The sequence below is a fragment of the Hyla sarda genome, chromosome 5, assembly GCF_029499605.1.
Source record: "Hyla sarda isolate aHylSar1 chromosome 5, aHylSar1.hap1, whole genome shotgun sequence".
NCBI lineage: Eukaryota > Metazoa > Chordata > Amphibia > Anura > Hylidae > Hyla > Hyla sarda.
The window spans coordinates 211,944,425-212,084,104 of NC_079193.1; the positions used below are offsets into that span (position 1 = coordinate 211,944,425).

Consider the following 139,680-nt stretch of genomic DNA (forward strand, 5'->3'; position numbering starts at 1 on the left):
CCCCCTCCCATAGACTTGTATTGAGGGGGCGGGCCGTGACATCATGAAGGGCGGAGCCGTGACATCACGATGCTCTGGCCCCTGTAACACCAGTCATTAATGAAAGCGGCGTGCCGCAGCCAAGATCTAGGGGGTCCCCAGCGGCGGGACCCCCGCGATCTGACATCTTATCCCCTATCCTTTGGATAGGGGATAAGATGTCTAGGGGCGGAGAACCCCTTTAAGTTTTTGCCTTCACATACCATGGTCAGCAATCAGTCTTTAGTAACATAATAATCAAGCTTAGTTACTATGTTGTGGGGAAAATTATTGTTTTTAGTCTATCTTGCACTGATTCTAAAGTTGACACTTCTTGTCCCTGTTCTCTGTATCTTCCAGATTGCTGTGGAGAATGATAATTTATTCCTTGAGATATTCACTCTCTTTGTCATGTGTCTTCAAAACCATTGTGACATTGTTCATAACAACTCTTAACAATAATTGATACTTTATTCTTGTAATGTTTTTATCCTCACATAACTTAAGCACATAACAAACTCCCTTATGGTAACAACAAGTGCACACACTGGCCCTCATTTACTATTGCAAACCCGACATGTTTTATCGGGTTGTGCGCCATATTCTGTCGCATTGCGCCAGATTTTGCACTAGATTTTGCACCAGAATTTGTTAAAACCCCGACTAACTCTCCATTTTGCTAAGAAAACCCCAAAAGGGGCATGACCATCGAGAAAATGGGCGTGGTCTCAGAAAGGGGCGTGTTCCTGACATTTTCACAAAAAAACAACATATTTACTAAGGTTTCCACAGAAAATGTGGTGGATTTGAGCCAAGGAAAATCCTACAGATCAGAGCATGTGTAAAAAAAAAAAAAAGCAAAGTGTAGGGAAAGTGGGAAATGTAGGGAATTAAAACCCACAAAGAAACCTACACTGCACTCTTACCGTAGTAAATAAGGGCCACGGTGTGCTTTGCTTTGTGCTCTATTCAACTACTATGTTTTGGTTAAGCTTAAGGTTCTTATTTTTTACTTTTGGTTTTGTAAGTAAAAATGACACGCTTGTAACTAGCAAGGGGTTTCTTGCTGCTGGAAATCCACTGCAGCCTTACCTTACCATTGACTTATATGGGTCTGCAGACAGTCCACAGTAGTGTCAGATTTGCAGACTGCCTGCAGACCAGGTTGAAATGAATGGTAGCGTAACTTCCAGCGGATCTCCCGCAGTGGGGACCTTGCTGCTAGTTACAAGCTTGTGAACGCACCGTTAGAAAGTTATAATGCTCATGGTATTTCAGGCTTTCCCCCATAATGAAATATAATAATAGCAGTGTAAGGCTATTAAAATCTTATGGCAGACACAGCCAGAGAAACAGCTTCTTGCTGCAAAAATTTCAAGGGTAAAAAGGATAACATACAATTAAAGTGACTCATAGGTGACGTTCTCTGATTGTAGTTATTTTCTTTCCTTTCACTATTGAATTTTAGCTTAGACCAAAGCTTTTTAAACTGTGTGTCGTGACACGTTATTGTGCTGGCTGCAGTATTCTTATGGCTTCCACTTTTGTTGTGTTTGTGTATGCACACCATGGTCGAGGGATCATACAGGTAATATGTATGCAGTATTTGTAATTAGGTTGAAACAGTGGAGGTAAAAATAAAAAATCAGCAACTCAAGCAAAATGCCCAAAAAAGTGAGGCAGGAAGCCACTTTACCCCTCCATTAGGTGACATAATAACAGCTCTAATAACAAGTCTGATTTTGTGCCTCATTCAGATATATAAAAAAATGTTTTCCATTAAAGTACATACAATGTATAAGTACACTTTGATAATCAAATACATGTAATTCTATATGTAGTTAGTATTCTCAAATATTGCCCACACATAATCATTTAAATGCTAAGGAAGGTGGGCAAAAGTGGTAGTAATAACACAAGAGGGGATACCCTAGAATATTATCTAACAAAGAAGGGAAAGTGAAATTAGGAAGTAGAAACAGCGTGGGAGAACTTAATGAACTAGTTGTATACATCAGTACAGTCTAATAGTTCTTTTTAAATGTAGTGATTTCAGATTTCTGCATGCACGGTATGTTAGGAGGAAGTAGATGAGATGTTTCGAAAGGTGTTTTCTAGGTCCTTCTGTGCTAGAAATCTTTCTTCCACTGTTACACCCTTCTCTTTAGTAATTTGTAAAGTAGGCTGTGCAGATGTCCTTGCTGGTGAGCAGCATCTGTTCATCTGGCTTCCGTTATAACTAAAAATACTGCAAAAAAAAAAAAAAAAAAAAACCTGATAAAATGTACAAAACATCAGAAGAGAATACCTTGTATACATGGTTTGACATGTATCTTAACCAAATACGAGAACAGTTGCTATACATTTATTAAATTTGCAGGATGCCTTAAAAGTCTAACAAAGTGCGTTATATTTGGCATGTTATGGTCTCTCGAAATTCTTACCTGAAAATGGCTCAGGGTCCCTTACATAGTGTTAGTTAAGGACTCTGCTGCCTGTACCTACTGTGGGGGAACTCTGCTGCCACCTATACCTACTGTGGGGGAAATCTGCTGCCTTTACCAACTGTGGGAGAACTCTGCTGCATGTAACTACTGTGGGGAACTCTGCTGCTACCTATACTTACTGTGGGGAAACTCTGCTGCCGGGTTTTATTTGGCATAATACATGGTCTCTCGAAATTCTTACCTGAAAATGGCTCAGAGTCCCTGACATGGTGTTAGTCAAGGACTCTGCTGCCTGTACCTACTGTGGGGGAACTCTGCTGCCGCCTATACCTACTGTGGGGGAACTCTGCTGCCTGTACCTACTGTGGGGAACTCTGCTGCCTGCACCTACTGTGGGGGAACTCTGTTGCATGTACCTACTGTGGGGAAACTCTGCTGCCACCTATACTTACTGTGGGGAAACTCTGCTGCCACCTATACTTACTTTGGCGGAATGCTGCTGCCTGTACCTACTGTAGGGTAACTCTGCTGCCACCTATAACTACTATGGGGGAACTCTGCTGACGCCTATACTTACTGTGGGGGAACGCTGCTCCCTATACCTACTGTGGGGAATTCTGCTGCCGCCTATACCTACTGTGGGGGAACTCTGTTGATGCCTATACCTACTGTGGGGGAACTCTGCTTCGACCTATACCTACTATGGTGGAACTCTGCTGCTGCCTATACCTACAGTGGAGAAACTCTGCTGCCACCTATACCTACTGTGGGGGAACTCTGCTGATGCCTATACCTACTGTGGGGGAACTCTGCTGATGCCTATACCTAATGTGAGGGAACTGCTTCCTACCGAATGCGGGGGACTTCTGCTGCCTAGCCAATGTGGGGGAAAATCTACTATGTTCCTGCCTAGCTAATATGAGGACAAACTACCAAATGAATCGATGGGCTACCTACTACCTACATAGGAGTTTTCATACAGGGGGCAGCTATCTGGGAATTTACCTACAGATGCATGACTACCTACCTGGAGGACAATAACTACCTGGGGGCATGACCTATTAGGGGCCACTACCTCCTGAGGTCACTACCTACCTGTAACTTCCTTAAGCAACACCTTATTTTCTGTCCGCTAACACAAAATACTCTGATACTGCTCCTCCCGAGACTAGACTCTGGATCCACCATGTACAAACTATGGAGAAACATGGCCTTCATACATAGCTGCCTAACTACCTACCTACATATCTTGCTACCTACCTACATACCTGGCTATCTAACTATGTACAAACCTGGCCTTCATATATGCCTGCCTATCTACCTAGCTAGCCACCTACCTACATGCCTGGCTACCTACCTACGTACCTGGCTAGTCACCTACCTATATATTTGGCTACCTGATCTGCCTACCTGCTTACCAACCTACCTGGCTACCTACCTACTGTCACGATGCCGGCTGGCAGGAGGTGGATCCTCTGTGCCAGAGAGGGATTGGCGTGGACCGTGCTAGTGGACCGGTTCTAAGTCACTACTGGTGTTCACCAGAGCCCGCCGCAAAGCGGGATGGTCTTGCTGCGGCGGTAGTGACCAGGTCGTATCCACTAGCAACGGCTCAACCTCTCTGACTGCTGAAGATAGGCGCGGTACAAGGGAGTAGACAGAAGCAAGGTCGGACGTAGCAGAAGGTCGGGGCAGGCAGCAAGGATCGTAGTCAGGGGCAACGGCAGGAGGTCTGGAACACAGGCTAGGAACACACAAGGAAACGCTTTCACTGGCACAATGGCAACAAGATCCGGCGAGGGAGTGCAGGGGAAGTGAGGGATACATAGGGAGTGCACAGGTGAACACACTAATTAGAACCACTTGCGCCAATCAGCGGCGCAGTGGCCCTTTAAATCGCAGAGACCCGGCGCGCGCGCGCCCTAGGGAGCGGGGCCGCGCGCGCCGGGACAGGACCGACGGAGAGCGAGTCAGGTACGGGAGCCGGGGTGAGCATCGCGAGCGGGCGCCACCCGCATCGCGAATCGCATCCCGGCTGGAGGCGGTATCGCAGCGCACCGGGTCAGTGGATCTGACCGGAGCGCTGCAGTAGCGAGAGTGTAGCGAGCGCTCCGGGGAGGAGCGGGGACCCGGAGCGCTCGGCGTAACAGTACCCCCCCCCTTGGGTCTCCCCCTCTTCTTAGAGCCTGAGAACCTGAGGAGCAGTCTTTTGTCTAGGATATTGTCCTCAGGTTCCCAGGATCTCTCTTCAGGACCACAGCCCTCCCAATCGACCAAAAAAAAGGTTTTCCCTCTGACCTTCTTGGAGGCCAGTATCTCCTTTACTGAGAAGATGTCCGAGGAGCCGGAAACAGGAGTGGGAGAAACAAGTTTGGGAGAGAAACGGTTGATGATGAGTGGTTTAAGAAGAGAAACGTGAAAGGCATTAGGAATACGAAGAGAAGGAGGAAGAAGAAGTTTGTAAGAGACAGGATTAATCTGGCACAAAATTTTGAAAGGACCAAGATAGCGTGGTCCCAATTTGTAGCTAGGAACACGGAAGCGGACATATTTAGCGGAGAGCCATACCTTGTCTCCTGGAGAAAAAATGGGGGGAGCTCTTCTTTTCTTATCAGCAAACTTCTTCATGCATGATGAAGCCTGTAAGAGAGAATTTTGGGTCTCTTTCCATATGGTGGAAAGATCACGAGTTATTTCATCCACAGCGGGCAAACCACAGGGCAAGGGAGTAGGGAGGGGGGGAAGAGGGTGACGGCCGTACACCACGAAAAATGGGGATTTGGAAGAAGATTCAGAGACTCTGAAGTTATACGAGAATTCGGCCCATGGTAGAAGATCTGCCCAGTCATCCTGGCGGGAGGAAACAAAATGCCGTAAATAATCACCCAGGACCTGGTTAATTCTTTCTACTTGCCCATTGGATTGAGGATGATAAGCAGAAGAAAAGTTTAATTTAATCTTGAGTTGTTTACAGAGAGCCCTCCAGAATTTTGACACGAATTGGACGCCTCTATCCGAGACGATCTGCGTGGGCAACCCGTGAAGACGAAAAATGTGTACAAAAAATTGTTTTGCCAACTGAGGCGCTGAAGGAAGACCAGGAAGAGGGATGAAATGTGCCATCTTGGAGAATCGATCAACGACCACCCAAACAACAGTGTTGCCACGGGATGGGGGTAAGTCTGTAATAAAGTCCATACCAATCAGAGACCAAGGCTGTTCGGGGACAGGCAGAGGATGAAGAAGACCAGCGGGCTTCTGGCGAGGAGTCTTATCCCGGGCACAGACAGTGCAGGCCCGCACAAAATCAACAACATCCGTCTCCAGAGTCGGCCACCAATAGAAACGAGAGATGAGTTGCACGGATTTCTTGATGCCCGCATGGCCTGCGAGATGGGAGGAGTGACCCCATTTGAGGATTCCGAGGCGTTGGCGTGGAGTGACGAAGGTCTTCCCTGGAGGAGTTTGCCTGATGGAGGCTGGAGAAGTGGAGATCAGGCAGTCAGGAGGAATGATGTGTTGCGGAGAGAGCTCTACTTCCGAGGCATCCGAGGAACGAGAGAGAGCATCGGCCCTAATGTTCTTATCGGCAGGCCGAAAGTGAATTTCAAAATTAAATCGGGCAAAGAACAGAGACCACCTGGCCTGGCGAGGATTCAGCCGTTGGGCAGGCTGGAGATAGGAGAGATTTTTGTGATCGGTGTAAATAATAACTGGAAATCTTGATCCCTCCAGCAGATGCCTCCATTCCTCAAGTGCTAATTTAATGGCTAGTAGCTCTCGATCCCCGATGGAGTAGTTCCTCTCCGCCGGAGAGAAGGTCCTAGAAAAAAAACCACAAGTAACAGCATGCCCGGAAGAATTTTTTTGTAGAAGGACCGCTCCCGCTCCTACTGAGGAGGCATCTACCTCCAATAGGAAGGGTTTAGATGGGTCAGGTCTGGAGAGCACGGGAGCAGAAGAAAAGGCAGACTTGAGCTGTTTAAAGGCGTCTTCCGCTTGAGGAGGCCATGACTTAGGATTGGCATTCTTTTTGGTTAAAGCCACGATAGGAGCCACAATGGTGGAAAAATGTGGAATAAATTGTCTGTAATAATTGGCGAACCCCAAAAAACTTTGGATAGCACGGAGTCCGGAGGGGCGTGGCCAATCTAAGACGGCAGAGAGTTTATCTGGATCCATTTGTAGTCCCTGGCCAGAGACCAAGTATCCTAGGAAAGGAAGAGATTGACATTCAAACAGACATTTCTCCATCTTGGCATAAAGTTGATTGTCACGAAGTCTCTGAAGAACCATGCGGACATGCTGGCGGTGTTCTTCTAGGTTGGCAGAAAAAATCAGGATATCGTCCAGATACACAACAACACAGGAATATAAGAGATCACGAAAAATGTCATTAACAAAGTCTTGGAAGACGGCAGGGGCGTTGCACAGGCCAAAGGGCATGACCAGATACTCAAAGTGTCCATCTCTAGTGTTAAATGCCGTTTTCCATTCATCCCCCTCTCTGATGCGGATGAGATTATAAGCACCTCTTAAGTCCAGTTTGGTAAAGATGTGGGCACCTTGGAGGCGATCAAAGAGTTCAGAGATAAGAGGTAGAGGGTAGCGGTTCTTTACCGTGATTTTGTTAAGACCGCGGTAGTCAATGCAAGGACGTAGGGAGCCATCTTTTTTGGACACAAAGAAAAATCCGGCTCCGGCAGGAGAGGAGGATTTGCGGATAAAGCCCTTTTTTAAATTTTCCTGGATGTACTCAGACATAGCAAGAGTCTCTGGGGCGGAGAGAGGATAAATTCTGCCCCGGGGTGGAGTAGTGCCCGGGAGGAGGTCAATAGGACAGTCATAAGGCCTGTGAGGAGGTAGAGTCTCAGCTTGTTTTTTGCAAAATACATCCGCAAAGTCCATATAGGCCTTAGGGAGACCGGTTACAGGGGAAACCACAGGATCACGGCAAGGAGTACTGGGAACCGGTTTAAGGCAGTCCTTGAAACAAGAGGTACCCCAACTCTTGATCTCCCCAGTGGACCAATCCAGGGTTGGGGAATGGTGTTGAAGCCAGGGTAGTCCAAGGAGAATTTCGGAAGTACAATTGGGGAGGACCAAAAACTCAATTTTTTCGTGATGAGGTCCGATGCACATTAGGAGGGGCTCCGTGCGGAAACGTATGGTACAGTCCAATCTTTCATTGTTAACACAATTGATGTAGAGGGGTCTGGCGAGACTGGTTACCGGGATGTTGAACCTATTGATGAGAGAGGCCAAAATAAAATTTCCTGCAGATCCGGAATCCAAGAAGGCCATAGTAGAGAAGGAGAAGGTAGAGGCAGATATCCGCACAGGCACAGTAAGACGTGGAGAAGCAGAGTTGACATCAAGGACTGTCTCACCTTTGTGCGGAGTCAGCGTACGTCTTTCCAGGCGGGGAGGACGGATAGGACAATCCTTCAGGAAGTGTTCGGTACCGGCACAGTACAGGCAGAGATTCTCCATGCGGCGTCGTGTCCTCTCTTGAGGTGTCAGGCGAGACCGGTCGACCTGCATAGCCTCCACGGCGGGAGGCACAGGAACGGATTGCAGGGGACCAGAGGAGAGAGGAGCCGGGGAGAAAAAACGCCTCGTGCGAACAAAGTCCATATCCTGGCGGAGCTCCTGACGCCTTTCGGAAAAACGCATGTCAATGCGAGTGGCTAGATGAATGAGTTCATGTAGGTTAGCAGGGATTTCTCGTGCGGCCAGAACATCTTTAATGTTGCTGGATAGGCCTTTTTTAAAGGTCGCGCAGAGGGCCTCATTATTCCAGGATAGTTCTGAAGCAAGAGTATGGAATTGTACGGCGTACTCGCCAACGGAAGAATTACCCTGGACCAGGTTCAACAGGGCAGTCTCAGCAGAAGAGGCTCGGGCAGGTTCCTCAAAGACACTTCGAATTTCCGAGAAGAAGGAGTGTACAGAGGCAGTGACGGGGTCATTGCGGTCCCAGAGCGGTGTGGCCCATGACAGAGCTTTTCCAGACAGAAGGCTGACTACGAAAGCCACCTTAGACCTTTCAGTAGGAAACTGGTCCGACATCATCTCCAAGTGCAGGGAACATTGAGAAAGAAAGCCACGGCAAAATTTAGAGTCCCCATCAAATTTATCCGGCAAGGATAGTCGTAGGCCTGAAGCGGCCACTCGCTGCGGAGGAGGTGCAGGAGCTGGCGGAGGAGATGATTGCTGAAGCTGTGGTAGTAGCTGCTGTAGCATCACGGTCAGTTGAGACAGCTGGTGGCCTTGTTGCGCTATCTGTTGTGACTGCTGGGCGACCACCGTGGTGAGGTCGGCGACAACTGGCAGAGGAACTTCAGCGGGATCCATGGCCGGATCTACTGTCACGATGCCGGCTGGCAGGAGGTGGATCCTCTGTGCCAGAGAGGGATTGGCGTGGACCGTGCTAGTGGACCGGTTCTAAGTCACTACTGGTGTTCACCAGAGCCCGCCGCAAAGCGGGATGGTCTTGCTGCGGCGGTAGTGACCAGGTCGTATCCACTAGCAACGGCTCAACCTCTCTGACTGCTGAAGATAGGCGCGGTACAAGGGAGTAGACAGAAGCAAGGTCGGACGTAGCAGAAGGTCGGGGCAGGCAGCAAGGATCGTAGTCAGGGGCAACGGCAGGAGGTCTGGAACACAGGCTAGGAACACACAAGGAAACGCTTTCACTGGCACAATGGCAACAAGATCCGGCGAGGGAGTGCAGGGGAAGTGAGGTATACATAGGGAGTGCACAGGTGAACACACTAATTAGAACCACTTGCGCCAATCAGCGGCGCAGTGGCCCTTTAAATCGCAGAGACCCGGCGCGCGGGCGCCCTAGGGAGCGGGGCCGCGCGCGCCGGGACAGGACCGACGGAGAGCGAGTCAGGTACGGGAGCCGGGGTGCGCATCGCGAGCGGGCGCCACCCGCATCGCGAATCGCATCCCGGCTGGAGGCGGTATCGCAGCGCACCGGGTCAGTGGATCTGACCGGAGCGCTGCAGTAGCGAGAGTGTAGCGAGCGCTCCGGGGAGGAGCGGGGACCCGGAGCGCTCGGCGTAACACCTACCTACTTACCCCTTTACTGTGTAGGACACCAAGGAGGGCATTATTACAGCCTATAGATGGGAAGATTGTATAGAGAAGGGGACGGCACTGGAAAAATGCAGAGTCTAACATGTTTGACCTGCAGATGTTAAGAGATTGACATGGCGGTCTGATCCAATGGAGAAGAAAAGAAAAGAGGCCACAGACGATCAGAAAAGACGTAATTGTGAGTCCGTAGATGTAACTGTAATGCCTTATATGGTATACAGATCCTGTGTACAGCTAATATCTACAATCATGTGGTCTTGTATATAATCACTTATATGGTATACAGAGCTGTGTACAGCTGGTATCTACCGCTATATGGGCACTGTATATAATCACTTATTTAGTATACAGATCCTGTATAGTATACTGGTCGGTGTATAGTGGTTTCATTCAGTACAGGCGGTATTATCAAGTTATTGTGTGGTGGTATATCCTCCTTGTATACATATATTATTGGTCATGGAAATTATTTGACCTATTTTACCTACATTAAAGTGTTTCTTACATAAATATATGTTAGTTTATTTTGTGTGTGGGATTTGGATGGAATAGGGGCATGGCAGAAGTGTAACCAGCGGTGGAGCCTCGCAGGGCACCCTTGCCTTTTTTTGGTCTGGCTGCCCTGAGTGATGCCAGTCCGCCCCTCTCTGAACCTCCCTCAGCTCCCTCCTCGCACCTCCCTCAGCAGGAGGGACATAGATCTGCACCCAGCCCCACTCCTGTCATGGGGACCTAGATCTACGTCTCCATGACAAGAGCAGAGCTGTGTGCAGATCTATGTCCCTCCTGCTGAGGGAGGTGCGAGGAGGGAGCTGTGGATGGGAGCGTGGCTGAGGGAGGTACAGAGTTGTGTCCTGGCCAGCTCTACCTTCCCCTCCCCTCGCTGTATGTTTGGCAATCTCCGGACAGCTGAGGGGAGGAGCTAATGCAGAATTGCATAGGATGCAAGTCTGTATCTCACACCTGCACTGTGATGACTCCTCCCCCTCCCTAACTCTGCTGACTCGCTGCTCTGGGGAGCCTGGCAGCCCTGCTCTGTAACCCTTTCCTCTCTGGATTTATGCTGCACACACACACACACACACACACACAAGGATTATTGGGGACTGCCTGTACTCTACCACCAAAGACAATATGGTGAGGGTATAACTTAGATCTCCCTATGTCATTCATGTGTCATCCTTAGGCAGTCCTGTAATGCTGGGAAATAGTAGGAGGTACAGTGATTGGATAACTCTTTTATTACAGCAGTGTTGCCTTCAGCTGTGTGTCTACAGCTTTTCAAAACTACAACTCCCAGCATGCCCAGAAATCCTTTGACTGTCCAGGCATGCTTGGAGCTGTAGTTTTGCAACAGCTGGAGGCACATGTTTGGTAAAATTCTGTGTTACATCAGTGTTGCTGCAGGCTGTGTTCCTCCTGCAGCCTTGTCAATCAGCCATCTCGTGTCCATGACCCTTGGACACACTCATGCTGCTGTGGGACTCATCAGTGTCCCATGAGGTATGAGGACCCCTAGAAGTGGGATTTTTAAAGGCAGTTTTCTTTAACAAAATGTGATAAAAAAAAAAAAAAAAAAAGTTTATTAGAAAAAGTATTGTTTTGCCAAGATGTACAACATATAAAAAGTTTTTATATCTGGCAGTGTCCATTTAAAGTGCAGATGTTTATTGAGGTTTATGAGAAAAATTGCATGTCCCATAGAATGTATGTCAAAAAAGATTTAAGAAGGTTGAGAGGATTGCAGAGATGATAAATGGCCAAGATGCACATCCAGACGAATAACGGTTGATATATATTCATTATCTATGATAAAACTTGGTTTTAATAGGATCCTGAGACCAAACATCATTTAATGCATTAGTTCAAAAGAAGAAAGGATAGGTACGGTATTACCAAGTTGAAAATGGTGAGAAACAAAATAGCAGTCTTGCAGATATTATACCTTTTAATGATTTATAAGATATAATAAAACAAATTATATAAAATAGAAAGCTCAAGATAATATATGTCACACTACAACACTTTATTAATCTGGGCCAAAGATGGAGGGGGCAACAGGACTCTGAGACCTAATGGTGCCCATACACCTTAGACACCAAATTTCCCAGTGGGTGTGAGACACTATGGCTTGTAAGCCTTCATACCCATTTTGTGGAGAAGCAGTGATGATCTGGGGATGCTTCAGCAAGGCTGGAATCAGGCCTATGTGAATTTGGGAAGGATGAATGGATTAAGCCAAGTACAAGGTTATCCTGGAAGAACACCTGCTTCCTTCTGCTCTGTTCACCAACTATGAGAATAGTTTTTTTTCCAGCAGGACCATTGCTCCATGTAACAAAGCAAGGTCAATCAAGGTGTGGATGGATGACCACCAGATCAAGACCCTGTCATGGCCAGCCTAATCTCCAGAACTGAACTCCACTGAAAACCTCGGAATTTGATCAAGAGAAACAGAAATTGTCACAAGCTGTCAAACAAAGCTGAGCCACAATTTTTTTTGTGTCAGGATTGGCATTAAAGGGATTATCCAGGAAAAAACTTTTTTATATATATATCAACTGGCTCCAGAAAGTTAAACAGATTTGTAATTTACTTCTATTAAAAAAATGTAATCCTTTCAGTACTTATGAGCTTCTGAAGTTAAGGTTGTTCTTTTCTGTGTAAGTCCTCTCTGATGACACCTGTCTCGGGAAATGCCCAGTTTAGAAGCAAATCCCCATAGCAAACCTCTTCTATACTGGGCGTTTCCCAAGACAGGTGTCATCAGAGAGCACTTAGACAGAAAAGAACAACCTTAACTTCAGAAGCTCATAAGTACTGAAAGGATTAAGATTTTTTAATAGAAGTAATTTACAAATCTGTTTAACTTTCTGGAGCCAGTTGATATATATACAAAAGTTTTTTTTCCTGCAATACCCCTTTAAGTCTCCCAACAGCAATGTGACAGACTGGTGGAGAGCATGCCCAGTTAACCAGTTGCAATTTTCTACAAATAAATACTCTACATGATACAATTTTTTTTATTTGGGTGTAATGTATCAGTAGTTTAAAGAATAAAACAAAACTGTCCATTTTACTCAGGCAATTATCAATAAATAGCAAAACCAGAGAAACTGATAATTTTGCAGTGGTCTTCTATTTTTTCTATGTTTAGTTGGCTTAGAAAAGTAAACATTGCCACCACTAGATGGCACTGCTGTACATGGAAAAGCTGTGCAGTATCTCAATTTTGCAATATACTGTAATATACATATACATTCAGCCGTTAGCACCCTGTTCCATGGTGGGGGTAGTAGTACAAACGCTAATGTAGCCTCCCCAGTCACTGGCAGACTCCCGCAGCTGGGGGAACTACTACTCAACAAATATGTTCCATGATGGGAGTAGTGTAGTCCCTCAGCACTGCAGGAGTCTGCTGATGTCACACCTCTTCTGAGCATGCTCAGAATTAATAACGGATATTATAAACCGTGTGCAAAGGATGACATTAAAGGCTCATCCGTTTGCCATAGACTTCAATGTTAACATTTTTACGGCTGTTATTCCACCGTTATTATTGACAGGACAAAAATTAGTGCATGCACCATCTTTTGTGCCGTAAAAAATAATGGCCGTTAGTCATAACAGGCTATAATGGATAATCAAAAAATCCCATAGTCCAGTTTTAAAGGGGTATCTAAAGGATAGGGGATAAGATGTCAGATCGCAGGGGTACCACCGCTGGGGACCTCCAGGATCTCGGCTGCAGCACCCCGCTGTCATTACTGCAGCCGGGTGCGTAATGGCGGGCAATACAGGGGCCGGAGCATCATTACATCACGGCTCCGCCCCTTCATGACGTCACATCCCGCCCACACAATACAAGTATATGGGAGGGGGCGTGGTGGCTGTCATGCCCCCTCCCATAGACTTGCATTAAGGGGGCGAGCCGTGATGTCACAAGGGGGCGGAGCCGTGACGTCACGATGCTCCAGCCACTGTATCGCCCATCATTATGCACAGAGCGAATTTTCTCTGTGCAGTAATGACAGCGGGGTGGTGCAGCCGAGATCCTGGGGGTCCCTAGCAGTGGGACTCCCATGATCAGAAATCTTATCCCTATCCTTTGGAAAGGGGATAAGATATCTAGGGGTGGAGTATCCCTTTAAGGGTTTTCTAACTCTGTAATGGATCTTTTAATGGAGCAACAGTATAGTGTGAAAGGAGCCTAAAGTCAAAATGGGCTTGGTCCTTAAGGGGTTAAATGGCAGCATTTTTTTTTAAACAATTTTTCCACAATTACTTTTTTTTTTACCTTACAAAATGTTTAAATTGTTAAGTATTATGAGTGGTAAAAACATAAATAAGGACACTAAGATGGTAACGCAGTGTGGTAACTAAATTAATTGGGGCTTAAAGGGGTACTCCGGTGCTTAGACATCTTATCCCCTATCCAAAGGATAGGGGATAAGATGCCTGATCGCGGGAGTCCCGCAGCTGGGGACGCCCGTGATCATGCACACGGCACCCCGTTTGTAATCAGTCCCCGGTGTGTTCGCTCCGGGTCTGATTACGGTCGACCGTCCCCTCCCGTAGGCTTGCATTGAGGGGCGGAGCGTGACGTCACACCGGGGCGGAGGCGTGATGTCCCACGCTGCCGGCCCTGTTGTCGCCGGTAATCAGACACGGAGCGAACACGCTCCGGGGACTGATTACAAACGGGGTGCCGCGTGCATGATCACGGGCGTCCCCAGCTGTGGGACTCCCGCGATCAGGCATCTTATCCCTTATCCTTTGGATAGGGGATAAGATGTCTAAGCACCGGAGTACCCCTTTAAGGTAAAGGAAACATTTTTTGACTGCAAGTTTTGAGTTAAATCCGGCTTTGGAAGCCTTGATGAGTCTTGTGATCTGGGAAGCATGGTATCTTGACCTGCTGCCAAAATTAAGGATAGCTACAGCTTCAAACATATAGAAGTCATAATGAATAGCCAACTGTGCATATACAAATTACTTTACACATCATGATAAATTTAATTTATATGATCAATATTTGGCCAGTACAACCTGAGCTGTAGTAGAAAAGCCTTTTGTCTTTATCTCTTTGTTTTTGAGGATTAAGCTATTTCAAGTGTTTAGTTAATACATTCCAAAGAGCTGAAAACTCCAGCAGATTGAATAGGAGCATTCGCTTCAGTGAATGGCTAAGACCCCCAACCTTTTTCTGCTGCTGCCGTCTATTACAACGGGAAAAAACACTAAACTGCTAACCTCTCTGGTAGTGTAGGGTACAAACCATACAGAACTCTTCACTATCTATTGTTATATCTATTGTCACTAAGCTGCTAACCTCTGTGATAGTTTAGGGTATAAACCATACATAGCTCTATTATCATTTGTGATGTCCACCAACTGCACATTAAAATTCTGTGAAAGAGGATGGGAACTGATCTGCACAGCTCTTGTTTCCAAGGGAATGAAATACAGCATGAAGTATAAAACACTACCACCCTGGTCCTTGTTATAACATGCTCTGCACGTTGGATGAATAAGCCTGGGAAAGGCTGCCTCCTGGCTTTGTGTCACTTGCACTCACTTTTCTCTTGACAACACTGATCATATTAAAATAGCGACTCGGAGAACTGACTGGCTACCTTTTTTAATTTAGAAGCTTTTACTATAGACTTTAATTGCTCTTCAGATTAACAGTGACACATCAGAAGACTTATTTGATAGAAAACGGAACCTTGCAATGTCAGGTAAGGAAACAAGTTTCAATCCTAGTTGGCAAATAAGGACAATTCTTAATATAGGTCGCATAGTTGTCGATGTCTAATTTTAATGTTAAATCTTGCAGATATCATTGGTAGCACAGTGACATGCATCACATTATGCTTTGTCATAACCACAGAAAGACATCTGTTTATAAATTATGCATGGAGAAATAGATTTAGAATTGTGTGCAGCTTGCAGCAGGTTTTCATTTATAAATAATTATTAGTTATTATTTTATAAGCCTTTTTAATACATTATAGAAATACTAGGGGCTTCAGGCTACATTTACACATTGGGCCTCATTTACTAAAGGCTTCCCGACTGTTTTTATCAGTTTCTGCGCCTAAATTTCTGTCGCAGCGAGCATGCGACCAAATGTGCGCCCCAAAATTTACACTGCAAAACTGACAGTTTTGCAAACACTCAGAGTATTTTTTTGAACCTAGAAAATGGGCATGGTTTTTGTTAAAAGGGGCGTGGTCCCGACAAAATGCTAAAAACACTCCGAGTAAGTTGGAAAACACCCTGTATATTGTGTGAATTGTGTTTGCTGAAAAACCGACAGCCAAGAGGATGTGTAAAAACTACCAAAAGCGAGTGATTTTGGCAAAGGCACAGCTTAACATGGTGGGGAGTGCTTAAACTTTTTTCTTTTTTTTTCCCTTTCATTTTTTTACTGTTCTACACAAGGATTTTTAGAATATGCAATGCATTTTAAACTTTAAAATATGCCTTTAATTATATTTTTTTTTTGGGGGGGGGGTTAAACTCCTATATTAGATGGTCTAAGTCCATTAAAACATTTCTTGTTCTATTTTGTTGCTTAATTCCTGTTAAATCTTGATTGTTTGGTTTGGCACATACTGTCGATGAGTATGTGCGACACATTTTCCCGTGCAACACAAAAAAACCTGTGCGACAGAAAATGAACCGACACGTGCGACATGTTAGTAAATCAGCTCCTAGAAAAAAGAGGAGTGAAATCTAAAACACTCCAGAAAGAACACTCAGAGTTTAGTAAATCAGGGCCATTGTGTAAAACTTTCACAGTGGGACGGGCCTAATAATAAAATCTGAATGGTGCTATTGAAAGGGTATACTGTATATTTCAAAATCCATAGTATGTCCCAAATTTGAAGCAGATTTTTTTCCACTGTACGTGAATGAGTTTGTACATCTGTTTTTACTTTATTTTATTTTATTTTTGCACAAAGCAAAAATATTGGGAAATACTATTTTTATAGTTTATCTATGATATATGCTTTAGGCTCACATTACATTTTCACATTCTGTTGAAATGTATCAGTTTGCATCCATTAGTATTAGTTTCAAAGTAGATTTCTTTTATATAATTCAATTGCAAACAGTTAAGCAAGTTGCAATTTGTATTATTTATTATAATTTTTTTTATTATACTGCCTTTGGTTCCAAAGCGCTGTACATATTATAAGGATTATAATACATGCAAGTACAATTAACTTGGAACAGTAAATGACAGACTGATATAAAGGGATAGAGGGCCCTGCCCATGGGGGGTTACATTCTTAGAAAAAAAAAACATGCCAAAAACAGGTTAGGGATAGAGGATGCCTTTAAGGGTAAGTCTCCACTTGTTTTTTTTCCGGCAAAACGGCAAGAAAAACGCCAATTCTGCCACATGGCTTTTTTTGGCCAAAAAACGCTGCGGCCAGATGTTAGCGGTAAATCAATGAGAAATCGCAAATTTCGAATTCCACTTGGCTTTTTTTCACTTTGGCGTTTTTTTAATCCTTTTGGCGTTTTTTCACTTTTTTTGCGTTTTATTCAGCTCCTTGGCGTTTTGAAAAATATATATGTATGTCGCTCAAACTGCGTTTTTTCACAAAATCGTTGCGTTTTGCTCCAATAGAAGTCTATGGGAGTGAGAAAACGCCAAGAAAAATTATATGTGGGGTTTAACTTTGGCGTTTTTGCAGGCAAATTTTAATCTTCTTTGGACTTTAGCGATCCAAAAAAGTGATGGAGATACCTGTTTTTAATAAAAATTAAGTAGGGTACCATTAAAAAAATGTAAAAAAAAATATACAGTAGTGAAGGAAAAAATTGTATCTAACGAAATTTATATTATTTAAAAAAAAAATGGTATTACTTTTTAAACAGGGATCAATTTATGTGTGCGGGTAAATAAAAATGTAGCCGACAATTATAAAAATGTATTGTGTGTGTGTGTTTCACTTTTTTGCTTTATTTTAAAAAAATTTTTTAGTTAGTACTTCTACTCCCAGCATGGAACACACTGTTCCCTGATGGGAGTAGTACTACCTGTACTAATAGACAGATCGCCCATTGCGATTCTCCTGTATAATATATAGATGCGGCCGGCCGCTCTTCTATGTTCCCCTGCCCTGACATATATTTACACTACGTATATTTCACGCAGAGCTGTGATTGGCCAGATGGTTCCAGCCAATCACAGCTCTCTGTGAGAAATTGGAACATGTGTATATATACGGCCGTGCAGGGGACCATAGAAGAGCGGCCGGCCGCATCCATACATTATACAGGAGGATCACAGCGGGTGTCAGGAGGAGTGACATCCGCCGTGATCTTTCCATAACTGCAGCTTTCCAACATGGATGACACTCTGCCTCATGCTGGGAGCTGTAGTACCTGCATTAATAGAGAGATCGCAGCGGGTGTCAGAAGTTACACTCGCTGCGATCTGTCTATTAATGCAGGTACTACAGCTCCCAGCATGGAGAATAGTGTGCTCCATGTTGGGAGTAGTAGTACTTGCAGATAAGAACAGATCACAGCGGGTATCACTACTGACACCCGATGTGATCGTCCTGTCTATAGCAGTGATGGAGCGACTGTATACATCGCTCGCATCCCTGCTCTGCACTATACTCCGGGCCGGCCACTCATTCATTCATCTTTTCCTCAGAGCTGTGATTGGCTGCAACCATTCGGCCAATCACAGCTCTGGGCAGAAAATATGAATGAGTCATATGAATTTCTATTGACATCACTGGCGGGAGTATAGTGCGGAGATGTGAGCGCTTTGACCCTTTAATTCTTGATAAAGCCACAGCTTGTGGTGAAACGTCAGGGGGGGTGATGTGTGTCAGGTTTTAATCTATAGTGGACACTCCAGAACATTGTTATGGACTGCAGCCAGAGCAAGATAAGCAAATAAGCATGTAGTGATGTGCAGTACAAAAGATAAATACGGGAATAATAGTCTCTGTACTTTGTTACTTAGACTGTCCAGAGTATCTATATAGATGTAAGTTGGTTCTCACCATGTCTCAAGCCGTTGGTCCCGTACTGCGACGGGCCGATGGTATCGGGTCTTACAGTTATTGCAGAGTTGCCGATCAGGGCTTCATATGCTGGTTCTCACGAGCCTGTTCGTTGCGGAGCTCTGGCATGAGACTACTCTAAGCGGGGTCTGAGCTGCTGGTATGTCCGTGTCGGCATGACAGGACCCTCGCTTGGATCTTTGCAGACAGGATACTCGTGGTGCATGCAGCAAGCTGGAGATGCACCCGGTGAGTAAAGCTGTTGGTTTAGGAGACCAGGTGCAGTGATTGGCCTCCTCCTTTTCTTTGATAATAAACGGCTTCTTAATAAACAGCAGTGCATTCCTGTATTGCTCTATTCAGATTGAATTTAGAGCCTAGACGCGTTTCAGGGTGCTAAAAATGACCCCTTCCTTCCTTACTTGCCTACTGAGGAAGGGGTCATTGTCATCTGAATAGAGCAATACAGGAATGCACTGCTGTTTATTAAGAAGCCGTTATCAAAGAAAAGAAGGAGGCCAATCACTGCACCTGGTAAAAATAAACATATGTGGTATTGCCGTGTGCGGAAATGTCCGAATTATAAAATATATATAATTAATTAAACCGCACGGTCAATGGCGTATGCGTAAAAAAATTCCAAAGTCCAAAATAGCGTCTTTTTGGTCACTTTATATATCATGAAAAAATGAATAAAAAGTGATCAAAAAGTCCGATCAATACATACATGGTACCGCTAAAAACTTCAGATCAAGGCACAAAAAATGAGCCCTCATACCACCCCGTACTCATATACATATAAATTTTCCTGTATGTAGTTATGATTTTTTCCAGAAGTATGACAAAATCAAACCTATATAAGTAGGGTATCAGTTTAATTGTATGGACCTACAGAATAAAGATAAGGTGTCAAAAGCCCCCAAAAGTTACAAAATGGCATTTTTTCTTTAATTTTGTCACACAATGATTTTTTTTTCCGTTTCGCAGTAGATTTTTGGGTAAAATGATTGATGTCATTACAAAGTAGATTTGGTGGCGCAAAGAATAAGCCATCATATGGATTTTTAGGTGGAAAATTTAAAGGGTTATGATTTTTAAAAGGTAAGGAGGAAAAAACAAAAGTGCAAAAAACGGAAAAACCCTCCATCCCCAAGGTGTTAACATTACACCTCAAAATCCAATTCAATTTCAAATTCAATATCAATTTGATAAAAATTGGTAGCACTGCAGAGATGCAGAGATAAGAGCCAAAGAAGCAGAAAACAGGAAATGAAGAATGGACCTTCTAAGCAGAAACAGCCTGAATATATATATATATATATATATATATATATATATATATTTTTTTTTTTTTATTTTTTTTTATTTTTTTTTATTTTTTTTAAGAATGTTTTAATCTCTCTGCTTTTACCTTCCTCAACAGGCAAAAACATTCTGATCGTGTATGCTCACCAGGAGCCAAAGTCAATGAATGGTTCTTTAAAAAATATTGCTGTTGATGTTCTGAGTAAGATGGGATGCTGTGTTACTGTCTCTGACTTATACGCCATGAAGTTCAATGCAGCAGCAACCAGAAATGATATCACAGGTAGGTGTTATGCAATAACTAAGATTTCTGAAGAAACGGCCATCACACCCCCTCCCATAGGCTTGCATTGAGGGGGCAGAGCGTGACTTCATGAGGGTGCGGGGCCGTGACGTCACAATACCCTGACCCCTGTATCGTGATTTTCGATCCTGCAGCTGATGAAAACCGGGCTGCTGCAGGAGATGTTGCGGGGGTCCCCAGAGGCGGAACCCCTGCAATCAGACATCTTATCCCCTATCCTTTGGATAGGCGATAAGATGTCTAGAGGCAGAGTACTCCTTTAAGAGCCAAAGTATCTATTAGACTTTTACAGTTCCTATTATTTTGATGTGTTGTTGAGAAGACTTTGTGTGGATTCAAGTCGCCAAGTACATTGATATGCACATATATAGACGCATTATTACCGATATTGAAGCAAATGGGAAAGTAGTTGTGAGGATTTTAAATACCTACTTCCTCATACCTCTGGGAAATATACCCCAGTGAGTGGGGGTGCACAACCTGATTTACTAAGAGTGGAGTGGAGTTTTCTTTGTAGGTTTTAATTCACTACAAGTATTTTTCCACAGTATTTACTAATGTTTACCTACATTTTTCTTTTTTTTTACAACTGCTCTGAGCTGTGGGGTTTTCCAGAGCTCAATTACACCACAATGGCCCTCATTTACTATTCTAAACCCGACCTCTTTTGTCGGGGTTTTTTGTCGCATCTTTGTCTGCGCCATGTCGCAGACATCGTGCGCCAGTCTGCGACACAATGCAACATTTTTTCCCGAAGGACCCGTTGTGGATTCTCCCAAACCCGAAAAAGGGGCGTAACCCGACATTTCTGAGCTTTCCCACCTATTTATAAAGGTTTCCAACCCGAATTTGTTGAATTGTTGTGGATTTTTTCCTGACAGCTCAGAGGAGTTGGAAACCAAAACCAACAAAACCCACGTGCGACAAACAGAATGCCACATAATAATAAATATCAGGGGAAAAAAGCAATCGGGTAAGAAAGCAACATAGACTTAAAACCCGATTTTCTTAGTAAATGAGGGCCATTTTCTATGAAAATCTTAGTAAATATGTTGTGATTATTTTTTTTTAAATGTCAGGGACACAACCCTTTTAGGCGGCCACACCGCCTTTTCCCGTCAGGTTTGCCCCTTTTTTGGTTAGGTTATTACATTTTTTGGCGCAAATTCTGGTGCAGACACAATTTTTGGTGCACAACTCGACAAAACAGGTTGGGTTTATAATTGTAAATCAGGGCCGATCTCTTATACTCTTGTCCTCATTGGAATAAACAGGAACATTTAGCTAACTGGGTATTTTTGTGGCAGTGTGTAAGTGGAAAACTATTTTCTTTCAAGGTTGGGTTTCCAGAGACAGGGCTTAAAGGGGTACTCCACTGGAAAACCTTTTTTTTCTTTTGTAATCAACTGGTGCCAGAAGGTTAAACAGATTTGTAAATTACTTCTATTAAAAAAATCTTAATCCTTCCAGTACTTATCAGCTGTTGTATGATACACAGGAAGTTCTTTTCTTTTTGAATTTCCTTTCTGTCTGGCCACAGTGCTTTCTGCTTCTTGTGGATCATACAACAGCTGATAAGTATTGGAAGGATTAAGATTTTTTAATAGATGTAATTTACAAATCTTTTTAAAGGGGTACTCCCTGCTGACCTCTGCTGTCCATTTTAGGAACTGTCCAGAGCAGAGGAAAATCCCATAGCAAACATTTGCTGCTCTGGACAGTTCTTAAATGGACAGCAGAGGTCAGCAGAGAGCACTGTGGTCATGACATCAGAGGAAATGCATTTCTTTTTTGGATTTTTCTTTAGTATACAGCCCCTAAAAAGTACAGGAAGGATTAAGATTTTTTAATAGAAGTGATTTACAAATCTGTTTAACTTTCTGGCACCAGATGATTTAAAAAAAAGTTTTCCACAGGAGTACCCCTTTAACTGCTGATAACTCTGTTCATTTTAGGAACTGTCCTGAGCAGGAGAGGTTTGCTATGGAGATTGCTTCTACTCTGGACAGCTCCTTAAATGGACAGAGGTGTCAGTTGAGAGCACTGTGGTCAGACAGAAAGGAAATTCAAAAATAAATAAGCTTCCTGTGAAGCATACAGCCGATATGTACTGGAAGGATTAAGGTTTTTTAATAGAAGTAATTTATAAATCTGTTTAACTTTCTGACACCAGTTGATTTAAAAAAAAATAAAAAATGTTTTTCAGTGGAATACCCCTTTAAGCACACATAGAGATAATGAAAAACTGTTTGCTGATAACAGCTAACCTGTATTTGTTGCCCATAGCAGTGAGTTGTAGCACAACTTTAATTTCCAAAAATGCTGGGGAAAAAGAAGCTTTATGTGATGAGTTGCAATGATCAGCAAAAACAGTGTTAGGCTGCTTTCACACTATAAAATTCATCCGTTTTAAAGATCCGTTTGATGTTCTGTTATGAAAACCCTGAAAATCGTCCGTTAGAAAATCCCATACGTCCGTTAGAAAATCCCATTATAATCTATGGGATATTTACATTATCCGTTTTAATCCGTTATAGTCCGTTATTAATAACGGACTTTATTTTTTGAAGGAAGATAGTAACGGAAGAAATAGTGCATGCACTATTTCTTCCGTTCATTCTCCCATCACAAAATAACGTTCGTTATTAATAACGGACTATAACGTCTTATAACGGATAATGTAAAAATCCCATAGACTATAATGGGATTTTCTAACGGATGTTTAATGGACGATTTTCAGGGTTTTCATAACGCAACATCAAATGGATCTTTAAAACGGATACATTTTATAGTGTTAAAGCAGCCTTACTGTTAGACAGTTTTTCAACTGTTTCTAATTCTTAGACAGTGTGAACAGACTTACTTGACAAAACTATAAAAATGTGTACAAGCACTCGAGATCTACTAGATATATGGGCAAAATGGGAAAAAAAAAATCCAGTATAAATCTATAATCTACTACACCAGGAGAGACCACAATATACAGATAGCTGTTTAGAATAACACACAAGATAAAATTAACTATATAAATAAAAAAATAAAATATAAAGTATGGCCTCCATAAGGGATTATGGAATAATTGTAGAAAAAAGGGTTCAAGTATGTGAATAGATTTTACAATGTGCTATGTATGAGGCTGTCGTAGCCACAAACCAGTAAGAAGCTGAGTAAGAAGCATTAACCACCAAGAGGGCCTACAATGGGTGTGTGAGCATCAGAACTGGATCATGTAACAATGGAAGAAGGCAGCCTGGGTCAAAACCTGGTCAGCTGAAGCATATTTTTTCTTACATAATGTGAACACCTACATCAATGACCTGGGCCTAGAACAGATTTTCACCAGGATGCGCTATAAGGAGAAAGAAAGACGGAAAAGGAAGCATGAAGTTTTGGGAAATGTTTTGTTGGGAAACCTTTGGTACTGACATTTATGTGGTTTTTGGGTCCTGACATTAATGAGGAAGTATATTCCTTTATGGCAACAGTATTCCCTAATGACAGAAATCTCTTTAAGAAGCAGTGACCGACATGCCCCTACATGTATCTCTATGGGAGAGTAATAGATCCATGAACACTGTATCTCTGGCTCACTCTTAGACATACATGGAGGGGGTGTGTTGGCCATCGCTTCGTGCCATGGTGCTTTAATCTGTGCCTGGAGTGTAGGTTGCTCCGTGCATAGAGATAGCCTGGGTGCTGGGCAGGAGATTGCTGGATTCCCGCAGTCTGACCACCCACAATCAGACGCTTATCCCCTATCCTGTGGATAGGGGATAAGATGTTCCATACCAGAGTACTCCTTTAAATTCCAGCACTGTATTTGCAATTACCACTTTTACTGGAAGCCTATTTCATGCATCTGGTAAAAAGAAAACCCATACTTATGTTCTCTGCTACCCTGTGACCACCATTATCATGGAGTTCGGCACTTAAAAAGAGCAAAAAAAAAGTCAGTGTCAATATAGTGACCTTGAACCATAAAAGCATGTTGTTGTGGACTGATGTAATTTTACAATGCAGGTTTTGCAGAGCTGAAAGGATATAAATAATTATGTTTACATATGATTCTATCTTCAAAGATACTCAACAGACCACATTATATGTCTGTTGGTTACCAGTGTTATTTGCCTTGCAGTGTATCCAGAATAGCATTGTGGTTTATGTGAAAAAAACCTTAGTTACCTGAGTTTACTCTTGTATTGAAATGCAATGTGAGAAGTGCAGTTTTAATAAGTTGGATTCCAGTTGATATCTTGGGATTCTGACATGTATATTTTTTTTATTAACAGGAGACCTATGTAATCCTCAGCATTTCAGCTATGGAATAGAAACAATGGAAGCTTTAAAGAAAGGCTACCTATGTGAGGATATCCTTCAGGAACAGAAAAAAATTAATGAAGCTGATCTTATCATCTTCCAGGTGATTGGAGTTCTACATGATCGCTTGTGTTTTGTGACCTACAAGTCTATGGGAGAGATTTATCAAAACCTGTTCAGAGGAAAAGTTACTGAGTTTCCCATATGCCATCTGATTGGTTGCTATGGGCAACTCAACAACTTTTCCTCTGGAGAGGTTTTGATAAATCTCCCCCTACGGCCACCTTAGACATTGAAAAATATTTTTGTATGTTAGTGGTTACCTTATTTAATAAAAAAAAAAAAAAAAAAGGTTGCTCTAAGTTTTAGGATGAAATCATTATTTCTTAAAGGGGTTATCCAGGAATCGAAAAACAGACCTATTTTCTTCTAAAGACTGCTCCCTGCCTGTCTCCACTTTGTGTGTGGTATTATAACTTGGCTCCATTCACTTCAATGGAACTGAGCTGCAGAACCACACCCAACCTGGAGATAGACAGGGAGCTGTCTTTAAAATAAATGATCTTGTTTTTTCAATTCCTGGATAACCCCTTTGATTCTTGCTTATATTTTCAAGATCTTCTCATATAGGTATGTCCCTCCTAGTAAAGAATGCTGGAAGTCTGTTTGTTTAGTATGTTCACATGTATCAGCACATTCTAGAACTGATGACTCCTTATACTGAGGAATCTCTTCTCCACCCTTACCCTTTCAGAGTCCATTATGGGTGCTTTAGGACCCATTCACACTGAGGAATTCACGAGGAATTTACTCGAGTAATTCCTTGTGAATTCTCCTCTTGAAAAAAATACAACATCTCTTCTTCCTATAGACCTTAATGTATTTTGCTCTTTCTCATTCTGCGGAAATTCCACTCACAAAATTCTGCGGCGGAATTCTTTAGCGAGAATTTCTCGCCAATTCCTCAGTGTGAACGGGGCCTTACACAGATTCACAATCTATGTGATCTCGCAAACCTTCTTTTGCAGGCTGCCTTGTTGGTGTTTTTCTTTCTATCTACACTCTTGGCTTCTTTCTATCTACACTCTTGGCTGGGTCAAAGTATTTTGGTGTCCTATGAAGTTAAGACAACCAGTGCCCCCTCTTCCCCATACATGGACCTGCCTTATACCCCCCTAACTAGTAAAATAGCTGGTAATGCATAACAGTTCTGTATAAAATCTGCACAGACTGAACTGGATGCTTATGTTTTCCAATTGGTTACAATACTTAAATCTTTTTATCGTTATCCTACTTCCCCTTTTCCTTATGGGGAAGCGGGGGGGGGGGGGGGGGGGGCATTTTTACCCAGTGCATTTTGCAGTAATACATGTTATTTTTATTCTGTGGGTCAATACAATTAAAATGCTACCAATGTTTACATGATTTTTCTATTATTGTACTTCTTTTTAAAAATGTCAAACTTTCTTCACTAAATAAGTATCTTTAAAATATCCCTATTCTGACCCCTATAAATTTCTTATTTTTTCATATATGGGGCTGTATGAGGTGAGGCCTTATTTTTGCGCCAAGATTTGATGTTTTTTTCGGTATCACTTTTGCAAGAATGAGACTTTTTGAGCAGGGATGTGATGTGACCAAAAATCAGCAATTTAAGATTTCTGTATTTTTTTTTTTTTTTTTTTTAAAGAGATTCTGACAGCTGTTCACCCACACTTAACCCAATATACTGGTTTATAGTGTGGGTGAAGAGCTTTAAAATGAAGGGCCACTTACTTTTATTTATGGCTTGGGTGTTCTGTTCTTTCAAGCTTTTATTCGTATTGTGCTCCAGTGCACATTGGAGGCTAGGAGCCCTCTTGCCTAGCTCCCCTACCTCATCAATATTCACTCCCCGCCAGACCTCTTCTGTGACGTGAGAGCCTGGGGAGGGGGTCATGTGTAGCGAGCAGCAGAATGCAATCATGGCTGGCAATCATGGGACATATAAATTACTTAAAAAAAAAAAAAAAAAAAAGCATTGTAGGATTGTGCCTCAGGTGTCTGTATTAGTATGTAAATACACTAACTGTTCACATGTTTTATCGTTTAATATGCCTATGTATATTCAGTTTCCTATATACTGGTTCAGCTTCCCTGCAATCATGAAGGGCTGGATAGATCGATGCTTTGTGCAAGGCTTTGCCTTTGACATCCCAGGCTGTTATGATACTGGATTACTTAAGGTATGTTATATCACTGAACATTTACTGAATCACAACATAGAGGAGGGGATTTATCATTGGTCCTTGTGTATAGTTGCTTTTCTCCAGGGTTTGTTTTTATTTTTGCATTAAATTTCATGGAGTTGAGGGAAATTTATTAAAAGTTTTCTCAATGTGAGGTAAATTTCACTCAAGTACTGTCACATACTGGGATGTAGGCTGTCACGAAGCTTGGAAGTGGATCCTTCACCTGTGTGGCTGATGACTCGGACAGTATCGGGGAGCACACAACATACTGTCCGAGTCATCAGCCACACAGGTGGGGGATCCACTTCCAAGCTTCGTGACAGCCTACATCCCGGTAGTGCCGTTGGTCTTCACCAGAGCCCGCTGCAAGGCAGGATGGGCTTACTGCGGCAGGCAACACCCAGGTCGCTACCCCCGACACGGCTCGACCACACAGGTGACTGGGCAAGGCAAGGTACGGAAGGAGGAGGCTGTAGCGTAGTCAACGTAGCAGAAGGTCAAGGCAGGCGGCAAAAGTTCGTAGTCAAAAAATGTAGCGGGAAGGTCTGGATACATAAGGCATGGCAAAACAGGCAATAGGGAACGCTTTCTCTCAGGCAATAGGCACTGAAGATCCAGCAGGGAAGTGTGGGAGGTGCATAGACTTATAGGATAGTGTCAGGTGTACACAATAATTATGGGCGTACTGGCCCTTTAAATTTTTAAACGGCCGGAGTGCGGGACATGACAAGTACACTTAAAAAGACTGTTAGAGTAAAAATATGTAAGAAAACCAAGTCAGTTTTGCAAGCATTTTTTTGCGCAAAATGGCGCGTGGACAAATGCAAAATATATACACCAAAATGAAGACAAAAATAATGATACATTCCCCATAGTGTTTATTTGTATTTTTCAGTGTGAATAGGTGACATCCAAAAAAATTTTATAATAGCAATACCCCTGTAGGCCGGGTTCACAAATAGTAGTTTGATCAGTATTATTAGCCAAAACCAGGAGTAGGTCCAAAACACAGAAAAAGGCGCAAATCTTTCCATTACAATTTTTACATGTGTTAATTCCACTCCTGGTTTTGGCCTAACAAACTGACCAAAATGCTATGTGTGAACCCATCCTAAGGCTGAAATCACACATGTAATTTATAGCTCAAAAACAGCAGCAATAATGGAGCCAATCTCCGGCAATTAGACAGACTGAGCGCTGAGCCAAGGGAGTGAAGTGTGCTGCCACAAGCTTCATCTGGCTATATCTAGAGATTGGAGGGGAGCGCCAGTCTAAACTTTTGACATATCTGTGTGACATGTCAAAAGCTTTTGTAAATGACTAGTGCTTTGAAGAGAACCTGTCAGCTGCAATTCAATTCACGTTCCAAACTTCTGACACCATTAGATAATTGTTAGGACATGAAGACACATGGTACCCTTCATATATCTGTTTGTGCCTCCATTATGCAGAAAAATGTTTTCATTCTTTGGTGCCAAAGAGGTGTTTTCAATCCCCTGGGGTTCTGTAGTGCATTTTGTATTTCCTTACAACTAACATCAGACCACAGCAAATTTCAGCCAACAAAATGCTAGGAAAAAAAAAACATCAGAAAAAATACCAGAAAAAAAAACCATTTGAAAAAATGCCAGAAAAAAGTGTTATAACTTCTTTATTCATTATACTCACATTACATGCTAGGGAGAGGGACAGACATCAGGGGGGGGGGGTACAGATAGGCAACAAGCTCCGCCATGGCCGGAAGAGGCACTAGCTTGTTGCCTATTTGTACCTCCCCCCCCCCCCTGTGTGGAAATCTAGCCTTAACTGTTTTTGCTTCTGTGTAAAAGAGCATGCAGTTCTCTCTGCTGCCATACAAACATGCATCTCTCTACTAACATGCTGTACAATGTTATATGTTCTAGATAAAAGTCTATAAGTGACATTTATCATTGGAGGTAGAGCTTTTTTTTCTGCTTAGCTTAGCTTCGGTGCATTGATTGTCAGGTGCACCTAAGCATAGATTAGTGCGACATTTCATGAGGTCGCACATTTTTTGCACAACAGGGTAAAAAGTTGCAGAGAAGTCGAAGAGGAGTTATTTCTTAGGTTTTACCTATGTAAACAGAATTTATCAAGCTCTGTGCACCATTATGATACATAGGTCCCAGGAAAGCAAAATCAAAGTAAAAAAGAAGTTTCACAACACACTTTCAAAAGACACACAATGATTAATAACCCTTAATATCATTCCTATCACTAATAAATTGTATGCATTCACTTCTCTGCTGCTTAGGGTAAGCGGGCATTACTTTCATTTACGACTGGTGGAACAGAAGACATGTTCAGTAAAGAAGGCAAAAGTGGTGACATCCGATATCTTCTTTGGCCTATTCAAGTAAGTGTTTGAAATTAAATAATATGCATCTATTCTTTCCAATAAATCTTTTGGGAGAATATAAAATAGTAAAAGTACATTGTGATACTTGTAATATTACGATATCATACAATGTACTTAAACTATGTGTACAATGTATTCTGTCATCCTGCTTTGAGTCCAGTGTATTTATGATGAAGGTTTCTGCTGCCTCCTCCTACCCCTTTTAGCAGTAATGGCAGGCCACTGTGTATCTGCAAACACAACGGTCTGTCAATCCCTGTGAGGGGGGCAGGGACAGTATTGTTATGGACACACCAGATTCATATACTACAGTGTCCACTTTATCCCCTTATCATGTCTATTAGCCAAACAGCATAATATATATTTTTTTGTTTTTTTTTGGGTATTCAAGACGCAGAATATCCTGTACTATGTTACAGTTACATAAAGCAGCAGTCACATGACAGATCCACTTGGGTTGTCTGAATTGGGTTGTAAGGGTCCAGACACACTGCAGAATTTTTGCTTGGAATTACTTCCAAGCGGGATCAGCTTAACCCCTTAAGGACCAGGCCATTTTACACCTTAAGGACCAGAGCATTTTTTGCAAATCTGACCACTGTCACTTTAAACATTACTAACTCTGGAATGCTTTTACTTATCATTCTGATTCCAAGATTGTTTTTTCGTGATATATTCTACTTTAACTGAGTGGTAAAATTTTATGGTAACTTGCATCCTTTCTTGGTGAAAAATCACCAAATTTCATGAAAAAAATGAAAATTTAGCATTTTTATAACTTTGAAGCTCTCTGCTTGTAAGGAAAATGGATATTCAAAATAAAAAAAATTTTGGTTCACATATACAATATGTCTACTTTATGTTTGCATCATAAAATGTATGAGTTTTTACTTTTGGAAGACACCAGAGGGCTTCAAAGTTCAGCAGCAATTTTGAAATTTTTCACAAAATTTTCAAACTCACTATTTTTCAGGGACCAGTTCAGTTTTGAAGTGGATTTGAAGGGTCTTCATATTAGAAATACCCCATAAAAGACCCCATTATAAAAACTAAACCCCCCAAAGTATTCAAAATGACATTCAGTAAGTGTATTAACCCTTTAGGTGTTTCACAGGAATAGCAGCAAAGTGAAGGAGAAAGTAAAAAATCTTCATTTTTTACACTCGCTTGTTCTTGTAGACCCAATTTTTGAATTTTTTCAAGGGGTGAAAAGGAGAAAATTTTTACTTGTATTTGAAACCCAATTTCTCTCGAGTAAGCACATACCTCATATGTCTATGTTAATTGTTCAGCGGGCGCAGTAGAGGGCTCAGAAGGGAAGGAGCGACAAATGGTTTTTGGGGGGGCATGTCACCTTTAGGAAGCCCCTATGGTGCCAGGACAGCAAAAAAAAAAAAACACATGGCATACCATTTTGGAAACTAGACCCCTCGGGAAACGTAACAAGGGGTAAAGTGAACCTTTATACCCCACAGGTGTTTGACGACTTTTGCATATGTAAAAAAATTTTTTTTTACCTAAAATGCTTGTTTTTCCAAACATTTTACATTTTTAAAAAGGGTAATAGCAGAAAATACCCCCCAAAATTTGTAACACAATTTCTCCCGAGTACGGCGATACCCCATATGTGGCCCTAAACTGTTGCCTTGAAATATGACAGGGCTCCAAAGTGAGAGCGCCATGCGCATTTGAGGCCTGAATTAGGGACTTGCATAGGGGTGGACATAGGGGTATTCTACGCCAGTGATTCCCAAACAGGGTGCCTCCAGCTGTTGTAAAACTCCCAGCATGCCTAGACAGTCAGTGGCTATCTGGCAATACTGGGAGTAGTTGTTTTGCAACAGCTGGAGGCTCCGTTTTGGAAACAGTGGTGTACCAGACGTTTTTCATTTTTATTGGGGAGGGGGGCTGTGTAGGGGTATGTGTATATGTAGTGTTTTTTACTTTTTATTTTATTTTGTGTTAGTGTAGTGTAGTGTTTTTAGGGTACAGTCACACGGGTGGGGGTTCACAGTAGTTTCTCGCTGGCAGTTTGAGCTGCGGCAGAAAATTTGCCGCAGCTCAAACTTGCAGCCGGATACTTACTGTAAACCTCCGCCCATGTGAGTGTACCCTGTATGTTCACATTGGGGGGGGGGGGGAAATACCTCCAGCTGTTGCAAAACTACAACTCCCAGCATGTAAGGTCTATCAGTGCATGCTGGGAGTTGTAGTTTTGCAACAGCTGGAGGCTCCGTTTTGCAAACAGTGGCGTACCAGACGTTTTTCATTTTTATTGGGGAGGGGGGCTTTGTAGGGGTATGTGTATATGTAGTGTTTTTTACTTTTTATTTTGTGATAGTGTAGTGTTTTTAGTTTCTCGCTGGCAGTTTGAGCTGCAGCAGAAAATTTGCCGCAGGTCAAACTTGCAGCCGGATACTTACTGTAAACCTCCGCCCATGTGAGTGTACCCTGTACATTCACATTGGGGGGGGGGGGGGGGAAACATCCAGCTGTTGCAAAACTACAACTCCCAGCATGTACAGTCTATCAGTGCATGCGTGGAGTTGTAGTTTTGCAACAGCTGGAGGCACACTGGTTGTGAAACACCGAGTTTGGTAACAAACTCAGTGTTTTGCAACCAGTGTGCCTTCAGCTGTTGCAAAAGCTACAACCCCCAGCATGTACGGACAGCGGAAGGGCATGCTGGGTCTTGTAGTTATGCAACAGCTGGAGGCATACTACTTTGGCTGGAGATGCTGGGGATTGTACTTATGCAACAGCTGGAGACACACTGGTTTGCTACTTAACTCAGTGTGCCTCCAGCTGTTGCAAAACTACAAGTCCCAGCATGCCGATAAGGGAATGCTGGAAGTTGTGGTGGTCTGCCTCCTGCTGTTGCATAACTACAGCTCCCAGCATGCCCTTTTTGCATGCTGGGAGCTGTTGCTAAGCAACAGCAGGAGGCTGTCACTCACCTCCTGCTGCTGCTCAGTCAGTCCCTCGCCGCCGCCACTGCTCCTGGGGCCCCGATCCCAACATTGACGCCGGGGATCGGGGTCCCCAGCTCCCGGGGTCTTCTTCCCTCACCCGCTCACGTCCTCCGGAAGAGGGGCGGAGCGGGTTGCGGGAGTGACACCCGCAGCAGGCACCCTGATTGGTCGGCCGGTAAACTGGCCGACGAATCAGGGCGATCGTGAGGTGGCACAAGTGTCACCTCACCCCTGCTGGCTATGGCTGTTCGGGGCAGTTTTTGACGGCCCCGATCAGCCAGTAATTCCGGATCACTGGAGACCCGATTGACCCGGAATCGTCGCAGATCGCTGGACTGAATTGTCCAGCGATCTGCGGCCATCGCCGACATGGGGGGGCATAATGACCCCCCTGGGCGATATGCCGCGATGCCTGCTGAACGATTTCAGCAGGCATCGGGCACTGGCTCCCCTCCGGCTAGCGGCGGGGGGCCAGGAATGGACAGTACGTACTCCTACGTCATCGGTCCTTAAGGACTCGGAAACGGGGGCATAGGAGTACGTCCATTGTCCTGAAGGGGTTAAAGCAGAATCCCATTGATCTGAATAGAATTCTGCTGCCAATTGCACTCTATGAAAGTTCCCTAGCGGAACTTCCGACATGGATTCGGATTCCACCTGTAATAGCCCATTGGCATTTCCATATTGTGCGTGGGTCTTCACAGTGACTGGGTTTGGTCCATTTCCATCAGATTTATTTAAAAATGTGGGACTCAAAAGCACAGTAGACCACACTTTTGGATCCTGCACAAAAAAGTATGTTTAGGAAATGAACCAAACATAGTAGACAACCATGGATCTTAGTGTTCTAGTAGTAGCTCAGATATGAAATTTGAAAATTTCTAACTTAATGTATAGTCTGTATAGTTATAAATCAAGAAATGAAGTGTATGTGCTTATAAAGTTTTCATCTTGCTTTCCTCAGCATGGCATAATGCACTTCTGTGGATTTCAAGTTCTTGCTCCTCAAATCTCTTATGCACCAGAGTATGTGAGTGAACAAAGAAGAAAAGAAATGCTGAATAATTGGGCTCAAAGGCTAGAAAACATTTGGGATGAAGACCCTATAGATTGTACACCTCCTTGGTACTTCCAATAGATACCTGGTGCTTCTAAGAAATGGCAGATCTAATAGGCAAATCTAATTTTTTTAACAACAGCACCTGTACATTGTAAATTTAATTTTCATTCACTGTATTGTTTAGTTAAAATTACATGTTCTTTATTGTAGAATAGTGTCATGATAAACAAAGTTCTGTCAAGTTGGTTGGTTAAAACAATCCAACTTTAGCAAGTAAAATCATGGGAGAAATAGTCACCTACTGATCTGCTTTCCTTAAATTAATTGATAAAATTTGCATTTCGGCAGCATAACATTTCCTATTAGTTTAATAAATTATTTATTTTCTCTACCTCTACAGCAAACATAAAATATTAGATTGATGACTATAAAACAAACAGCCACACAACTGACATAATAAATAGCATAACCTGCTTGTTATTAGTTGTCATATGTTAATTATTGTAAGAATAAAAAAATATCTCTACCGTGACTGTTTCCATAATCGGTTATATATAAGGGTTATGACAATAAAGTACCAAACTTGTTTATATAGGTCAGTAAAATCCAAATATTCACATAGTTATTTAACCAAGAATTTAGGTTATTTTACCTTAGGATAGATAGGGCCATTAATATCGCATCAAACAGCTTAATTGATTTTTACAGATTCTTTACCCCGCAGCCCGTTATGGCCTTGAGGACACAGGCTATTTTCATTTTTGCATTTACATTTTTTCCTCCTCGAATTATTTGATTTTTTCATTCACAGGGCCGTAAGAGGTCTTGTTTTTTGCGTGACCAATTGTACTTCCATTCACTGTACAAGATCTTTAACAATGTATTTAAATGGTTTAAATAGTTTTGCATGCAGCATTACTAAATATGTTACTTTTAATAGCAACATTTTTATTGCTATTACTGTTCAGGGCTCTTCATTGGCAAACTATTCAAGAAGATCCTCAGAGCAGCATGGAGCAGATGAGGAGAGCTCCAGCCACCATTTTCAATAATCGAACCCCCGTATTCACAACTACTTTAGATATTGTGATCAGTGTTCATCACGGCATCTAAAGGGTTAATGGCAGGCATCAGTGGGATCGCTGATGTCCGCCATTACTGGCGAGGCCCAGGCTGCTAATAGCAACCAGGACCTGCCATCTATAAGTGCTCCTGCACTTGCTTCATAGTCAGAATGGCACTTCGGAGGAAATATACGTCCTGGTGCGTACATTCGTGTCCATTGTTGTTAAGGGGTTAATGGAAAATCTGACAGGTGGTCTGCTTGCCTCATTTGCTATTAAGGGCTATTAACACATTTTGAATGCAATTTTTAAAATTTTGCATTGTATTTGTTTACACTTGTTTACACACTTTATCACGATCTTTGCAGAGGAAAAGTTTACCAGTGGCCCATAGCAACCATTTAGATTGCTTCTTTAAGAAAAACAGAGGTAATTTCTTTCAAAAACAGCTTCATGTCTGTACCCAGGTTGTGTCTTTTATTACAATTTTGCTCCATTCACTACAATGGAACTGAGCTGCAGAACCACACCCGACCTGGAGACAGACGGGGTGTAGTTTTTGAAAGAAATTAGCTCTGTTTTTCTATTCCTGGATAACCCCTTTAAAAGGCATCTGAAAAATAAAATCACTGACTGATTGCTATAGGCAACTGCTCCACTTTTTCTCTGCACAGGTTTTGATCAATCTTCCCAACTTTCTCCATGGTTTTGTAACCTTTTCACCAAGTGTAACATGATGTCATAGCAGATTGCCTGACTTAAACACAGTTATGACATCACAGCAGTTTACATCTATTACGCTATTACTTGATTACTGCATTACTTGACCCCCTCCCCCTTCCTAAACACACAGTTATCACAACAGAAGAGAAGTGCTCTCAGTAGTAAATCTCCTCTTACAGTAGGTGGAGCAGAGCAATGCATTACTTTTATGGGCGATAAAGTCCCTTTAAGAATACAGTATTTCTGAAATGAAAGCAAATTCAGCTTTCTAAGTTGTGTAATACCACAGTAAATGTCTTGCTTTGCAGTTAATTCAGGAAATGATTTTGTTTGGATTGCACCATGCTAAAACTTTTTTTGTGTTTGTTAATTTGTGTTTCCAGAATTTGTTTCCAGATTTGTAAGGACCAGTTTACACTTTGTGGTAACACATATAAATGTTTTTAAGTGGGAAATTTAGCTGAAAAAGTATCCAGTGTGCTTGGATATGTTTTATTGTATAGTAATGAAACACTATGCTTTTTTTGGACACTACAGGCTTTTGATAGGGAAGAAAATATATGGTGACAGCTTGGTGGGGGTTAGGGGGATGTGGACAGGCTTGTACACAGGCTTTTTATGAAACTTGTAAAGGACACATCACACTCTTCAATCAGTACTACTAACAAATATAGCTTAGCGTTGTACTGACTGAGTATCCATACACCTTTAACAGATATTTTGTCTGATTCCAACATATACAGTAGGGCAAAAAAGTATTTAGTCAGCCACCAATTGTGCAAGTTCTCCCACTTAAATTGGGGTTGAGATCTGGAGACTGGCTAGGCCACTCCAGGACCTTGAAATGCTTCTTATGAAGCCACTCCTTCGTTGCACGGGCGGTGTGTTTGGGATCAGTGTCATGCTGAAATACCCAGCCACGTTTCATCTTAATGCCCTTGCTTATGGAAGGAGGTTTTCACTCAAAATCTCATGATACATGGCTCCATTCATTCTTTCCTTTAAACGGATCAGTCGTCCTGGTCCCTTTGCTGAAAAACAGCCCCAAAGTTTCCACTCCCATGCTTCACAGTAGGTATGGTGTTCTTTTAATGCAACTCAGCATTCTTTCTCCTCTAAACATGACGAGTTGAGTTTTTACCAAAAAAATCTACTTTGGTTTCATCAGACCATATGACATTCTCCCAATACTCTTCTGGATCATCCAAATACTTTCTAGCAAGCTTCATACAGGCCCAGACATGTACTGGCTTAAGCAGGGGGACACGTCTGGCAGTGCATGATTTGAGTCCCTGGCGGCGTAGTGTGTTACTGATGGAAGCCTTTGTTACTTTGGTCCCAGCTCTCTGCAGGTCATTCACTAGGTCCCCCCTTGTGGTTCTGGGATTTTGTTGATTATTTTGACACCAAGGGGCGAGATCTTGCGTGGAGCCCCAGATCAGGGGAGATTATCAGTGGTCTTGGCTGTCTTCCATTTTCTAATAATTGCTCCCACAGTTGATTTCTTCACACCAAGCTGCTTGCCTATTGCAGATTCAGTCTTCCCAGCCTGGTGCAGGTCTACAATTTTGTTTCTGGTGTCCTTCGACAGCTCTTTGGTCTTGGCCATATTGGAGTTTGGAGTGTGACAGTTTGAGGTTGTGGACAGGTGTGTTTTATACTGATAACTTGTTCAAAAAGGTGCCATTAATACAGGTAACGAATGAAGAACAGAGGAGACTCGTAAAGAAGAAGTTACAGGTCTGTGTGAGCAAGAAATCTTGCTTGTTTGTAGGTGACCAAAAACTTATTTTCCACCATCATTTGCAAATTGTAACACTCACAGTAGTAGTGGATCCGCTGTACCTGTGTGGAAGATGATGTGGGCCGTACAAGGGAGCAGAATCTAATGTGCCGCTGCTTTTCACCAGTGCCCGCCGCAAAGCGGGATGGACATGCTGCGGAAGGCGGCACCCATGTCTCTACACAGGTTGCTGAGAAGTAGCACAGCACAGAAGGGATAAGGCAACTCGATGTTAGGATTGCAGAAGGTCAGGGCAGGCGGCACAGGTGCGTAGTCAGGAACATAGCAGGAGGTCAATAGGAAGGTTGCACAGGAGCAAGGTCAGATCACGGAACAGAAGGTCAGAACATGGCAGGGCAAACACAGTAATGTTTTCTCTAAGGTTCTAGGCAAACAAAGATCCAACAAGGAGTGGTGGGAGGTGCAGATACTTATAAAAGAGGTACAGGTGAACCTGATAATTAAGGGCGCACTGGCCCTTTAAATCGCATAGCGCCGGCGCGCGTGCCCTAAGAGTAGGAGATGCGCATGCTGGCGAAAGGCATGCAGAGAGGAGCCGGAGACAGCGTGGGATAAGGAGATGCCCGGGACTCGCATGTGGGCACGACCCGCAGAGCGAGTCCCGGAGCCACTGGTTACAGAAGGGGAGTGCTCACAGTCAGAATGAGTGACCAGAGCGCTGCCCATAACAGTACCCCCGCCTTAGGTCTTCCCCTCCTTTTGGGGCCCGAAAAGTTCCGGAGCAAGTCACGGTACAGAATATTCTCCTTCGGCTCCCAAGATCTCTCTTCCGGGCCAAATCCTCTCCAATCTACCAAAAAGTGTGGTCTCCCTCTCATGGTTTTAGTAGCTAAGATCTCCTTGACCTCTTAGACGTCAGGGGAACCAGAAATAGGCGTGGAAACAACATTATTCTGCGAGAACCGATTGATCACAAGAGGCTTGAGAAGAGAAACATGAAAATAATTTGAAATGCGCAGAGAAGAAGGCATACAAAGTTTATAGGAGACCGGATTAATTCTTTGCAACACCTCAAACGGACCCAGGAAACGAGGACCCAACTAGTATCTAGGAATCTTGAACCGGATATATTTGGAGGACAACCAAACCCTGTCACCTGGAGAGAAGGACGAAGGAGGTCTTCTCTTCTTATCCGCCAGGGATTTCATACGAGAGGAGGCTTGAAACAGAGAATGCTGAGTCTGTTGCCAAATGGAGGTAAATTCCCGAACTAGTTCATCAACAGCTGGAACGCCAGAGGAAGAGGCGAACGAACATGTTGACCATACACAATAAAGAATGGTGAAGTCCTGGTAGACTCAGAATCCTTATGATTGTAAGAGAACTCTGCCCAAGGTAGGAGGATGACCCAATCGTACTATTGAGCTGAGACAAAATGACGGAGATAGCTTCCCAGGATTTGATTCACTCTCTCCACCTGACCGTTGGTCTGAGGGTGGTAGGCAGAAGAGTAAGTCCAGATTAATGTTAAGACGGGAACAGAGAGCACGCCAGAACTTGGAAACAAACTGCACTCCACAATCCGAATAATTCGTGATTCAGAAGGCCATGAAGGTGAAAAATATGTTGAAGAAAATGTTTCGCTAGCTGTGGAGCAGATGGAAGACCTGGTAATGGAATGAAATGAGCCATCTTGGAGAATCGATCACCCACCACCCAGATGACTGTATTATTACAGGAAGGTGGCATATTGGTAATAAAGTCCATAGCTATGTGAGAGCAAGGGGTTTCTGGAATGGGTAAAGGCTGTAAGAGACCCGCAGGTTTCTGTCGAGGAGTTTTGTCGCGGGCACAGTTAACACAGGAACGAACAAAATCTGTGACATCGTGTTCAAGGTGAGGACACCAGTAATGCTGAGAGATAAGTTGAATGGACTTTCGTAATCCAGGGTGACCAGCAGGCAAAGAAGAATGTCCCCAATTCAAGACTCTATCTCTCAGTTAAGCAGGCACAAAAGATTTCCCAGGTGGAACTTGCTGAAGATTGGCAGGAGCAGCAGAATTCAATCGCTCAGGAGGAATAATATACCTTGGCGTTGAATCCAATCCTACCACATAGGAGGACCTAGAAAGATCATCGGCTCTGACGTTTTTGTTCGCAGGGCGGAAATGAATAATGAAATTAAATCTGGAAAATAAGAGACCATCTAGCCTGCCAAGGGTTCATTCCCTGAGCAAACTGAAGATATAGGAGATTCTTATGGTCCGAATAGATGCTGACCAGGTGAGAAGAACGTTCTAATAAATGTTGCCACTCTTTCAAGGCAAGTTTAATTGCAAGGAGTTCCCGATCTCCAATAGAGTAGTTCCTCTCTGCAGACAAAAAGGTCTTGGAGAAGAGCCCACAGGTTACAATCTTGCCCTTGGAGTTTTTCTGAGTTAAAACGGCACCTGCTCCTACGGATGATACGTATACTTCAAAAGCAAAGGGTTTTTCTGGATCCGGTCTAGAAAGGACGGGTGCAGAGGCAAATGCAGACTTCAAGCGAGTGAAGGCCTCTTTGGACTCAGGAGGCCAAGTCTTGGGTTTACATTTCTTCTTAGTGAGAGCCACAATCGGGGCAACCAAGGAAGAAAAATGTGGGATGAACTGACGATAAGAATTGGCAAATCACAAAAACATTGAATAGCCCGTAGATCAGTAGGACGAGATCAATCCACAACCGTAGTCAGCTTGTCAGGATCCATCTGGAGGCCTTGATGAGAAACAATGTACCCGAGGAACGGAAGACTAGATCTCTCGAATAGGCATTTTTCCAGTTTGGCGTAAAGATGATTCTCCCGGAGGTGCTGTAGGACCTGACGGACATGCGAGCGATGCTCCTCCAAATTGGGTGAGAAGATCAAAATGTCATCGAGGTATACAACAACACACGTGTAGAGAAAATTTCAGAAGATATCATTGACAAATTCTTGGAAGACAGCTGGAGCATTACAGATTCCAAAAGGCATCAGGAGATACTCAGTGTCCATCTCGGGTATTGAAGGCCGTCTTCCAATTCGTCTCCCTCGCGGATACGAATTAGATTATATGCACCCCGCAAATCCAATTTGGAGAAGACCTTGGCACCCCGTAGACGATTAAAAAGCTCAGAAAGAGGAAGAGGATAGTGATTTTTGATCATGATGTTTTTTAGTCCCCTGTAGTCAATACAAGTGTTATATCTAGCGCTCTGGCAAGACATGCTCCGTTCACTTCTGCCAGCGGGGCCGGGAATCTTGACCTGTCACTCACCTTCCCTGTCTGCTATCCCTCCTGTGCTCTCACATCACCGGCGAGCGTGTCCCTGCCTCCTAGGGCACACACGCGCCGGTGCTCTAAAATTTCAAGGGGCAGTGCTCCGTTGAATATGTTTTACACCTGTATCTTCCTTATAAGTATGTGCACCTCCCACTATTCCTTGCCAGATCTTTGTGTGCCCTGTGACCAAGAGAAAGCATTCTTTGTATAGCCCTACCCCTGTTTTAACCTACCTGCTCCTTGACCTGACCTTGTTCCTCCTGCCACCTGCCTTCTGACCTCCTGCTATGTTCCTGACCACACAACTGTGCCGTTTGCCCAGACCTTCTGCTTTCCTGACATCAAGTTGCCATATCCCTCCTGTGCTATGTTTTATCTCAGCAACCTGTGTGGATGAGTCGTACCAGGGGTAGCGACCTGGGTGCCGCCTGCCACAGAAAATCATTCTTGCTGTGCGGCAGGCTCTGGTGAAAACCAGTGGCACCTGAGACTCTGCTCCCTGGTATGTCCCACGTCATCTTCCACACAGGTACAGCGGATCCACTCCTGCTGTGAGTGTTACAGTAAGATCCGGCCATGGATCCCGTTGGGGTGCCACTGCCTGATGTCTCTGACCTTTCCTCTGTCGTGGCTCAACAGTCACAACAGTTGGCATATCAGGCTCAACAGTTGAACCAGTTGTCAGCCATGATGCAACAGCTTCTTTCTGCTCAGCAGCAACAGAAGCTGCAACCAGCTCCAGTGTCTCCTCCAGTGTCAGCAACTTCTTACGGGTCCAAGCTTCATTTATCCTTACCTTCGAAGTATGAGGGAGATCCCAAGCTGTGTAGAGGCTTTGTGACATCTACGGCTATGCATCTAGAACTCATGGCGGATCGTAATGACCCGGTCTCCTCTAACCTGCAGGCCTTCCTAGCAGAATTTTGCAATGTATTTGAAGAACCTGCATGGGCCTCCTCTGCCGTGATGGCTCTTCTGAACCTCAGCAAAGGGAACTCCTCTGTTGGCGACCACGCGGTTCTGCACTCTTGCCTCTGAACTGGCTTGGAACGATGAGGCCTTGTGTGCTACATTTAAAAAAGGATTGTCCAGTAGAATCAAGGATGCTCTCGCTGCACATGATCCTCCGTCTACCCTGAGTGAGCTTATCCATTTAGCCACTAGAATTGATGTGCGTTTTGCCGAGAGGCAGGAAAAAACTTTGTCTGTAAAGAGAACCTGCCAGAACACAGCGATTTCCTCATCTGGCACCCGTTTTACAACATCCACCTCTACCGTCTTCTTTGTCTCCTGCCAAAGAGGCAATGCAGGTAGATCGCTCTCGTCTAACGCAGCAGGAAAGGTCCCGCCGACACAAATCCCACCGATCAAAAATCGCTATCCTCTGCCTTTAATTTGTGAACTTTTTGATCGTCTTCTCTAAATTGGATCTTTGGGGAGCATACAACTTCATTCAGATTTGGAAGGAAACGAATGGAAGACAGAATTTAACACCCGTGATGGACACTTTGAGTATCTCGTGATGCCTTTTGGCATCTCTAACACTCCAGCTGTCTTTCAAGAATTAGTTAATTACATTTTCCGTGACTTGCTTTACACATGTGTCGTGGCGTATCTTGATGATAGCCTGATCTTCTCTTCCAACTTGGAGGAGCATCGTTCTCATGTCCGGCAGGTTCTCCAGCGCCTCAGAAATAATCGTCTGTATGCCAAACTTGTAAAGGTCTTCAGATGGATCGTGGCAAGCTGTCTGCAGTGTTTGACTGGCCTAGACCTACTGGCCTACGGGCCATTCCGCGATTCTTGGGGGTTGCCAATTACTATCATCAGTTTATTCCTCATTTTTCTTCTGTAGTCATTCCGATTGTGGCTTTCACGAAAAAGAATTGTAATCCTTAAAATTAGACTCTTGAGGCTGATGAGGCCTTCCCTCGACTCATATCTGCATTCGCCTCAGCACCTGTTCTCTTTAGACCAGATCCAGAGAAACCTTTATATTTGGAAGTGGACACATCGTCCGTAGAAGCCGGCGCCATCCTGACTCAAAAATCCTCCAAGGGCAAGACTGTAACCTGTAGTTTCTTCTCCAAGACCTTTTCGCCTGCTGAGAGGAATTACTCTGTTGGAGATCAGGAACTTCTCACTATTAAGCTTGCTTTAGAGGAATGGCAGCACCTTTTGGAGGCTTCTCTTCATCCTGTAAGCATCCATACAGATCAAAAAAATCTCTTATACATACAAACTGCTCAGCGCCTGAATCCCCGGCAGGCTAGATAGTCTCTATTCTTTTCAAAGTTTCATTTCTTCATTCATTTCTGTCCTGCAGACAAGAATGTCAGAGCCGATGCTCTTTCTAGATCCTCCGATATGGTTGGTCTGGATTCTACTCCTACTGATATTGTTTCTCCTAAACGATTGATTTCTGCTGCACCTGTTAATTTTCTGCAAGTTCCTCCTGGAAAATCTTTTGTGCCTTCTCGACTGAGACGTAAAGTCTTAAATTGGGGACATTCTTCTTTGCTGGCGGGTCATTCTAGAGTACAGAAGTCCATTCAACTTATTTCTCGGCATTACTGGTAGCCGAACCTTGAACACAATGTCTCGGATTTTATCCGTTCCTGTGCTATCTGTGCTTGCGAAAAAACTCCTAGGCAGAGACCAGCAGGCCTTCTTCAGCCTTTGCCTATTCCGGAAACTCTATGGTCTCACATAGCAATGGACTTTATTACCGATTTTCCACCTTCCAGCAACAATACGTTCATCTGGGTGATTGTTGATTGTTTTTCCAAAATGGCTCATTTTTGTTCCTTTGCCTGGTCTTCCATCTGCCCCGCAGTTGGCTAAACACTTCCTTCAGCATATCTTCCACCTTCATGGCCTCCCGTCTCACATTGTCTCTGATCGAGGAGTGCAATTTATTTCCAAGTTCTGGCGGGCTCTCTGCTCTCATCTTAAAATCAAGCTGGACTTTTCCTCTGCTTACCATCCTCAAACCAACGGCCAGGTAGAGAGAGTTAATCAAATCCTGGGAGACTATCTCCGTCATTTTGTTTAAACTGAACAGGACGATTGGGTCGACCTCCTACCTTGGGCAGAGTTCTCTTACAATCCCAAGGATTCTGAGTCTACGAGGACATCACCATTCTTTGTTATCTATGGTCATCATCTTCGTCCTCCTCTTCATGACCATTTGGCAAGATGCCCGGCGGACTTTGGTGCTCGCCTCCTCCCAGATGAAGTCTCAGGCGGATAAGAAGAGAAGGTCTCCTCTGGTTTTCTTCTAAGTATATCCGTTTCTGGATCCTCAGTTACAAGTTGGGTCCTCGCTACCTGGGACTGTTTGAGGTCTTGCTGTTAATTAATCTGATCTCTACAAGCTCCGTTTGCCATCCTCCCTACGCATCCTTAATTCTTTGTACATCTCCCTTCTCAAGCCATTTATCTCCAACAGGTTTTCACATATCACATATATATCTATTATATGCCGTGAGTGCTCCCCTGCTCCATCCACCTCTGCTGGCGGGGCCGGGATTCGCATCACGGGATGTGTTTGCCTGCAAATCTCGGCCCGACACTCACCTTCCCTGTCTGCTGTCCCTCCTGTGCTCTTGCGTCGCAGACGTGCGTGTCCCCGCCTCCTAGGGGCCTAAGATTTAAAGGGCCAGTGCGCCCTTGATTATGATTTACACCTGTACCTCCCTTACAAGTATGTGGACCTCTCACTATTCCTTGCCAGATCTTTGTGTGCCTGTGCCCAAGAGAAAGTGTTCTTTGTATAGGCCTACCTGTGTTTCTGACCTACCTGCTACCTGACTATGCACCTGTGCCGCATGCCCTGATCTTCTGCTTTCCTGACTACGAGTTGCCATATCCCTCATGTGCCATGTTTCATCTCAGCAACCTGTGTGGATGAGTCATACCAGGGGTAGCGACCTGGGTGCTGCCTGCCACAGCAAATCCATCCCGCTTTGCGTCGGGCTCTGGAGATAACCAGCGGAACCTTAGACTCCACTCCCTGGTGTGGCCCACGTCATCTTCCACACAGGTACAGCTAATCCACTTCTGCCATGAGTGTTACAACAAGGATGGAGAGAACCATCTTTCTTCCCTACAAAAAAGAAACCAGCTCCGTCTGGAAAGGAGGACTTTCGGATAAAGCCCTTTTGGAGATTCTCTTGGATATATTTTGCCATGGCTTGTGTCTCAGGAACTGATAATGGATAGATTCTTCCTCGGGGAGGCGTGGTTCCAGGCTGTAAGTCATTAGGACAGTCGTAGGGATGATGTGGTGGAAGAGTCTCGGCCTGCTTTTGGCAGAATATGTCAGAAAAGTCTTGATATGGAAGAGGCAGGCCTGGCATAGGAGAAGGAGAAGAGACAGCCTTAGACTGGATATGCACAAGACAGTGATTTCGGCAAAACAGTCTCCAAGGTATGACTTCACCAGATTTCCAGTTGAGTTGAAGAGTGTGTTTGTCATGTCTGTCTTGGTCTGTGTTCACACACAGCCTATTGGTTTATAGGCAATAATATAGTATAAGTGCAGAAATAAGCAAACCACAGACGGAGGAGCAATATTACAATACCAAAAGGGCAGGGAGAGCAGAGCCCGCTGGGCTCTGCTCTCCCTGCCCTTTTGGTATTGTAATACTGCTCCGGACTGGCACAATATAGACACAAATTTTCACTGCGTCGACGGGATCTTTCCTGCCGCGTTAGCCGAAAACGATCCACTTGCGTAACCTCTTCGGCAGGAGGCAAAGAAAACTGAAAAGATGAGGTGGATGTTGAAACACGGGTGCCAGACAAGGAAATCGCCAAGTATGGGCAGGTTCTCTTTCCAGACAAAGTTCTTCCTGCCTCTTGGCAAAACGCACATCAATTTGAGTGGCTAAATGGATAAGTTCACTCAGGGTAGACGGAGGAAGTCGTGAAGCGAGAGCATCCTTGATTCTACTGGACAATCCTTTTTTAAATGTAGCACACAAGGCTTCATTGTTACAAGCCAGTTTGGGAGGCAAGAGTGCGGAATTGAGCCGCCTAGTCGCCAATGGAGGAATTCCCTGGGCAGAGGTTCAGAAGAGCTGTCTCGGCTGAGGAGGCTCATGTGGGTTCTTCAAATACACTGCAGAATTAAGCTAGGAAGGCTGGAAGGTTTGAGGAGACTGGGTCATTACGATGCCAGAGAGGAGTAGCCCAGGCCAGGGCTTTACCGGACAATAGACTGACAACAAACGCCACTTTAGCTTGCTATGTCGGGAACTGATCAGCCATGAGCTCCAAATGCATAGAGCACTGAGTAACGAAGCCTCTACACAATTTAGGATTACCTTCATACTTCGTGGGCAAGGATAAACGAAGCTTGGATCCGAAAAGAGCTGCAGGTACAGGAGGAGAAACAGGAGCAGATTGTGGCTGCTGTTGGGCGGCAAGAAGTTATTGCATCATGGCAGACAGTTGTTGCGCCTGAAGTGCTAACTGCTGCGACTGTTGAGCCACGATGGTGGAAAGATCCGAGACATCAGGCAGAGGCACCCAAGCGGGATCCATGGCCGGATCTTACTGTAACACTCACGGTAGTAGTGGATCCGCTGTACCTGTGTGGAAAATGACGTGGGACATACCAGGGAGCAGGATCTAAGGTGCCGCTGGTTTTCACCAGAGCCCACTGCAAAGCATGATGGACTTGCTGTGGCAGGCGGCACCCAGGTCGCTACCCCTGGTATGACTTGTCCACACAGGTTGCTGAGATGTAGTGTAGCACAGAAGGGATATGGCAATTCAATGTCAGGATAGCAGAAGGGCAGGGCAAGCAGCACAGGTGCATAGTCAGGAAAATAGCAGGAGGCAGATGGCACAGGAGCAAGGTTAGGTCATGGAACAGAAGGTCAGAAAACAGCATGGCAAACACAGTTACACTTTCTCTAAGGCTCTAGGCAAACAAAGATCCAGCAAGGAGTGGTGGGAGGTGCAGATACTTATAAAAGAGGTACAGGTGAACCTGATAATTAAATGCGCACTGGCCCTTTAAATGGCACAGAGCCGGCACTCACGCACCCTAGGGAACGGAGATGCGCATGCAGAGAGGAGCCGGAGACAGTATGGGGTAAAGAGATGCCTCGCATGTGGTGCACGTCACGCACAGCGAGTTCTGGAGCCGCCAGTGACAGGAGGGGAGTGCTCACGGTCAGAATGAGTGACCGGAGCGCTGCCCGTAACACAAATAAATTCTTTAAAAATCAGACAATGTGATTTTATGGATTTTTCTCATTATGTCTCTCAAAGTTGAGGTATACCTATGATGAAAGTTACAGGCCTCTCTCATCTTTTTAAGTGGGAGGACTTGCACAATCGGAGGCTGACTAAATACTTTTTCTTTTCCCCCACTGTACATGAATGTTCAGGTGTTCTGAATGGAGAAAGTAGGGGTAAGCTGATGCCTCACCGCTCTAGTTACAGCTTTTCTTGGGCAGCCCAGAAATTATAATCCAACATGTATGACCCTTCTATCCCCTGTCATCCTTGGGGAGGAAAGAAAGGAGACCACTATACACATTAGACAGTCATCCAGTTCTGCCAAACAGCAGGTTCAGATGACTTTTGATTTATGTGTATGGGGGCTTTATCTTTCTCAGTCCCAAGGGCAGTGAACAGAACGGTGGTGCCCTACTGTTTTAATGACACAGGGGAATCACATTCTTATGATTGGTGGTGGCCAGCAGTCAGACCGCCAGTGATAATAATTTATTCTCTATCCTGTGGATAATTAGTGCGGTTAAAAAAAGAGACACATGTCCATAAAGTTTAACCAAGAAGATAAAGGAAAGGGGTTTAGTTGAACGAAGGAAGGGGAGGGGATGTGATTCTATATTTCTGCATATTCATTAATGTTATTTTGTTCTAGGAATGTATCTAACCCTGTTTTGAAGCCCTCAACTGTTCCTGCTGTGACCAGTTCCTGAGGCAGACTGTCCCATAAATGTACAGTTCTTATGGTAAAAAAGGCTTATCGCCCCTTGAGACTAAACCTTTTTTTTTTTTTTCCACCAGATGGAGGGAGTGCCCCTTTGTCTTTTATAGAGGTTTTACCTGGAACAGTTTTTCCCCATATTTTTGCATGGGCCATTTTAACACTTAAATAAGTTGACCATATCCCCCCTAAATGTATGTTCTCAAGACTAAACAACTGTAATTTCTTTAATCTTTCCTCATAGCTAAGATGTTCCATGCCCCTTATTAGTTTAGTTGCGTATCTCTGTACCCTTTACAGCTCCATACCATCCCTTTTATGAACCAGTGGCCCAAACTGAACAGCATATTCCTGGTGAGGCCGTACCAATGCTTAACCCATTTCCGCAGAATGTCATATATAAACGCCGTGTTCGCACGGGTTAACCAGCAGAAGTCCCGCTGTTTCCAGCAGGGGACAACTTCTGCTTCACCCCCCAGGACCATCCATTGATGGTCCTGGTCAGCGATCACTGTGAATGGTCCCTGTGGACCAATCACAGTGACCTGGGGTGAAAGTTCAGATCCCCCGCACTGCCCACCCCTGGAAGTCGGGCAGAACGGGGGACGATGGCTGCGGGGGCTCGCGGCATAGGAGGGGAACACGCGGGGACCGGCGGCCTTACCCGAACCAGCGGCGGGACCGGCCACGTGGACGAGCAGCGACGGGACCGGCAGGTAAGTATATGGTCCTCAGAAGCAGCAGTGAAGATCTTCACTGCTGCTTCTAGGATACTGAAAACTACAACTCCCAGCATGCCTAGACAGCCTTTGGCTGTCTGGGCATGCTGGGAGTTGTAGTTTTGCAACATCTGGAGGGCCCCAGTTTGGAGACCATTGTATAATGGTCTCCAATCTGTGCTCTTCCAGCTGTTGCAAAACTACAACTCCCAGCATGCACTGACTGTCCAGGCATGCTGGGAGTTTTAGTTCAGCAACATCTGGCCCTTCAGATGTTGCTGAACTACGACTCCCAGCATGCCCTTCAGCTGTCTGGGCATGCTGGGAGTTGTAGTTTTGCAACAACTGGAGACACACTGGTTGGGAAACATTGTCTGTTTCTAACTCAGTGTTTCCTAACCTGTGTGCCTCCAGCTGTTGCAAAACTATAACTCCCAGCATGCACTAACAGACCATGCATGCTGGGAGTTGTGGTTTTGCAACAGCTGGTGCACCCCCCCCCCCCCCCCCCCCCCTGTGAATGTACAGGGTACATTCACATGGGCGAGGCTTTTACAGTGGGTTTCTCGCTGCAAGTTTGAGATGCAGCAAATTTTGCGCTGGGAAACTCGCTGTAATGCCCTGCCAATGTGACTGTACCCTAAAAACACTACACTACACTAACACAAAATAAAATAAAAAGTTAAAGACACTACATATACACATACCCCTACACAGCCCCCCTCCCCCAATAAGAACGTCCGGTACACCACTGTTTCCAAAGCAGAGCCTCCAGCTGTTGAAAAACAACAACTCCCAGTATTGCCGGACAGCGGTTGACTGTCCACGCATGCTGGGAGTTTTGCAACAGCTGGAGGCACCCTGTTTGGGAATCACTGGCGTAGAATACCCCTATGTCCACCCCTATGCAAATCCCTAATTTAGGCCTCAAATGCACATGGCGCTCTCACTTTGGAGCCCTGTCGTATTTCAAGACAACATTTTAGGAACACATATGGGGTATCGCCGTACTCGGGAGAAATTGCGTTACAAGGTTTGGGGGGCTTTTTCTTCTTTAACCCTTCATGAAAAGGAAATGTTGGGGTCTACACCAGAATGTTAGTGTAAAAAAATAAAAATTTTTACACTAACATGCTGATGTTGCCCTATACTTTACATTTTCACAAGAGGTAAAAGGGAAAAAAAGCCCCCCAAAATTTGTAACGCAATTTCTCCCGACTACGAAGATACCCCATATGTGGGCGCAAAGTGCTCTGGGGGCGCACAACAAGGCTCAGGAGTGAGAGTGCACCATGAGGTGATTTGCACAGGGGTGACTGATTGTTACAGCGGTTTTGACAAACGCAAAAAAAAAAAAACCCACATGTGACCCCATTTCGGAAACGACACCCCTCACGGAATGTAATGAGGGGTGCAGTGAGAATTTACCCCCCACAGGTGTCTGATGGATCTTTGGAACAGTGGTCCGTGAAAATGAAAACTTGTACAGCCCACTGTTCCAAAGATCTGTCAGACACCAGTGGGGGGCAAATGCTCACTGTACCCCTTGTTACGTTCCTCAAGGGGTCTAGTTTCCAAAATAGTATGCCATGTGTTTTTTTTTTTTTTGCTGTTCTGGCACCTTAGGGGCTTCCTAAATGCGACATGCTCCCCGAGCAAAATTTGCTCTCAAAAAGCCAAATATGACTCCTTCTCTTCTGAGCATTGTAGTTCGCCCATAGTGCACTTCAGGTCAACTTATGGGGTACCTTCATACTCAGAAGAGATGGGGTTACAAATTTTGGGGGGTATTTTCTGCTATTAACCCTTGCAAAAATGTGAAATTTGGGGGGAAACACACATTTTAGTGGAAAAAAAATTTTTTTTTACATACGCAAAAGTCGTGAAACACCTGTAGGGTATTAAGGCTCACTTTATTCCTTATTACGTTCCTCAAGGGGTCTAGTTTCCAAAATGGTATGCCATGTGAGGGTTTTTTGCGGTTCTGGCACCATAGGGGCTTCCTAAATGCAACATGCCCCCCAAAAACCATTTCAGAAAAACGTACTCTCCAAAATCCCCTTGTCGCTCTTTCCCTTCTGAGCCCTCTACTGCGCCCGCCGAACACTTTACGTAGACATATGAGGTATGTGCTTACTCGAGAGAAATTGGGCTACAAATATAAGTATACATTTTCTTCTTTTACCCCTTGTAAAAATAAAAAAATTGGGTCTACAAGAACATGCGCGTGTAAAAAATGAAGATTGTGAATTTTCTCCTTCACTTTGCTTCTATTCCTGTGAAACACCTAAAGGGTTAAAATGATGACTGAATGTCATTTTGAATACTTTGGGGGTGCAGTTTTTATAATGGGGTCTTTTGTGGGGTATTTCTAATATGAAGACCCTTCAAATCCACTTCAAACCTGAACTGGTCCCTGAAAAATAGGGAGTTAGAAAATTTTGCGAAAAATTGGAAAATTGCTGCTGAACTTTGAAGCCCTCTGGTGTCTTCCAAAAGTAAAAACTCGTCACTTTTATGATGCAAACATAAAGTAGACATATTGTATATGTGAATAAAAAATGTTTTTATTTGTAATATACATTTTCCTTACAAGCAGAGAGCTTCAAAGTTAGAAAAATGCAAAATTTTCAAATTTTTCATCAAATTTTAGGATTTTTCACAAGGAAAGGATGCAAGTTACCACAAAAAATTACCACCATGTTAAAGTAGAATATGTCACGAAAAAACAATCTCGGAATCAGATTGATAACTAAAAGCATTCCAGAGTTGTTAATGTTTAAAGTGACAGTGGTCAGATGTGCAAAAAACGCTCTGGTCCTTAAGGCCAAAATGGTCTTGAAGGGGTTAATAAAGTGGTAGTATTATGTTCCAGCCCTGCAAGTTCATGCCTCTTGATACATGACAACATCTTTCTGGTCTTAGAAGCAGCTGCTAGACATTGCTGTTCTGTAGTCTATGTCCATGTAAGCAAAAAACAATAAATCACTTCAGAACAACTTTGAATGATTCCTCCTCTGCAACGTTTTATCCAATTGTCCAAAAAACGTGCAATTTTTTTTAAAATCCTTTCCACAATCAGTTTTGTAAGCCAGGGCTGGGCTGGTGTAGATTTGTGACAAACTTGCTACTTTTTAAATAAATTCACTTAAAAAAACAGCAACCACTGCAAACCAAAAAGCCACACAAGTTTTGCACAAAAGAAACATTGCTGTACCTTTTCTACACCAAAAAAGGCTCTATACCTGTTGATAAATACCCCCTTATCCACTTAATAAAAGCAAATTAGGTTGGTTTGACAGCTTCTATTCTTAGTAAACCCATGAAGGTTATCACTTATAATACTATTACCCCCTATGTAATCCTGTATGTAGTACCCTATGTTCCCCTCAAACAATTTTTCCAACTATGGACGTTAAGCTTACCAGTCTATAATTACCTGGGGAAGATCTAAAGCCCTTTTTGAAGAATGGTACTACATTTGCCTTGTGCCAGTTCCTCGGCACAACACCAGACAATATTTAAATATTATGAACAAGGGTACAGAAATTACTGAACTGAGTTCTCTGAGAACTCTTGGGCGGAATCTGTCTAGTCCTAGAGCTTTGGTTACATTCACTTTATTTAATTTAACTTGAACCATTCACTACATTACATGATGTGTTACCAGCCCTGGCCTGGCTTGCGTTAGCTCCTCCCTCTTCCTTTCTATTTACAGTGTTAATAAACCCATTCAGTAGCTCTGCCTTCTCTTGATCCCCAGTGTCCACCTTATCATTATTATTATTATCTTGGGGTCCTTTATGCTCTGTCCTTTTTTTCTTTTGCATTTATATATTGTAAAAAATATGGGGATATGTTGTATTTTCTTTGGACATTTGCCTTTCATTGAGAAGTTTTGCTGTTTTTATTACACTTGTACTTTATTAAGCTCTGTAATTTTAAAGGCTAAAACTGACCCATCTGACTTGTAATATGTTCTTGGGCTCTTTAACATAAATAGCTGAATTTTACTGTTGACAGTAATAGGCACTTCCCATATGTAGTGATCCTTTCAATGAAGCAACACTAGTATCCAAAGGCTTCCATCAAACATGTATTTTAAAACAAAACACGTTTTTGGCTTTAAAAAAATAAAAATAAAAAAGAAATCTAATTACTGCAAATTTTATTGTCCTTCATGATGCTGTTTTTGTGGTGTTTTTCCCATGCATATTTCTTATGACAAGTCCTGACCCAGTGATTATAGTATCTCCAATGAAGAATGAGAGAGAAAAAGCCAGGAAAACACACACATTTACACATGCATTTCAATAAGTGTTTTTTCATCCAATAGACGTCCATGGGAAGACAAACACCGAACACTAGGTGAAAAACTTTAGAGCAAGCTGCAATTCGGGAAGATAATTCTACTGACCCCCCCCCCCCCAAAAAAAAAAAACATCACTTAATGGAAAAAAATAAACACCATAAACAAAAAAACATTGTAGGTATGTTTTATATTTAACTATTGACTCCCAGATAACATCTGGCCATGGAATTTTCTCCAAATAAAATGCAATGCATCACCCATAAGGTTTTTTTTTGTTTTTGTTTGTTTGTTTAACCCCTTAAGGACGCAGGACGTAAATGTACGTCCTGGTGAGGTGGTACTTAACGCACCAGGACGTACATTTACCTCCTAAGCATAACCGCGGGCATCGGAGCGATGCCCGTGTCATGCGCGGCTGATCCCGGCTGCTGATCGCAGCCAGGGACTCGCCGGCAATGGCCGACGCCCGCGATCTCGCGGGCGTCCGCCATTAACCCCTCTGGTGCCGGGATCAATACAGATCCCGGCATCTGCGGGAGTTCGCGATTTAAATGAACGATCGGATCGCCCACAGCGCTGCTGCGGGGATCCGATCATTCATAACGCCGCACGGAGGTCCCCTCTCCTTCCTCCGTGCGGCTCCCGTCGTCTCCTGCTCTGGTCTGTGATTGAGCAGACCAGAGCAGGAGATGACCGATAATACTGATCAGTTCTATGTCCTATACATAGAACAGATCAGTATTAGCAATCATGGTATTGCTATGAATAGTCCCCTATGGGGGCTATTCAAGTGTAAAAAAAAATGTAAAAAAATGTAAAAGTAAAAAAAAAGTGAAAAATCCCCTCCCCCAATAAAAAAGTAAAACGTCCGTTTTTTCCTATTTTACCCCCAAAAAGCGTAAAAAACATTTTTTATAGACATATTTGGTTTCGCTGCGTGCGTAAATGTCCGAACTATTAAAATAAAATGTTAATGATCCCGTACGGTGAACGGCGTGAACGGAAAAAAATAAAAAAAAGTCCAAAATTCCTACTTTTTTAATACATTTTATTAAAAAAAAAATTATAAAAAGTGTATTAAAAGTTTTTTATATGCAAATGTGGTATAAAAAAAAAGTACAGATCATGGCGCAAAAAATGAGCCCCCATACCGCCACTTATACGGAAAAATAAAAAAGTTAGAGGTCATCAAAATAAAGGGATTATAAACGTACTAATTTGGTTAAAAAGTTTGTGATTTTTTTTAAGCGCAACAATAATATAAAAGTATATAATAATGGGTATCATTTTAATCGTATTGACCCTAAGAATAAAGAACACACGTCATTTTTACCATAAATTGTACGGCGTGAAAACAAAACCTTCCAAAATTAGCAAAATTGCGTTTTTCGTTTTGATTTCCCCACAAAAATAGTGTTTTTTGGTTGCGCCATACATTTTATGATATAATGAATGATGTCATTACAAAGGACAACTGGTCACGCAAAAAATAAGCCCTCATACTAGTCTGTGGATGAAAATATAAAAGAGTTATGATTTTTAGAAGGCGAGGAGGAAAAAATGAAAACGTAAAAATTAAATTGTCTGAGTCCTTAAGGCCAAAATGGGCTGAGTCCTTAAGGGGTTAAAGAATAAACGTCTTGTATGAAACCATCCAAAGCCTTTACTGGTCAAAGACAGATGATCACCCACACTAACCTGAACACATATGTGGTTAGTGTGGTTAATCCTGAGTAAAAAGATGTATTTCTTATCCCAATACGTCCAGGGGTTGCAAAGATATAGCCAAAACTTCTAGTATGCTAAGAAAGCCTAAAATGGGCACTGTCAGTTCGAAAAACTTATATGTTGTTACTGATGAATATTAAAAGCCTTTTGTAATATGGTTGTTTACATTTTGTTAAATACTTAATAAAGAAAACTGCTCCTGAAAACCTTACCACTAGGGGTCCCCATACCTACTGGGACAATAACCAGTCCTGTAGCAGCATCAGGCTTGTCCATGAATCATGGACAAGAGATGACTCATGGACAGGGCTGCATGAGCAGGTGCACCAATCGCCTCCTACCATCACAATGGAGGGACACGTCCCCTTCCCCTGAGAGGATTTCTAACAGTATGAGCTAATGAAAAAAGAGGTGTTTTTATAATAAATATAGGTGATAGAGGCATAAACATTAGATGTACATGGTCAGGATTAGGTACTGAGTAACATCTATATATTTTTTTATGAGATCTGACAGGTATGCTTTAACTGCAATCAGGGTAATCTTTTGAGGTTAACTGCAACTATGACATGCAACCTGGAACCAATCTGCACCTCTCATCCATATGCATGTTCTTTTAGCCTACATGACCTCCTCCTCTCAACACTTGTCTCTATTCCTCTCTCTCATGAGAGACTATGGTCATGTGACCTGGCTTTGTTCCTGCCCTGAACTTCTGTCCCCCGTGTCTCTCTCATGTGTCCATGATGTGAGAGAGAGGTGGAGCACCGAGGTCCAGCGAAGAAGAGCCAATGTGCCCAAGTCACATGGCCATATCCTCTCAATGACCCCTTTCTAGTCCCATCTGGGGTCAGGCAAGGCTGCCCTCTTATCTCTTTTTTTTGTTAGAACTACTCGAAGAATCTATCAGGAAGAATCCAGATGTCAGAGGGATCACCATACTGGGACCAGACCACCAAGTGGCCATGTGTTCGCTGTACACTGATGACATGACTTGTCATGACAATATCTTCTGCGCTGACTGGCGCTCTGTGATGGCCCTCATCCAGACTTACAAAGAATTTGGCCATGGTTTTTAGTTTGGCAATAATCCTGATACAGCTAAAAAAAAAAAAATGAGCCGACCTATCACTATCTAACTGAATTTGACTCATTCAAATAAATAGGGTGTGGCGGGGATAATGCAGCGGACAGTCTTTAACCCCTTAGCGCATATGGACGTTTATGAACGTCCATATGCACGTCCTCATATATAATGCGTGCTCACGAGGTGAGCGCACATCCTACCCGGTGGGTCCCAGTTGCTATAAGCAACCAGGACCCACGCTAATGCTGGACATCACCGATCGGGCTGATGTCCGGCATTAACTCTTTAGACGTGGTAATCAAAGTTGATCGCTATGTCTAAAAGTGAAAGTAAAAGCATCCCAGCTGCTCAGTCGGGCTGATCGGGACCATCGCAATAAAATCGTGATGTCACAATCAGCTAGGGCACAGCAGGAAGTCCTCTCACCTGTCTCCTGTGCATCCGATTGTCGATTGATTGCTCCAAAGCCTGAAAACCAGGCTTGAGCAATCAACCGCCGATAACACTGATCCCTGCCATTGAATGCAATGGAAGTGATCAGTGTATTGAATCAATGTACTGCATGTTATAGTCCCCTATGGGGGGCTATAATATTGCAAAAAAAAAGTTACAAAAAAAAGTTAATAAAGATCATTTACCCTCTTCCCTAATAAAAGTTTGAATCACCCCCCTTTTCCTATAAAAAAAAATTGTGTAAATAAAAATAAACATATGTGGTATCGCCACGTGCATAAATGTCTGAACTGTAAAAATATATAAAACGCATGGTCAATGGTGTACGCGCAAAAAAATTCCAAAGTCCAAAATAGCGTATTTTTGGTAACATTTTATACCATAAAAAAATTTATCAAAAAGTCCGATCAAAACAAAAAATGCACCCCTAAAAACTTCAGATCAAGGCGCCAAAAAATTGCCCTCATACCGCCCTGTACATGGAAAAAAAAAAAGTTATAGGGGACAAATTTTGAACGTATACATTTTCCTGCATGTAGTTATGATTTTTTTCAGAAGTACGACAAAATCAAACCTGTATAAGTAGGGTATCATTTTAACCATATGGACCTACAGAATAATGATAAGGTGTCATTTTTACCAAAAAAAATGTACTGCGTAGAAAAGGAAGCCCCCAAAAGTTACAAAATGGCATTTTTTTTCTTCCATTTTGTCGCACCATGATATTTTTTCTGTTTCGCTGTCTATTTTTGGGTAAAATGACTGATGTCACTGCAAAGTAGAATTGGTGGTGCAAAAAATAAGGGGTAATATGGATTTTTAGGTGCAAATTTGAAAGGGACATGATTTTTAAAAGGTAAAGAAGAAAAAACAAAAGTGCAAAAACAGAAAAACGCTCCATCCTTAAGGGGCTAAATTCTTCCGCCGGGTCCGGTTGTCTTTTAAAAAGGGAAAGAAACGTATTCAGTAACGAATGCTAAAAAAGGATGTTGCTGTATGCCATTTAGAAGAATCTGTATCTCATAAACTTACATTATGGAAAAGAAAAATGGCTTGAAGGGGGCGTACAAATAGTGTAGTTGACCAGATTTTTGCATTAAGCATATTAAAAATAAATTGTAGTGTGAACCCAGCCTAAGTTATTTGCTATGCATTTGTGACAGATTTGCATGAAACATTTCTGACGTTTGTGGGATCACCTTAATGGGGTGTATTTAGTCAATGCCTAGGGCAGCACAGCATTAAAAATGGCCCTGCCTTATCCCTAATCTCTTTAGGGACTCCGGTCGCCTGAATACTACCATCCCATCTGTGTGAGGGAAGTCCCCGAGCAGCAGAGCGCAGTGCACACCACAGCCGTGACGCCAGAGTCTGCGGCCAGCGCGGGAATTCCTGGGCACAGTTCTCTCTTACGTAGTATGGTGTAATGTCGGGGCGGTACGGGAAAGGGGCGGCGCAATGTGAACACTTCTTCAACCAGGAAGCGATAATAAGTTGGTTCTGAAGGAGGAAAGGACCCTTGGCTGGGGCTGTGCTGACACAACTCCGCAGAAGTGTCCATTCCCTGCAGTGGAGCGGGGCTGCGGCTGTCACCTGTGGGCACGGCGTCCGGATGCTATGTAGAGAACACCGGGAGAAGCTGTGACGTGTATGTCAGGTGAGGAGGCTCCATATGTACAGCGCCTCTGCTAAAGGAGCGCCACAGTGACAGGCTGTCAGGGGAGAGTGGCACTGTGTCAGCCTGTCACAACAGAGAGGTATTATGTGTGGTACGGGCAGCCCACTGCCAATCTCACCGGTTACTGCAACCGAAAGTGAAAGCCAGACCTGCAGCTGCCAGGATGTGTGCCACTAGGAAAATACTAGGAAGCGGCCACTAGGAAGAGACTCTGGGGCAGGTGTATAGCCATGTGTCCACCATGTCTCAAAAAAAATTCCTCCAAAAAGAATATATGTGATGATGTAACAGTATTAATGTAAGTGGTAGAAACTATGATCAATAGAGCCGCTACACAGCTGTGTACTGGGGGTCCACTATTCCAGTCCTTTGTGCACCAGATTTGTCATTTTTGCGGCTTCGGTTGAAATGGATGATCCAAGACTGAGGGCCCATTCACACTATGGAATCTCTGCCCATAGATTCTGCTCTGGAACCTGCTTCTCTGCTTGGAAATTCCATAGCGTGAATGGGCCCTCTGCATATGTTTTACTGGCACAAAACAAATGGAGGCGGAGCATTTCATTCTATGGCAAATTTCATTCTATGGCAATGCACCGGAAAACACACAGATTTTTATGTCCAAAGTAGCATTTTGTCACTGCCCAAAACCCTACTGCAATTGACTTCAATGGAAGTGGTAGAAACGCACTGAAAGTGACATGTGACCTCTCTTCTTCACGCTTCAGTGCGGAAGCTTGCTTTAAAATCAATAAAGGCTTAAGATGCAACGTTTCACACTGGGTTATTTTGTGTTTGTGTGAGCATACCCATAGTTGAAAGGATCACTTGGATTTACCCTGTCCTCCATGTAAAGCTTAACCCTGCCCAGTCCATTCTACTCCTAGGAGGTGGTATTTTTTTTACACCTAGTACTAACCAGTCCTTGTGTGTCCTGACTTGGAGAGAGGTGTAAGAAAATCAAAATAATGAACAATGCCTCGTGTAATTCAGTGGGCATATAGATTCAGCCCATTTCATTGAGACCACCAATAGTAGTTAACCCCTTAAGGACGCAGGACGTAAATGTACGTCCTGGTGCGGTGGTACTTAACGCACCAGGACGTACATTTACGTCCTAAGCATAACCGCGGGCATCGGAGCGATGCCCGTGTCATGCGCGGCTGATCCCGGCTGCTGATCGCAGCCAGGGACTCGCCGGCAATGGCCGACGCCCGCGATCTCCATTAACCCCTCAGGTGCCGGGATCGATACTGCGGCAGTGCGCGATTTGAATGAACGGATCGCCCGCAGCGCTGCTGCGGGGATCCGATCATTCATAACGCCGCACGGAGGTCCCCTCTCCTTCCTCCGTGCGGCTCCTGGTGTCTCCTGCTCTGGTCTGTGATCGAGCAGACCAGAGCAGAAGATCGCCGATAACACTGATCTGTTCTATGTCCTATACATAGAACAGATCAGTATTAGCAATCATGGTATTGCTATGAATAGTCCCCTATGGGGACTATTCAAGTAGAAAAAAAAAAAAATGTAAAAGTAAAAAAAAAGGGAAAAATCCCCTCCCCCAATAAAAAAGTTAAACGTCAGTTTTTTCCTATTTTACCCCCAAAAAGCGTAAATTTTTTTCTTATAGACATATTTGGTATCGCCGCGTGCGTAAATGTCCGAACTATTAAAATAAAATGTTAATGATCCCGTACGGTTAACGGCGTGAACGAAAAAAAAAATAAAAAGTCCAAAATTCCTACTTTTTTTATACATTTTATTTAAAAAAAAAAATTATAAATTTTTTATATGCAAATGTGGTATCAAAAAAAGTACAGATCATGGCGCAAAAAATGAGCCCCCATACCGCCGCTTATACGGAAAAATAAAAAGTTAGGGGTCATCAAAATAAAGGGATTATAAACGTACTAATTTGGTTAAAAAGTTTGTGATTTTTTTTTTAAGCGCAACAATAATATAAAAGTATGTAATAATGGGTATCATTTTAATCGTATTGACCCTCAGAATAAAGAACACACGTCATTTTTACCATAAATTGTACGGCGTGAAAACGAAACCTTCCAAAATTAGCAAAATTGCGTTTTTCGTTTTAATTTCCCCACAAAAAGTGTTTTTTGGTTGCGCCATACATTTTATGATATAATGAGTGATGTCATTACAAAGGACAACTGGTCGCGCAAAAAACAAGTCCTCATACTAGTCTGTGGATGAAAATATAAAAGAGTTATGATTTTTAGAAGGCGAGGAGGAAAAAATGAAAACGTAAAAATTAAATTGTCTGAGTCCTTAAGGCCAAAATGGGCTGAGTCCTTAAGGGGTTAAACTCTTGCCTTGAATACACCTTGTAGTCATGCATATCACCCCTTACATCAGATTCAGAGCCACAAGCCGTTGGCACCTGTACTGGTATCCAAAGCAAGGAACCTGTATGTAGAAAGTGAAGGACATGAAAAAAGTGGTCAAAGATAAAGAAATATCCACAGGAAATATCAAGATTTAAAAAGTTTTGGCACACCTTGTTTTTTTTTTTTATTTTTTTTTAAAGCAGAAATCCAAAATGATGAGCCTGCATGATCTTCTGCTTCAGCATGGGGAGATGCAGACCATGCTGGGTGGTACAATTGCTGAGGCAACTGTGCCACACTTGGCAAGTTTTGTGCATGAGTCCCAGTCATCAGAAAAGGGCTTGTGCACTGAATTTAGCTCAGCGTGATACCTGTTCCTTCGCCAGTGTGGCCTGTTCCGAATGTTGGCCATTGGAGTACCCCTTTAAAAGGCGAGGAGGAAACAATACTAAAATAAAAATGAGCTGTGTCCTCAAGGCAAAAACCCTCTGTGTCCTTAAAGAGGTTAAAATAGTCTTTCTTCATAATATGCCCAGGATCCTGGCATGTACAAAATAAACCAGGACTTACCTGCCGCCGCTCCCCTGGTGCCTCTGGTATCCCTGTCTCATCCTCCACTGCAATGCTTTAAATGGCCACTCTCATTAAAATAAATTTTTGCTATTGCACTCCTTATGGTAAATAAAAAAAGATTTCTAATCTACTTTGGTTAAATAAAATGAAGTTTGCTATGTTTTATTTGTGCTTAAAAAAGCTCAAGAGGACATTTTCCCCCATCTTATACATAGACTTAGGACCGAAGCCCAAACACAGGAAGTGCAGCCTGGAGTGCTGAGGGGTGTGTGTTCAACCAACAGCATATGGCAGTTAATTGTGAGAGGAGCTATGATTAGATGAGGCTGGACACACACCCTCAGCACTCCAGGCTGCACTTTCTGTGTTTGGACCTCGGTCCTAAGTCTGTGTATAAGATGGGGGGAAAATGTGCTCTCGTTCATTTAAGCACAAATAAAACCTAGAAAACTTCATTTTATTTAACCAAAGTATATTAGAAATCTCTTTTATTTACCATAAGGAGTGCAATAGCAAAAATAAATTTTAATGAGTTACCCTTTAATTGCTTCTGGGGCCTGACACACAACAGTGTACCGCCTTGGCCAGTGATAGGCTGAATAGAAATATGCCAGATTGGGCCCAGGCACCAGGACGAAGACCAGGACCCGGGCCAATCTGTCAGATTGACGCTCAGCCAATCACTGGCTGAGGCGGGACACTGATTAGCTGAGCTGCACTGTTGTGTGTTGGGGCCCTGAAGCAGGAAGTGGATCGCAGCAGAGGACATGAGAGCAACACCAGAGGCATTGTGTGGGTGGCAGAAGGTAAGAGCAGGTTTATTTTGTTAATACCAACATCCTGGGAATATTAGGGAAAAAGATTTTCAGCTGAGTACCCCTTTTAAGGGGTTAAAAGAGCATTCTAAGGGTACATTCACACGAGCGGATTTTCACAGTGTATTTTGCTGCGGATCCGCTGGTGAAGGCCCGCTCTATGCTGTCTTTACATGTGCCTGCTCGTAGCGGCAATACGCCGCTATGAGCAGACGCACTGTGATGTGCCAGTCGCAGTGTATGCGCACATCGCGGGAGCTCTCTGCCTAGCTCAGAGCAGGGAGAGTGGCTGCGATGTGCAAGTACGCCCCACACATCGCTGCAGTGTGTCTGCTCGTCGTGGTGTATTGCCACTACGAGCAGGCACATGTAAAGACGGCATAGAGCAGGCCTTCACCAGCGGATCCGCAGTGTAAAATACGCTGTAAATCCCCTCGTGTGAACGTACCCTTAAGAAATATTTTTAAAATCGTTCGATGTTAGTACAGGAAAAAATACCTGTACTAACCTGCTGCTAATCTCCCTACTGTGGTGTTCCAACGGTGACAGTCCCTACTGCTTGTGCTTCCTATTCTCTGTTCCAACATATAGGAAGTGCCTGCTCAGCCAATCGCTGTCTGAGTTGGTCACAGCTGGGGCAGGAAATGTCTCGTCAGCTTAATGCTAACAGAGGCCCATTTCACACTGCCGGTATGCTCCAGCAAATTCGGGCCTCAAACTCCTTTTTTTTTTTTTTTTTGCAGTTTGTTGACCGTAATTTTGCTGGAGCATACCGGCAAATAACTGGCCCTGATGGACCCCATTGTATTCAATAGCCACCTTTATTTTCGGAGAGAAAAGCCAGAGAAAAAGACTGTGCAAGCACTATTTTCTCAATCCTAAAATAACGGGCTTTACACTGCAGGAGACAAATGGCAGTAAGAATGTAGCCTAAGGCTGGTCACCATTTCCTGCATATCCATTGTTTAAATATCAGTGGCTGGCAACCAGCAGACCAGTATCCTTTTTTATTTATTTATTTTTTTCATTTTTTAAGCCACCCTGATCTGTATATATCAGAACAGATATCTCAAGCCATCTTATACTAAGATTCTCTTTGTTGCCCTTAGCAACCAAGCAGAGCTGAGATAAAAGCTAAGCGCTGATTGGTGGGGCTCTGAATCTTGCACATTTTTCTGTAAGTGGTTTTAGGAGCCAGCTTCTAAAATTTGTTAGCTAGGAATTTGGTCTAAACTCGCATAGCAGAATTTGTTCACTGAATTTCCTCTCTAAAAATAATCCTCATCAGGACCTTCCATTGACATCAATGGGGCTTTGATTCTACAAGGATTCCTGGCAGAATTTTTGAACTGCCTCAAATGACTTGTGGGCCATGGTTTTTACAGAAGTAGAGAAAATTCTGTGAGAAAATTCTTCCTTGTGAACCTAGTAAGGCTTAGTTAAAGGGGTATTCCAGGCAAAAACATTTTATCCCCTATCCAAAGGATAGGGGATAAGATGTCTGATCACGGGGGGCCCACTGCCAAGACCCCCCGCAATCTCCCTGCAGCACGTCCGTCACGCCCCCTCCCATAGACATGACGTCACCTCCCCTGTCCCTGAAACCCGGAGGTTTACGAAACTGGAGATTCAGAGCCCGCATAGAATGCGAGTGCTGTAGGGAGATCGTGGGGGGTCTCGGCAGCGGGCCCCCACGCGATCAGACATCTTATCCCCTATCCTTTGGATAGGGGATACCGTATTTTTCGGTGTGCCTAATGTATGGCTGTGTTTTCTGACCTAGAACTGATTTATGTGGTACACGGCGCTCAAAAATCTGTCAAAATGTTTTAGCCCCGCCAGCATATTGTACTGCGTGACTGATAGCGTTGAGTTTGAAATCCGCTTCGTAAGCATATCTCTTAACAGGAGCCATTTTTGGGGCAGTGGGTATAGAAAATGAATGAATGAATTCACACACCTCCTTACTACGATGGCTGTAATGCCCAATCCAAGCAGTGCAGCTTCGTAGCTTACCAAAGCAAAAATTTTACTTACCGTATCAGTCTTGTTTAATTTAATGCGCATTATAACCCGGTGTGCTTTATGTATGAAAAAGAAACCCGTTAGCAGTCGATCATTGATATTGCGCCTTATGGTCCGAAAAATACGGTAAAATGTTTTTGCCCGGGTTACCACTTTAAGTGTCTTTATATCTCCCTCTGTGACCTGTTCCTTGAATATTTTATGACCAGGATGTGGGCACACTGCCATACACTTCAGAGCAGAGTCCACCACGGTAGTTGTAGTAGCAGGAATCTAGTACATTGGAAGTAAAGCAGTTAAAGCTATATCCAGACTTTACTTACTGTATTGGCTTAACATAATCTATTTGGTACTGAGCACTAGATTGAGCACTAGATTTGTGGCTTCCTCCAATAATAATATAACTCTAGTATCCTGAAATAAAAGTATTTTCTAACATTTTCAAAAGCATTTGTTCTGAGAATATTCATTTATAACATGATTCTGGATTTTGTAGGTTCATTGACAATATTTAACCATGGAAGCACAAGCAGCAGCTGCAGACATGTCTCTTAATGACATCCGCATGAGTTCCAAGGAGCTGCTTGATAAAAAGGAGTTTGATTCTGGAGGATTTGGCAAAGTCTTTATATGCTGTCATCGGAAACATGGGATAGTGGCGCTAAAAACAGTTTTTACTGGATTTAAGAATGATTCGTAAGTAACTATTCTTATTTTTTAGATCTATTTTTATATTTATTTATATATTAAATAGTGTATATTCATATTTTTTACAAACATATACATTAAGTTTCCATTATCACGAGGGGGCGTGGCTTGGATGCCGATCTAAGCGGTTGCACGCAGACGAGCTCCCGCTGCCCGGAACCTATTTACCCTGTTCTTCGTTCCTCCTGAGGGCCGGTACCCACCTTCTTACTTCTCCTGAATAGCCTGGAGGTACAGCTGCCAGTGGTGACATCCCGGTGAGCGGCAGTGATGGACTTGGTCTGCGGTGGTGAGGCCTTCTCCCCTCTCTCCTAGCTGGGGCCTGCAGTCCTCCTCCTGTCCTCCGCTGGTGGCTCTGGCTTGGGGGCTGTGATTGTGGGGGAAAAGCTGGGTGTTAGGCCACGGGGTCTTGATTGTTCTGGTCCTGAGAGAGCTAAGGACGGCCGCCATTGAGGGCTTAGTGGGCATGGCTTCCCCCGTTGCCCTGGTAACTCCTTCGGTTCCAAAACTGGGCGCTCTGACTCAGGCCTGCACTGCACTTCACTATTCAACACTGGAGGTGTACGGAGCTCTGACCCCTGCTTCTCAGCCCATTTGGGACTCTACCTGGCTCCCTGCTCTTCCTTGGAGTACTGCATTTTGTTGCCTTCTGAGTGGAATGTGCTGCCTCTTCCATGACTACTGGTTGAGCTCCTGGATTGTGTGCTGCATACTGACTCGCTGTCACTGTGAGTACCTCTGTGAAATGCTTGTGGACTGGCTGGGACTTGTAGCATCTTACCCCTTTGTTAAGGGCTGCTCCTTATTCTGAAGTACTTTGCCTCTTCTGGACTGTGTCCCTGATGCTTTCTAACTAATCCCTGTTGAGTCCTGCCTGACCATGAGAGGTCCACAACGCAAAAGTAGAAACAAACAGTCCGAAACTGCCTCCCGAGGCTTCAAGGAAAACCTCTGATGAGGATGCCACATCTGATGATGGTCGTTCTCACTCCTGTGGTAAGTCTCAGGCAGATCATGGTGCTCAGACCCCGCTTGATACCAAAGTATCTATGCACGTGGTGAAAGCGCTGAGCCAGTTCTCCAGGACAGTCCTAGGGGCGACTCCACCTCTTTCACTCTTTGAGGGCTCTCCAACTACCCCACAGAGGCAGTCACCTGAGAGGCCAGCTTATGATGTTACTACTTTGGACCACCGGTTCACCAGCCTTCACCTCCTGTCATCAATTATGATGTCCAAGGTGGAAGAACTGCGGCAAGAATTTGTTATTCTGCAACATGAAACTCAGAAGCTCCGTCAGCGCACTGATGAGGTGGAGCGCAGGGTATCCACGATTGAGGACACTGTCCATTCTCTGCCGGAGCAAGTTGCTTCCTTGCAGAGCCAAGTTACGGGAGTTCTGGGCCGAATGGATGACCTTAATAACCGCTTGAGGCGTAATAATATCAGTCTCGTTGGCCTCCCTGAGAAGGCGGAAGGGACTGATCCAGTGCTGTTCCTGGAAACATGGTTGAAAGAGATCCTCCCTATTAAACACTGGCAAAACTTCTGCACTTTTAGGATCGGGATGCAGTTCTTCGTGAGGTGAGACTCAGAGGAGGTCATCTACAATGGGAGCAGAGTTTCCTGCTATCCTGACTTCTCTGTGAAACTTCGCAAGCAGTGAGTACAATTCACCGAGGTCTGCTCGAAACTACGTGCCAAGGGCTACCGCTATTCGATGCTGTATCCTTCTTGGACTGAGAATAGTGGATGGGGCTTCCACCAAGTTCTTCACTTCCCCGATTGAAGCTCTACATTGGGTGGATGTGGCCCCTCCAATTCGACCTCTGGACTGAACTGTTCCACTTTGGCTGCCATCTTCACCCCTTGTTTCCTTAGTTAATCGTTAGAGAGATAGTAGTACATCCTAATAGGGTCTCCCTAGGTTCCAGTTCCAATTAGGGATTCTCCGGAATAGCCTCTTCAGTTACCGGCCACCACACTGTTTAAGTTGAGTAACGGCAGGGTTTTGGTATTAATATCGTTCCTCCTTTAGTTAGTTAGGTGTTCTTTTAACGCTCTGTAATTGTTGTATTTAAGGTATAGGTCTGCCCTGTGCTAGGTCGTAGAGTTTTCTCATGTCCCATTTAGTGGGAATGTTTTGTAATTGTTATTGCTTCTTTGTTTTTTTTTGTTTGTGTTGCATGGCTGTGGTGTGTGTGATCCCGCTGCTCAGTAAGTATCTATAGCAATGGGGACCCTTAAAGTTATTAGTAATAATGTCCAGGGGCATAACACTAAATTTTAAGAGGGCTGATTGCTTGGATTTTGTAAAGCTGCAGTCCCCTCATGTTGTTTGTCTACAGGAGACCCATATAACTAGAGAGAAGGTTCTTGCCTTAAGAGGGCTTGGATAGCACGGGGGTATCATGGCTCTTATTCTAATTATGTTAGTGGTGTTTCTATTTTAGAGCTAAGTCTCAACTGGTTGTCTCCCAGGCTGCCTGTGATCATTTTGTGAGATTTGTGATACTGCACTGTTCTTTTTGTCCTTGACCCTGTTTATATTCATTCCTCTTCCATTTCAGTTCTCTGTATTGGAGTTGATTACTAACAAGCTGTTGTCTTTTCCCTCTGATCCTGTCCTCTATATAGGTGATTTCAATGTGGCTCCTGATCCTCAGCTCGATCACACCACTGCTACTGACTCTGCCTCCTAATCTTTTGCTTTCTGGCGCTTTGCGTTGGGCCTGACTGACCTCTGGAGATGGAAGTACCCGACTGCATCTACATTCTCCTTCTATTCTGCATCCCCTAGGTCCTTCTCACGCATAGATTTTGCCTTGGTGTTGGTGGACCTTCTCCTGGCAGTAAGGGATGTTTCTTAGACCACTGGGGGATCTCAGACCATTCTGCCATAGTCGTTACTCCTAATTTAGGAGTCCCTCTTCCCGACTTTGACGCATGCACCCGGGTTGGTAACAAACTGAGGCAGTTATGGAGGCTTTGAGTGTTGCCCATACTGATTATTGGGATCATAGCGCTTCTAACCCTGACCCCTTGATACAATGGGATGCTTAGAAGGCAACAATAATGGGAGCCTTTATTGTGGGTGTGGTAGGTCAGAGGAGAATTAGAATTGCTATGGACAGGGGGTTGCAGGAGGAAGTGGGTGCTTTAGAAGCAGCCTATATCGGAGACCCCTCCCCTGACAACAAGAGGGCGTGGGCTAAGGATCAACACTCTCTTTTGATTGTCCAAAAAGATAGGAAAGCAGCCCTCTGAGTTTGGGGGAAAAAATGGGAAACTCCTGGCTTACCTTATCAACTCAGTCTTTAGGGATTTGTATTGCTCTTTTTATTCTGCTCAGTCTCAGCCCTGACAGGGGGAGCTTTTATACTTTTTTGGTGACTTACCCCTTTCCAGGCTAAGTCATGCGCAGGCTGATACACTACATTCCCCCCTTACAGCTGAAGAGGTGAAGCAGGCTATCAGTGATCTTCCCCCTTGGAAGACTCCGGGGTTGGATGGCATGATTGGTGATTGGTACAGGATGAATGAGGAGAGGCTGACCCCTATACTACTTAAATTGCTTGACTTGGTGGCTTATGGAGATTATGGAGGTGGCTTAAGGCTGTTACTAGATTCTTACCGACCTATCTCCCTCCTTAACGTTGATATTAAGATTTTGGCTACCCGCATACAGTGTCATTGCCTCTATTATTCATGCCAGGCAGAGCTACTGATATTAATGTTGAACGCCTTCAACTTAACATTGCAGTTGCGGGAGAGGGTTGTCCCTCCAGAGTGGTAGTAGTCTAGATGTGTACAAGGCCTTTGACTCAGTAGAGTGACCCTACCTCTGGGAAGTCCTGGGTGCGTTAGGGTTTGGTCCCCGGTTTTGTGCTTGGGTTCGCCTGTTATACGATAGCCTTAGGGCCTGCATCCGCACTAATTTTGATATTTCTGACCCTTTCCCCTTAGGTCGCAGGACAAGACAAGGGTGTCCCCTGTCTCTTTTCCTTTTTGCTCTCCCAGTGGAGCCTCTAGCAGCTGCTGCCTGCATGGACCCCAGTATTTGTGGTATCCCTAGGGGTTCTATTGTAGAAAAGGTTTCCCTTTATGCTGATGACACATTGGTGTATTCGGCAGATGCGGAGGGTTATCTCTCTCTATCTCTCTCTATCTATCTATCTATCTATCTATCTCTCTCTATCTCTATCTATATTTAAAATTATCTTCCTTCCCAAGTTCCTCTATCTATTCCATATAGCTCCCCTCATCCCTCCTAGGAGTTTCTTTAAGAAACTTTGTAGTGCTCTGAGGTCCTTCTATTGGCAGGGTAGGCCTTCCAGACTCGATCGGACTCTTCTCCAGGCTCTAAAGCGGCATGGTGGTTTGGACACCTCTGATATGTATAACTATTTTCTTGCCTCCCAACTGGTATATGCAGCGTGGTGGATCGACCTGGATCTCTCGAATGCAGCTACTGCCCTGGCTGGAGCACTTATGGGCTCATATGAAGGTCTAACCAACTCGCTCTACAGGTATTCTTCTGTCTCCTCTTTTCCTGTTCCTATTCAGACTATAGCTAAAGTATGGTCCGGGGTGTTGAGTAGAGCAGAGGAGGCCTGAGCATGGGCTGAAAATCTCCAGCTTCATGAGAAGTGTCTAGCGTGTCCGAGAAGGTGCATCTTGGGTGATGATTCATGTTTGTAACTTTCCTATTTTGCATATTGGACTGTGGATTCTGTGAAAATTTTCACTAAAGCATATTTGAGAAAATGTGAAGTCTGTGTGTGGTGTTTAATTTTGATGTTTTGGTGTTTAAGTGAGTCAGGAGCCCTCACAAAAAATGCACAACAGGAATACTCAGGTGTGAATAGGTGGCTTTCATCTTTCTGTATGTGTCTGTTCTTTGTCTGTCTGTGTTGGGCTTTTCTTCCGCTGGGTCCCGGCCCTGGCCATTATCTCCAGTTGAGTGGTTGTCCACACCTTACTTGGTACTATATGTCAGCTATCGTCTTGACACTTGCTGTATTCCTCCTATTCTGCTCGTGCTATGATGATGGTCCTGGGACCTATGGATGTTGTTAATTTTACTGTGTTGGTAATGTATGTTGATTTAAAATTGCAAAAATGTATAAATAAATTTTAATAAATAATAAAAATAAAAAAAAAGCTTTCATTATCACAGCCAAAAAGACCCTCCACCAGTATCCAGGTTACGCAGAGAAAGAGAGGGGGGGGAAAAAAAGGGAGAAGAGCACTTTATATCCACCCCATGCATAAAGGAGCAGCACCTACCACACTCCCCAGGACTTCTGAAAGAGCTTAGCTCTTTTTCTATTTTTGAACCCTTAGCTATTCAATTTTCATATTTTTTCATCTTAATCGACTTTTGCAAATGTCGAATTTGTGGGGCTAAATTATCAAACCGTAACCTCCTAATCAGAAGCTTACCAAGGGAGAAAACCTTTATAAATAAATTCCCCTACATCCCCCAGTGTAGCCATCTTTATAGATACTTCCATTGAGACCCCAAATCTAAACTCTGGTTTGGGAAAAACCTTTTTTCCAAAATGTATTTACCTTAATACAGCTCCACATTAAATGTAGAAAGTTGACCTGCTCCTCGCCACATTTAGGTCATTTAGACTCCTCCTTACATCTTCCATAAGACAGAATAGTATAATTGGTATATCGCTCTCAGTGAACGGATACTTCTTATTGTTACAACATACCTCATGATGCGCCTCCAAGAAGCCTTGCTAATTACCCCTATCTCCACTTGCTATTTTCCCCAGATTTTTGTCTAAAACCAAGAAAAAAAAGAAAAAAAAAACACATTTGGTATCCCTTCAGAAATGTCCAAACTATTAAAAATATAACGTTAACGAAACTGAACCCGGTGAATGGTGTAAACTTAAAATGGAACAATATTTTCTGACATTTTCAAAAGCATTTTTTCTGAAAATAATTATTTATAACATGATTCTGGATTTTGTAGGTTGACAATATTTATTTAACCATGGAGGCACAAGCAGCAGCTGCAGACATGTCTCTTGATGACATCCACATGACTATTACATGCTATCTTGATTGCTTACATTGTTTAATGCTGTGCCACAGCATTGAATTAATCAGTGTTATTAGCGCTCTGCTTTTACAGCCATGGGGTAAAATACACAAAGTTAATAAAGAAAATCCCTATTGGTTTTAGAGAAAAATCTGGGGAAAAATAGAAAGTGGAGATAGGGGCAATTAGCAAGGCTTCTTGGAGGTGCATCTAATAATATGTATCAGTTCACTGAGAGTGATATACCAATTATTATTCTCCTGTCCTATGGAAGATGTAAGGAGGTGTCCAAAAGACCTAAATGCGATGAAGAACATTCAAACATTCTATATATGATGTGGAGCTGTATTAAGGTAAATAGACCTTAAGGTAAGGTAAACTAGAGCTTAGCTTTGGGGTCTCAATGGTGTAAACTAAAAAATCCAGAGTTGCTGATTTGTGGTAATTTCATATACCAGAAGAAAAAAACTATAAAAAGTGATCAAAAAGTTCCATCTAAACAGAAATACCAATAAAACATACAGCCAATAAAAAATATAAGTATAAAAATAAAACCAAACTTTTATATAAGTTGGGTATTTTAACATTCGCGCCTGGTTAGGCTTTGCATGTTGCGCTCTGATCAGTTTGGAATTACAGGCCTGGGCCAAACAGCAGCTTAGGCGGGGTATTTTGTCCCTCTTCAGCCTTCTAGCTTAACCCCTTAAGGACCCAGCCATTTTACACCTCAGGACCCGGCCATTTTTTGCACATCTGACCACTGTCACTTTAAACATTAATAACTCTGGAATGCTTTTAGTTATCATTCTGATTCCGAGATTGTTTTTTTTCGTGACATATTCTACTTTAACATAGTGGTAACATTTTGTGGTATCTTGCATCCTTTCTTGGTGAAAAATCCCAAAATTTGATGAAAAATTTGAAAATTTTGCATTTTTCTAACTTTGAAGCTCTCTGCTTGTAAGGAAAATGGATATTCCAAATAATGTTTTTTTTTTTATTCACATATACAATATGTCTACTTTGTTTGCATCATAAAATTGATGTGTTTTTACTTTTGGAAGGCACCACAGGGCTTCAAAGTTCAGCAGCAATTTTCCAATTTTTCACAAAATTTCCAAACTCCAAATTTTTCAGGGACCAGTTCAGGTTTGAAGTGGATTTGAAGGGTCTTCATATTAGAAATACCCCACAAATTACCCCATTTTAAAAACTGCACCCACCAAAGTATTCAAAATGACATTCAGTAAATGTTTTAACCCTTTAGGTGTTTCACAGGAATAACAGCAAAGTGAAGGAGAAAATTCACAATCTCCATTTTTTACACTCGCATGTTCTTGTAGACCCAATTTTTGAATTTTTACAAGGGGAAAAAGGAGAAAATGTATACTTCAATTTGTAGCCCAATTTCTCTCGAGTAAGGACATACCTCATATGTCTATGTAAATTGTTCGGCGGGCACAGTAGAGGGCTCAGAAGCGAAGGAGCGACAAGGGGATTTTGGAGAGTACGTTTTTTTTTTATGGTTTTTGGGGGACATGTTGCATTTAGGAAGCCCCTATGGTGCCAGAACAGCAAAAATCCCCCACATGGCATACCATTTTGGAAACTAGACCCCTTGAGGTACGTAACAAGGAATAAAGTGAGCCTTAATACCCCACAGGGGTTTCACAACTTTTGCATATGTAAAAAAATAAAAATAACATTTCACTAAAATGTGTGTTTCCCCCCAAATTTCACATTTTTGCAAGGGTTAATAGCAGAAAATACCCCCCAAACATTGTAACCCCATCTCTTCTGAGTATGAAGGTACCCCATAAGTTGACCTGAGGTGTACTATGGGTGAACTACAATGCTCAGAAGAGAAGGAGTCATATTTGGCTTTTTGAGAGCAAATTTTGCTCGGGGGCATGTCGCATTTTGGAAGCCCCTATGGTGCCAGGACAGCAAAAAAAAAAAACACATGGCATACCATTTTGGAAACTAGACCCCTTGTGGAACGTAACAAGAAATAAAGTGAGCCTTAATACCCCACAGGGGTTTCACGACTTTTGCATATGTAAAAAAAAATCACTAAAAGGTGTGTTTCTCCCCCCCCCCCAAATTTCAAATTTTTGCAAGGGTTAATAGCAGAAGACACCCCCCAAAATTTGTAACCCCATCTCTTCTGAGTATGGAGGTACCCCATAAGTTGACCTGAAGTGCACTTCGGGCGAACTACAATGCTCAGAAGAGAAGGAGTCATATTTGGCTTTTTGAGAGCAAATTTTGCTCGGTGGGCATGTCGCATTTAGGAAGCCCATATGGTGCCAGGACAGCAAAATAACCCCCACATGGCATACCATTTTGGAAACTAGACCCCTTTGAAGAATGTAACAAGGCGTAAATTGAGCATTTACCCCCCACTGGTGTCTGTCATATCTTTGGAACAGTGGGCTGTACAACATTTTTAATTTGCACAGCCCACTGTTCCAAAGATCTGTCAGACACCTGTGGGGTGTAAATTCTCACTGCACCCCTCATTACATTCCGTGAGGGGTGTAGTTTCCGAAATGGGGTCACATGTGGGGTTTTTTTTTTTTTGCGTTTGTCAAAACCGCTGTAACAATCAGCCACCCCTGTGCAAATCACCTCAAATGTACATGGCGCACTCTCCCTTCTGGGCCTTGTTGTGCGCCCCCAGAGCACTTTGCGCCCACATATAGGGTATCTCCGTAGTCGGGAGAAATTGCGTTACAAATTTTGGGGGGCTTTTTTCCCCTTTACCTCTTGTCAAAATGAAAAGTATAGGGCAACACCAGCATGTTAGTGTAAAAAGTTTATTTTTTTACACTAACATGCTGGTGTAGACCCCAACTTCACCTTTTCATAAGGGGTGAAAGGAGAAAAAGACCCCCAAGATTTGTTAGTCAATTTCTCCCGAGTACGGCGATACCCCATATGTGACCCTAAACTGTTGCCTTGAAATACGACAGGGATTCCGAATTGAGAGCGCCATGTGCATTTGAGGCCTGAATTAGGGATTTGCATAGGGGTGGACATAGGGGTATTCTACGCCAGTGATTCCCAAACAGGGTGCCTCCAGCTGTTGCAAAACTCCCAGCATGCCTGGACAGTCAACGGCTGTCCGGCAATACTGGGAGTTGTTGTTTTGCAACAGCTGGAGGCTCCATTTTGGAAAGAGTGGCGTACCAGACGTTTTTCATTTTTATTGGGGAGGGAGGGGGGCTGTGAAGGGGTATGTGTATATGTAGTGTTTTTTACTTTTTATTTTATTTTGTGGTAGTGTAGTGTTTTTAGGGTACAGTCGCACGGGCAGGGGACTACAGCGAGTTTCCCGCTGCAAGTTTGAGCTGCCGCGCAAAATTTGCTGCATTGCAAACTTGCAGCCCGATACTCACTGTAAGCCCCTGCCCATGTGAATGTATCCTGTACATTCACGGGGGGGGGGACCTCCAGCTGTTGCAAAACTACAACTCCCAGCATGCACAGTGCATGCTGGTAGTTATAGTTTTGCAACAGCTGGAGGCACAGGGGTTGGGAAACACTGAGTTAGGAAACAATGTTTCCCAACCAGTGTGCCTCCAGCTGTTGCAAAACCACAACTCCCAAACATTCTCAGGCATGCTGGGAGTAGTAGTTCGGCAACATCTTTAGAGCCAGATGTTGCCGAACTACAACTTCCAGCATGCTTGGAGTTGTAGTTTTGCAACATCTGGAGGACTACAGTTTGCAGACCACTAATACAGTGGTTCCCAATCTGTGCCCTTCCAGATGTTGCAAAACTACAACTCCCAGTATGCCAAAACTGTCCAGGCATGCTGGGAGTTGTAGTTCTGAAACATCTGAAGGGCCAGATGTTACAGAACTACAACTACCAGCATGCCTGGACAGTAAGGGCTTGCTGAGGATGTGTAGTTTTGCAACATCTGGAAGGGCACAGTGGTCCAAAAAGTAGTTTACAGGGTCCCAATACAGCAATGCATGTCGCTTTACGGCGACGTGCATTGCTGTAAAGGGCCCGACCGCGGCTGAAGATCAACTCACCTGCCGCCGCCGCCGTCTTCATCGTCTGGATCCGGGTCGTCAGGGACGAGGTAAGTATTGGGGCTGGTCCCCAGCACTCCCCCGTCCCCCGCCGCGTCCTCCGGTCTTCCTCCCGTCCTCTCCGGACTTCAAGGGGCCGGGCAGGGCGGGAGGAAGTAACCGCCCCCCCCCCCCCCCCCCCCCTGCGATTGGCCGGTTAACTAACCGACATATCGCAGGGTATAGGAGGAGGTGGCCGGCTTGCCACCTCGCTCCTATTCTTTAGCATGGTCCTGGCTGTCTGTGACAGCCGGGATCATGCGAAATTACCGGGTGGTCTGGTCCCAGAGACCCGATCAGCCCAGTATCGCCGCAGATCGCAAGGGCGATTTCCCTTGCGATTTGCGGCGATCGCCGACATGGGGAGCCTACATGGCCCCCCTCGGCGTTTGCCCTGGGTGCCTGCTGAAGGATTTCAGCAGGCATCCAGTTCCAATCTCTGCCCGGCGAGCGGCAGAGACCGGAAAACGCCAGGACGTACGGGGACGTCCTGGGTCCTTAAAGCCCAGGGTGCGGGGACGTCCCCGTACGTCCTGGGTCCTTAAGAGGTTAAAGGGGTACTCCGGTGGAAAAGTTTTTTTCTTCTTTAAATCAACTGGTGCCAGAAAGTTGAACAGATTTGTTATATACTTCTATTAAAAATGTTTAATCCTTCCAGTACTTATTAGCTGCTGAACACTCTAGAGGAAATTCTTTTCTTTTTGGAATACAGTGCTCTCTGCTGACATCATGAGCACAGTACTCTCTGCTGACATCTTTGTCCATCCAGCTTTCTCAGGATGCCTGAGAAAGCTGCGCATGCGCAGCGAAACGCATTGCATTATTGTTAACCCCTACAGGACCCATGACGTAACGTTACGTCCCAACACCCTGGGTCTTAAGGACCAAGGACGTACAGTTACGTCATGGGCAGTTCTGGTCCCCGCCGTGCGCCGGGCGGGGATCGGACCTGGATGCCTGCTGAAATCATTCAGCAGGCATCCCGTGCAAATGCCCAGGGGGGTCATCAGACCCCCCCCCCCCCCCATGTCGGTGATCGCGGCAAATCGCAAGTGAATTCGCACTTGCGATTTGCACGATTACGGGTCTATGGTGACCCGGAATGTAAGGGGGATCGCGGGTGTCTAAGACACCCAGGATCCCCCTGAAGCGATAGGAGTGAGGTGGCACGGGTGCCACCCCTCCTATCCCTGCTATTGGTGGTCTAGACTCGACCACCAATAGCAGATCGGGGGCGGGGAGGTTAACTTTCGTTTTCCCCGTCCTGCCCTCCCACAATAGGCGGGGCAGGATGGGGAAATGACGGGGACCGGCGCCGAAGAGCCACTTACCGATCCGGGCGGGCGACGGAGGCTGCGGGCGACGGAGATCAGCGGGCGGCGATGACGTGCGGCTGGATCCGACGGAAGCTGGTGAGTTGCCTAGCAACATCTGGAGGGTACAGTTTGAGACCATTATATAGTGGTCTCTAACTGTAGCCCTCCAGATGTTGCAAAACTCCCAGCATGCCCAGACAGCTGTTTGGGCATGCTGGAATATGTAGTTTTGCAACAGCTGGAGGGCTACAGTTTGAGACCACTATATAGTGGTCCCTAAACTGTAGCCCTCCAGATCTTGCAAAACTACAACTCCTAGCATGCCCAAACAACTGTTTGCTGTCAGGGCATGCTGGGAATTGTAGTTATGCAACAGCTGGTGGACCACAGTTTGGAGATCACTTCGCAGTGTTCTCTAAAACTGTAGCCCTCCAGATGTTGCAAAACTGCAAATCCCAGCATGTCCAAACAACAACCAGCTGTCTCGGCATGCTGGGAGTTGTAGTTGCGTACCTCCAGCTATTGCATAACTATCTCCCAGCATGCCGTTCGGTGATCAGTACATGCTCGGAGTTGTAGTTTTGCAACAGCTGGAGGCAGACTGGTTGGAAAATACTGAGTTAAGTAACAGAACCTAACTGAAGGTTTTCCAACCAGTGTGTCTCCAGCTGTTGCAAAAGTACAACTCCCAGCATGCACGGTCTGTCAGTACATGCTGGGAGTTGTAGTTTTGAAACAGCTGGAGGTTTGAACCCCCCCCATGTGAACGTACAGGGTACATTCACACAGGCAGGTTTACAGTAAGTTTCCTGCTTCAAGTTTGGGCTGCGGCAAATTTTTTGCTTCAGCTCAAACTCCTAGCAAGAAACTCACCGTAACACACCAGTGTGAATGTACCCTAAAAACACTACCAGGGGTGTGTAAATTTTATAAAAAACTACTTGTCCACGGGAATAAAATGGAGCAAAATCTACTTGTCCCTCCTGACGATCCACTTGTCCGGGCCAATTTTCGCTTTTACCCTCAAATTTTTTCCTCCTCGCCCTATAATAGCCATAACTACCGACTATAAGGATATCTTTTAATTTTTCAATAACATAATCTCTGAACCCCAAAAAAATATATATCTCAAGGGAAGTGAAATTGAAATAGTAAAAGATAATTTTGCAGATTTGGTGGTTTTCTTTTCTGCACCATTTACCTTGTGGTTGAGGTAACATATTAGTTTTATACTTTAGGTCGCCTGATTACAGCGATACCAGATTTGTATAGTTTACATCATGTTTTACTAATTCTGAACTGTTTCTAATGTTTTAAATTCCCATTTTTTAACCCCTGTAGCTTTATTTTTTTTTTTCTGCATACCAGGCTGTATGAGGGCTCATTTTTTGCGCCATAATCAGTTTTTTGTATCGGTACCATTTTGGTATTGATCTGACTTTTTAATCGCTTTTTAACTTTTTTTTTCTGGGATATTATAAAAATTGCAATTCTGTGGTTTGATGTTTTTTTACATTTACCGTACGGGATACATAATGTTATATTTTAATAGGTTGTACAATTACGCACGAAGCGATACCAAATATGTTTATTTTTATTATGTTTACATGTTTTTATATAGGAAAAGGGAGCGATTTGAACTTTTAACATGGAAGGGGTTAATGCAGCGGTCTTCAAACTGTGGCCCTCCAGATGTTGCAAAACTACATCTCCCAGCATGTCCGGACAGCCAACAGCTGTCCTGGCATGCTGGGAATTGTAGTTTTGTAACATCTGGAGGGCCACAGTTTGGGGACCACTGGGTTAATGTGTGTCTTTCAAACTTTTATTAAAATTTTATTTTATTTTTTTACACTTTATTACACTTATGAGGAATTATTAGATTCCTCAGACAGATGAATAGAGTTCTATTGAACTCTATTAATCTGTGTGCTCTGTGATCCATTGATAGAGCCTAGTCCAGCCAGGCTCTATCAATGACAGAGCGGGACAGCAGGGAACAGAGGTAAGCCCTCCGGCTACCTCTATAGTGGATCCGCCCCCTTGCGATCGCGCTGCGGGGGGGCAATCCACCCCACTAGCCCACCAGGGAGCATTCACATGTCCCTTTTAGATGCCGCTGATTTAAAGGGTTAATAGCCAGCCGCGGCGATCGCCGCATGCTGGCTATTAGCAGCGGCCCCCGGCTACTGAGAACAGCCGGGGGCTGCAGAGTATGGAGCGGGCAGCAGTCCAGAGCCCGCTCCATACTCCCCTGTGAGCACCGCATGCATCTCCCCGTGCAGACGTGCTTCCTCCCCTCAGCTCTCCGAAGCTACAGCTGAGGGGAGTGAAGGCAGAGGACGCAGGTCTGCACGGGGAGCAAGAAGCCACGCCCCCTCATCTTCCCCCGCACGTCTGCAGAGCAGGGGAGAGAAGACAAATGCATAGTTTCTCATCTCCCCTGCTCTGCTTCGGAGGACACAGGTTTTTACAGCCGGGGGCTGCAGAGTATGGAGCGGGCAGGAGTCGGGAGCCCGCTCCATACAGTCTGCAGAGTGCTGCCGCGCTTGTCAGGTCCGGCCCTGCGGGCTAAGGGCCGGACAAATTCACCTGCCCTGCGCCCAAAACTGCTTGTCCCGGGCGTCGGGCGATAGGAATTCCACATCCCTGCACTACACTAACACATAATAAAGAGTAAAACACTACATATGCACCCCCTTACACTGTACCCCCCCAATAAAAATGAAAACTGTATTGTATGGCAGTGTTTCCAAAACGGAGCCTCCAGCTGTTGCAAAACAACAACTCACAGCATTTCCGGACAGCCACTGACTGTCCAGGCATGCTGGGAATTTAGCAACAGCTGGAGGCACCCTGTTTGGGAATCACTGGCGTAGAATACCCCTACGTCCACCCTATGCGATCCCTAATTTAGTCCTCAAATGCGCATGGAGCTCTCTCACTTCGGAGCCCTGTCGTATTTCAATGAAACAGTTTAGGGCCACATATGGGGTATCTCCGTACTCGGGAGAAATTGCACTACAAATTTGGGGGGGCTTTTTCTCCTTTTACCCCTTATAAAAAGGAAAAGTCGGGGCTACACCAAGCTTGTTAGTGTAAAAAAAAAAAAAAAAATTACACTAACATGCTGTTGTTGCCCTATACTTTTTATTTTCACAAGCGTTAAAAGGAAAAAAAGACCCCCAAAATTTGTAACGCAATTTCTCCTGAGTACAGAAATACCCCATATGTAGGCATAAAATGCTCTGCGGGCGCACAACAAGGCTCAGGAGTGAGAGTGCACCATGTACATTTGAGGCCTAAATTGGTGATTTGCACAGGGGTGGCTGATTTTACAGAGGTTCTGACATAAACGCAAAAAAATAAATACCCACATGTGATCCCATTTTGGAAACTACACCCCTCACGTGATGTAATAAGGGGTGCAGTGAGCATTTACGCCCCACAGTCGTGTAGGGGTGTAGTTTCCAAAATAGGGTCACATGTGGGGGGGGTCCACTGTTCTGGCACCACGGGGGGCTTTGTAAATGCACATGGCCCCTGACTTCCATTCCAAACAATTTTTTTCCCAAAAGCTCAATGGCGCTCCTTCTCTTCTGAGCATTGTAGTGCGTCAGCAGAGCACTTGACGTCCGCACATGGGGTATTTCCATACTCAGAAGAGATGGGGTTACAAATGTTGGGGGGGTCTTTTCTGCTATTAAAGGAGTAGTCCAGTGGTGAACAACTAAGGATAGGGGATAAGTTGCAGATGGCAGGGAGTCCGACCGCTGGGGCCCCCCCGCGATCTCCTGTACTGGGGCCCCAGCAGCCTGCGCGAAGGGGGCGTGTCGACCCCCGCACGAAGCGGCGGCCGACACGCCCCCTCAATACAACTCTATGGCAGAGCCGGAGCACTGCCTTCGGCAATCTCCGGCTCTGCCATAGCGATGTATTGAGGAGGCGTGTCAGCCGCCGCTTCGTGCAGGGGTCGACACCCGACATCTGGCCGGAGAGCCTGGCCCCCGTACAGAGAGATCGCAGGGGGCCCCAGCGGTCGGACCCCCTGCGATCTCAAACTTATCCCCTATCCTTAGGATAGAGGATAAGTTTTTCACCACTGGACAACCCTTTAACCCTTGCAAAAATGTGAAATTTGGGGGGAAGCACACATATTAGTGAAAAAAATTTTTTTTTTTTACATATGCAAAAGTCGTGAAACCCCTGTGGGGTATTAAGGCTCGCTTTATTCCTTGTTATGTTCCTCAAGCAAAATTTGCTCTCAAAAAGCCAAACATGACTCCTTCTCTTCTGAGCATTGTAGTTCGCCCGTAGTGCACTTCAGGTCAACTTATGGGGTACCTCCATACTCAGAAGAGATGGGGTTACAAATTTTGGGGGGTATTTTTTGCTATTATCCCTTGCAAAAATGTGAAATTTGGGGGGAAACACACATATTTTAGTGAAATTTATTTTTTTTATTTTTTTTACATATGCAAAAGTCATGTAACACCTGTGGGGTATTAAGGCTCACTTAATTCCTTGTTACGTTCCTCAAGGGGTCTAGTTTCCAAAATGGTATGGCATGTGTTATTTTTTATTTTTTTTTTTGCTGTTCTGGCACCATAGGGGCTTCCTAAAGGCAACATGCCCCCCAAAAACCATTTCAGAAAAACGTACTCTCCAAAATCCCCTTGTCGCTCCTTCGCTTCTGAGCCCTCTACTGCGCCCGCCGAACAATTTACATAGACATATGAGGTATGTGCTTACTCGAGAGAAATTGGGCTACAAATATAAGTATACATTTTCTCCTTTTACCCCTTGTAAAAATTCAAAAATTGGGTCTACAAGAACATGCGAGTGTAAAAGATGAAGATTGTGAATTTTCTCCTTCACTTTGCTGCTATTCCTGTGAAACACCTAAAGGGTTAAAATGCTGACTGAATGGCATTTTGAATACTTTGGGGGGTGCAGTTTTTATAATGGGGTCATTTGTGGAGAATTTCTAAGATGAAGACCCTTCAAATCCACTTCAAACCTGAACTGGTCCCTGAAAAATAGTGAGTTTGAAAATTTTGTGAAAAATTGGAAAATTGCTGCTGAACTTTGAAGCCCTCTGGTGTCTTCCAAAAGTAAAAACACGTAAATTTTATGAAGCAAACATAAAGTAGACATATTGTATATGTGAATAAAAAAAATATTAATTTGGAATATCCATTTTCCTTACAAGCAGAGAGCTTAAAAGTTAGAAAAATGCAAAATTTTCAAATTTTTCATCAAATTTTGGGATTTTTCACCAAGAAAGGATGCAAATTACCACAAAATTTTAACCACTATGTTAAAGTAGAATATGTCACGAAAAAACAGTCCTGGAATCAGAATGATAACTAAAAGCATTTTAGTTATTAATGCTTAACCAGCCTAGCGGTATTCCCGAGCGTGACTCGGGGTTAATTTTCGCTGCTAGAAGCGGTAACCCCGAGTCACGCTCGGGGTAGAATTGCAGAGTTGCTGTGCGGGCTGCACAGTATATCGCAAAAGCAATCAAATCGCGATTCTTGCTTTTTGCGATGTAGTGATGCAGCCCCCGGGAAAATATGTGATTATCTGCTCGGGTCGGCTCCCGTTGCGGGGGCCGGCCAGAGCAGGTAAAGACATATACTATAAAAGTCAGTGTTTCTCAACCAGGGGGCCTCCAGATGTTGCAAAACTACAACTCTCAGCATGCCCGGACAGCCAAAGGCTGTCCGGGCATGCTGGGAGCAGTAGTTTCACAACAGCTGGAGGCCCCCTGGTAGAAAACCCTGAACTAAGTGTAAAAGTAAAAAGGAAGAAAATAAAAAAACCTTTTGCTCACCTAGTCCCGGTCCCTGAAGATGTCGTTCCCCTCCGTGCGCTCTGTTCACTGCTCTATTCATCTTACAGGACCTTTCCCTTTTCAGCCAATCACAGGCCACAGTGGTGTAAAGCCTGTGATTGGCTGAAGGGGAAAGGGCTTGTTCTGCAGCAAATACACTAGGTTTGAAATCTGCCGGCAAACCTAATGTATTTGCTGCAGGACAAGAAGGTGACAAGGTGACAAGGGGGGAATGTGACACAGGGGAGAATGTAACAAGGGGGGGGGGGGAATGTGACAAGGGGGGGGGGAATGTGACATAGGGGGGAATGTAACAAGGGGGGGGAATGTGACAAGGGGGGGGGGAATGTGACATAGGGGGGAATGTGACATAGGGGGGAATGTGACAGAGGGGAGAATGTGACAAGGGGGGGGGATGTGACAGGGGGGAGGAATGTGACAAAGGGGGGATGTGACAGGGGGGGAGTGGAATGTAACATGGAGGGGGGAGAAGGTAACAAGGGGAGAATGTGACAGGGGGGATGAATGTGACGGGGGGGGAGAGTGTAACAAGGGGGGAGAATGTGACAGGGGGGATGAATGTGACAGGGGGGGGAGAATGCAACAAGGGGGGGGAATGTGACAGGGGGGGAATGTGATATGGGGGGGGGAATGTGACAAGGGAGGGGGAATGTGACGGGGGGAGATGTGGAATTTCAATGCAAAAAATTGTACCGCTTTTGGTACAAATTTCCAGACTGAATCATACCGCTAGGGAGGTTAACCCCTTAAGGACCAAGGACGTACCGGTACGTCCTTGGTTCTGCTCTCCTGATATAACGCGGGGTTACACAGTAACCCCGCGTCATATCACGGCGGGCCCGGCGTCATAGTGAAGCCGGGACCAGCCTCTAATAGCGCGCAGGGCCGATCGCTCCGCCGCGTGCTATTAACCCTTTAGCCGCGCACTCAGAGCTTTCGGCTAAAAGCGAAAGTGAAAGTTGCCGGCTAGCTCAGTCGGGCTGTTCGGGATAGCCGCGGCTAATCGCAGCATCCCGAACAGCTTACAGGACAGCGGGAGGGCCCCTACCTGCCTCCTCGCTGTCCGATCGCCGAATGACTGCTCCAGGCATGAGCAGTCATGCGACAGAATCGTCGATCACTGGTTTCCTATGAGAAACCAGTGATCAATGATGATCAGTTATAGGTCCCTATGGGACCTATAACACTGCAAAAAAAAAAAAAAGTGAATAAAGATCATTTAACTCCTCCCCTATTAAAAGTTTGAATCACCCCCCTTTTCCAATAAAAAAAAAAAAAACTGTGTAAATAAAAATAAACATATATGGTATCACCGCGTGCGGAAATGTCCAAAATATAAAAATATATCATTAATTAAACCGCTCGGTCAATGGTGTGCGCGCAAAAAAATTCCAAAATCCAAACTAGTGCATTTTTGGTCACTTTTTATATCATTTAAAAATGAATAAAGAGCGATCAATAAGTCCTATCAATGCAAAAATGGTACCGTTAAAAACTTCAGATCACGGTGCAAAAATGAGCCCTCATACCGCCCCATACACGGAAAAATAAAAAAGTTATAGGGGTCAGAAGATGACAATTTTAAACGTATTAATTTTCCTGCATGTAGTTATGATTTTTTCCAGAGGTCCGACAAAATCAAACCTATATAAGTAGGGTATCATTTTAATCGTATGGACCTACAGAATAAAGATAAGGTGTCATTTTTACCGAAAAATGTACTACCTAGAAACGGAAGCCCCCAAACGTTAAAAAACTGCGTTTTTGTTTTTTTCAATTTTGTCGCACAATGATTTTTTTTTTTCCATTTCACTGTAGATTTTTGGGCAAAATGACTGACGTCATTACAAAGTAGAATTGGTGGCGCAAAAAATAAGCCATCATGTGGATTTTTAAGTGCAAAATTGAGAGTTATGATTTTTTAAAGCCAAGGAGCAAAAAACGAAAATGCAAATACGGAAAAAACCCCGGTCCTTAAGGGGTTAAAGTGACAGTGGTCAGATGTGCAAAAAATGCTCTGGTCCTAAGGTGTAAAATGGCCTGGTCCTTAAGGGGTTAATAAACCTGATGGTTGTTACTTTTAACCTGTGAGTTCTGCGTCCTGATCAGCACTACAAAATCCTGGTATTACGAAGTCCTTTCTCTCTACTGATAATACAACTCCAGGAAGGCTGCAGACGGACCTCCTTTCAACTACACACCTTTACCATTGTGTGTATGTTGGTGCACAACCCCTTTTGGTAAGCGGTATTGAATCCCTCCTTGCTCTATACCCTTACCACCTACGTTACTCCACAGGGAGCACCTTTTTGTTTTTTTGTTTCAGATAGTTCCTGACATGGAAAGAGGTGTCAGCAGAGAGCACTGTGGTCAGAATAGAAAGAACTACCTTACTTCCTTTGTAGTATACAGCAGCTGATAATACTGGAAGGATTAAGATTTTTAAATAGAAGTCATTTACAAATCTGTTTAACTTTTTGGCACCAGTTGATTAAAAAAAAATAATAATAATGTTTTCCACACAAGGCTAGGGAAAAGAATTGGATCAGGACCTAAAAAATAAATAAATAAATAAATAAAAAAAAAATCTTTTTCACCGGAGTACCCCTTTAATTCTCATCTTTATAGTTTTCACTTCTATTAATTCCTGGTAACCCTGCCATTTTATCTTCCAGATACCTATTTATTACTACTTTGCATACCTGCCGTTATATATTACCTTGGTTCCCTGTTAAAAATCTATGTCTTCCTTTAGCGTAACAATATTCCATGTTATGGTTACTAGATTTTGGAGGTAAAACATTGATTCAAGGATTTATTTTAGTTGCAAGATTTGGGGTCAGGATTTGTTTTCAAGATAAAGGGGGGGGGGGGGAATGAATATTGCCTCATTTTTTGCCTTCCTCTGGATCATCACTGCAGGACAATAGGCTAATTTGAGTGTATTCACAGGACTGAACACATCATCTTCAAATCCTGTGCATCAAATTTGTGCAGCATACTGTACAGGTGACTAGACCCTTTGGATGGGTTTATGTTTGTTTGTCACCCTCACAAATTATAGTACTAGTATTGGTCTTTTTGTATCTTTTATTGTTAAAATACATTTCTATTTTGTTGGCCCTTTAACATCAAGTAATGACTACTCAGACCTTTTTTTTTTATTTTTGTTTTTTTCAAATATTAACATTTTTAAGAAGGATTATTTTATTTATTTGTTCTTTCTGTATTACAGCTACAATAAGGATCTCTATGAAGAGGGTAAAATGATGTATAAACTCAACCATGAACGAATTGTAAAGTTGCTGGGTATCATCATAGAAGATGGTAACTACGCTTTGGTCATTGAATACATGACTAAAGGAAATTTGTTACATGTTTTAAAACAGGTAAAATGCCATGTCATATTTTATATAAAGGCCTTTTTACACTGCCCAGTTATTGTCCTGACTTGCAAGTTTTGAAGCAGTCATGAAAAATCACAATTCTATATTCTGGATCATCAAGGGGGGTCCTGATTAGGGCTATATACCTTTTTTTGAGGATATTTGGACAGGGGTTGTCCACAAGTTATCCCTTATCCACAGGACAGGGCACATCTATCAGATCCCACCACTGGAACCCCTGCCGATCCTGAGAACGTCAGTAAATTGTGGCCACAGATGGACAGAGAGGCCATGAAGGTCCATTCATTGCTCCATTTATTGTCCTTGAAGCTTCTTTACATTGCCAAGCTAAGTGACTAGCAATTTGAAGCCCGCTGTGAATAGGGAAAACATTGCTAAAGTGAGATTACACCTTTGGTTTGGTTATCCAGGAATAGAAAAAAACAGAGCTAATTTCTTTCAAAATCGCTCCCTGTCTGTCTCCAGTTTAGGTGTGGTTCTGCAGCTCAGTTCCATTGAAATGAATGGAGCCAAGTTGTAATACCACATACAACTTGGGTACAGACATGGAGCTGTTTTTGAAATAAGCTAGCTCTGTTTTTCTATTCCTGGAATACCCCTTTTTATATATGTGTTACTGAGAGCCAAGTCATCGTGTCTAGAAATTATGAAAACTGTACATTTGCACTTATTCAAATTGGATGTGATGTAAAATGTTTCCTTTTCTATGTACACTGATCAAAAAAATAAAGGGAACACTAAGATAACAAATCCTAGATCTGAATGAATGAACTAACCTTATGGAATACTTTCGTCTTTACATAGTTGAATGTGCTGACAACAAACTCACACAAAAATTATCAATGGAAATCAAATTTATGAACCCATGGAGGTCTGGATATGGAGTCACACTCAAAATCAAAGTGGAAAACCACACTACAGGCTGATCCAACTTTGATGTAATGTCCTTCAAACAAGTCAAAATGAGGCTCAGTAGTGTGTGTGGCCTCCATGTCCCCGTATGACCTCCCTACAACACCTGGGCATGCTCCTGATGAGGTGGCTGGACCACAGCATCCGCCAACTCCTGGACAGTCTGTGGTGCAACATGGCATTGGTGGATGGAGCGAGACATGATGTCCCAGATGTGCTCAATCAGATTCAGGTCTGGGGAACGTGCGGGCCTGTCCATAGCATCAATGCCTTCCACTTGCAGGAACTACTCACACACTCCAGCCACATGAGGTCTAGTATTGTCTTGCATTAGGAGGAACCCAGGGCCAACTGCACCAGCATATGGTCTCACAAGGGGTCTGGGGATCTCATCTCGCTACCTAATGGCAGTCAGGCTACCTCTGGCAAGCACATGGAGGGCTGCGCGGCCCCCCCAAAGAAATGCCACCCCACACCATTACTGACCCACCGCCAAACTGGTCATGCTGGACCAGAACATTCTCCACGGCGTCTCCAGACTCTGTCATGTCTGTCACATGTGCGCAGTGTGAACCTACTTTCATCTGTGAAGAGCATAGGACACTAGTGGCGAATTTGCCAATCTTGGTGTTCTATGGCAAATGCCAAACATCCTGCACGGTGTTGGGCTGTTAGCACAACCCCAACCTGTGGACGTTGGGCCCTCATACCACCTTCATGGAGTCTGTTTCTGACCATTTGAGTGGACACATGCACATTTGTGGTTTGATGGAGGTCATTTTGCAGGGCTCTGGCAGTGCTCCTCTTGCTCCTCCGTGCACAAAGGCAGAGGTAGCGGTCCTGCTGCTGGTTTGTTGCCCTTCTACGGCCTCCTTCCCGTCTCCTGATATACTGGCCTGTCTCCTGGTAGCGCCTCCGTGCTCTGGACACTACGCTGACAGACACAGCAAACCTTCTTGCCACAGCTCGCATTGACGTGCCATCCTGAGTGAGCTGCATTACCTGAGCCACTTGTGTGGGTTGTAGAATCCGTCTCATGCTACCACTAGAGTGCAAGCACCGCCAGCATACAAAAGTGACCAAAACATCAGCCAGGAATAGGAACTGAGAAGTGGGCTGTGATCACCAACTGCAGAACCACTACTTTTATTGGGGGTGTCTTGCTAATTGCCTATAATTTCCAACTGTTGTCTGTTCCACTTGCACAACAGCATGTGAAATTGATTGTCAATCAGTGTTGCTTCCTGAGTGGACAGTGTGATTTCACAGAAGTGTGATTGACCTGGAGTTACATTGTGTTAAGTGTTCCCTTTTATTTTTTTGAGCAGTGTACATTTGGACAGTAAACAAGATGCAAATATCTTTTGCAAGGTTATCATTTTAGTCTCAATATGTAAAAAGACCCTGTTATAAACTTCCACTGTTTGAAACGGATATACCTATTACATGCATGTAGGCACCATGGTTTGTCATTAGTATAGTTATCATAGTTAGCAAGATTTTATATCTATCTCTGTTTAGTAAGATTAATTTTGTTATATTTTGCACATCTAGGTGACAGTACCCATTTCAGTAAAGGCTCGATTTATTCTGCAAATTATTGAAGGAATGATTTATCTGCATAACCAAAATGTAATTCACAAGGATCTGAAACCAGAGAACATATTAGCCAATGACGAATTTCATGTGAAGGTAATTTTTACATGTTTTATAGTGGTTTTAATAATTGTGTTTTTTTTCCCCCAGACAAATGCTGGCAAAACACTATAAAGAACACATTGCATTTTTTGGTAAAAAATGCAATTATTAAAAATGCAGCAAAGTAAAAAACATAGAGTACCTCTTTAGGGTGTATTCACATGTACAGTATCCTGCACATACTTGATGTGCAGGATTTGAAGCTGCAGATTTTATGCTGCAGATTTTTATGTAAACTAAATGACTGAACACCGCTTCAAATCTGCAGCATCAAATCCTGTGTATCAGATATGTGCAGGAAACTGTACAGGTGAATACACCCTTAACCCCTTTACTCCTTGCCTGTTTTGACCTTAATGACCAATGCAAATTTTCTAAATCTGACGTGTCCACTTATTTGGTAATGACTTTTAAAACACTTTTACTTATGAGAGCGATTCTGAGATAGTTTTCATGACCTATTGTGCATTTACATTACTGGTAAATTTTGATATATTCAACAGTTTTTGTTAACTCCGAAATTTTATGAATATTGCATTTTTCTAGATTTTACATTTTATGCTCATACGACAAATAGTCATGTCGCACCAAGTTAATTAATTCACATCTACAATATGTTTACTTCCCATCATTTGATAAACATTCTTTTACTTTTTTAGAATGTTAGAAGGTTTATAATTTAGCAGCAATTTTCCAGATTTTCAAGAAAATTTATAAATCTGATTTTTCAGGGACCAGTTCAGTTCTGAAGTGGAATTGAGAAACATAGAATGTGTCAGCAGATAAGAACCATTTGGCCCATCTAGTCTGCCCAATAATCTGAATACTATGAATAGTCCCTGGCCCTATCTTATATGAAGGATAGCCTTATGCTTATCCCATGCATGTTTAAACTCCTTCAGGGGCCTCAATTTTAAAAACTGCACCCCTTAAAGTAGTTAGAATGACATTTAAAGAAGTTTATTAACCCTTTAAGCGTTTCACAGAAATGAAAGCAAAGCAGAGGCAGAATTTTAATTTTAATTTTTTTTTTTTGCCGATTTTCTATTTTAATCCCCTTTTTTTTTATGTAACACAGTAGGTGTGTCTCACACTCAAGCCATAGACATGAAGGCGTGCTGTGTGGATTTTGGGGACTACTTTTAGTTTAGGATATTTTGTTGGCATCATATAAAGTTGCAGAGGCATTGAGGTGCAAAAATAGTTTTGGGAGACAAGTTGACTCTTTCATTTGTACTATTCTGGCGTACATGTGACACTCGTTTTTTAATTTTTTATGAGGTGGTAATTAATAAATAAAAATCTATTCTGTTTTTTATTTAAAAAAATTAGGCCATGCGGTATAAGTGACATATTAACTTTACTCTGCAGGTTATACGATTATGGCGGTACCAAATTTATATACTTTTTTAAAAATATTTTAGTACATTCATAGCAAAAACTCTTTTGTAATAAAAAAAAAATAATAATAATGTAACACTAATAGATGCTGCAGTCAGTGTCCGCAGCATCAACAGGGTTAACCCAGGATCAGAGCATAGCTCCGATTCTGAGTTCTGCAGGTGGCCTCCTCTGACAGGCCCCCCTCTCCTCCAATCGCTTCACTGAAGCAACAGAGGAGAGGGGGAAGGAGGGGACCCTCGCAATATACCTGCTATTGGACTGTCAGTACTGACAGACCAATAGCAGAAATTGCTGGCCAGGAACCGCTGCGATTTGGTCCCTGGTCAGCTTCAGGGATGCTCAGCTGTGCAGCACAGACGAGCTCAGTAAACGATCACAGTGCCCAGTGGCACTGTGACAGTTTAAAGACATCAGGTACATGTACCTGGTGATACGGCAAGTCAGCCCTCATGACCACGTTCATGTACCTGATATTACGGGATCGGGTTAAAGTAACATTAACTCTAGACATCTTTGCAGTTTACTGAGTGGTCGGAGAGGGTTCATTACTCATTGTCTTTTAAGAACAATGCCCATAATGAATGTATTCACTGTGCTGTATGTTTTAACAACTTTATTTGTACAAGTGATATTCAATAGGCTTTCCAATACAAAATCCACTTCCTATATTACCAGATTGCAGACCTTGGAGTTGCTGCCTTTACGAAATGGAGTAGCCTGACAAAGGAGGAGACTGCTCGGCAGCGGACTCGAACCAGAAATGACAGCACATTGAGAACAAAAAATGCTGGAACTTTAAGTTACATGGCTCCAGAACACTTGCAGAGTTTAAATGCAAGAGCTACAAAAAAATCAGATGTTTACAGTTTTGGAATTGTAATCTGGGTGATACTAACCAACAAGGAACCCTATGAAAGTAAGGCAACATTTTAGTTTGACTGTACGTCATGTAAACATTCCAAGAATATTTATCTTTCCTATCCTCCTGAGCAGCCATACACACACACACACACACACACACACACACACACACACACACACACACACACACACAAAAATACTAAATTCCTTATTCTCTTCTTAAAGTTCCCTCTTGCCTTCCTTATGTGCATTAGTATTAGTTAGGAGTTAAGGGTGAATGAGAGGGGGCATTTTTTTTTTTTTGTATTTTTTTTTTAATTTAATGGTGTAACTATTTAGTCATGACATAGGATAGCTTAGATTCTTTGTTTAGTACACCTTTTATTTTTGGAGAAACTAATTTCTTTGTAGGAGGAACTCCAGCACTCATGAAATATACAAATAAAAAAATCCAACTTTAATTTTGTATTAAAACCTTTCCAAGTGGGATACAAAAAAAGACATAAATATAAAACTGACGCACTGTCAGATACAAAAACGTTTGATATGTTATAAAGCATGCCAAACCAATAGGTTTTTGCAATTACTTTAATTAGAAAATTTTCCGTATTTCATACTGAAAAAGGCAGTCAAACATCTACCCCCCCCCCCCCTGTCTGCTTGGACACATACTAGTCCTGCTGTGTCCATGCATCATCACCTATGTCATGGACACACTTCCTTGATTGACAGCTGTGAGTGCAGGGTTCACAGCTGGAAGAAAAATCCTCCCACTGTCAGCTTGTGTCCTGCTACTGTCAGTGAGGACAAGCTGGGAGTTGTAGTTTTGCTAATGGTAGGGGAGATGTGAGCAGACAGTATACTGAGGGAGGGGGCCGAGACCTGCACAGTGAGGCCACGCCCCCTCCATTTGAGAGGAATTCAGACTAGTGAGCTAAATTAAAAGTGAAATAAAAAAATAAAGGTGCTAGACACATAAAAATTAGATGTACATGGTCAGGATTAGGTACTGAGTGACATAAAATAACTTTTTTTTTTTTTTTTTTTTTTTTTGGATCTGACAGGTATGCTTTAAAGCCTTTATGAAAGTATGAGAAAGGTCACCACCGAAATTGGCTGACTGTCCGCCCGAAAAACTCTATTTTCACAAACAGCTAGGACTTGTAGGAATTGCCCTGTCTACTTTAGACAGCAATGTATTTCCAAGCAGATTCTGCCAAAAGAATTGGCATGCCATTTCTTTTTATGAAGGCCATAATTAGGATATTCCTGGCAGTTTCCACCAGCGAAAATCCGCCATGTGATCATAGCCTTAAAATATATACAGCTGAAAATGTAACATCCACTCTCCTCTAAGGCAAGGACCTATGTATTACAGACAACCTCTGTCCTTAAAGTGGTACTCCGCCCCTAGACATCTTATCCCCTATCCAAAGGATAGGGGAGGGGATAAGATGTCTGATCGTAGGAGTCCTGCCGCTGGGGACCCCCGGGATCTCTCCTGCAGCACCCCCATTCCTCAGCACCACGGAGCGATACAGGGGATGGAGTATCGTGACGTCACAGCTCCGCCCTTTGAGACGTCATGCCCCGCCCCCTTAATGCAAGCCTATGGGAGGGGGCGTTGAGGAGGCAGGAAGTGACATCATGAGGGGCGGAGCCATGACGTTACAATACTCTGTCCCCTGTATCGCCGGTCATCAGCCACGGAGCGATCCTCACTGAGGAACAGGGGTGCTGCAGAAGAGATCGCGGGGGTCCCCAGTGGCGGGACCGCCAGGATAAGATGTATAGGGGCGGAGTACCCCTTTAACTCTTTTTTTAAAGGAGAACTCCCCCGCTGCTCTGAGTGCTGCTGATATCGCCATCCCATCCTACAGCCCCGGTCCTTCTTTTGGTGCCCCACATCGGCTAGTGATAGGCTGAGCTGCAGTGTCATGTATTGAACCCAGGCACTACTGTCACTGCAATTTTTATGTACCACCTTCTAAAATGTAACTTTTAATGATATGCATTAAACACACATTATATAAAAGCACTCACAGAAACCCCATATATAAAATATGTGATGGGCCCAAGCACCAGGAAGTAGGCTGGGCCCAGAGCCCTTTACATGTGTGACATGTTGGGCGGAAGGACAAAGGCAGTCTGGGATTGATGGGGTTGTAGTATAACAACATCTGAAGGCATCCTGTTTAAGAAGATACTGCCAGAAAGGGTCTGTTTACATTATGCAAAATGCATTAAGAGAACAGAGCCATGCTCGCCACCCTGCCTACTGACTCTAGCTCCACCTATAATTACTTCATCACAAGGGGTTAAGTGGAAGTCTGGCTACAGTATATCCAGTTATCTATAGTTCATAATAATAATTCATGCTGGGCAGGCCATATACGATGTATATCTCCTCCTCGGCATCAGCTGTGCACAGCTTAGCTCAGCCCGCTCTCAGTAAAGTGATGGGAGTCCTGGCTCCTGCGCTATGCACCGCTGAATTCTATACAGTTGGGGAGGTAACTTCTTAAAACAGTCTTTAATAGGCGAAAATCTTTGTTTTTATCTAGCACCCCCAAAGCATTCAGTGAGAATAATATTTTTTTATATGTATTGGGTAATTAATCACTACATAAATAGAATGTCATTTTTCTTGAAACATGTTCACATTGACCTAAGTCCCTTCTGTTTTCTTACCTATTATAGGTGTGAACAATTTAGAGTAGACATTAGTGGGTTAAGGATAGGGGTGTGTCTGTTATACACAGGTGTTTGCCTAAGAGAAGGGTGGATGTATATATTCGAAGTTGGTGGTAAGATGTCTTTTACCTTGATAAAGGCGTTATGAAATGTTCTGTTATGACTGGAGTTCCTCCTACAACGAAGTTTGTTTTTCCGTTCCTTACCACAATAGGGCTGTATGTCTGTCCAATGACCATGGAATGAATAGAGAGCTGTCTTTTTTATTTGGAGGGCTGTATATTATGTTTGCTTTGTTCTAACAAAGTACATCTAAAACTAATATTCCAACAGTGAGTGGATTAACAATATACAGAGCTATAATGAATGTCCTTTTATGTTGTCCTATTTTGTAGATGCAATTAATAGCGAACAATTATCGTTGTGTGTAACTGGCGGTGACCGACCCGATGTAGCAGAGAGTCTGCAGTGTGGCTTACAAGAAGCTTCAGATTTGATGGAGCAGTGCTGGAGAAAGACACCAGAAGAAAGACCTACTTTTCAAGGTGAGGCTTAAAAGTTCTAATGACTGTTTTCATTTTAGTTTATAGATTAAACTTAAAACAGAATATTAGCAAACCATTGTTTTTCACTGTACCAGTTTTTTTGCCCATATAATGCTTATTCACCCCAGTATTCCTGCAGTTTCATCAGCTTTATCCCAGCTCAGCTGCATTAATACAATTCATTACTCAGTGTTTTCCAACCAGGGTTACTGGGATGCTGCAAAAGCTGGAGGCACCCAAGTTGGAAAAAGCTTCTGTAGCTACTGGGTCATGGGATCACCAGTCAGACCACCAGAAAATGACATTCTATTATGTGTAACAGGAAGTTTTATGTCCTGTGTCAGATGACTTCCTGTGAACTACAGGATTATATAATCAACTATCGGAACTATAGTTTTTATTGCACTAGTTTAGGGTATAAAGAGATAGCAGTGTGCATCCCAATTTTATGCCTAAGTAAGCAATATAATGTTTAGCAATCTGAACTGACGCAACTTGTCGCGCTGTATTTGACCTACCGTATTTCCCTGAAATAACAGTTGGCTCTTATCAATATTAACTTTATATCTGGGGAAAGAACAGATTTTGACAGGACATCAAAAACTGCCTGAAGTTGGGTATCAGGTCTATTTAGATATTGTATGTCATCTGCAAAGCAGATGATCTTCACCTCCCCAGGACCCACCCTTATCCCCTCTGGTCATTGTAGGAAATATTGTGCTAATGGTTCTAATGCTAGATTAAAGAGGAGGGGTAAAAGTGGACACCCCTGCCTCATTCCTTTTTGTAGAGAAAAGAGATCCAATAAAGGACCTGGTAAATGTGTGCGTGACATAGGATTGGCATATAGAGCAGTCAGAAATGTAAAAGCGTCCCAGAACACCAGCCCTTGTCAACACCATCTACAGCCAGGCCCAGTTGACATTATCGGAAGCTTTTTCAGCATCTAATGTTAATAATGCTGGGACCTGGCTGGAGTAAGGCATGTCATCTTTATTCTATAGGTACATAAATTTAAAACAGTACCCAATTTATACTTGCAATCCACTGCTGAGGTAGCCGGAGGGCTTACCTCTCCTCTCCGTGGCTCTGTGATTGATAGAGCCTGGCTGGACTAGGCTTTATCAATCAAGTGCAGAGTACACTGTATAGATTTGTATGAGGAATCCTTTGATTCCTCCTAAAAGTCCCTGAAGGGACTAATAAAGAATAGAAAAGAAAAAAACACCCATTAACCCTTCCCTTTTGCCCCCCCCCCCTTTCAAGTTTTCCATATAAAAATATGTAAGCATAATAAAAATTAACATATTAGGTATTGCTGTATGCATTGTCTGAAATATTTATATCTAACTTTATTTTTCCCATACGGTTAATGTAATAACTAGAGATGAGCGAATTTACAGCGATTCGATTCACCACGAACTTCTCGGCTCGGCGGTTGATGACTTTAGCCTGCATAAATTAGTTCAGCTTTCAGGTGCTCTGGAAAAGGTGGATACAGTCCTAGGAGACTCTCCTAGGACTGTATCCACTTTTTTCAGCCCACCAGAGCACGTAAAAGCTGAACTAATTTTGCAGGCTAAAGTCATCAACCGCCGAGCCGAGAAGTTCGTGGTGAATCGAATCACTGTAAATTCGCTCATCTCTAGTCATAACCATAAAATAAAAAAGAAAACAGAATTGCGTTTTTTGTATCACATCATATCCCATATACATAAAATTATGTAAAAAGTGATCAAAAAGTCTGAGCAGTACCACATTGGTACAGCTAAAAATGACAGATCACAGTGCAAATAAGCCCTCATATAGCCCAATAAATACATTTAAAAAAAGTTATAAGGGTCAGTGGCAATTTTTTTTCTAAAGTTTAGAATTTTTAAAATTAGTAAATCATGATGCAAACTATATAAATTGGGTATTGTTGTAATTGTGCCGATCTAAAGTATCAAGATTACATGTTAGTTTGACTGCACATTGAATGGCACAAAAAAGAAACCACCCCAAATTTTCCAAATTGCCTGATTTTCTGTATTGGAGCATATGCTATAGAAAATGAATGAAGGCATTACAAAGTACAATTGGTCTTGCAAAAAACAAACACCTTTATATGGGTGTGAAAAATAAGAGTTATGGCTATTAAATGGCGAGAAGGAAAAAACTAAAGGGCAACAATGAAAATTTGCCTGGTCCATAAAGGGGTTATCCAACATAAGGTGACTTTAGTAATTAAAGCATTACTGTCCTTAGAATCAACTTTTCATTTAATACTTCCTTAAAACTAAGCATTTTCCTAATATACTTCATTAAAAAAATTGATTGCTAGAAATTTGTAAAAAATGGTTTTAAAAAAACTGCCCCTAGGGGTCTCTATCTATTTAACTTTGCAAACAAACCCTGGTAACCAAGTCCTTTTGGTTCAGCTACTAAATACTGTATTTTGTTCCATTTTTCTGAGGGTCGTGGGAGTAAGGGTGTGGTTATCTCCCTGCTTTGCCTCAGTGCAGTGTGTAATCTAGCTATCACCAGTGTGAACTGAACACCAATGAGATCCAGACAAGATGCAGACAGCTTACAGCCTTTTCAGAAGAAGAGAATTCCATGCACACTGACAAGCAATACAAGGCAGTGCTAATATTTATTTATATTAAAAATGGTTTCTCTTTGGTCATTTTATAAACTTGTGAGTGGGCACCATATAGGTTCTACATGGCTGCTTTAGGGTTAAAAAAAAACATGCACTTTGGGCACAACGCTTTTAAAAATGGAAAAATTATACATTTTCTGGCACAGAATGCAGTTTTTTTTTTTTTTTGTGTACTTGCACCATATAGGTTTACATGGCAACATTAGAGTTATAAAAAGCATGCACTTCAGGCACAAAGCATTACAAACGTAAACATTTTAATTTTTTTGTACAAAATGCAGGTATTTCTTGTGTACTTGCACCATATAAGTTTACATGGCTGCATTAGAGTTTATAAAAAGCATGGTCTTCAGGCACCAAGCTTTGCAAATGTAAAAATGTTTGTGCAGACCTCTTGGCAAGAGACAGGGGAGTAGGGAGGAAAGGAGCACCTGAAGAAAGCCCCCAGCCTCAAAAACAAGTAAAAAAAGACTGAGCATAGTGATACATAGATCAAAAGGTATTTTAAATGTAAAAACATTCATTTTAATATGCATACCAGTCTTAGGGCACATTACTACACTGACTTCTTTAACCCCTTAAGGACGGACCCATTTTTTAACCTTAAAGCGGTACTCCGGTGCTTAGACATCTTATCCTTATCCTTTGGATAGGGGATAAGATGCCTGATCGCGGGGGTCCCGCTGCTGGGGACCCCCGTGATCTTGCACGCCACACCCCGTTTATAATCAGTCCCCGGAGCGTGTTCGCTCCGGGTCTGATTACTGTCTCACAGGACCGGTGGCATGTGACCTCAAGGCTCCGCCCCATGTGACGTCACGCTCCGCCCTCCTCAATGCAAGCCTATGGGAGGGGGCGGCATAGCTGTCACACCCCCTCCCATAGACTTGCATTGAGGGGCGGAGCGTGACGTCACATGGGGGCGGAGGCGTGACGTCACACGCCACCGGCCCTGTGGTCGCTGGTAATCAGACCCGGAACGAACATGCTCCAGGGACTGATTATAAACTGGGTGCGGCGTGCAAGATCACAGGGGTCTCCAGCAGCGGGACCCCCGCGATCAGGCATCTTATCCCCTATCCTTTGGATAGGGGATAAGATGTCTAAGCGCCGGAGTACCCCTTTAACCCCTTAAGGACTGAGCCCTTTTTCTCAATTCTGACCACCATCTCTTTACAAATTAATAACTCGAAAATGCTTTTACCGAATATTCTGATTCTGATATTGTTTTTTCGTGACATATTCTAGTTTATTTTGGTGGTAAATTTTCGGCGTTACTTGCATCCTTTTTTGGAGAAAAATCCAAAAATGTCATGGCATGCTGAGAGTTGTAGTTTGGCAACATCTGGAGGGCTACCGTTTGGGCACCAATGTAACAGTGGTCTCCAAACTGTGACCCTCCAGATGTTGAAAAACTACAACCTCCAGCATGCCCAGGCAGCCTTTGGCTGTCTAAGCATGCTGGGAGTTGCAGTTTGGCCTTCCTAGTGGTTGCCACAGTAAAGATCACTTTACTTTCACTTTCATTCCCCCCCCACGTCGTTCCCTACCTCTGCCTGTCTAAATCAAAGATCGGGGGTCCCCACGCATCTTCTCCTCCAGGTACCGGCCTCCATCTTCTCCCCACATTCCCCATGACATCCAGGGGTGGGCAGAACGGGGGTTGCCATGGCAACCCACTGTCCTGCGCTGCCATTGGTCAGAATCAGTTCTGACCAATGGCAGGGGATAGTAGATCGCAGCACTGCAACCTCGCTCCTAGCCCTCAGGATGATCGGGGCTGTCACTGACAGCTTCGATCATCCCTATTTTCTGGGTGATCGGGTCACCAGAGACCCGATCAGCCCGGAATAGCAGAAAATCGCATGTCTGAATTGACATGCGATTTTCTGCGATCGCCAACATGGGGGGGGGGGGGGGTCGGGGGGGTCCCCCCTGGGCGATGTGTCGGGATTGCCTGCTGAATGATTTCCTTAAGGACTCAGGATGCAGGGGGTATGCATACGCCCGGCATCCTGAAGAGGTTAATGAACAGGCTCTTTTTTTTAAATTTGACATGTATCTCTTTAAATGCTAATAAAATTAGAACGCTTTTTCTGTGCAGAGCAATTCTGAGATTGTTTTTTCGTGACATATTGTACTTTATATAAGTGGTGCATTTTTGTTGACACATGCAGCATTTTTTTGTTACATAGTTACATAGTTAGTACGGTCGAAAAAAGACATATGTCCATCAAGTTCAACCAGGGAATTAAGGGGTAGGGGTGTGGCGCGATATTGGGGAAGGGATGAGATTTTATATTTCTTCATAAGCATTAATCTTATTTTGTTCCAGGAATGTATCTAATCCTGTTTTAAAGCTGTTAATTGTTCCTGCTGTGACCAGTTCCTGAGGTAGACTGTTCCATAAGTTCACAGTTCTCATGGTAAAGAAGGCGTGTCGCCCCTTGAGACTAAACTTTTTCTTCTCCAGACGGAGGGAGTGCCCCCTCGTCCTTTGGGGGGGTTTAACCTGGAACAGTTTTTCTCCATATTTTTTGTATGGGCCATTAATATACTTATATACGTTTATCATATCCCCCCTTAAACGTCTCTTCTCAAGACTAAACAATTGTAACTCCTTTAATCGCTCCTCATAGCTAAGATGTTCCATTCCCCATATTAGTTTAGTCGCGCGTCTCTGCACCCTTTCCAACTCCGCAGTGTCCCTTTTATGGACAGGTGCCCAAAACTGAACAGCATATTCCAGGTAAGGCCGTACCAATGATTTATAAAGGGGGAGTATTATGTCCCTGTCCCTTGAGTCCATGCCTCTTTTGATACATGACAATATCCTGCCGGCTTTGGAAGCAGCAGCCTGACATTGCATGCTATTCTGTAGTCTGTGATCTACAAGTACACCCAGATCCTTCTCTACCAGTGACTCTGCCAGTTTAATCCCCCCTAAGACATACGATGCATGCAGGTTATTAGTACCCAGATGCATAACTTTACATTTATCCACATTGAACCTCATTTGCCAAGTGGATGCCCAGACACTTAGTCTATCCAAGTCATCTTGTAACTTATGCACATCCTCTATAGACTGTACTGTGCTACAAAGCTTGGTGTCATCTGCAAAGATAGAAACAGAGCTGTTAATACCATCCTCTATATCATTGATAAATAAATTAAACAACAGCGGGCCCAGTACTGAACCTTGGGGTACACCACTAATAACCGGGGACCAATCAGAGTACGAATCATTGACCACCACTCTCTGGGTACGATCCATGAGCCAGTGTTCAATCCAGTTACAAACTAAAATTTCCAAACCCAAAGACCTTAACTTACCTGTCAGACGTCTATGAGGGACAGTATCAAATGCTTTAGCAAAATCCAGAAACACTATATCCACAACCATTCCTCTGTCAAGGCTTCTACTCACCTCTTCATAAAAGCAAATTAGATTGGTTTGACAACTTCTATCCTTAGTAAACCCATGCTGGCTATCACTTATAATACAATTATCCCCTATGTATTCCTGTATGTAATCCCTTATAAGTCCTTCAAACAATTTACCCACAATGCACGTTAAACTTACCGGTCTATAGTTTCCTGGGGAAGACCTAGAGCCCTTTTTGAAGATTGGCACCACATTCGCCTTGCGCCAGTCCCTTGGCACAATACCAGACACCAGAGAATCTCTAAATATCATGAACAGGGGTACAGATATTACTGTGAAAAACTTCTAAATATTGTGAAAAACTGGAAAATTTCTGGCCTTTCTGGTGATCTTATATTTATTATGTGGGTCAGAACGATTATGGTGATACCCATTTTATATAGCTTTCTATGTTTTTTCCTTTTCTGAGCAAAATTCTTTTTCTGCCATTCATTTTCCAACAACCGTAACTTTTTTATTTTTCGTATCGCGGTGCCGCCGTTCCCCTGTCAACATCATAGATGCCGTGATCAGGATTGATCACTGCATCTAGGGGGTAAATGCTGCCAGGACCAGCGTGATCATGGCTCCGGCGGGACTCCGGCCCACGGCAGCGCCGGAGATCGCTAGGACGTATGCATATGTCCAATTGCGCGAGCGTGTCGGGTGCTGGGACGTATGCATACGTCCTATAGCGGGAAGAGGTTAAATTTTCTTACTAATGACAGTAATGCTTTAAGGCCATACAGTAATGGACATGCTTACCAAGGATCTGTGCTTGTGTTGGTGGTAAATGGTCATGTCATGTGTCACCCATCACGCTGTTGGTTTGTTTTTGGAAACTGGCTACTTCTTGTCATTGCATAGCTATAAGGACTAAGTGTTGTCCTGGAAGTCCTGTGTGTTCTACTTGCAAACAGTTTATACCTGGTCCCATCTCCTGAAATGGAGAAAATGAGAAATAGCTCAATATCAATAGCAGCAGTGAGAGTACTAAAATTACCTTGTCACCACTTGTCACCATTGATTAGTGTATGCAATCCAAAGATTGCATGTAATAGTCCCCTATGGGGACTAAAAAATTTAATTGTGAAATTTTTTTATTAAAGAAATGTGAATAAACCTCTTTTTTTAATAAAAGGGTTTTCCATTTTTTAAAATAAAATGTTAACAAAAATAAACGTGGTACATTGCAGATGAAATTCCCAATATGGCATAATTTGCTTATTAATGTACGATTGTTTGGTAACTGTTACATAGGCGTGGATACAAAGTGTAGAGAAAGTATAGGTGTTGATACTAGGGATGTAAGAAAAAATCGATTATCGCGATTTTTCACTTGCCGATACTGAATCGATTCAAAATATTTTTGAATCGATTCTTTTAGTGATGTGGAATTTGTATCTCCTGATGCACAGAAGGCATGTCCCGGGCATCAGGAGATACAAGTTCCACATTTTGTCAGCCGGATCTGACACGGCGGCGGAGCTCTGGATGTATGGAGCGGGCTCCGACTCGTGCCCGCTCCATACTCTGCAGCCCCCGGCTGTTCTCACTAGCCGGGGGCAGCCGCTAGTATCCAGCATGCGGTGCTCTGCAGTGTGTATGGAGCGGACTCCCGACTCGTGCCCGCTCCATACTCTGCAGCCCCCGGCTGTTCTCAGCAGCCCCCGGCTGTTCTCAGCAGCCGGGGGCCGCCGCTAATAGCCAGCATGCGGCGATCGCCGCGGCTGGCTATCAACCTTTTAGATCGCCGCTGTCAAAGCTGACAGCGGCGTCTAAAGGGAGATGTGTATGCTCTCCGCGGCTCTGTCGTTGATAGAGCCTGGCTGGACCAGGCTCTATCAATGGATCGCAGATAAATGGAGTTCAATAGAACTCTATTCATCTGTCTGAGGAATCTAATGATTCCTAAAAGACTAATAAAGTGTACAAAAAAAAAAAAAAGTTTTAATAAAAGCGTAAAAGACATTGTTTTTTAGACAGAATCGGAATATATCGTGATTTATCGTCACCTAGACGGTATCGCGATATATCGGGATATATCGAATCGCCACACTGGTATCGCGAATCGAATCGCCAAATTCTTGGCGATTCCCACCCCTAGTTGATACTATTTGATGTTGACCTCTGCTATAGTTGTATTTACCAAATATTTTACCATTGTTAAATCACAGTGATGTGTTGCGATGTAATTTGATAAGAATAGTGTTGCATGCAGTTGCATTCTTTAGATTGAAACAACAGAAGGTGTTTTATGATGTTGTTTTGTTTTAGATTGTGAAAAGACTTTCAGGCCTGTATACTCTAAAAAATATGAACAGAATATAGAAAAGGATGTGGCTGCGATTCAGGTAAGATGAATTCCAGGCAGATTGATACAATTTGTGATATTTGTTATTTTAAAATTTATTAGTGCAAATAAAAATGTCTAGTAGGTGTGTTTATTAGATGATTTTCCCCTTGATAATGTATAATTGTGTAGTAAGGAATTTTTTTTATGAATGCAGGTTCAAAACTTTTTTTATTATTAATGGTGCCATATTCCATGTTTTTTTTTATTTTTTTGTGTGTCCTTTTTTGGGTGTCCTGTTTTCTTCAGCATTTTTAAACAGAATTTGTATAATTAGTCTAGCTGAAAAACAATTTTTATATTTCCATATCACATGGAATGTAAGAAAACAAGGGATAACAGAGCCTGGGTATTTTGGTTACAGGTAAACTAAACAGCAGTATGTAATGCCAAGTAGCAGCTGCAAAAGCAAATAATAGGGTGTATGAAAGAGAAATAAAAATCTATGATCCCAGTGTAATACTACTACTTTATAAATCCCTTGTAAGACATTTGAAATATAAAATTCAGTTTTGGGCTCTATGTTGTAAAAAGTTGTAAAAGCATGTGGGAGAGCAAGGGAGGCTTCAGATGTAGGTAGCTAGACTTTTAAATGGTAAGGGAGGTCAATTTAATAATAGGCTGCTAACAAATCTGTCTTGTTCCGGTTGGAAAATTGCCTAACTGGGCAGATGGGAATCCGTGAAAGGCCTCTAAAGATGCAAAACTGTGTTTTTTGTTTTTTTTGCCCCAACATATTTTTTGATTTTTGCCGTTTATTTTATTTATTGACACGTGTGAATTTACGCTTACAGCAGTTAATGGGGTTATCTTTCATAATTTGGCTCTGGGGAGCACAGTCAAAGGGATTCCCAGGGACTGCAGGGACTCCAAAGACCAGTACCTTGAGAGTAGTCTCTGCAACAGCTGATTCCACAGCAGAAGACACATAGGGGGAGATTTATCAAAACCTGTCCAGAGGAAAAGTTGCTGAGTTGCCCATAGCAACCGATCAGATCACTTCTTTCATTTCTGACAAGGCCTCTAAAAAATAAATAAGCCATCTGGTTGCTAAATTTAGATAAGTGTGTTTTATGTATAATACATCCAAATCACTTAGAGCATTGCATAGTACTTACTGGCTTAAAGGGGTACTCTGGTGAAAACCTTTTTTCTTTTAAATCAACTGGTGCCAGAAAGTTAAACAGATTTGTAAATTACTTCTATTGAAAAATCTTAATCCTTCCTGTACTTATTAGCTGCTGAATACTACAGACGAAATTCTTTTCTTTTTGGAATTCTCAGTGCTCTTTGCTGACGTCATAATAATAATAATAATAATAACTCTTTATTTATTGTTGTCCTTAGTGGGATTTGAACCCAAGGCCCCAGCACTGCAAGGCAGCAGTGCTAACCACTGAGCCACCATGTTGCCCTTAGCATACCTCTGCTATGCACGGTTGCTAAAATGGACAGAGATGTCAGCAGAGAGTACTGTGCTCGTGATGTCATCAGTGTTCCAAAAAGAAAGGAATTTCCTCTGTAGCATTCAGCAGCTAATAAGTACTGGAAGGATTAAGATTTTTTAATAGAAGTAATTTACAAATATGTTTAACTTTCTGGCACCAGTTGATTTAAAAGAAAAAAAGGTTTTCACCGGAGTACCCCTTTAAAGTACACAAATGACTTGAGTCTGCTGATTGACTGTACAGTATACACTCCTGATGGTCTCACCACAGTTTATCTACAAATTTTAGAAATCGTACCCTAAACCAAGTGCCCTTATTCAAAGGATGGCATCTTTACAGCTAGATTGTGATGCAGAGCCTCCCAGTATCCCAAGAGGTAAGAATTTTCACTACATATAATACTGCTATAAGATAACCTTAATTGTATAAGGCTTACACAAGCAGTCTAGTGGTGTTGTTTGTTTGTATTTTTTTTTTTTTTTTATTCAAACAATTTTATTAGTTTATCAAATAGCATGAAATATAACAGTACAGCATGCAAGCTGTATATAACATAGTGATAAAGTCATCAATTATCTAAGTGTAAAAACAGCAGAATAGGAATGGCCTGGTCTCAAGCCGTCTCAACATGAAGCCTGGGAATCTGGAGAGGGGAAGGACGGGATGGGAGAAGAAATGGGAGGGGAGGGGGGGGGGTTGAAAGGAAAATACACTAGGTTCGAAATAGCAGGCAAACAAGAAAGAAGGTGCAGCAACGGGGTACTGAAACAGAGTAAGCAGAACAGTCCCTAACCCGAACTATGTGGATGTCCTGGAAGGGCAGTGGGGAGAGGAAAGCCAACTACGCCAAAGTTTATGGAACGGAGCGATCTGGGAGTTAGCCAAGGCGTACGATTTCTCATAACTGCAAGTAAGATTAACCATGTTAAACAATTCTGACAGGGAAGGAACCTCCTGAGAGCGCCATCTTCTGGTGATCAAGAGCTTGGTCGACATAGGGATGTGGGCAATAGGGGAGCGCACATGGGTGGGAAGTCTATGCAGGTTCAGGAATAGAAGGGCAAGGCTTGGGGGAAGCGTAAAGTCGGGTCCCACCAGTCCAGTTAAAGTCAAGCAGACCCCATTCCAGAGAGAAAGAAGCCTTGGACAGTCCCACAGCAAGTGCAGCAGAGTACCACGTTGACCACAGTTCCTCCAACAGAGGGCAGAGCAGTCTGGGTTGATAAGATTGAATCTCGAGGGAGTGAAATACCAACGGTAAATTGTTTTAAGTACTGCTTCCTATGATTGGTTGAGCGAAACAAACTGCGGGACTGTCACAAGGCTAGCTGCCATTGTTCTTCAGTGAACGTTTCCCCAAGATCATTTTCCCATTTCGCCATGCACGGGAGTTTGGTAAACCCCAGACGGTCTCCCAACAAATCGTAGAACTGTGTAATACGCCTCTTGGAACTCAGAGAATTCTGAAAGAAGGCTAATGTACGTGGAGGGATTAGGATATTGTTAATGAACTCAGGAGTCAAAGCACTCCGAACCTGAAGCCCCTTATAAAAGTCTGTGTGCGGTAGGTCGAATTTCTCAAGCAAGTATGGGAAATATATGGAGTGATTATCGTCAACCAGGTCACCTAGAGTCCGTATGCCTTTGCGAGTCCAAGAATTTGGGGTAAAGTCAGAGATGTAATGTGTAAGAAAATCCAATGGGACCTCACCCAGTGGGACTCTCCCTTTGTTGGCCACTAGAGATGAGCGAACTTACAGTAAATTCGATTCGTCACGAACTTCTCGGCTCGGCAGTTGATGACTTTTCCTGCATAAATTAGTTCAGCCTTCAGGTGCTCCGGTGGGCTGGAAAAGGTGGATACATTCCTAGGAGACTCTTTCCTAGGAATGTATCCACCTTTTCCAGCCCACCGGAGCACCTGAAGGCTGAACTAATTTACGCAGGATAAGTCATCAACTGCCGAGCCGAGAAGTTTGTGACGAATCGAATTTACTGTAAGTTCGCTCATCTCTATTGGCCACCTGCTTGAGAAACCGTGTCCACACAGCATCGGAAACATTAATGGATGATAGGTGGGAGGTGCGGGGTGGAGAAGGACTACCCTGAGCTATTACAAGTAGACGAGACTTGAGAGAGAGCGGTAGAGATGCAGTTTCTTCCACTTCAAGCCATCGCTTGTCACCACTATTGGACCACCAGTGGAGGAGTTGATCTAAGATACATGCCCGATAATAGTCCTCGACATGCGGCATGTCCCGCTTGTTGTTTGTTTGTTTTTTGTTTCTTTTTAGTATAATGGTAGACTTACACATAATCACTTCCTTTTCAACCTGTCCTATGAAGACAATGAGACAATCTGTAGATCATACTTAATTGAAAATATGTTTCTCTGGTGCCCTCCCTGATTAGACACAGCCACTGCTTGATTTATTTTCTATGGGGCCACTGAACTTTTCTGAGCACTGGTGGTGCACTCCATTTATTGTGGAGATCTTGGGATCTCTTTGTGTCCCAGAGATTAGAACCTGACCGATCACCTTGTTATCCCCTTACCTATGAGAATAGCAAGCTGAAATAAAGATACGCCTTTAACCCCTTAAGGACTCAGGGTTTTTCCGTTTTTTGCACTTGCGTTTTTTTCCTTCTTACCTTTAAAAAATCATAATTCTTTCAATTTTGCACCTAAAAATCCATATGATGGCTTATTTTTTTGCGCCACCAATTCTACTTTGTAATGACATCGGTCATTTTACCCAAAAATCTACAGCAAAATGGAAAAGAAAATCATTGTGCAACAAAATTGAAGAAAAAGCACCATTTTGTAAATTTTGGAGGCTTCCGTTTCTACGCAGTACATTTTTCCGTAAAAATTACACACTCTTTATTTTGTAGGTCCATACCATTAAAATGATACCCTATTTAAATAGGTTTGATTTTGTCATACTTCTGGGAAAAAATCAAAACTACATGCACGAAAATTTATATGTTTAAAATTGTCATCTTCTGACCCCTATAACTTTTTTATTTTTACATGTACGGGCCGGTATGAGGGCTCATTTTTTTGCGCTGTGATCTGAAGTTTTTAATGAATTTTTTCATGATGATATAAAAAGTGACCAAAAATACGCTATTTTTGATTTTGAATTTTTTTTTGGCGCGTATGCCATTGACCGTGCGGTTTAATTAATTATATATTTTTTATAATTCTGACATTTCTACACGCGGCGATACCACATATGTTTAATTTTATTTACCCTTTTTTATGGGAAAAGGGGGGTGATTCAAACTTTTATTAGGGAAGGGGTTAAATGATCTTAACTTTTTTTTTTATTGGGGCAATAACACTGCACACACACAATCTTTTACATTGATCATTGTTATCTTATAGGATAAAATTGATCAGTGATTCTGCCACTTGACTGCTCATGCCTGGATCTCAGGCACTGAGCAGTCATTCGGCGATCGGACACACAGGAGGAAGGTAGGGGCCATACTTGTGTGTTTCAGCTGTTTGGAATGCCACCATTTAACCAAGGTGGTCCCGAACAGCTGACTGAGCTAGCTGGGAGTAGCTCACTTTAGACGCGGCGATCAACTTTGAACGCCGCATCTAAAGGGTTAATAGTCAATGGCTCGGGACCTGTGGCTAATAGTGCGCGGCACTGATCGCAATGCCGCGCACTATTAGCCACAGGTCCTGGGCCATTGTTTGAGGCTGGGCCCGACCCACTATTATAGATAGGGAGCGGACTCGGGGCATACAGGTATGTCCTGAGTTCTTAAGTGGTTAAAGCATTGCTGTAATTAAAAACAACTTTTGACATGTCAAACAGACCCTAAGACGTGCAGCGATGATGAGTTATTAGCTGAGGAAGCAGGTGGCATTGTGCTTTACTCCCCGGCCACTGAGAGATCCGTCTGTTTCTCTGCATAAGTCTATGCAGAGAAATGTACAGATCTCTCTGCTGGCCAGGGAGTGGAGCATACAGTCACGGCTGTAAATGTTGGCACCCCTGAAATTTTTCAGGAAAATGAAGTATTTCTCACAGGAAAGGATTGCAGTAACACATGTTTTGCTATACACCTGTTTATTCCCTTTTGTGTGTATTGGAACTAAACAAAAAAAGGAGGAAAAAAGCAAATTGGACATAATGTCAAACCAAACTCCAAAAATGGTCTGGACAAAATTATTGGCACCCCTAACTTAATATTTACTTGCACACCCTTTGGAAAAAATAACTGAAATCAGTTGCTTCCTCAAACCATCAATAAGCTTCTTACACCTCTCAGCCGGAATGTTGGACCACTCTTCCTTTGCAAACTGCTCCAGGTCTCTCTTATTGGAAGGGCACCTTTTCCCAACAGCAATTTTAAGATCTCTCCACAGGTGTTCAATGGGATTTAGATCTGCAGTCATTGCTGGCCACTTCAGAACTCTCCAGCGCTTTGTTGCCATCAATTTCTGGGTGCTTTTTGATGTATGTTTGGGGTCATTGTCCTGCTGGAAGACCCAAGATCTCAGATGCAAACCCAGCTTTCTGACACTGGGCTATACAGTGCAACCCAAAATCAATTGGTAATCCTCAGGTTTCATGATGCCTTGCACACATTCAAGGCACCCAGTGCCAGAGGCAGCAAAACAACTCCAAAACATCACTGAACCTCCACCATATTTCACTGTAGGTACTGTGTTCTTTTCTTTGTAGGCCTCATTCCATTTTCGGTAAACAGTAGAAAGATGTGCTTTACCAAAAAGCTCTATCTTGGTCTCATCTGTCCACAAGACATTTTCCCAGGAGGATTTTGGCAAAATGCAGTCTTGCTTTTTATGTCTCTGTGTCAGCAGTGGGGTCCTCCTGGGTATCCTGCCATAGCGTTTCATTTTATTTAAATGTGGACGGATAGTTCGCGCTGACACTGATGCTCCCTGAGCCTGCAGGACAGCTTGAATATCTTTGGAACTTGTTTGGGGCTTCTTAGCCACCATCCGGACTATACTGCGTCGACACCTTTCATCAATTTTTCTCTTCTGTCCACGCCCAGGGAGATTAGCTACAGTGCCATGGGTTGCAAACTTCTTGATAATGTTGTGCACTGTGGACAAAGGCAAATCATGATCTCTTGAGATGGACTTGTAACCTTGAGATTGTTGATATTTTTCCACAATTTTGGTTCTTAAAGGGGTACTCCGGTGAAAACCTTTTTTCTTTTAAATCAACTGGTGCCAGAAAGTTAAACATATTTGTAAATTACTTCTATTAAATCTTAATCCTTCCAGTACTTATTAGCTGCTGAATGCTACAGAGGAAATTCCTTTCTTTTTGGAACACTGATGACCTCACGAGCACAGTGCTCTCTGCTGACATCTATGTCCATTTTAGCAACCGTGCATAGCAGATGTATGCTAAGGGAAGCATGGTGGCTTAGTGGTTGGCACTGCTGCCTGCAGTGCTGGGGCCTTGTGTTCAAATCCCACAATAAATGAAGACTTATTATTATTATTATTATTATTATTATTATTATTATTATAATAACATCAGCAGAAAGCACTGTGCTCGTGATTTCATCAGAGAGCATTCCAAAAAGAAAAGAATTTCCTCTGTAGTATTCAGCAGCTAATAAGTACAGGAAGGATTAAGATTTTTTAATAGAAGTAATGTAAAAATCTGTTTAACTTTCCGGAGCCAGTTGATTTAAAAGAAAAATGGTTTTCACCGGAGTACCCCCGTAAGTCCTCAGACAGTTTTCTGCTCCTCTTTCTGTTGTCCATGCTTAGTGTGGCACACACAGACACACAATTCAAAGACTAAGTGAACTTCTCTCCTTTTTATCTGCTTTCAGGTGTGATTTTTATATTGCCCACACCTGTTACTTGCCCCAGGTGAGTTTAAAGGAGCATCACATGCTTGAAACAATCTTATTTATCCACAGTTTTGAAAGGGTGCCAATCATTTTATCCAGCCCATTTTTGGAGTATGGTGTGACATTATGTCCATTATTTTGACATTATGACATTATTTTCCCTCCTTTTTTTGGTTTAGTTCCAATACACACAAAGGGGATAAACATGTGTATAGCAAAACATGTTTTACTGCAATCCTTTTCTTTGAGAAATACTTAATTTTCTTGAAAAAATTTAGGTGTACCTACATTTACGGCCATGACTGTATGTAGCCCACTTCCCTGACTAATAACTTACAATTGCAGCTCGTCTAAGGAGTGAGACCTGATGGGATAAATAACTTTTGACATGCCATGATCGACATGTCAAACATTGTTTTTGACAACAGTAACACTTTAAATTAAGGCCAATTAAATTACTGCAGTAATTTAGTTTGTGTTTTTTTTTTTTTTTTGCTACAATTTGATGAAGTTCTCTTCTGTCCCTCTCATCAAGCTTTCACTTTCAACCACAGCTACTTCTGTCTGCAGGTATTTTGCTTGTCTTTACATATTAAGATGTGATCAAGGAAACAGAAAATCTTGACACACCCATCAACTTGGCAACTCTTGTCACAGAGGCCTCTACCGGGCATGCTCCAACAATCATTGCTTAAAGATGTGGAAAACTCGGCACTCCAACCCCAGAGTATCTCGATTTACCTCCACTTGGGAGATTTATTCAGACATAAAGATAGAAAAAGAAGGACGGCATTAAGTTGTTTGTATCTTAATGCCAGAATAAATCTCCCTGTTGTAATTTTACTTTGCTGGACTACATCGTTTTGTTCATGCATCAACAATTATTCCCTTGCATAACGCATTCCCCTGTCAACGCTATAAACTTATAAACAGATTATTAGAGTAGCACAAGTAATAAAGTTTATCAACAGCGATATAAGGTACATGACTAAGGAAAAAGGGGGCATTACCAGGGATGGTAGGTGGTTTAGGAAGAGTTTAACTTCACCTTGTAAGAATACGGGTGTTTATTTTCTCCAAACCCTGTAAAGGCAAGTGGCCAGTTGGCAAAAACTGAAGTGTTTCCATCTCTTCCTGTGCCAGTCTCTACAACAAAAGCCATAGTCACTTGTAGATGGTTAGTGAAGAGAACTGCTTCATCCATATTCCTCATAATCAAATCAGAAAAAGAATGAATGCTCCAACTGTGAATAAAACTGCAACAAATCTCCCTCCAAATCTTCTTGGACAAATTGTCATTCCAGATCAAAATTGAATGTGATGAAGCAGTGCATTGTAAGGAAAGAAACCTTAGTGTACCTGTTGTGGGTACTGTCAAATAAATCAGGCAGCAATCACATTGCAACCAGGATGTGTGAAATGCACCATAAACATCTCCCATTACACATCAGACATTAAATACACAAATGTTTCCATGTTACATTGTTCTACTACTGAAAGACCGCAACCACCACCAGTATCATGATGCTTCCATTATACATGGGTGGGAGATAGACCTTTCCTCACATCTATTAGACATTTAGCATTCACTGTCTAAAGGTCATTTAAAGAGGTCAGACTCTGTTTTATCTCATTTTAAAATGAAATACAGAATAAACCTTTTCGAAGAGTGTATATATTATTTAAGCATATGTCTAAGATTTTTCTTTCTTCCTTTAGATGAACCACTATCTCTACACAGCTCCTTAGGTGTGTATCATGAACATGTAAATGAGACATTATTTACTCCTCGTGGTAATGAGCCAGAAGAATGTGAGGAAGGAAAATGTGATGACTTTTTAGAGAGAAAACTGCAAGAAGAAATGAATTACCATCGGACAGGAAGTCGGATTGATAATATGACAAGCGTTTCTAATTCTTTACCATTAAGTGAATTGAGAAGCAGGAAAGTGTTCAGTGAAGCAAACGAAAGGAATTCTACTCCAGTGGCTCCTTACCCTGTAAACACACCTTTTAGCAGCAGCAATGAACCATCAGCCAATGTATTTCCACCGCACTACTTACAAAGCCCAGGTATTTTCCACACAGCTAACAGACCTGTGGATTACCATCAGCCAATTGAACCTCGAAGTTTGTATATTCCAATGACTTATCCTATGTGGAATACACTGCCATCTCCACAAAGCTTTCAGAATTTGTATACTCCTGACAATTCTGTTCCATTTGATTCCACTAAGCTGCCAGTTGCAGAATCAGGAAAACCAAATATGTATTCACCGCCTCTAGACCGTACATATAATGGTGCTGTGGGCCATCCACTGGGTAAGTTTCTTTTCCTAGTTGTGGACAGACTGCCTGAAAAGTATGTGAAAAATCTAGTTTCTTAATAGTTTTTTTTTTTTTTTTTTAGTTTATTGCAAGATGTAAATTTATAAATATGTATGTATGCGTACGTGTGTGTGAGTTAGAGGGCAAAATAGAAAAAAGAGCACGTGTTACATGGATGTGCAGAGCAGAGGAAAAAATTTCTGGAGTTTTAAGATATGTTCATAAAGTTCTTATATTTAACCCCTTAACAACCTCGGACGTATTTTTACGTCTGTGGCCGGCTCCAGTGATATAACGCGCGGTGACCACGTGTCATATCAGGTCGTTCCCGGCATGAAACTGAAGCCGGGACCCTGGGCTAATAGCGCGTGGCAGTGTTTGCGGTGCCACGTGCTATTAACCCTTTAGACGAGGCGTTCAAAGTTTAATGCCGCATCTAAAACGAAAGTAAAAAATTCCCGGCTGCTCAGTGGGGCTGATCAGGACCACCGCAGTGAAAATGCGGTGTCCCGGTCAGCTAGGACGCAGCGAAGGGTCACTCCCCTTCCTCCGGCGCGTCCGATCGGCGATTGATTGCTCCAAGCCTGAGATTCAGGCTTGAGCAATCGACCGCCGATAACACTGATCAATGCAAAGCTATGACTTTGCAGTGAACAGTACTGGAAATCAGTGTATGCAATGTTACAGCCCCCTATGGGGGCAATAACATTGAAAAAAAGTGTAAAAAAATAAAAAAAATAAAAAATAAAAGTTCATAAATGTTTTTCCCATTTAAAAAAAACATGTAAATAAAAATAAATATAAACATATATGGTATCGCCACGTGCGTAAATGTCCGAACTATAAAAAAAAATCATTAAACCGCAGGGTCAATGGCGTACGCGCAATAACATTTCTAAGTCCAAAATAGCGTATTTTTGGTCACGTACATCGCGATCAGACACATACCCCTTATCCTGTGGATGGGGGATACGTTTTAAATAGTTAGATAACCTCTTTAAGAGCAAAAATGCCTTTGGTAGTTGGTAAGAAGGGAAGAACCCAAATAAGGACCAAAGTGTCTTACCAAAAGAGGACAACAAAGCGTACCGTTTCTCATTGTGAAACCTGCTCCACACAAACTGGTCTGTGCATTTATATACCATACCATACCTCCTTAGAATACACTCCTTCCCTTGTTAGCCCTGCTTTGTGCCAAGGTAACAAAGAACAATGTAGAGTATTGCCAAATCCATTTACTTTTATGCAGTACACGTAGTCTGATAGGGACTACGGGAGATTTATCAAAACCTATGTAGAGGAATAGTGGTGTAGTGGCCCATAGCAACCAGATTGCTTTGTTCATTTTTCACAGGTCTCTATAAAAATGAAACAAGCAATCTATGTTCTTCCCTCATTCATGAAGTTGACATTTTATCCCAAAAAGCTACCTGGAATGACAGGTACACTTTTTAAGGAAGCAAGTTCTTTTTTCACATTTAATAACCATGGTTTGTGTTGTTTCAGGCATAGATGTAAACCCTATGTTCTCCAAGGGAAACTTTGGGTATTCACAAGTATATAATCCAGGTAAATGTTGTTTCTGTTGTTTTTTCCTTTTTTCAAATCACTGGCCAAGGTGTACTATTGTAGTCATTCTCATGTTTGAATTTCATCCCTCAGATTTACTCACTTGGCACGCTTCTCAGGAAAACTAGCACACAAATAAAATATAGCACATTGGGGGACATTTATACTAGTTTGCTTTGGTAAGCAAGTTCTGGAGTTATTTTATTTTTTCTTTAGTTTTTCTTATGTGCTACATACTTATCATACTCTCACAGGGGGCTAATAAATTTGGAGCACATAGGAAAAACAAAAAAGTCGCAGCTGAGACTTTTGTGAGACTTTTTTTTTGCGACTTTTTAAATTTGCTCACGTAAAGGAGTTTTGTACTCCAGGTCAGACCTGGAGTAGACTTGCGACTTTTTGTAAGAGGTTTGCGACTATTTATTTATTTATTTTTTGCCTATGTGCAACTTTTGCACATAATAAATATCTGACCACTGCAAAGTGAAAACTGAAATTTGCTTAGGTAAGGCTGTTTGTAACTTTTTGCTTACTCACAAAAGTCGCACAAAAAGTGCTTAGGCGCTTTTGCGACTTCTTGTACAACTTTTGTAGGCACAAAAAAGGCTCAAAATACCTTGATAAATGTTCACCATTGTGTTCCAATAGGGTTTAAACAAACAGATAAATTATAGTACAAAAGAATCCACAGTAATTTCCCCTACCTTCACAATTCTTTTGAACTTTTCTGACCATTTTAAGATTTGTCAAAAAAAAAAATCTTTTTTGTCTAGGTCTCAATAATTATATGTAAGGTTTTATTTAAAACATGCCCACTTTATTGAATTAAAGTTGCAAGTTATATTATTGTTCGGATTGCAGGCTCGCAAAATGTGTGCAAAACTGAGGCACTAAAGCAGACCCTAAACTGTTGGGATGGAAAAAAAGGAAATCTTGGCCACAGTGTCACTTCTGCTATTTGCTGCAGTAAGGGTGGATTTACATATGGCATATTTTTATGCCATGGACAAATCTGCCTCAAAATCTTCTTGAATGTGGATTTCGTCTTTTGCAGTGCTACAGGTCAAAAACAAGTCTTCAACAAAATATGTTGTAAATGAATTTGTCTTAGAGAAATGTGAATCCCACTTTAATTGCTTTGAAGTTATGACGACCACTGCTCCCAAATATTGATATTTTTAAGAAGTGTTCTGATATTCATGTTGAACTGTTTTCTTTAGCCTACATGTAGTTGTCAGAAATATAACTCATATTAATTCCTTTATCTTTCTCAAAGCCACATTTAAACATTATCCTTCTTTAGTATAAATCTTTTAGAGAAGATTGATCAATGGAAAACTGATTTGATGTGACTGGGTTAAATAGAGAAATAACAACATGTAATTTGTGTAAGACAAAACCCTACAACTTAGCAAAACGTTTCAGAACTTCACTGTGGGTGTATATTTGGGTGCTATCAGTTGACAAGCAGATTACACCATCCTTTACATCAAGACTAATCCTGAAGACAAATAAAATTTAAAGTGCATCTTAAGGTTAAGCAAAAAAAAAAAAAAAAAAAAAAAAAAACTGCCAACACTTAGAGGATACATGCCATACCCTCAGGCCACAATGCTTCTCCCCTGTGATGTCATGCCCACTCCTTGTTTGACACACACAGCCCTCCTTCCAGCAGCGAGTTGTGTGAAGATCCCATGCATGTGTCATGAATGGGGATAGCAACACAATTGCTGTGAGTCTGGCATGTTAGGAATCAGACCCGAACCACTGGGCATGCGCCACAACTACCACTCATGGTGCACTCACAGAATATCTCTGTCAAGCGAGCAGGGTGTGTCAATCAAACATGGAGTGGGCATGATGTCACAGGGGAGAAGTGTTGTGGCCTAAGGGCACAGCTGACTTTTATGACACTCTAGTTCCCGTAAAAAGTATTTCAGAACAATAAAAGCACCAAGATCATAGTGTAAGGATGCATGCCATGCCTTTTATATAACAACTATTTCACTGTGTTGGCTGTTTGCTCTGATGTGCCACATAAGCAGCAAACTGTCCTGTACTGTATGTATAGTGCACTAAAGTAGCTTTTCTGTGGCATCAGACCAGAGGGCAGGTTTTTATTCCCCACATGCATCATTGAACCTTGGGCACCCATTACATTGATGGTTTATTGGTTATCCTTTCACAGACCAGTTTTGTTAGGGTCTAACCACTATATACCATAAACACCCTACAAGACCTGTTTTTTACTTATGCTATGACCCAGTCATCTAGCCATCAAAACTTGCTCTTTGTCAAAGTTGCTCAGACCCTAAAACTTGCCTAAATTTCCAGCTTTCAACACTTCAGCCTAAAACTGACTAATATGTTCCACTCCTTGATAATTGGCAGGAGTTAATCATTGTTATTCACTTAACCTGTCAGTGTTTTTTGTTACATTATAGCTGATGTGTACATTCTGTGTGTCTGTGTGTTGCAAATTTATTCCAGAAACCCAATTCCAACATTGTTTATTCCTTCATTTTGTCTTTAGAGAAATCAGTAAATTTGACTATATCAAACAGTTCAGCCTTTCAGATTGGAAACAATAATTACTTAAATGTTGGAGGGGAGTTGGATATGAAAAGTAGTCAAGGCTCAAATTACCAACATCAGTATGCCGAAGTACTTGGTAAGTTTTTTTTTATTTAGCATTTTTATTGGTCATGTAAAAGCTACTTGAAACTCAACATGAGTTGTTTTTTCATTGATAGCTGGAGAAATGTTTTTATTTATTTCCCATTCTTAAATAAAACCTTGTAAAGCTAGTCCACAAGACAGAATGGCTGGGCACTACTGAAGGATACTACTCAAGTAGCTGACAAAATGGTGGGGTATGAGTCCTTGCAGACCAGGATACCGGGGTGCTTCACATAAAACTGACCACAAGGTGTAACTTCACAATGAAAGGAATAAAGGAAACGGAGCACACACCTGTAATTTCCTGCTGCCACGGCTTTATTCACAGTTCGTATAAAACATCAGCATGACTTCTTCCCCACAAACACGATCAAGAGGTACGAGGCAGGAGTGTTCACCTGGACGACAGACGCTGTTTCACGCCGATTCAATCGTGAAACAGCGTCTGTCGTCCAGGTGAACGCTCCTGCCTCGTACCTCTTGCTCATGTTTGTGGGGAAGAAGTCATGCTGATGTTCTATACGAACTGTGAATAAAGCCGTGGCAGCAGGAAATTACAGGTGTGTGCTCCGTTTCCTTTATTCCTTTCATTGTGAAGTTACACGTTGTAAAGCTAGTTTAAAGGGGTTATCCAGGGATAGAAAAACTCAGCTAATGTCTTTCCAAAACAGCTCCACATCTGTCTCCAGGTTGGGTGTGGTTTTACAAATTAGCTCCATTCACTTCAATGGAAATGAGCTGGAGAAAGACGGCGAGCAGTTTTTGAAAGAAAGCACCTCTGTTTTTTTGTTCCTGGATAACCCCTTTAAAGGGGTACTCCATCCCTAGACATGTTATTTCCTATCCAAAGGAGATGTCCCGCTGCTGGGGACCCCCGCGATCTCGGCTGCAGCACCCCAGACATCCAGTGCACGGAGCAAACTTCGCTCCGTGCCGGGTGACTGGCGATGCGGGGCGAAGGCCTGTGATGTCACGACCACGCCCCACTCGTGATGTCATGGCCACGCCCCCTCAATGCAAGTCTATGGGAGGGGGCGTGACTGCAGTCATGCCCCCTCCTATAGACTTGCATTGAGAGGGCGTGGCAGTGATGTCACGAGCCTCCGGCGCTGCACCAGACAGTCTAAACGATGCAGCAGGGAGATTACGGGGGTCCCCAGCGACGGGACCCCCATGATCAGACATCTTATCCCCTATCCTTTTGGATACCTAATTGACTGCAACTTATTTGATATACTGGTCTTTTCAGAAGTGAAAAACAGGATGTAGAATTTTTAGAAGGTTTAGATAAATAGTGGCCAAAGTTGTTTATCAGAGTTGCATAAAATTTACTTCAAAATCAAATGCAAGAATATTGGCACAGCTGGTTATCTATGCACAAAATCCTATTAGAAGAGAATTATTGAGGTGTAATGTAAATCACATTTATTGTATCAAACAGAGATACCAATTGATCAGTAGTTAAAGTGTATACTTTATTTTGGGTTCATAAAGGGTGCTTCTGGTTTGCATTGAGTTATAAAAGAGCAAAAAAAATGATCCTTTTGTGACTGGCAGTGTTTTTCCTAGATTAGTATTTTACAGTTTGGATACAGTTGGATGCTGCATTCTGAGGGTATGTTTACATAGAATAAATATGCTGTGGATTTTCTCTCTGAATTTTAGATGCAGAAAAATATCTGCTGAAAAAATGAATGCATTACTTGACCTGTGGTGCAGATTTTAACACCTTAAGGTGACTGCCAATACTCCATTTTATGGCAGGCACTAATAGACCTTATTCCGATCAATACGCCTTTTTACTGTAGATTTGGAATAAGGTGGTGGGGGCCCCCCATGCAGGGATTTTTGGAGTTTGTCTTCAGCATGACAGCAGGGCTCTCATGGAATTTTTCAGGACCAAAGAAACCTCAGATCCTGCTAGACTAACCCCTTACATGCTACTGTCAGATAGTAGGGAAACTGTAGGGCTCTGTCACTCAATAGGCAGACCAGGGACACAATTACTGGGTGCATGTGGGTTTCCATGACAGCCGAGGCCTGCTGTGTGTCCCTAATCCAGCTGTACTGGAGGCATGGTTGTGTAGATTCCCTATCTGCATAAGTGTTGAATAAATGTGATAATAAAATGTGTCAACATTATTATTTTATATATTTTCTATTGTGTCAAAGTAGTAAAACTTTAATTACCATTTCCTTTTTAAACTAATCAAAATATTTAGAAAATATGTAAATGTAGTATTGCTGTAATTGTACTGACTAAATTTATAATGCTATTTTTACGACATAGTGAATAGTGTATATTTAATATGAAAAAGACAAAACATTGTGTTAATAAAAGCTATGAAGTCACATGAACCCCCAATAAAATAAATAAATTAGCATTTTGTTGCAGATTTTGCTGCAGAACCTATGCGGGTCCACACCAACATCAGCAACTGCAGATCTCAAATATGTTGGGAAAAACATTAACAATATTGTGACCTAAATGAAGAAAAGCAGACAAGGCTGCACATCTGTTTTGTGCAGCGATCATTTCCTTTTCAGCATAGTTAATAATAATCATTTTATTAACAGTATATACTGCCAACAGATTCTGCAGCACTTTCCAATTTTGGGGTATAAATAAAGTATCTGATATTACATGCTAAATATTTAAACTGGAGGAATAAGGGCCCTGTTCGCGAAAGCTTACAGACTACAAGGAATACGGTTGATAGTTATAAAACTCAGATCATTAAGGTTTATTTTAACCAATATGTGCAAGCCCGTTCGTCACGTCACAGCCACCGAGTAGAGCAGGCCCCTATCTACAGTCATGGCTGTAAATGTTGGCACCCCTGAAATTTTTCAAGAAAATGAAGTATTTCTCACAGAAAAGGATTGCAGTAACACATGTTTTGCTATACACGTTTATTCCCTTTGTGTGTATTGGAACCAAAAAAGGGAGGAAAAAAAGCAAATTGGACATAATGTCACACCAAACTTCAAAAATGGGCTGGAAAAAATTATTGCCACCCTTCACTTAATATTTGGTTGCAAACCCTTTGGTAAAAATAACTGAAATCAGTGGCTTCCTATAACCATCAATAAGTTTCTTACACCTCTCAACCGGAATGTTGGACCACTCTTCCTTTCCAGACTGCGCCAGTTCTCTTATTGGAAGGGCGCCTTTTCCCAACAGCAATTTTAAGATCTCTCCACAGGTGTTCAATGGGATTTAGATCTGGACTCATTGCTGGCCACTTCAGAACTCTCCAGTGCCATCCATTTCTGGGTGCTTTTTGACGTATGTTTGGGGTCATTGTCCTGCTGGAGACCCAAGATCTCGGACTTTATGTCACTGGGCTGTACAGTGCGACCCAAAATCCTTTGGTAATCCTTAGATTTCATGATGCACACATTCAAGGTACCTAGTGTCAGAGGCAGCAAAACAACCCAAAAACATCATTGAACCTTCACCATATTTTGTGTTCTTTTCTTTGTAGGCCTCATTCTGTTTTCGGTTAACAGTAGAATGATGTGCTCTATCTTGGTCTCATCTGTCCACAAGACGTTTTCCCAGAAGGATTTTGGCTTACTCAGGTTCATTTGGGCAAAATGTAGTCTTGCTTTTTTATGTCTCTGTGTCAGCAGTGGGGTCCTCCTGGATCTCCTGCCATAGTGTTTCATTTCATTTAAATATCGACGGATAGTTTGCGCTGGCACTGATGCTCCCTGAGCCTGCAGGACAGCTTGAATGTCTTTGGAACTTGTTTGGGGCTTCTTATACACCATCCGGACTATCCTGCGTTGACCCCCTTTCATCAATTTTTCTCTTACGTCCAAGCCCAGGGAGATTAGCTACAGTGCCATGGGTTGCAAACTTCTTGATACAAAGGCAAATCTAGATCTCTGGAGATGGACTTGTTATTTTTCCACAATTTTGATTCTCAAGTCCTCAGACAGTTCTCTTCTTCTTTCTGTTGTCCATGACACAATGGACAGACTAGTGAACTTCTCTCCTTTTTATCTGATTTCAGGTGTGATTTTTATATTGTCCACACCTGTTACGTGCCACAGGTGAGTTTAAAGGAGCATCACATGCCAATAATTTTGTCCAGCCCGTTTTTGGAGTTTGGTGTGACATTATGCCCAATTTCCTTTTTTATCTCACTTTTTTGGTTTAGTTCCAATACACACAAAGGGAATAAAAGTGTATAGCAAAACGTGTTACTGCAATCTTTTCTGTGAGAAATTCTTAATTTTCTTGAAAAATTTCAGGGGTGCCAAAATTTACGGCCCTGACTGTAAAAATGGAGCTGAACTGTGCAGAAACTGCGACAACACTTATGTCCAGAGGGGGAACAGCCCAGTGGCTGAGCTGCCTGAATACTGCCTGACCAAACCCTCCACCTCTGGGCCGCACCACCTGACAGACACAGCTCCAAGGCAACAATGGCCGCCGCACAGCACCAAACAGGGAGCACCTGGTGAGTGAGCTTAAAGTGTACCCGTCAGATCCAACAAAAACTTTTTTTTTTATAAATCACTCATTACCTAATCCTGACAATGTCAATCTAATTTTTATGTGTTTAGCACCTTTTTTATTTTTTTTATTATACTTTTAATTTAGCTCACTAGTCTTAATTCCTCTAAAAGGGAGGGGGCATGGCCTCACAGTGCAGGTCTCCGCCCCCTCCCTCAGTATGCTGTCTGCTTACATCTCCCCTAGCATTAGCAAAACTACAACTCCCAGCTTGTCCTCACTGACATTAGCGGGACACAAGCTGATAGTGGGAGGTTTAATTAACTATATAGTTTTATAATTCGGACATTTTCGCAGGCGGCAAAACCACATATGTTTATTTTATTTACACTTTTTTTTTTACATTGGAAAAGGGGGGGGGGGTGATTCAAACTTTTATTACGGAAGGGGTTAAATGATCTTTATTAACTTTTTTTTCCCCACTTTTTTTTTTTTGCAATGTAATAGCTCCCATAGAGGGCTATAACACTGCACACACTGATCTTTTACATTGATCAATGGTTTCTCATAGGATCTCAGGCACTGAGCAGTCTTTCGGCGATCGGACACCAAGAGGCAGGTAAGGGGGACCCTCCTCGTGTCCTACAGCTATTCATGATGCCACAACTTCACCGTGGCTGTCCCAAACAGCCCGCTGAGTTAGCCGGGGGTAGTTTAGTTTCACTTTAGAGGCGACGATCAACTTTGAAAGCCGTGGCCCTGCGTTATAGAACGGGAGCGGACTCAAGGCGTACAGGTACGCCCTTAGTCTCTAACAGGGATTTTAGTACATACCTTGCAGACAGTAATGGACATGCTTAGGAAGGATCTGCGCTTGTCTTTAGGCTAAATGGCTGTGTTGTGAAATTACCATAATACTGTGGCTAGCTTTTTGTGAACTGGTATTTCCTGTTTGAGTTTTCTTCTTTTGCCTACAAATCCCCATAATTCCATTTTGCTCCCTCCCACACATCAGCCACCCCACTTATTGAAACCTACCATATATACTCGAGTATAAGCCGAGTTTTTCAGCACGATTTTTCGTGCTGAAAACACCCCCCTCGGCTTATACTCGAGTGAACTCTCCGCCCTCAGTGGTCTTCAACCTGTTCTTTTTAGCCAAAGCCTGAAGTGGGTCCAGCAGGAAGGAAAAACTTAAGTCCTTACTTTATATTACTCTCTTGTTTTTTCAATCAACTTCTTTCTTTTGCTTAAATGACTACGTCGAAAACTGTCACTAAGGGCTGCACGTGAATCCTCCCTAAAGGCCATGACAATAAGATATTTTAGCATTTAGCATTTTAGAGTTGAATAAGGCAAATTTCTTGTTATTAAGTGTTTCTTTTTATTTCTGTATTTTAGCAAGCAATTCTTTATTGAATGAAAGCCAGATGAATCTTCTGAGGGATAATTTATCCCGGAAATGGAAAGAGTTTGCACGCACAGTCGGATTCCGACAGCCCGAAATTGAGGAAATTGATCATGACTATGACCGTGATGGGTTGAAAGAGAAAGTTTATCAAATGTTACACAGATGGCAGATGAAGGAGGGGTCCAAAAACGCCACAGTTGGAAAGGTGGCCACTGCCCTTTATTGTCTTAAAGATACAGACCTTCTTAACCAGTTAATCATGTTGAACTAAATTAGAAATCACTTCTGGTCTTACATGTGAAACATCAAGAGAGGTTTTCATTGAATCATCACAGAAGATGTCTTCAAGCACAGACAAGGCCATAACGTGATTTCATGGTGTGATTTTAGCTTATCATTTTTACATCTTGGAATACATATTTGGATGTACTGTACAATTTTCTTTGACATTATGCTTATAGTCCTAAACAAAAACACAAACCTGGTTCTTCATATATTTTGCTGACAAACATGTTTAAACATTATAAAACCACTTCTGGGTTTACATACACTGGACCCATCCTACCGTCTCCCACTTATTGCTATGATTTTGAAAGGATTTTACTTTTCAAGCCCAGGATGGTCACCCATGATCACTAGGAAGGAGATTTATCATTCTTTTCAAACGTCTGGCTTTTACATGACAATTTTTTTTAACTTACTTTTGCTTACATGCGACCTATTTATTAAATAGTCGCACGACCTTGATAAATAAATCACACGTAAGCAAAACCCAGAAAAACCTGCTTACAAAAGCATTTTTTAAAGCAGAAAAGTTTTCCCTTTATGTTAATAGCCGAAGTATTTTATCTACCCTTTATTACCAGGAGCGTTGCTGGAGAGTGACGGGGGGGGGGGGGGGCATACCGCATCGGGTGACGAAGCTGTATAACTATGGAGGTTTCTTTTTTTTTTTTTTAAGGAAAAAACGCGGCGCGGTGCGGCGGTGGCGGGGGAGAGAAGTGGGTGGTGGCTGCGGTCTATGGCACCGCAAAAGCCACTGCAGTTCGTTGATTTAAAGCGCCTGCTTTAAATCAATGATCGGTGTCGCTGGGGGATAAATAGCCGATAACTTATACCGATATTCCGGTATAAGTTATCGGCTATCGGCCCTAACCTCCACCGATTATCGGTATCGGCCCTAAAAAAACGATATTGGTTGATGCCTAATTTTTATAGTATATTGTATTTTCATTGTGTATAGAAAAATCTTTCTTTCTTACTATGTCAAAAGATTTCATCCGGCATGTGAGTGCTCAGATCCCAACCAATAACTAGAATGAGTGGGAAGAGACACTTGTTCAGTTCAGTCGCTAAGAGCTCGCTCCTCCGGGTTCGCTCTAGTGTTCCCTATGACATGACATGTCAAAAGTATTTTGTAATGGAAGTTCCCATTTAAATTTAGATGCATAAAAGAGATGTAGAACAAAATGTACATGTGTCAGCTGCTAAAAAATTGTATTGTCGTGGCAAATATCCACATATTATAAATGAAATGTATGTATCAGTTATAATGGGTAATGTATTACAACATACGGTAGATGGGGCTTCAAAGGAATTTCTGGAGTGTTTCATTCATTTCATATATATTTTAAATGTACATTTATTATTTTTACATTCCTTTTTATTTTGTATAATAAAATGCAGAATTTGCAGGAAATGTGACAATTTGCTGTGTGGTCAAAAATCCACATGAACTGTTTCCATATCCTGATTAACTAGTATTGTACCATAATGTTGAATGCTAGTGAATTTGTTATAGGTGAATGTGAAAATACAGCCTACACTATGGGGACCCTAAAAAGATAAGGAAACGCAACGTTAATATAACGATATGCTAATAAAATATGTTGAAAATAAGGAATGGTCAGTATACAGAGAATATGCTCTCAGTAGCCAACCTGGTTTTTGTATTTGCTGTATACTTGACCACTCAGTATAGAACTCTAATAAAGAGTATCTTTATATTGACTTTGTGTTTTATTATCCTGTGAAGGTTCCCATATTGTAGGCTGTAGTGCTTGGTTTTTCCATTGTTCTTATTAGGTAAATGTGAATGTATAATGTATATTATAGTTAGAGCAACATTGAATATACATATATGTTGAATCATACCTTTTTTAATTAAATGAATTTGCACCTTTTGAAAATCCCATCTGGTACCTGTTTAAGAACTACACCATAACCCAGGCTTTTGAGCTGAATCAGGATACTTACAAGAGAGATAGAAGTATTAAAATGGCAGCCATGGATGCAGACTTATTCACAGTTTGTTAAAATGAGAATTGGCATAAAGTATACTGTATATTGCATAGTTCAAAATGTTATGATTTTACACATATTTAATTCGAGGTAGCCAGATTCCTGCCTTTTGGTAGCCACAATAAAAGCCAGCGTGCATACATAATCCTCCAGGGGAGAACTATAGTGTCATACTCTACCACTTATTTCCCCTTATCAAAACCTACAATAATTCTAATCTAAAGACAGTAGTCCTAAGTGCTCGGAGCTAATGACACATACAGTTTAATTGTGTCCCGCTGTTGTGCCTATAGTTGGTTTTTCACACAACTCAGCAGTCAGTACAGAACTGCTGACACATATTGCCCGTAAAAACCGACTAACCCCTTAGTGCACAGAAGTGCCCATATAAAGATGCCAGACAAAATGTCCGTAATGCAACATGTTTATTCTCCATAGTCCTATACATCTCTTAAAGGGAACCCATCATTAAGTTTTACCATATATAACGAGTGGCAACACGTAATAGAGGTTAATATCATGTGTCCTACCATGTTTGCACGTCTGTAAATGTGGCAAAAACAACTTTAATAACTGTTACATGCAGTATGTAAATGAGGCTCAAGTAGTCACCAGGCATGCTCAAGTAGTCACTAGGCATGCGGCCTGCTGAAGAAGTCACGGCTCCCCACGCTGTACTTACGCTCATTCAGGCTCTAATCACTCCTATTTAGACATGATTGACAGCCTACCTCTGAGAAATGACATCAGACCCTGACTGAGCTGCTGAATCATACATAGATAGGTATTATTTGAGCCTGAATAGGCGTGATTACTGCTCTGGTAGCCATGACTACTTTAGCTACTGAGCCTCATTTACATACAGCATGTGACCATTTATAAAAGTTGTTTACTTCACATTTATAGATGTACCAACAGACATCCAGACATGGCAGAACATGTGATATTAACCTCTATTATGTGTTGCCACTAATTATATAGGGTAAAACTAGTGATTTGTTCCCTTTAAATCTTCAGGAATGTACATGCAGTCTCAGATAACGCTGGAGAAGAGAAATCAGGATTAAAGAGAATCGATCACCAGTCTGATCTGCACTAAACTGCTAGTTCAAGGTAATGGTGCGAGTGACGCTGATTCAAGTTACACCTGAAACATTAGAAGAAGAAAAAAAGTTTGTACTTTCATCTCACCATTTGCCAGAATGCACAGGAAGAAGGTGTTCATTTGCAGGGAGCACAGGGAACAAAAGCCAAGCCATATCCTTAGTTGATACAATCCAAATGTGAAAAGACAGGGGTTCCAGCTCCACCTAAAAATAGTAACTTTAATTCATATCATATTAAAAAAAAATTATGAAAAGAAAACACACATAACAAAAAGTGCTCTAGTGATTTTAAAAACCAATGTCCACCGACACGTTTCGAACAAATATGTTCTTAATCATGGCATATGATATGCTCACTAAGAGGAGTATAAATATACTGAAAAGTTGAGATTCATGCAGACAAGGTATCTCCCACACCAGGTGGGGCTTTCTGCAGCTGAACAAAGTTCTAGTTTAATTCATTAGGTAAGGTCCAATAGCTTCATGCAGATTCAGACAGAGACTGTATCCACAGAAATATGCCAAACAATGCAGTATCAGATTCTTCCCAAAACAACACCTAAAAGGTTGATAAAAACTCTGTGTTATATCAAGACAACATTCACTTCAAATGTCTGTCTGATTCATGTCGCAACCATTTCCACCAAAAAAGAACAATACCAATTCACATTACTGCGGTTCTTTTAGCCGGCAACATGCCTTAAAGGGGTACTACCGTGCTGACAACTTATCCCCTATCTAAAGGATAGGGGATAAGTTGCCTGATCACGTGGGGTCCTGCAGCTGGGGACCCCCGCAATCTCGCACGCAGCATCCCGCTCTCATCAGGCCCTGGAGCGAACATCCGCTCCGGGTCTGATGACTGGGTCGGTGATCGCAACGTCACAGCTCCACCCCCATGTGACATCACGCTCTGCCCCTCAATGCAAGTCTATGGCATACATAGACTTACATTTAGGGGTGGAGCCTAGACGTCACAATACTCCGGCCCCGTGATCGGCAGTCATCAGACCCGGAGCAATGTTCGCTCCGGGACCTGATGAAAGCGGGGTGCTGCGTGCGAGATTGCGGGGTTCCCCAGTGGCGGGACCCCGCGCGATCAGGCAACTTATCCCCTATCCTTTAGATAGGGGATAAGTTGTCAGCATGGTAGTACCCCTTTAAAGACACACTAGCCACTTCTTGGCTTAAGGCAGTGCTGGAAAATAATGGTGGCCATATGAAATATTGTCATTTTGAGCCTAAATGAGACATCTCCACTTGGGTGTACTCACTTTTGTTATCAAGGTTTAGACATTAAAGAAGTCTCATGCTAGTATGTACTGGAAAAATCCACAGGATAGTGGATACGTTTTAGATCGTGGGGGGTCTCTCACAGAGTGATGCACCACGCCCCCTCTATATATTTCTATGGGAGAGCAAAGATTGCGGAACGACTCTCCCACAGAGATATATGGATAGGGCGTGGCGGCCCCCACTTCGGACAGGGGTCGTGATATGCCATTCTGTGGGAGAGCCATGGCTCCGTACAGATGATCGCGGAGGGCCACCCACAGTGCTTGGACCCCACCCCCCAGCGATCTAAAACTTAACCCCTGTACTGTGGATAGGGGATAAGTTTTTTTCTGTACATGAGGCTTCTCCTTTAATGGCTGTGTGTTGAGTTATTTTAGGAGGACACAACACTAAACACTGATATACGGGTTGTACACTCGCTACTTTATATTGTAGCAGAGGGTCATTTCTTCAGTGTTGTCACATGAAAATATATAATAAAATATTTACACAAATGTAAGGGGTGGACTCAGTTATATGAGATACTTTATATTCCAAGAAAGACTCCTACATGTAAAGAATCTTAACCTGGCAGCAGTGTGCAAACTGGATATCAGGGTGTCTGAAAATGAACAAAGATTACAGACTCAAACAAACAGCGCAACATTTTTTAACCCAATGTTACAACCAGACTTTGTAACCACATATTATCTCCATATTGTTACTAAAAAAAAGGTCACTCTACAAGAACCAGTATTACCCCTATACAGTCACCATGTAGGGGAAGATGCCAGTTCTACAAGGGAGCTTAGAAGACTGTATAAGTGATTACAGTGCAATTACATCCACTGACTCACTGGTGCTGTCTTCTCTGAAGTAATTCACTTTCCTTTTCCATCTCTCCCAGGTGACCATGAAGCTTTTCTATATCCATGGCTTGTCTTTGCAGAATTTGCTGAACATACATCTTAGCCACCCCATTTTCCAGCTCCCTCTCCATCTCTTACCAAACTCTCCAGCCATAGTGACCCAAATAATGCCGTTCACAGGAAAACAGTCATCCTGTTCACCCACACTAAACCCAATTCACCGGGTTATGGATGGGGGAACACGAGACCAACGCGGTGTCTCTGACTACTAATCAGGAGAATCTTCCAATAGGGGACACTCACGGGGAATAAAAAAAATGTCCACTATTGAGAGATGTCCCCTATTGGGGAAAAAAGACTCAAAAATCTTCCTAAATGACAGAATACTGTACTGTACTCACTCCAGACTGTAATAACCTAAAAACATGATAAAAAGGAATATTGCAGTAGAAACCCTAAGTTCAGTTTAATCACCCCTTATCACCTCCCTGTACATTTCATTGCTCCTTTATACCGTGCCATCTTACTCCCTCGTTCATTGTGCGAAATTATCCCTCATTACCTCCCTGTGCCACATCATTTCCCCTTGATCCCCCTGTGCCACTTCATTCCCCCTTTATTACCCTCATAAACCCCCTCTTTATGAAGTGGCACAAGGGGATAAAGGGGGAATTAAATGGCACAGGGGGATAAAGGGGGAATGAAATGGCATGGGGGTGGTAAAGAGGGTGCGATGAATTTACATAGAGGGCAATAAAGGTGGAATGAAATAGCAAAGAGGGTATAAAGGGGAAATGATGTGGCACGGGGGAAATAAAGGGGGGATGATTTGGCACAGGGTGAATAAAGTGATACAGGGGTGATCAGGGAAGGAAAAGGGTCAATGATGTGGCCGATAGCAGGAGACCATGGTTTAAAGCGCAAATGTCATGAACTCTGGGTGCTATAACCTACACACAGCCTTTGTACTGTGTGCAGATGGTGTGTACAGTATTGTTTTTACCTTATTTTTGCAGGCTTTCATCACCCCAAAAAATGCTTTTGATCACAGTCGGATAGGCGTGGCGCGAGGTATGCTATGCGCCGCCACCCCTACCCCTTGTGTCAACGCTGGGACTGCTGTGTGATTGACACACAGGACCATACGCCCCTCAGCTCATCCAACGTGTGTGCCGCCGCGTGTTATCCAGGCAAGCGCTCGCTACCGCCCCCCGTCTGCCTCCTCAGTGCGTGTGTGCAGTGCTAGAAGCAGAGAGCACGCTTCCTCTCTTTCTCTAGTACTGGGAACTGTCCTGCACGCTCAGGCTCACAGAGGAGGCAGACGGCGGCGGGAGCAAGCGCTTGCTGGGGGAGCTAGTGCTTGCCTGAATAACACGCGGCGCGCATGTTAGATGAGCTGAGGGGCGTATGCGCAGGGACCTGTGTGCCAATCACACAGCGGTCCCAGCCTTGACACAGTGGGTGGGAGTGGCGGCGGCGGGGCATAGCGTACCTCACGCCATGCCTATCCAAATGTGTGTGGCTGTGATCAAAAGCATTTTTTGGGGTGATGAAAGGCTGCTAAAATCAGGTAAAAACAATGCTGTACACACCATCTGCACACAGTACAAAGGCTGTGTAGGTTATGACAGTTGCGCTTTAAACATCGGTCTTCTGTGCTGGGGCTTCTGCAGGGGGGTGCAGAGGGGGCCTAGGCCCCTTACTGGGGTATTGGCTGTACCCCCTGATGGCAACCCTGTGTACAATGGATGAAAATTTGCGCCCCATCGAGACTTTCGTCCGCCCCTCCCCTCAGCTCTCCGAAGTTAGAGCTGGGTGGGAGGGACAAGCGAAGGCAGAGCAGGGGGAGAGAGGATGTACCCCCCTCATATCCCCTCCCCCTTCTCTCGGAGGACGCAGGTCTACACGGGAGAAAGTAGACAGAGCAGGGAAGAAAGGACGCACACGCCTGCCTCATCTCCTCCCTGAGCTCTGCCTGTGTTCATTGAACGGGAGGATAACAAAGTGCACGTGCACGGGCTGCGGATTTATAGAATGCAGGGGCTGGGGAATAAATCTCGGACTGGGGATGATTTCTATGTGTGAAGGGCGGGGGACTCCTAAATGACACATGCTGAGAGTTGTAGTCCCTGTTATGTGTGTGTATGCTAGTATGGGAAACACTGGTGTATGCCCTGTAGAGGTGTGGTGAACTACAACCCCCCAGGAGACTACAGAGGCAGCTGCTGGTGTTATACCACAGACTGAAGACTCCTGAATGACACATGCTGGGAGTTCTAGTCCCTTTTGTGTGTGTATGCCAGTGTATCCCAACCAGGGCTGAGTTATGTTAGTGTGCTGTGTATAACGCTGTATATATATTAGTGTGCTGTGTATAACGCTGTATATATATATATATATATGTGCTGTGTATAATGCAGGTTTCCTCGGGCTGCAAGGGGAGGATGAACTGCACATGCTGGTTTCTGCTTTCATCGGGTGTTTATTAGCCCCATAAAGAGAACATAAAGAGTGAGGTTTGTACAGGACATGAACATACTTGAATTAACTGAAGAGACAAAAAAAGAGAGAGGAGCATGATCCTACCATAGTATATATGAGCAAAGGTTGTAGATAAGTTTTGTTCACCGGAGTTGGTTATGCTCAGAGCAAAACATCTAGAGCAGCATGTTACTGAGCAGGACAGCAGCCTTGGAACACCCGATCCTCCAAAAGGGCCAGCAAGCAGAAATGGATTGTGGTAGTTTATAGGCTGGCTATGTATGTGTATGCACATCTTGATAAAGAGCTCGGTATGAGCTAGAAACACGTTGAAAGTGCTATCACCATCCTGTTATACTTTTGATGTTCAAATAAAGAAAATCTTTTATGGGAGAAGTGCCACGTTTGGAGAATTTTTTTCTATAAAACTACCACAATCCATAGTGTTCATACAGGGACATAGAAATTCACGGGGTTCATACAGGGACATAGAAATACACGGGGCTTATACAGGGAAGCAGAAATGCACGGGGTTCATACAGGGAAGCAGAAATGCACGGAGTTCATACAGGGAAGCAGAAATTCCACAGGGTTCATACAGAGAAGCAGAGATGCACAGTTTTTTTTTTACAGTGGTCTCATGTCAGTGTTCATTGCACAGCAGCTTTGAGAAAAAATCATGTCAGGAGGGACATACAGGAGCACAAACATACAGGAGAAATAGCACAATAGCCTGTACATCTTCATCCAGGAGAAATCGAGAAGGAGGAGAAAACGAATATTGGGGGCAGCCGCCAGATAAAATCTACACTTGCATAATTCTGCGAGTGGAGTTTTTTATTAAATCATTAACCTGTCTGGGACCAAGGGCATACTAGTACACCCTTGCGTCCAGGGAGTAAAGGACCATGGGTCTACCAGTACGCCCTCAGCGTTTCCATTCGGAAGCGACTGCCGACCAATAGCAGATCGGTTGGGGGGGGGGGGGGGGGTTGTTAAAGTTCGGTTTCCCCGCTCTGCCCACCCACGGTAGTCCGAACAGAGCAGGGGAGCTGTAATGGCAGTCCCTTACCGATTTTGGACGGCTATCCTCCTCTAGGTGTGGCGGGCGGCGATCCTGCTGGTGAAGGGGCGGGGCTCATACAGTGAAGCAGAAATGCACAGGGTTCATACAGGGAAGCATAAATGCAAGGGGTTCATACAGGGACTTGAAATGCACGGGGTTCATACAGGGAAGCAAAAATGCACGGGGTTCATGCAGGGAAGCACAAATGCACGGTGTTCATACAGGGGAGCAGAGATGCATGGGGTTTGTACAGTGGTCTTCATGTCAGCGTTCATTGCACAGCAGCTTTGAGAGAAAATCATGTCAGGAGGGACGTACAGGAGCACAAACATACAGGAGAAATAACACAGTAGCCTGTACATCTTCATCCAGGAGAAATCGAGAAGGAGGAGAAAACGGATATTGGCGGTGTCCGCCACATGAAGTCTTTACTTGTATGAACCCCTTGCATTTATGCTTCTCTGTATGAACCCCATGAATTTCTGTATCCCTGTATGAACCCCATGCATCTCTGTTCCTCTGTATGAACCCTGTGCATTTCTACGTCCCTGTATGAACCCTGTGCATTTCTGCTTCATTTTATAAGCTCTGTGCATTTGTTTCCCTGTATGAACCCCATGCATTTCTGCTCCCCTGTATGAACCCCGTATATTTCTACATCCCTGTATGAACCCCGTGCATTTCTACGTCCCTGTATGAACCCTGCGCATTTATGCTTCTTTGTATGAACCCCGTGCATTTCTGCTTCCCTGTATGAACCCTGTGCATTTCTACGTCCCTGTATGAACCGTGTGCATTTATGCTTCCCTGTATGAACCCTGTGCATTTCTGCTTCCCTGTATGAACCCCATGCATTTCTACGTTCCTGTATGAACCCCGTGCATTTCTACTTCTCTGTATGAGCCCCGTGCATTTCTGCTTCCCTGTATGAACCCCGTGCATTTCTGCTTCCCTGTATGAACCCCGTGCATTTCTGCTTCCCTGTATGAACCCCGTGCATTTCTGCTTCCCTGTATGAACCCCGTGCATTTCTGCTTCCCTGTATGAATCCTGTGCATTTCTTCTTCCCTGTATGAACCCTGTGCATTCCTGCTTCCCTGTATGAACCCTGTGCATTCCTGCTTCCCTGTATGAGCCCTGTGTATTTCTGCTTCCCGGTATGGACCCCCTGTGTTTCTGCTTTCCTGTATTAACCCCCGTGCATTTCTGCTTCCCTGTATGAACCTGTGCATTTCTGCTTCCCTGTATGAACCCCATGCATTTCTGCTTCCCTGTATGAACCCTGTGCATTTCTGTTTCCCTGTATGGACCCTGTGCATTTCTGCTTCCCTGTATGAACCCAATGCATTTCTGCTTCCCTGTATGAACCCTGTGCATCTCTGCTTCCCTGTATGTACCCTGTGCATTTCTGCTTCCCTGTATGAACCCTGTGCATTTCTGCTTTCCTGTATGGAGCCCGTGCATTTCTGCTCCCCTGTATGAACCCCGTGCATTTCTGCTTCCCTGTATGGACCCTGTGCATTTCTGCTTCCCTGTATGGACCCTGTGCATTTCTGCTTCCCTGTATGAACCCCGTGCATTTCTGCTTCCCTGTATGAACCCGGCATGCACGGCGACGTGATGACGACGAAGGGACATGAGAGACGGCTATGCAGCGGAGCCTGAAGAGGACATGTGAGTGACACTCACCATGGCACACTAAACGGCTATCCGGCGACAGCTGAAGCAGTCTGCGCTGCCAGCTGTTTATGTGATGGCACCGACATATAAAAGCATCGCATGTTGATGCTGTATGTTTATGCTTTTCTGTATGAACCATGTGCATTTCTGCTTCTCTGTATAAGCCCTGTGCATTTCTATGTCCCTGTATGAACCCCGTGCATTTCTGCATCCCTGTATGAACGCTGACATAAAAATGCACAGGGTTCATACAGTGATGTTCATGTCCTGTACAAACCTCATTCATTTCTATGGGTTCTCTTTATGGGGCTAATGAACACCCCATGAGAAAGCAGAAACCAGCCCATGCAGTTCATCCTCCCCCTTGCAGCCTGAGGAAACCTGCTTTATACACAGCACACTAATATATATATATATGCAGCGTTATACACAGCACACTAATCTATACAGTGATCCCTCACAGTGATCCGTGCAATAATAATATACAATGTTATACTCACCTGTCCCCGCTGGACCGTCACCGCTGCCATGGATCGTCGCTCCCCATCGCCGTCATCACACCCCCGGGGTGTCCCCGCCGCTCCGGACCATCACCGCTGCCCTGGATCGTTGCTCTCCTTCACCATCATCACGTTCTATTGGATGACGGGACGGCATGTGTGGCGACGTGATGACGACGAAGGAGAGAGATGGCTATGCAGCGGAGCCTGAAGAGGACAGTGATACTCACCGGAGCACATTAAATGGCTATCCAGCGACATCTGAAGCAGTCTGCGCTGCCAGATAGCTGTTTATGCGATGACCCTGACATATAAAAGCATCGTATGTTGATGCTGCCTTCAACATACAATGGCCATCATATGTTGTAATTATCGTATGTCGGGGGATCATTGATATATATATATATATATATATATATATCTAGGAAGGATGCCGCAGCACACGGAAGGTTCAAAAGTGTAAACAGTGCTTTATTCCATGATAATACAAGTTAGCAACGTTTCTGCTGCCAATGCAGCCTTTGTCAAGCAACAAAATGGTGACCATACAAAGTATTTATATGCAAATGAACAAACAAATCAATCAAGTCAATTGATGTGAATACAGTGTAAAAAATACATTTACGATATAGGGTAATTAAAACCGCTATAATATACATATTGCACAAGTGCTCTATAGTGGGTTAAAATCAATATACATATGCAAGGACTGCAAAAAGAAGTTATAAACAGTATAGCATCATAAATAGTCTAACAAGATTACATGTGTACCTAATAATTATAGATGAGAAGCGCGGGCTGAGTGGTCACGTGTTCCCGACTCGTCTCCATGCGAACCGCCGTTGCTGTGGGTAACAGCAGAGCTGTAATGTATGCTGGTAATCGCAGGACGCCAGGAGCGGCCGCACGGCTCCACCGTGTCAGCTGACCAGGGTGTCACGTGACCGCTCCTCCGTCCGTGCATGCGTACTAGAGAAAATGAGCATTGTACTGCCATGGTGGTTAAGGGAAAAGGGGAATCTGATCTATCTAACTGAAGTATATCGGGGCAAAAAACAAAAGGAATCCTATGTGTGTATATAGTGGATAAAATAAAAGGTCAGGTGTGTAGGCATCAATACCCTGGATATATCATCGGGAGAAAGGATATATATAAAAAAATACATATAAAAAGAAAAAGAAGGTGCGAGTCAAAAATAAATGGAGGATAAATAGATATAGAGATAATAAATAAAGAAATATAAAAAAATGGGGAAGATAAAAAGAGATATAGAAAGATGAATAAAAATAATAATAATAAATATAAAATAAAAATAAATAAATAAAAAATAAAATAAAATATAAGTAGAGAGATGTGGATATAAAAAATAAATATTTGAACAAATATGAATAAATAGTGATTGTAAGGAAATAAGGAAAAATAATAAATAATACAATAGAATAAAAAAATATAAATAAATATAAATATAAATAAAGGTAGTTTTAATTTTAGACTGTAATCTAGCCCGGCTCCATACATGATTAACACGCACATCGGGCTATTAAGGCCCAACACCTCAGTTGCCCGTGCTCACCCCAATATTATGGGGGAGTCACTCTGGGGTACCCAACGGCGTCAACCGTAAAATTTAGGTCCCCAGTAACAGGCCTATGGAGGTGGGAATCCACCAAGGGCAGCCCCGCATTCGTTTTCTCACACACTGAGCACGGGTGTGTTTAATGATTACTGTTATCTATAGTAAATATACACCCGTGCTCAGTGTGTGAGAAAACGAATGCGGGGCTGCCCTTGGTGGATTCCCACCTCCATAGGCCTGTTACTGGGGACCTAAATTTTACGGTTGACGCCGTTGGGTACCCCAGAGTGACTCCCCCATAATATTGGGGTGAGCACGGGCAACTGAGGTGTTGGGCCTTAATAGCCCGATGTGCGTGTTAATCATGTATGGAGCCGGGCTAGATTACAGTCTAAAATTAAAACTACCTTTATTTATATTTATATTTATTTATATTTTTTTATTCTATTGTATTATTTATTATTTTTCCTTATTTCCTTACAATCACTATTTATTCATATTTGTTCAAATATTTATTTTTTATATCCACATCTCTCTACTTATATTTTATTTTATTTTTTATTTATTTATTTTTATTTTATATTTATTATTATTATTTTTATTCATCTTTCTATATCTCTTTTTATCTTCCCCATTTTTTATATTTCTTTATTTATTATCTCTATATCTATTTATCCTCCATTTATTTTTGACTCGCACCTTCTTTTTCTTTTTATATATATTTTTTTATATATCCTTTCTCCCGATGATATATCCAGGGTATTGATGCCTATACACCTGACCTTTTATTTTATCCACTATATACACACATAGGATTCCTTTTGTTTTTTGCCCCGATATACTTCAGTTAGATAGATCAGATTCCCCTTTTCCCTTAACCACCATGGCAGTACAATGCTCATTTTCTCTAGTACGCATGCACGGACGGAGGAGCGGTCACGTGACACCCTGGTCAGCTGACACGGTGGAGCCGCGCGGCCGCTCCTGGCGTCCTGCGATTACCAGCATACATTACAGCTCTGCTGTTACCCACAGCAACGGCGGTTCGCATGGAGACGAGTCGGGAACACGTGACCACTCAGCCCCCGCTTCTCATCTATAATTATTAGGTACACATGTAATCTTGTTAGACTATTTATGATGCTATACTGTTTATAACTTCTTTTTGCAGTCCTTGCATATGTATATTGATTTTAACCCACTATAGAGCACTTGTGCAATATGTATATTATAGCGGTTTTAATTACCCTATATCGTAAATGTATTTTTTACACTGTATTCACATCAATTGACTTGATTGATTTGTTTGTTCATTTGCATATAAATACTTTGTATGGTCACCATTTTGTTGCTTGACAAAGGCTGCATTGGCAGCAGAAACGTTGCTAACTTGTATTATCATGGAATAAACCACTGTTTACACTTTTGAACCTTCCGTGTGCTGCGGCATCCTTCCTAGATGTCTGAATTGCCTTGACCGGGGCTCCACTCGCTGCTTGCACCGCTATCATATCATTGTGGGACGTGCTGCTCTACCTTTTCCTGTGCTGTATATATATATATATATATATATATATCTTGTGATAAGATGGCAAGGAAAGGGTGTATTTCCTTTGCTCACCCTGAAGTATCTCTAACCTGCTTCTTAAGTAATGAGGCAGCAGGGAAGGGAGATGTATATAAGATGGAGATTCAGTCTAATCTGTGCTCTCCCTTGGAAACAGTATGCTGGCTGTTAGAGGGGGAGACACACTGGCCCTGTTTAGGTAACACGAAGAAGGCGCTGCGAGTGGTCCAAGAAGTGGTGTGAACTGTGAGTAACAGGTTGCAGGAGTCATATGTTTAACTGGCTGAGGGTAGCTCACCAGTTTGTAGTCAGGGCATGCTGATATGTGTAGTCAGTGACCAGACGGTCTAGGACTTTATTATGTTCCTGTTTATGTTTTGTTTTACCTGCAACCTGTGGAAATAAAGCTGGCGCCAGAGGAGCCAGACTTGTATGCGGAACTGTGGTCTGCTGTGTTATTGTGAGGAATGTGTCCCGTGGCAAGTGACCAGGACGATCCCAGAGCTAATCCCCAAGGAGGAATCCATATATATATATATATATATATATATATATATATATATATACTCTATCACACTAATATAACTCAGCCCTGGTTGGGATACACTGGCATACAAACACAAAAGGGACTACGACTCCTGGCATGTGTCATTCAGGAGTCTTCAGTCTGTGGTATAACACCTCTGTAGTCTCCTGGGGGTTGTAGTTCACCACACCTCTACAGGGCATACACCAGTGTTTCCCAACCAGGCTGCCTCCAACTCCCAGCATTCCTTGGTTGGGCAACTGTCACGATGCCGGCTGGCAGGTAGTGGATCCTCTGTGCCAGAGAGGGATAGGCGTGGACCGTGCTAGTGGACCGGTTCTAAGCCACTACTGGTTTTCACCAGAGCCCGCCGCAAAGCGGGATGGTCTTGCTGCGGCGGTAGTGACCAGGTCGTATCCACTAGCAACGGCTCACCTCTCTGGCTGCTGAAGATAGGCGCGGTACAAGGGAGTAGGCAAAAGCAAGGTCGGACGTAGCAGAAGGTCGGGGCAGGCAGCAAGGATCGTAGTCAGGGGCAACGGCAGAAGGTCTGGAAACACAGGCAAGGAACACACAAGGAACGCTTTCACTGGCACTAAGGCAACAAGATCCGGCAAGGGAGTGCAGGGGAAGTGAGGTGATATAGGGAAGTGCACAGGTGAACACACTAATTGGAACCACTGCGCCAATCAGCGGCGCAGTGGCCCTTTAAATCGCAGAGACCCGGCGCGCGCGCGCCCTAGGGAGCGGGGCCGCGCGCGCCGGGACAGAACAGACGGAGAGCGAGTCAGGTAGGGGAGCCGGGGTGCGTATCGCGAGCGGGCGCTACCCGCATCGCGAATCGCATCCCGGCTGGCAGCGGAATCGCAGCGCCCCGGGTCAGAGGACGTGACCGGAGCGCTGCCGCGGGGAGAGTGAAGCGAGCGCTCCGGGGAGGAGCGGGGACCCGGAGCGCTCGGCGTAACAGTACCCCCCCCCCCTTGGGTCTCCCCCTCTTCTTAGAGCCTGAGAACCTGAGGAGCAGACTTTTGTCTAGGATGTTGTCCTCAGGTTCCCAGGATCTCTCTTCAGGACCACAACCCTCCCAGTCCACTAAAAAAAAAATTTTCCCTCTGACCTTTTTGGCAGCTAAAATTTCTTTGACCGAGAAGATGTCCGAGGAGCCGGAAACAGGAGAAAAACGGTTGAGGATGAGTGGTTTGAGAAGAGAGACGTGAAAGGCATTAGGGATACGAAGAGAGGGAGGAAGAAGAAGTTTATAAGAGACAGGATTAATTTGACACAAAATTTTGAAAGGACCAAGATAGCGTGGTCCCAACTTGTAGCTAGGGACACGGAAGCGGACATATTTAGCGGAGAGCCATACCTTGTCTCCAGGGGAAAAAACGGGGGGAGCTCTTCTTTTCTTATCCGCGAACTTCTTCATGCGTGATGAAGCCTGTAAGAGAGAATTTTGGGTCTCTCTCCATATGATGGAAAGGTCACGAGAAATTTCATCCACAGCGGGCAGACCAGAGGGCAAGGGAGTAGGGAGGGGGGGAAGAGGGTGACGGCCGTACACCACGAAAAATGGGGATTTGGAGGAAGACTCAGAGACCCTGAAGTTATACGAGAATTCGGCCCATGGGAGGAGATCTGCCCAGTCATCCTGGCGGGAGGAAACAAAATGTCGCAAATAATCACCCAAGATCTGGTTAATCCTTTCTACTTGTCCATTGGACTGGGGATGATATGCAGAAGAAAAATTTAATTTAATCTTGAGTTGTTTACAGAGAGCCCTCCAGAATTTAGACACGAATTGGACGCCTCTATCCGAGACAATCTGCGTAGGCAACCCGTGAAGACGAAAAATGTGTACAAAAAATTGTTTAGCCAACTGAGGCGCAGAAGGAAGACCAGGAAGAGGGATGAAATGTGCCATTTTGGAGAATCGATCAACGACCACCCAAATAACAGTGTTGCCACGGGAAGGGGGTAAATCAGTAATAAAATCCATACCAATCAGAGACCAAGGTTGTTCGGGGACAGGCAGAGGATGAAGAAAACCAGCGGGCTTCTGGCGAGGAGTCTTATCCCGGGCACAGATAGTGCAGGCTCGCACAAAGTCCACAACATCCGTCTCCAGAGTCGGCCACCAATAGAAGCGGGAGATGAGTTGCACAGATTTCTTGATACCCGCATGACCTGCGAGATGGGAGGAGTGACCCCATTTGAGGATTCCGAGGCGTTGGCGAGGAGAAACAAAGGTCTTTCCTGGAGGAGTCTGCCTGATGGAGGCAGGAGAAGTGGAGATCAGGCAGTCAGGTGGAATGATGTGTTGTGGAGAGAGTTCAACTTCTGAGGCATCCGAGGAACGAGAGAGAGCATCGGCCCTAATGTTCTTATCGGCAGGACGAAAGTGAATCTCAAAATTAAATCGGGCAAAGAACAGAGACCACCGGGCCTGGCGAGGATTCAGCCGTTGGGCAGACTGGAGGTAGGAGAGGTTCTTGTGGTCGGTGTAGATAATAACAGGAGAACTTGATCCCTCCAGCAGATGCCTCCATTCCTCAAGTGCTAATTTAATGGCTAGAAGCTCTCGATCCCCGATGGAGTAGTTCCTCTCCGCTGGAGAGAAGGTCCTAGAGAAAAAACCACAAGTGACAGCATGCCCGGAAGAATTTTTTTGTAGAAGAACAGCTCCAGCTCCCACTGAGGAGGCAACAACCTCCAATAGGAAGGGTTTGGAAGGGTCAGGTCTGGAGAGGACGGGAGCCGAAGAAAAGGCAGACTTGAGTCGTTTAAAGGCGTCTTCTGCTTGAGGAGGCCAGGACTTGGGATCAGCATTTTTTTTGGTTAAAGCCACGATAGGAGCCACAATGGTAGAAAAATGTGGAATAAATTGCCTGTAATAATTGGCGAACCCCAAAAAGCGTTGGATAGCACGGAGTCCGGAGGGGCGTGGCCAATCTAAGACGGCAGAGAGTTTGTCTGGATCCATCTGTAGTCCCTGGCCAGAGACCAAATATCCTAGAAAAGGAAGAGATTGGCATTCAAACAGACATTTCTCAATTTTGGCATAGAGTTGGTTGTCACGAAGTCTCTGAAGAACCATACGGACATGCTGGCGGTGTTCTTCTAAATTGGCAGAAAAAATTAGGATATCGTCCAGATATACAACAACACAGGAGTATAACAGATCACGAAAAATTTCATTGACAAAGTCTTGGAAGACGGCAGGGGCGTTGCACAGTCCAAAGGGCATGACCAGATACTCAAAGTGTCCATCTCTGGTGTTAAATGCCGTTTTCCACTCGTCCCCCTCTCTGATGCGGATGAGGTTATAGGCGCCTCTTAAGTCCAATTTAGTGAAGATGTGGGCACCTTGGAGGCGATCAAAGAGTTCAGAGATGAGGGGTAAGGGGTAGCGGTTCTTAACCGTGATTTTATTAAGACCGCGGTAGTCAATGCAAGGACGTAGGGAGCCATCTTTTTTGGACACAAAGAAAAATCCGGCTCCGGCAGGAGAGGAGGATTTACGGATAAAGCCCTTTTTTAGATTCTCCTGGACGTATTCGGACATGGCAAGAGTCTCTGGGGCAGAGAGAGGATAAATTCTGCCCCGGGGTGGAGTAGTGCCCGGGAGGAGGTCGATAGGGCAATCATAAGGCCTGTGAGGAGGTAGAGTCTCAGCTTGTTTTTTGCAGAAAACATCCGCGAAGTCCATATAGGCCTTAGGGAGACCGGTTACTGGAGGAACCACAGAGTTACGGCAAGGGTTACTGGGAACCGGTTTTAGACAGTTCTTGGAACAAGAGGACCCCCAACTCTTGATCTCCCCAGTGGACCAATCCAGGGTAGGGGAATGAAGTTGAAGCCAGGGAAGTCCAAGGAGAATTTCCGAGGTGCAATTGGGGAGGACCAAAAGTTCAATCCTCTCATGATGAGATCCGATGCTCATAAGAAGGGGCTCCGTGCGGAAACGTATGGTACAGTCCAATCTTTCATTATTTACACAATTGATGTAGAGGGGTCTGGCGAGACTGGTCACCGGGATGTTGAACCTGTTGACGAGAGAGGCCAAAATAAAATTTCCTGCAGATCCAGAGTCCAAGAAGGCCACTGTAGAGAAGGAGAAGGCAGAGGCAGACATCCGCACAGGCACAGTAAGACGTGGAGAAGCAGAGTAGACATCAAGGACTGTCTCACCTTTGTGCGGAGTCAGCGTACGTCTTTCCAGGCGGGGAGGACGGATAGGACAATCTCTCAGGAAGTGTTCGGTACTAGCACAG

General features: G+C 43.2%; 2 protein-coding genes across 4 annotated transcripts; both read left to right on the forward strand.

Moving 5' to 3' along the window:
• The first annotated feature begins 15,075 nt into the window (after positions 1–15,075).
• On the forward strand, positions 15,076–33,714 carry NQO2 (N-ribosyldihydronicotinamide:quinone reductase 2). Its single transcript, XM_056521056.1, has 6 exons — positions 15,076–15,313; positions 20,037–20,201; positions 24,512–24,642; positions 26,651–26,764; positions 29,046–29,147; positions 33,087–33,714. Exons 1-6 carry the CDS (start codon positions 15,307–15,309, stop codon positions 33,258–33,260), a joined length of 693 nt encoding a protein of 230 aa, XP_056377031.1. The 5' UTR covers positions 15,076–15,306; the 3' UTR covers positions 33,261–33,714.
• Positions 33,715–56,416: 22,702 nt separating this feature from the next.
• On the forward strand, positions 56,417–121,341 carry RIPK1 (receptor interacting serine/threonine kinase 1). Of its 3 annotated transcripts, XM_056521051.1 has the most exons (13): positions 56,417–56,940; positions 63,219–63,418; positions 83,704–83,760; positions 83,987–84,140; positions 86,625–86,762; positions 88,848–89,088; positions 92,123–92,272; positions 100,618–100,694; positions 102,430–102,517; positions 109,726–110,328; positions 111,841–111,903; positions 114,437–114,574; positions 120,452–121,341. In XM_056521051.1, exons 2-13 carry the CDS (start codon positions 63,240–63,242, stop codon positions 120,730–120,732), a joined length of 2,169 nt encoding a protein of 722 aa, XP_056377026.1. In that variant the 5' UTR covers positions 56,417–56,940; positions 63,219–63,239; the 3' UTR covers positions 120,733–121,341. The 3 variants fall into 3 exon arrangements, with proteins under 3 accessions (XP_056377026.1, XP_056377027.1, XP_056377024.1); XM_056521052.1 differs by lacking the exon at positions 83,704–83,760 and having other exon boundaries at positions 56,421–56,940; XM_056521049.1 differs by lacking the exons at positions 56,417–56,940; positions 63,219–63,418 and adding an exon at positions 63,568–67,957.
• Positions 121,342–139,680: the final 18,339 nt, after the last annotated feature.

Coding starts and splice junctions, on each gene's coding strand:
- NQO2 (XM_056521056.1), top strand. Junction 20,202..24,511: donor AACCAGAAATGATATCACAG/GTAGGTGTTATG, acceptor TTTTATTAACAG/GAGACCTATGTAATCCTCAG. Junction 26,765..29,045: donor ATGATACTGGATTACTTAAG/GTATGTTATATC, acceptor TCTGCTGCTTAG/GGTAAGCGGGCATTACTTTC.
- RIPK1 (XM_056521049.1), top strand. CDS start 67,533: ATGCTGATGACACATTGGTGTATTCGGCAGATGCGGAGGGTTATCTCT. Junction 84,141..86,624: donor TGTTACATGTTTTAAAACAG/GTAAAATGCCAT, acceptor TTGCACATCTAG/GTGACAGTACCCATTTCAGT. Junction 111,904..114,436: donor TTCACAAGTATATAATCCAG/GTAAATGTTGTT, acceptor TTTTGTCTTTAG/AGAAATCAGTAAATTTGACT.